At 40.7% G+C, this 144,179-nt stretch overlaps 5 protein-coding genes across 9 annotated transcripts; 1 reads left to right on the top strand and 4 right to left on the bottom strand.

Moving 5' to 3' along the window:
* Positions 1-24,402: 24,402 nt before the first annotated feature.
* Positions 24,403-30,818, top strand: nkx1.2lb (NK1 transcription factor related 2-like,b; the record flags this gene model as incomplete). The annotated part of the gene is made up of 3 exons (XM_084549570.1): positions 24,403-24,672; positions 25,845-26,067; positions 29,721-30,818. The coding sequence occupies 3 exons, from the start codon at positions 24,403-24,405 to the stop codon at positions 30,449-30,451; spliced, it is 1,224 nt and encodes a 407-aa protein (XP_084405696.1). The 3' UTR covers positions 30,452-30,818.
* A 5,249-nt stretch (positions 30,819-36,067) lies between these two features.
* On the bottom strand, positions 36,068-92,120 carry uvssa (UV-stimulated scaffold protein A). The gene is made up of 15 exons (XM_084549601.1): positions 91,646-92,120; positions 90,960-91,078; positions 89,800-89,953; positions 89,011-89,187; positions 85,460-85,580; positions 84,765-85,280; positions 83,901-84,010; positions 82,647-82,775; positions 63,894-64,005; positions 46,466-46,670; positions 45,606-45,737; positions 45,125-45,308; positions 44,924-45,035; positions 37,619-37,796; positions 36,068-36,880 (listed from the first exon to the last, which is right to left on the bottom strand). Exons 2-15 carry the CDS (start codon positions 91,073-91,075, stop codon positions 36,787-36,789), a joined length of 2,340 nt encoding a protein of 779 aa, XP_084405727.1. The 5' UTR covers positions 91,076-91,078; positions 91,646-92,120; the 3' UTR covers positions 36,068-36,786.
* An 89-nt stretch (positions 92,121-92,209) lies between these two features.
* sil1 (SIL1 nucleotide exchange factor) lies at positions 92,210-101,888 on the bottom strand. Of its 3 annotated transcripts, XM_084549606.1 has the most exons (12): positions 101,694-101,885; positions 101,238-101,350; positions 99,910-100,063; positions 99,100-99,205; positions 98,885-98,969; positions 98,652-98,738; positions 96,023-96,118; positions 95,797-95,918; positions 94,525-94,621; positions 94,269-94,433; positions 93,653-93,817; positions 92,210-93,496 (listed from the first exon to the last, which is right to left on the bottom strand). In XM_084549606.1, exons 2-12 carry the CDS (start codon positions 101,343-101,345, stop codon positions 93,299-93,301), a joined length of 1,383 nt encoding a protein of 460 aa, XP_084405732.1. In that variant the 5' UTR covers positions 101,346-101,350; positions 101,694-101,885; the 3' UTR covers positions 92,210-93,298. The 3 variants fall into 3 exon arrangements, with proteins under 3 accessions (XP_084405732.1, XP_084405731.1, XP_084405730.1); XM_084549605.1 differs by having other exon boundaries at positions 94,269-94,385; positions 101,238-101,888; XM_084549604.1 differs by having other exon boundaries at positions 101,238-101,885.
* A 106-nt stretch (positions 101,889-101,994) lies between these two features.
* Positions 101,995-111,044, bottom strand: spdl1 (spindle apparatus coiled-coil protein 1). Its single transcript, XM_084549602.1, has 14 exons — positions 111,013-111,044; positions 110,039-110,200; positions 108,491-108,667; positions 107,087-107,281; positions 106,710-106,859; positions 106,493-106,591; positions 105,819-105,929; positions 105,597-105,737; positions 104,754-104,857; positions 104,026-104,146; positions 103,803-103,869; positions 103,539-103,724; positions 103,285-103,360; positions 101,995-102,360 (listed from the first exon to the last, which is right to left on the bottom strand). The coding sequence occupies exons 2-14, from the start codon at positions 110,198-110,200 to the stop codon at positions 102,210-102,212; spliced, it is 1,740 nt and encodes a 579-aa protein (XP_084405728.1). The 5' UTR covers positions 111,013-111,044; the 3' UTR covers positions 101,995-102,209.
* Positions 111,045-114,909: 3,865 nt separating this feature from the next.
* On the bottom strand, positions 114,910-143,152 carry trappc11 (trafficking protein particle complex subunit 11). Of its 3 annotated transcripts, none has more exons than XM_084550542.1 (30): positions 142,804-143,152; positions 141,944-142,172; positions 141,600-141,769; positions 141,400-141,470; positions 141,143-141,257; positions 140,945-141,044; positions 140,671-140,744; positions 140,400-140,496; positions 139,521-139,654; positions 138,474-138,615; positions 138,095-138,188; positions 136,242-136,321; positions 134,276-134,354; positions 131,468-131,522; positions 131,112-131,257; positions 130,540-130,601; positions 130,240-130,372; positions 129,940-130,070; positions 121,418-121,543; positions 121,140-121,333; positions 120,871-121,019; positions 120,516-120,637; positions 120,290-120,409; positions 119,859-119,924; positions 119,520-119,679; positions 119,299-119,410; positions 119,133-119,224; positions 118,763-118,896; positions 117,916-118,083; positions 114,910-117,767 (listed from the first exon to the last, which is right to left on the bottom strand). In XM_084550542.1, exons 2-30 carry the CDS (start codon positions 142,145-142,147, stop codon positions 117,723-117,725), a joined length of 3,375 nt encoding a protein of 1,124 aa, XP_084406668.1. In that variant the 5' UTR covers positions 142,148-142,172; positions 142,804-143,152; the 3' UTR covers positions 114,910-117,722. The 3 variants fall into 3 exon arrangements, with proteins under 3 accessions (XP_084406668.1, XP_084406667.1, XP_084406669.1); XM_084550541.1 differs by having other exon boundaries at positions 142,831-143,152; XM_084550543.1 differs by having other exon boundaries at positions 119,520-119,676; positions 142,831-143,150.
* Positions 143,153-144,179: the final 1,027 nt, after the last annotated feature.

Genomic DNA, 144,179 nt, shown 5'->3' with positions numbered 1-144,179 from the left:
CATTTGCACATAAAACATTTCATAAGGGAAATGTAACAACATTGTAAGTGTCTTAATTCATTTGATGTTGATGATGTAAAAAAAAACTATTGGGGTGTTAAAACGTGAACAATATTTTAATGACATTCTAAAATATATAATATAATTCAGTATTCCACACGAATTTTCATATAAAATGTCCAATAACATATTACTATATTATTAAGCACAAGAAAATTGAAGATTTCAAAACAATTCCCATGAATAGTGGTATTTTTATAAAAATTTAGAACTTTCTGTAAAAAGGTAATTGAAACATGACATTCTTATCAACAATAGGACAGTGGTGAAAGGAAATTAATTCACAATTTCATTTTTTTACCAAACAGTCTTGTGCAATGTGTGCTTGTAGACTCCAGTTTACATCACAGTTTTTTTGTTTGTTTGTTTTATGGAAACTCTATGTGTATGATTATCTTGCTTCAATTTGCTATTTTGTGGCAACATTTCATTCACTTTTAGTTAAATCTGAGTACAGTGAAATTTAAAGGTCATATAGCATGTGTGTTGTATGGCTTCTGGCAGGAAACCTGTCCATCCATACTGCAGCTGTCTGACTCCACAGTCAGTGTTCTGATCATTTTATTCAGTAAGAAAAGCCTCTATAATGGGTTATGGGACTAGTCACATAGTCTAAATGTGGGTTTGTTAGGTAATCTGACAACTTCAACCCACACACACACACACACACACACACAGAGCCAGATACACAGTGGCCAGTCAATCACTTACAGTGCTTTGAGGTCCACAGTCAAGCCTGGTAGACCATGTGAAAGAGCGATTGTATGTAAAGCTGTGTGTGTATTTGTGTGTGTGTCCGAGTGATGACTGCAGCTGTAGCAAAGGAATGGCCATCAGTGGACCTACTCTGAGCCAACCGGCTGCAACTGTATAGTTCAATGTGCTTTATCCAGAGTGTGGAGGAGTGGGAAGATATGTTTCAGATTAATTTCTTCAAGAAAACTCATCATAACTGATGATGGCACAGTAAACAACACTGTCATCATTAATTTAATGTACAACAAAATAGGCAATTTGTCAAGGTGCCCGTATAGTATATATATCAGAGTAGGTCTTGGTCACTGTAACTATCCCTTCTCTTGGAAGTGAAATGGGGGACAAAAATCCCTTATGGCAACGGAATGTTGATTTATGTTGATTTCATAATGTTTCATTATCCCTTAAACTGGGCAGCAGAGATTAAGTGACAGAGTGGAAATACAAATGGTCTGGTTTTAAGTGAACTAAATATGAAAGAGCAGTCCTACATGTCACTATTAATTATATATTATTAAGAGAGGTCACTCATATTCATTTTCAAACTCTAATGTCACTTGCATCAGCTATATCTTGTACTTATGTCACTGTTAGATTCTACATGTATGCTTTCATATGCTTGAGATAATTAGGGGTCCATGCGAACGAAGTTGCAGGATCCCTATTGATTTTGTTGCGATTTTTATTCTTCTTCTTGTTATTATAATTAATCTTATTCTGCTTAGCTAAAGTGTCTGCCCAGGACAAACTGAAAAGGCAAAAGACATCAAACCTGGTAACTTGGTAGAAGTCCTAGCATGTCACTTTGCCAAGGTGTCAATACACATGCCTGCAGCTAGGTGGCACTATAATAAGCCAATTTGTGTTTTGGCTCATATCTCGAGAACCATGTGCCCTAGAAACTAAATTCTTTCTCCCTCTGATTCCTTAGATAGATTATAATGGAATAGGCCACGTCCATTTTCGCCTGCCATTTTTTCCCGCCATTTTTAAAAAAAATTGCACCTCAATGCGAAATCAACTCCTCCTAGCCAGTTCATCCAGTTCTCACCAAACTTGGCATGTATCATTTTTTGACAAAGATACTGAAAAGTTCAAAACAACTTTAGCAGGGTTATTGATTACAAAGTTAATGGCTAATTCATTTTTAATGGCGTGCAACAGTACAACTCATATTAGTATAGCTAATATTTTGTGAAGTATATACCCAAACTTAATCAAACTTCATATCATTGATAATAATACGATTCTGTACAAGCACCCCAACTTTTGTGACCCTTGGTCTCTAGGGGGCGCTACAAAAGCAACATTTCAATATCTCAAAAACTGCAATAGCTAACTTCATGAAATTTGGCATACACAATCTGTAAAATACTGTTTAGACGCCCATCAAGTTGCGTGACATTACGTCTACATAGGACGTAATGTCACGCACTATGACTTTTGAAGTATTTGCCCAAACCTTATGAAACTTAGCACCGTCATTATAATATGCTTGCGTACAATCATGCCAAGTTTTGTGAAATTCGGGCTGCAGGGGGCACTACAATGACTAGATGTTTATATATCACAAACCACCACAGTCAACTACTTGAAATTTTAACTATAATAATCTGTGGATGACTCCTTACAAGCCCACCAAGTTTCATGCAATACAGCCTATAGGGGGCACTACTGGTGACGTGTAAATATTTGAGTCCTATCTCCTACTCAGTTGGCAGACCCAGCTTTCACCTAGTCACACTTGACCTCCTGTCAGGTCTTTTCCCACCTGGTTTAGCCTAATGACTCCCTCTATTGGCAGACTGAGGCAATGTCATCTGTAGAAGACTGCATACAAGCCCACCAAATTTCGTTGCTTTCGACCCGCCTGACTCTCATTCACTTGTCAATCAAAGGATTCCACTGCAGACACTTTGCCTCCTTTCGGGCTGTGTCCGACCCACTTATGACTTATGCGTCCCGCTCGATGACGACTTCGCCACGGCATGGACCCCTTTATGATCGCTTGCGATCATCTAGTTTTTATTGTTATTGATGCTATATAAATAAAATAAAATTGTATTGAACTCATCCCTAGTCGGACTGGTCACACTGGTTTAAAAATATGCTGCACATATTTATAGTATATTGATCAAGACATATTCTCGATCAGTCTCGATCTTCAATATTCATCGGAAAAATCTCAAAATTAGCTCTTCTCCAGCTTTAGACTTTCTTCAAAGGGGCCTCAACTTTAAGCATACACTGCCTGGCCCCAAAAAAAGTCGGCGCCTGGATTTAACTAAGCAAATATGTACGAGCCTCCGATTTGATAATTACTACATGGATGATTATCTTTCAGCTGGCTACAAGTTATTTAACCCCAACTGATGCAATTTCTTAAACAACCATGTCAAAAGACACATCCCGTGGAAAAGATGTTAGTCAGTTTGAGAAGGGTCAAATCATTGGCATGCATCAACATCTAAGGAGATTGTAGAACCTGCTAAAATTGAAAAATGAATGCAACACTGGATGGAAATGAATCTTGTGACATTGCAGATGCTCACCGAGACAATGCCACAGCGAATGCGTGCTGTAATCAAAGCTAAAGGTGGTCCAACAAAATATTAGATTGTGTGACCTTTTTTTTTAGTGGCGACATTTGGCAGTGTATCCTGGCTATGATAGAATCACATATTTGAAATTTGTTATAGCGCATAACAAGCTAAACAAGCCATAGAGGATGCACTATTTCCTGCAATCATACTGAAAAGTCCCCTGACCTTAACAAACATAATCCATAAGTGGTAAATTTGTTGCTTTGCTTGAAAAATGCTTAAGATAAGAAGTTAAAAGTCCCAAATGAAAAATAAATAGCAGGTTAAAAAATTTCTGTGTTCAGATGGGGGAAAAATAAGTTTTAAACCACTGGCACCGAATGTTTAACATTTTTAAAACACAACATAATCTAGGGTTTAGCAGAATGGTCTAATATCAACATTCTTTTATGGCGATGGGATTAGTATGAACCTGAGTTAATAACTGTGACAATATGTTGCCCCTTACAGTTTATCCCAGGCCACTGAAAGCTTGGGCCTATTATTATTTGTCAGTGAGAGTGAATCAACAGGAAGCTATGAGTAGAGATGCTTTAGGAAAGGATGATAGCCGTATGCCAGGGCAGGTCATATGAGCTGTGAATTACAGCATGTGGAGGTGTGTGTGATGAGGTGTGTTTAGCGGATATTTTGTGGTGTGCAGGTGATTTCCAGTGATAGGGTTAAGGTTGGCTAGCTTTCCATTAGTCTGGACAGCATTCAGTCACCTTCACTTTCACCCTTCCTCAGGCCATGCATTAACATTCCCTCCATCTCTGCTCTGTGTGTATGTGTGTGTTTATTCGTTCACATCTTTTTGTTATTTTGCCTGTGTTTTGTGTGTGTGTGCACGTGGGTGTGGGGGTGTGTGTGCGCGTGTGTGTGTGTGTGAGAAAGTAAGTATTAATCTCCTCAGTATTGTCTCCATGAAATTGACATTTGACAGTAATTGTGTAGCAACGGCGAGCTGGTTCTTCCCGTGCTCTGATTGGACGAGGATATTACATATGACTGGTCACACTTCCTGCCGGATAACGGTACAAATATAGCAGCCAGACAAATCCCCACAGCTTTGTACTAGATGGAGAGGTGGAAAGAGGAGGAGATGTTTGGATTTGGATTTTTGAAATACCATGAAACTGAAAGTGAAACAACATTTTTAATAAGGACAAATCTTCACACAAACTATACCAGTTTTAGAAGTATACATTATTGTATTTTAGGTAGAAAATTATTATAATTTTTTATTTTATTTTTTGCTTGCTTATTTCATTTGTCTTGGTTTTAATTTAGTGTGCGCTATCTGAGTGTGAGATAGTAGAATTGAAAAAGGCAGCTTTGGAAAAAGATTTGGGTAATGCAATTGCAGTACTGCTGCACATTGCATGAAAAGATTGATTTCACTTAATGGTCAGATGTCTCTGGGGATAGGAGTAAATCCAAGTAAATATAGGCATTAAACATACAGTATATGGGAGATAAATGTAATTTTACATGAATTTTACTATGATGACTGATATTTGTATCTGGCCAACATATATCAGCAGATTGCTTCATGGAAAAAGCCGTGCAAATAAATAAATAAATAAATCTTTATAAAAATGAGTAGAACAAGACAGCTGAGGTCAAAAACTTGAGGAGTAAACCTAATAGCTGGGTCAGGTCAAGTTCTGATCAAATTTTCACTACAAACACATCACTCCAGAGTGCATTTGACTATGAAACAGTGGAACGGGGCATTAGTAAAGTAATAAGAGCTGTAAGAGCTATTTTGAGTAGACAAAGATCCTTCACTGTTTGTTTATATAAAATTATTTTTAATTGCACTGTTGTTTTAAGTGGTTTTGATTGGTTGATAAAAGACTATATCTAGTAAACCATCACACCATCTTCTCTCTCTCTCTCTGTCTATCTCTTTCTCTCAATGTTTCTTTCCACCTCTAAGCACCTTGGACAGGACCTACAGCCACTCCACCTCTGATTAAACCTAATAATTAGCTGTGTGTGTGTGGGTGGGTGGGTGGGTGTGTGTGTGTGTGTGTGTGATTTTTATCATAGTTTTGAGGACATCCTATTCTTCTCCAATCATCAGCCAACTCCCTGTGGGCAGACGCTAATTAAAATCAATAGTCTCCTCAGACTGACACTGAAGGTTCAGCTGCAATGAAGCGATTTGACCGTCAGACAATAATCTTCAAATTTCACTGCTTTCACAATGATGGTCCTTCTGAAAGAAGTCCAGGGAAGCACACGATGCACTAATACATAAAAGCAGCTATTTGCAGTCTAAAAAGTCAGTGGTAATTAAGTCCAGTGTTGACAGTGAAGTCTCCATTACCCTGGCAGGGTAAGGGCTTAAAGGGGAAGAATGATGGAAGGGGTGGAAGGTCACAGGGACCTTGTTGACCTGACAATGTGCTCCATGATAAACACGAAAGCCTTTTGTGTATACACAACAGGCAACAGTTATGTGGTATATAATTAAAGAGCTGCTCACAATGCACATTACACTCAGTAAAGACGGACTATACCTTTGAAGGCCATGTGTGAGCACTCAGCAGACAAAATCAGCTGAGACGAGATGATCTAAATTTGGTGTGGGACAAAAACAATTTCACTTAACTTCATACACCATTCACCTCCACTTAGTGCTCATCGGAACACAGCCAAAATAAGTCATATAAAATGGACTGGTTCATCCAGTATAAAAACTACAGGGCCCAGCTTTTTAAGAAAATTGTTTGTTTGTTTGTTTGTTCGTCAAAAGCTGTCAAAAACAATGTCACCAGCCTTATATCTTAGTAATGAGGCTGCAAATAGAAAATTAAGAATACATTTTTGATTGTTTATGAAGCACACCTACATATATGTCTATATATATATATATATATATATATATATATATATATATATATATATATATATATGTGTATATATATACACACACACACACTATATATATATACACTACCAATCAATTTATTGACCAAAATGTATTCTAAACTATTGACTCATCAAAGTAGCCACCTTTGGCAGATATAACAGCTGAACACACTCATGGCATTCTTTCTACAACAGAAATCAAATATTCTTCAGAAAGTTCTTCCCAAGTCTGTTGTGGAAGTTCCCATAAATGTGTGGCACTTGTAGGTTGCTTGGCTTTCACTCTTCTGTCCAGTTCATCCCAAACCAGCTCGATGGGGTTTAAGTGCTGGCCACTACAAGATTTCAACCATCTTGTTCTTTTTTCCTGAGGTGGTTCTGGCATAGCTTGGACTTGTGTTTTGGATCATTATCTTGCTGTAGGATGAACCTCTGACCAACTAGGCGCACACCAGAGGGTATTGCATGGCGCTGCAGAATGCTGTGGTAGCCGTTTTGGTTCAGGGTGCCTCTCACTCTGTACAAGTCACCGACCCTGGATCCAGCAAAACAGCCCCAGACCATCACACTTCCTCCTCAATGTTTGACAGTTGATGTCACACACTGTGGAACCATCTTCTCGCCTACTCGACGGCTACATGATCTACATGCTAACTGTCTTTCTCGAGGACACTTCAGCATGTGGCATGTTCCAGGGATGGAACTGCTAACTCTCTGGTTCATGGACCACCCATACCTACTGAGTCACAGCTACTCAGGTATGGGTTGTCTGTATCTCTATTTACAACATTAACAATTTTAGTTTAGTATGTTAGCATACTCTGTCTGGGTGCTTCCTCCCACTGTCCAAAACACATTAATTGTCGTTTATTGGTGATTGGAAACTGGCTGTAGGTGTGCATGTGAGTGTGAATCGTTGTCTGTCTCTCTGTGTTAGTCCTGCAATAGACTGGTGACCTGTCTGCGGTGTTACCAGCTGGGATAGGCTCCAGCCGTCTACCTCCAGTGAAGATTTTCTTTTGTTTACTAGATGGTAAAAAGGTGGTCTAAGTACAGTAGCTCCCACCTCAGGCTAAAGCTTTCACACAGAAACCCAACTGAATGACATTGACATATTATCCTGCACATGCACACACGCATACACACACACACACTGACCAGTCTCCTATCATCTCTTCTCCTCTCCAATGAGCAGCAGTCTTTAGAAAATTAACTTTGAAAAGTCTGAAAGAGACATACAATACATCACATACAACACTGTCAAGCACAACACTATTTGCGTGTGTGTGGGTGGGTGTGTGGGTGTGTGTGTGCGTGCGTGTGTGTGCGTGCGGGTGGGTGTGGGGGGGCGGTGCGTGCGTGTGTGCGTGTGTGTCTGTGGCTGCGTGCACTGTAAGTCTTTCTGATGTGATGTGTGTGTATCACACTGTGTAAACGTGTTGCAATCTTCAGAAGCTTTGATAAATGTGTCTGTTTGGTGGTGTGTTTCAGGCACACTGGCTGTGTGTGATGGATGGAAAGAAAGCAGCTGCTAATATGTGGGATGGGACTAAACAGTGCTGCACTGCTATGCTGCACTGCTATCACCTACACCCATCCCACTAATAACACATCAGTGTTGTACACACACAGTGCATTAGGCCACTTTACACTGTTGTTTATTCCTAATAGGCAATGCGATTGTTCCTGGCATAATAAATATTATTACCTGCAAACGTTGAGTGGTAATGATGGTACTCACATCTTAAATTTACTGTTGTTCACCTTCGTAAGGAACACATCATCATTTTCTAGAATTCGAGTCTAGCAGGAGTGACCAGATGTCCAGATATCAGGTGAAATAACAGAGACAAAGAAGGTTAAAACATAACAATCACTGTATAAAATCCACAAGCTGAAGCATCAAGACTGGACTGAGAAATTGAGAATACCTGAAGACAGATTTTTAAAAAACATTTCAACATGTGGTCCATGTACTGGGGATCGAACTACAAACCTTCTGGTTCATGGACAGTCATACCTACCAAGTCTGTCAGTTTCTGAAAGATATAAGATATGTTCCTGCAATGCCCATCACATGCATCCAAGTATTACCCTGCTTGATTAGCCAGCAAAGGCCTGAATGACCACTAAATAATTACCTGGCTTCCTTCTTCAGGTGATTAAAATACCATTTTTTCTGGCCATGCAAAATCAGTTGTGGGACCTTTACGAATACTTCAACTGTCAGTATCTAAACTTTGCCCAAAATTTTAACCATTTAATATTATGAACTTCCTCTTTTAAAGATCATGAACATTTAATACAACATTAAATTATGCTGTATGAATTTTTCTTATGCACTGTAACCTAAATGATTTATACAGGGTGTTATCTCCCACTGTATTTGTCTGTATTTGTCTATTTGTCTTTCTCAAACACACACACACACGCAAACACATACACACACAATTGTTCCAGAACAATTAGGTAACCAACTTGCTGTATGTGTCTGTCCATTTGTGTGACAAAGTGCTGCCATTATCCCCCATTGACAAAACCCTCTCTGAGGGCAATTTCTAGAAATTATTTCAACAATGAAACACACCAAATGTCAGCATTCACTAATTATGTTTATGCAAATTGTTAATTAGTGTCTTAGTGGCATGATGTTAATTAACAAAAGGTTTGTGGCTGCTGCTGGCAACGTGGCTGCCATAAAGGAGATGTAATTGTTGCACAGTGCTTGATGAACATGGATTTATTGGTCATTTTAACTATAGTGCTTGTCATTTAATTCTATGATGGATAGAAAAGGTGAATATAGCAGATAGAATGTTGAGTGAAGTAAGGAAGCCCAGTGGATGTGTAGTGGTGCCTGGTGCACATACACAGGTATACCCACCTCTGGGCAGGAGGATTTACCATGCATCCACCTTAAAATAGCCACAGTCATGTGTCAGTGCACAGGTGACATGGACCGTATGTCATGGTGTGTCTCCGGGTTTTCACTTGTGCAGTCTGTGTCAAAAGTCTTAGGCAGTTTTTGTGTTACCATCTTTGGTGTTTACAGCACACACAAATGTTTGTTTACTGTCTTTAAAAGTTGGTGCTCCCTCTCAGACAGCATACTAAGTACCCTGACAAAAGTGGTGAGAAGAGCTCGCCTGTCTAATAATGGTTAGATTCTAAAACGCAAATAAACATTCCCTACATCTCTGCACTGTGCCTTAGGGTGCTTTCACACCTGGAGCTTATGTGAACATTGCACTCTGTTCTGTTCTGGATCACATGAACTGAGCCAGGGAGAACACATTTTACTCAGTGACCAATACAACTACCTTATATAATCAAGCAATTTACCAGATATGTAACATCATCATCTCATTATATATATATACATGAGAACATGGTGTTGAGGGCATGTCAGAACTTTGTTTCGAGAACTTTGTGAACGTGAACCAAACTAAGGTTAAATGCCTGAATAGGAGCAAAATATAGGTGTTGAATCATCCTTAGCCCTGCACTTCATACTCCCTGAGTAGCAACAGAGACAGAGACATCAATGTAAAGTAATAACTAGTGCCCTTAAAGGCTGTTTTGCAACACACCCACTGACAATGTTTGCAGCCCAGAAACATCTTAAGCACAGAAAATATGAAGATAAGAAAGTATAGACACATACATTTCTATGAATCAAAACAAAACTCAAAAACTGCATATTTACCTTTTGTATCAAATGTTGTCAAATGTGTGTTTTAATTCAATTCAATTTTCAATTAAATTTTATTTATATAGCGTCAATAACAATACAAATCGTCTCAAGATGCTTGACAAAAACCCGGCCTGAAACCCCCAGAGCAAGCCTGAAGGCAACGGTGGTTATTCTGCTTGTTCAGTGTGAAACACAGTGAACAAATAACAAATTAAGTTTTGTTTATATTATTTTCATAATGTAAATGTGTTTCTATTCTGTGAGTGTAGTTAAGCATAGTTTGTTAATTCAGTGAATTTGGTTGTTTACAAGCTCCTTGAAGTGCGTATGACTAAAACATGTTCATCTTTGGTGACTCCTGGTGGTGAATTCTAAAGGCCTACTGCCACTTACAGCTTGGGACCATAAATTGTTGTGTTCCATTTCTCTTTCAGTTGTGTTTATATTTATGTTAGCATGTGTGTGTGCCTCTGCAGTGTATGTTGATAGACCTGTGTGTTTTACTGTGTGTGGCAGCAGTGGTGTCGGGGTCATAAACAGCAGAGTGGATGCATTGTGTTGTGGAGATAAAAGATTCCAGTGGACAGATCAATAGGCCATATCAGCCTGCTGTTAAATTACTGATAACACTATTTGCTTTATTTGCTTTTTTTGCTGTGGCACACATGCCACATTTCTCTGCCTGAAGCTCTGATGTTATACTAGACAGCTGTGCAACCGTGTGTGTGTGTGAGTTTGCCTGTGCATCTATGTACTCATAATGTCTTTAGGATGATAATAAAACAAGGAAAGTGAGGACTTTTCTGCTGCTAAAGTCAAATGTCAGAGCTTTTACTGCATATATGCATATATTACACTGCAGATTATGTAATTATTTCATCGCAAGTATTTCATTTCAAGTATTCTTTTCACCACATGTAGTTTCTTTGTATATATAACTGTGGAACATTCACAGATGCTGTCCTGGAGACATGCTTGAAAAGCAGAAGAAGTTTAACCACCTGAGAAGGTGTGGATAGAAAACATGGCTGCATAGGCTCACCATTTCTCACCCGTTGCCTTTTTCTGTTGTTTTATGAAATAAACCCTTTATTTTTGTAACTCTGTCATCATGTCTCCATATTATGTTGCATCCCTCTAGCTGTCAATCACTGTAGCAACCATTTAACAAAGACCTAACAAAAGACCACACCTTAATTAATGCAAATATGTTTATTGGCGGACAGGTCATGAAGGGTATGTGATGAACATGGATGAAAGTGGGTTGAGGGGATAGGATGAAAAGGGTAGAGGGGAAGGAATGAAAAGTGATGAGAAGGGGTGGATGGGATGGAATGAAAAGAGGGGACAAATGTGTAGACTGATGATGGTAGAGGAACCCAGGGAGTGAGACTCAGTGTGGGGGCACATCTCAGGAAGTTTCAGATCCTTGGTCCCCTGGTATTCCTGTAATAGAAGGTAAAAGAGGGAAAAAAGAGGGAGTAGATGGGGAGGGTGGGGCTGAGAAGTAAGATGAACGGAGAGAGAGAGGGTTAGGACACACTTTTGTCCTCACATGTTGTCAAGTTTACTTTTGAACAAAAAGTGGTTCATTTTGGGTAATGTCTATTGCAAATTTAGCTGTCACTGATCCAGAGTTTCTTGAAGTTATTTTTTTTCAATCTATGGTAAAAACAAATAGATCAGATAATCCATACACAACAGAATACACTTATACACAGATACTTTATTTACTTTATTTATCCTGAGGGAAATTTGCTGTCCTCCTTAACCTGTCCGTGGAGCAGGACAGAGACAGCAGCCTGTCACTGAACGAGCTTCTCTGCCTGACTATGGTGTCGTGTAGAGGGTGGTGGACATTGTTCATGATGGATCGGATTTTGTTCAAGGCCCTTGCCTCTGCCACTCTTGTCAAGGACTCCAGATTTGGCCTTACCACAGTGCCCGCCTAGAATATGTCCAGCAGCTCTCGGCAGGTAATTAATGACGTTAGCCTCCTGAGGAAATACAGACGACTCTGATCTTTTTTGTACACTGCGTCTATGTTAGCTGACCTGTGATCCAGATGTAGACCCAGATACTTAAAGGTCTGAACCACCTCGATACACTCCCTGTTCATGGTTACGGGCTGCAGGTGGGGCCTAGACCTCTGGAAATCCACTACCATTTCCTTGGTTTTAGCTGTACTGATCAGAGGTGGTTCACTTAGCACCATGAGACGATGTTGTTCACCAGATTCTTGTACTCCTGCTCTTGTCCATCCCTGATACACCCCGTTATTGCAGTGTCATCTGAGAACTTCTGCGTATGACATGAATGTGTGTTTAAATTGAAGTACGAGGTGTACAGGGTGAATAGGACAGGGGAGAGCACAGACCCCTGTGGTGCTCCAGTGCTGCTGACGATAGTCCCGGACGTGGTGTTCCCCAACCTGACATGAGGTCTCCCATTGAGATAGTCCGCTATCCAGGAAGTGAGCTGTGAGTCCACTCCCATCTTAGCATGTCTCGCAGCAGCAGGGGCTGCATCCTTGATGATCAGCACCATGGACAGCACTCATATAGGGTGCTGGTGCTGAAACCTCCTTGTGACCATCATTGGTCTACTAGAGTAGGATGCTCCAGTGCATTCAGTTAAGGTGCCATTTTGTTTTTGCATCATATGAAGTCTAGCTTGCAACAGTGAAACAGAACTGGTGTCACTGTGTTTCTGCTTTCCAGTAATTGCCACTGCATGTTCCTCTGGCAGACTCAGAGTCATGCGTGCCCGCACAAACAGACTTAAACACAGTTTCTTCCCTATGGCTGTGAAAAGACTGCTGCAGGAACCATGACCTCCTCCACCCTAACCAACCAACCAAACACACACACGACCTCCCACACCAAATAAACGGACCACTACGCTTTTATAACTGTTCTTTGCACCAGTGTAAATACAGACTATTTATATACAATATTTTCACTGCACCTTAATATTTATTACTTGTTTTTCTATGCCTGTGACATGTAGCTGCTTCAAGAGACGCTGCCAAAAAGAATTTCGTTGCATTGTTGTGCAATGACAATAAAGTTTCTTCTTTGATGTAATAATGCATTAATGAACGAATTAACTAATAAAACAGACCCTATTTCATAACAATTATTGAATATGTAATAACCTTATGAAGCATATCTCTTTACTCCAAAAAAAGTCCAATGTGATCCAAGGTGAGCTCTAAAATCATATTTTTTTTTTTACTATGTACTGCTTTTAAATCAGTCAGGGTACCACAGATAGGGATTGCTTACATCTGCATCATACACACTCTGATATAACTTTAGTTTGTGGTTGTTTCATCACAATAAAGTAATCACTGAATCAGCAGAGGGTATTTCTAACTGCATATAGAGCTAGGATGTCTTGGTGTTATAATTGTCAGACAATCTAACCTAATTATCCAAGCTGGTGCTCCTCAGATTGGAACATCTTGTCCTAATTATAAGAAGAGGAATTCTCTCTTCCACTGTGATTGGATGTGACAGGAACAAGATAGCCGATGACAATGGGGACATAAAATGGACAGACAAGAAATAGAAGTTAGTTCTGTTTTCTGTGAAGACTACATTTGGTCATATATTTCTTTATTACTATATTATTGAAAGAGCATGTAAGTAATCTGCTGCATTCTCCAGAAACATTTCTTATTCAGATAAGGCAGTTTTACAGATGAAAGGAATGTTACCTTGAATAAACAATTGTGTGTTTTTATCACATACAAATCAAGCAGTGACTTTTCAGACTGGGCATTTAAACTTGATCTAATAATCCTGACAAGGTTGCAAGCACAGAGGTCTCTACATGTTTCTCATACATACATACATATTTAAAAAATAATAGAAATATTAAAAAGTTTGATGAAATTACTGTAAAAATAGAAAAAAGGCCATTATGATGTGACTTTTGTATTATAACCACTGTGATACTTTTCTGTTCCTTTTGTGACATTAAAATTCTTCGATTTGAAATAATGAACAGAGCAGTCAATTGAGAAACAGTTCCACTGGTAAACTGGATTCCAATTTCCGAGATAGTGCCCTATCCATGCAAATGACAAATTAATATACCAAATTTTGCTGCATATTTCCAGCTTGTGGACATGCTTTTAAGGCCCATTTTCTGCTGGTTTCATGAAGGCTCTCACCACATGTGTATCTCAATTTCAAACAAGACAGATTCATTTCAGTGCTTGTGACACAAAACACTGTGTTGTTGGTTTTTTACAGCAACTTATTTTGTATTACAGTTTTTTCTGAATGCTTAAGCGCTAATCGTGATTCTTGTAGCACAATTTCTAAAACTATTAATACGTATAGCAAAACCACTCACTGAGTTTGCAAAACTAAAAGCACAAACACTGCTTTGCACTCAGTTTGCAATTTTGTAACACACACTTTGCAAAACTGTAGGCACAATTCACTGCACAACACTCTTTTTGCGGAACTTTAAACACAACTCACTGCTTACACTCAATTACCAAATTTCCAACACACTCCTAGCAAAATTATACACATGTATGGCTATCATTAACACTATTTTGCCAACTGTCTGGCACACTTTCACATGGGAAAACTGTTTTAGATAATTAGTTCACTTTGCAATCAGCCTAAGCACTATAAATAAGCCACAGGTAAGCTGTCTGTGTGGAGTACAATGGAAAGAGAAGGAAGAGTGAGAAGAGTGAGAATCAGAGGAGGCCGAGGAGGCCGAGGGAGAGGACATGGAGGTGAAGAAGCGAGAGGGTTAGAGGAAGTTAGAGGAAGAGGACAAGGAGGAGCAAGAAGAGGACGAGGAGGGGAAAGAGGAAGGGTAAGAAGAGTAAGAAATAGAATAACTGATGACATCAGAGCTACAATAGTGGACCATGTCATCAACCATGGGATGACCCTGAGGGAAACCGGACTAACGGGTTCAGCCTAATTTGAGCCGCTACACTGTGGCAAGCATCATTAGGACATTTCGAAATGAGAATCGGTAAGTACTTTGTAGCACTGCCATATTCTAATGAGAAACACAACAGTACCATACATGCAGAAATACTGAAATTGTTACTTTACAGAATTGCTAGACGTCCAGATGTTGGGGGCAGAGGAAGAATGTTCACTCCAGAGCAAGAGACCCATATAGTGAACATGGTGATTGCTAATAATGCAATAAAACTGCGCGAAATACAGCAGCGCATAACTGATAATGAAAACATCTTCCAAAATATACACAGTGTAAGCATTTCTGCACTAAGTCGTGTACTTGCGCGCCACAGAATAAGAATGAAGCAAATTTACAGAGTTCCTTTCGAGAGAAACACCGAACGTGCAAAGCAACTGCGATATGACTATGTGCAGGTAAGCTATAGTGTCATTGGTTCTGAATTTGGAAGTGCATACTGTAGTGCTGTGCATGGGCCTGATGTGTTGCATTTGTTTTGTCTTGTCCAGAGAGTGATGGAACTAGAAGCAGATGCTATTGGACATGAGCTACTTTTTGTAGACGAGGCCGGTTTTAACCTCAGTAAAACCAGGAGACGTGGCAGGAACATTATTGGACACCGTGCCATCATCAATGTCCCAGGACAACGTGGTGGTAACATAACCATGTGTGCAGCTATAAGCCAAAATGGTGTTGTTCACCATCATGCAACCATAGGCCCATACAACACTGCACACATTATTGCATTCCTGGACACCTTACATGACATGCTCACTGTTCAGAGACCAGAGCATACCCGATATGTCATCATATGGGACAATGTTAGTTTCCATAGGGCTGCTTTGGTCCGCAACTGGTTTACAGACCACCCATCCTTCATGGCACTCAACCTCCCTCCATACTCTCCATTCTTAAATCCCATCGAAGAGTTCTTCTCTGCCTGGCGCTGGAAAGTGTACGACCGTCATCCTCATCAACAGGTAGCCCTTTTACAGGCAATGGAGGAGGCATGTGGAGATATTGACCAGGCATCATGTCAGGCCTGGATACGGCATTCAAGGAGATATTTTCCCCGGTGCCTTGGACTGGAGGATATCGCATGCGATGTGGACGAAATTTTGTGGCCGGACCCAGAAAGACGACATGATGTAGGCTGATTGTCTTTTTTTCTTTTTTTTTTTTTGTGAAATCACTATTTTGTGTTTTGACTTTGTCTTGGTTTTGATGAGTGTGAATAAACACCAATACTTGAAGTTTGGATCCTTGTATGTTTACATGACACTATGACAAAAGTATGACCTCAAATTGACATCTATACACAGAGAAAGCAAAAGCCAGATGTGTTTTGTATTCATACCATCAGTGTGTAGTTGGCACATTGTGTGCTTAGTATATGATGGCTTGTGTTTACTGTTTGATACGAAAACACCATTTTTACGAAGGTGTGAAGAGTTAATCTAGCTGTGTTCGCTTTTGCAAGAGAACTACAATGTTGTGATAATTTGGTGAAAGGTTTTCTTATTTGTGTGTAGAGTTTTGCAAAAATAGCCAATAGTTACAAAAAATGTGCTTAAGCAATCAGAAAAAACTGTAAATATGTATGAGAAATAAGTCGTTTTGGATGAGGTATGTTCTGCAATTCTGTCTGTGGCCAAAAGTCCAGTGTTGTTCCTGGAGGCTTCTTCAGTTACTGTGCAGTCCTTTTGCATGAACAACAAGGTAATTGCAGTTACAACCTGCAACCACAGGTGCCAACAGATTAATTTACGTTTCAGTGAACATAATGTAAACACAGGATTATACATCATACATTAAACGATAAAAGATAGAACATATTATTAAGAAAAGTGCTGTATTTAAAAGTGAAAATAATAAACATACAGAAAGGTGGCATCCTGAAAAGATTACAGACTATCAGGGGGTGTATAATGTGTATGTGCTTACCATCCCAGTGTTCCTGTATATACTATGAGACTGCAGGACAGCAGCTCACAGTTTCATTAGCTGGAGGACTGTGAGTGGACTCTAGTGGAGAAAAGGTTTTCTTCTCTGTGCCCTTATAAATGTTGTCATGTGGGCAGCTATGACCTGATAGCTGGCCACAGTGTTTGTATGTGCATGTGTGTGTGTGTGCGTGTGTGTGCGTGTGCACGTGTGTGTGTATGGGTGAGACTATATGCGTGTGTCCTTCTTGCAGTAAAGTGTATTTTATTGGAGTTAACACTAAGGTCAAATGAAGCAGATTTATTTCTACGGATTACTAGCACTCTGCTAGCCAGTCCATAAAACAGAAACCAATCACTGACACACACACTCACCCACACACACCACAAGACTTTACAGCGGAGATACCATTGCTACTGCGTGAAAGACCCACTCTAACAATAAGGTGTTACGTTATATGTATTATGCCACTTTATCCCTGAAGGCCCACAAAGATCTTACACTGATTTCAGATTTTTTTAAAAGATAGACCCTCTCTCATCAGCAACCCTCTCGTCTCGGAGACGTCTCGTATTCATCTTTTGTGCATAAATCCATTTGCCTGTCATTTTTTTAATGGCCATTTTTATATCGCTTTTCATTGCAGTGCCACTCTGTGTACAGTGCTTACCACTTTAGGATGCATGGTGCAGATGCAAACATCTAATAAACACAGGTATTAATACTCTCAGTTTATAACTAAACATGGCATTTTTTCCAATTGTCTGAAGGAGGTGAGCATAAATGTGGTCAAATGAAAAGAAAATGCAATATTTATCAGGCACACTTTTATCATTTTAACGCATATTTATTTTTGCTTGTATGAAGTGGAAAGTAACCTAAATGTTCCTAGATGTTACATCTGTCCAATCAAAACCGACCAGAAGTTCATTCATTCATCTTCTGTAACTTGTCCTGTAAAAGGTCCGGGAGCCAATGAACCTAACAAGCATGTCTTTGGACAGTGGGAGGAAGCCGGAGTACCCAGACAGAATCCACGCAGATACAGGGAGAACATGCAAACTCCACACAGAAAGGCTCCAGTGGGCCTGGATTCGAACCCGGAACCTTCTTGCTGTGAGGCATCAATGGAGGCACCACTCCACTGTGCCGCCCTGGCTAGAAGTTGTAATCAAAAAATAACTGATAAAATGAATACATGTGGACACTCACTTACCAGTTTAACAGCCTGCTTAACAGAAGACCTGAAATAATATCATATATGGTAATATAGAAATGGAACTATAATGCTGCTCTCTTACTCTTACTCTATGAGATGATATATAACATTTGATATATATATATATATATATATATATATATATATATATATATATATATATATATATATATATATATATACATATATATATACATATATATATATTTATTTATTTATTTTTGTTGTTGTTGTTGTTCATACTGTTGGACCAAAACATCTTGTCCTTGCTGTTCTAAAGCTAATTTTCTTGTGAAGAGGACTACGTATTAAAAACACCTTTTAAGATGCAGCTAAACTGAATTACAAAAAAAATAACTTATATGTAGGGTTTATTGTAGTGTACTACACATTACTCAGTACAGACATTGCCATCCACCAGTTTTTACTTGTTGGAGGCCCCAGGGTAAACATGTACTTTTGACCTATATTGGCCCTGTGTGCGTGTGTGTGTGCATTAGGACAGTGCATGTTCAGTTTGAGTGTCATTGTTTGTCCTGGATCAGCTGGAACCAAGATGAGGCCTTGTACGCAAATATGTTTAACTTTAATATCACCAGCAATTTTAGGAAACTGGACCATGAGCTGAAGAACACATTGAGGTGTTTTGTCAGACAATTTCCCATTCTGCACATAAAGACTTGAGATAAGATGAAACTAAAAATTGAAATTGAATGAATGTTATATTTATTTTCCCTCCAGAAAGCCAGGTAGAGACAGAGAGAAGAGAACAGCAGGAGGAACAAGACAAATATACATCTGTCATAGATACATAAATCTGACTAAAGTGTACATGTAGAATCTGATGATGATACAAATACAACATATAACTGATGATGTTTCGTGACAGGAATCATAGGCAGGTTGGAGAACTGTTCATTCAGGTAGGAGTGGATAACTGTAGGAGGCCATGAAGACTGGGCAGGCTGATGAGACCATGACAACAGATGTAGTATGGAGCTCCACAGGAAACACACTCCAGGCCAGAGATACTCACAAGAAGAAGAAGGAGGAGGGGAGGGGGAGAGGAAGGGAGAGGGACACACAGCAGTTAACATGCTATACAGTAATAGCGCAGAATTGCATGACTAGTAGTAGATAAGAAGTTAGAGGACATGGTTCTTTAAATTCACCAAATGTTATTCTTTTAAGTCACCAACTATGATTTCAACATTTCTGAAGTAATGTATTATCATAGTTGGCTCAGGGCCAGCATTCTAACATTTAGTGTGTAATTCTACTTCTGCTGTGACCTATAAGGCATTTAATTGGATAACTCAGTCGGAAGAATTGAGGCTTCCACTGAGAGTAAAACAAACACCCACAGACCTGTTCTTAAGGCCTCAGACAGAAAATTTATAAATCACCAGAGCACTAACAGAGGGTCAGGGGCATTTATTATGTGGGAGAATTTTTAAAAAAAAAATCTGTACAAATAGATTTATAGATAATATTATAATGTCAGGAATAAGGTGATAATGCCTGCATTTTCCTAAACATTTATTTTTCTCCTCTCTTTCTTAAAGTCATGTACCATACCTTTAGTTCCAGTCTGAAATCAAAGTACCTTTGATAATGTACTCAAGGTTATTTTCTCAGGTGTAGTGGACTACTTTCAGAAGCACACTAAATGGAAAGTGTAAAATCAGTGTAGTAAGTACCCCTTGACAGGAAAAACACACACACACACACAAAAAAAAAAATCATTTCAGCCATGCAATCATATGTTAAAGAGAAACTATATACTGTATTTGTGATCAGCAGTTTAGATTTCATCTTTAGTAGGAACAATGGGCTTTGGGCTTGGAAAAGATTGGCCCATTTTTGGTTTAATGGAATTGGTTGACAATATGAAAAACATGCAATAATACCAGCTCCATCCCTTAAGAATGGACAACACTTTTGATATCTTTGCAAATATCAGAAAGAAAAAAGTGCATTTTTAGCAGTGGATTAATACACGTTTCAGTTTCTGTAACAAGCAACTCTGTGGCTCACTGATGTATTTTCACCATTGTCAGGAGAGCAATGGAGCTCTATAGCAAGGAGCAATAGTGCATCCTTATCCCTTCACTACAGTCTTCTTCCACTGATTGCAATATTGCCGTACTGCAGTGCACTACATGGTTTCAGTCTTGTCAATATAAAACTGTGCTGGAATTGAAAAGAATTAAATATAAACAGATAAAAGTGAGAAAATCAGGTGAGAGACTGAGAAAGAGACAGGTAGAGAGACATAGGGGGAGACAGAGAAAGGGTTTAATGATTCCAGATGAGCAGAGTGGGCTGCCTGACAACTGAAATGAACAGGAATCAATAGTGAGAGCGTCTGTCTGCAGCAGATAAGACACACACACACACAATGTTGACTATTAAAGACGACAGCTTGAGATATTACACTATTAGTTATGCTATTTTTAATCAGCTATCATATTTAATTAATTCTTCAGGTCAGATGCTATCAGAGTGTCTAACTGTGGGTATGTGTGTATGGTGGGGGCTGAGTGTGTGTCAAGTGTGTGACAGTGGAGGATGGGGGGTTATTACTCCTGTGACAAGGAAGAGGAGGAGGGCTAATCTAAAATACAAAACCTTAGAAAGACACAAAATAAAAAACGAGAAGGAATGGAATCAGGTGGATGAAAAAAAGCGAGTAAAAGGAACAGAAGTAACTGGAACTATGTTTTCAATATTAATAAACAGGGTGGTAGTGGTGTGGGCTTTGAAAGCCGGTGGACTTGGACAGATGCCAACTTTGATGCAGACATTGCATTCAATATTTAGACATTTCTGTATTTGGTATTTCCTGACAGTGTGCTGTCACAGTACTTGACAGGTGGCACACTAACTCTCCCTTCAAACAATATACTGTACTGTATGAATCTTGATCAGGTCTGACATTATAATCAAATAAAACTCATTATCTTTTATGTACAGTTTTGGCTTCTATTTCAAATTAGAATAATTCATTTGGGTGCCTTTCACCTTATTGTATAATTATTCAAAAGACGTTGTTTAGACATGTGAGTGGTGTTCTTTCTAGTGTACATTAGATGATATATATATATATATCATCTACAAGCTTATGTAAATGTATGCATATAATTATGCAAACAAAATATCACTACATAAGGTATATCTACTGAAATAAGAATGGTATAATAATATAAGGATACAGGAGAACATATACTTACTGCCTAAAGCAAATTCATACTAATAGCAGTAATAAGAAGATATATTTTCTTAATGCTAAATTGTAATTAAACAGTACGGATACATTTATATTGCAAAGTGCATCATATCAGAGGTGAACATTTAACAGTAAGACACCATTTTAATAAATGTGCAATCTAAACAGGATATTTTTCTCAAAGCGAGTACAGGCAGAGACAATGAAGACAGGGATGAAGAGATGATATGGGACTGTTAAAGGCCTCTGTGTCATCATGTCTCCCTAACCAACCACCAGTAAGTGAGATCAGTCAGCTCAACATGCTAATTATAATAATTAAGATTCATTACTGGCTGCGATTAATTTAATAAAGAGCAGGCTGAGCAGAGCTCGTTAACCTTCATTAGAATAATTATAGACACACGCATGCTGACTGTGAGAGGGAGGACTTTCAAGTGTTCAGCATGTGCCACTGGCACTGTGATAGGGAAAGTCTGTGTGTGTGTGTGTGTGTGTGTGTGTGTGCGTGGGTGGGTGTGCGGGTGTGTGTGTGTGTGTCTACTCTATGAGAAGCAAGTTTTCTCTTCACTTTCATAAAAACACATTTTGCATATTCTCACTAAACCAATTATTAATTACAAGTCAGTAATCCTACGCACTCTCACACGCAGTCGCAGACTTTAATATATACACCATGTTCCTTGACTGACCCTTTCAATAGTTCCCTTATTTTTATTATTACATTAATTTACTCTATTCATTTAATATTGTACTTTTACTTAGATCATCCTTATTGCTATATTGTTCTTGCTGTTGCTGTTGTGGCTTGTAAATTTTCAGAGAGAACAGTACAGCTCTACAAATTTTATTTAATTAAAGTCGAAGGTCAAGAGGCACGCCACATTATTTTACTCTGCTGTCACAGATGTGGTGTGAAATAGGAGGAGACTGATGTTTAAACTTTCAAGACTAAGCCTTTGATTTGAGAATGGGATATATTAACACTGTGAAATACCAAAAAAAGAAGCAGCCAGCTTACTTTGCCTTCATCTTTAGATTAAATAGCAATAACAGCCCTATAGTTAATACGCTTTCATATTCACTTGATGATTTTCCAGATTTTCCCTAGCAGTTCCCCTCTATTCATTCTTCCTGTAGCAGTATGCAACAGCAGTGCTTTATAGTTTTCTTCCACCATAGTTAAAATGCTAATATTTCCCAAGGTGAATAAGCTGCTGTGATGTTTAATATACTCAATATATTGACTGTTTTAAAATAAACCCATAAAGCCTCTGGGTGGAAGCAGGAAGTAGATCAAATGGGTTCAGCTCTCTGATTGGCTAATCATGTCTCATTGTTTCAGTCATTATTTTGCTCAACTTTTAATTTCTCTCCTTAAGGATCATTGAGCAAGGCAATTACATGGAGCTGACCTTGTGTATTAGGGCCGGGAGGAGGACAGGAAAGATGTCCCATCACCTTTCTTTCTATCTTTTTTTAATGCCTTCCACAACAGTACCTATAGGCTAAAAGGTGTGGCGTCAGAGCCTCCATCACTATTCCCCTCTCCTCCGTGGCTGAAAATGAGAGTCAACGGAATATTAAGTCTCTTGCATTAGAATAAACACGACGCGTGTTAAATCAAAATCCAATTCTGTGGTCTATTATTTTCTGGCATAGTAATGACTGCCAATGATTAGGAATCAATATTTCACTGCAGCGGGGACATTACAGGCTTTATTCAGGCCGTAATTGAGTTTTGAGGAGAGGCCCTGCCCTGGAATCTGCATTAAAGATAAGAGCTCCCTTTTATGTGAACGCGAGTGAAGCTGGAGCGACGCAACATAATAGTCCCCACATCAGCCTACACATCAATTACAGCGCACGCCAGTTAACCTTACAACACACTATTGTAACTTGTTCACGCTAATTCTAGCTATCAGCACTTATAACACACTGTACTAGCCTGACTGTTGCCGACGTACCTTAAGGCTACAAACCTGCACCTGCTACACAAAGGCTAATATTTATTCCCCTCCTTAGTATAATAAGTTCCTAATATATGATTTTTTTTTTTAATTTTTTTTTTTTGTGCTCACAGCCATGGCGCGCTTCCCGTTCTCTGTCTCTCCTCGCGCTCGGATAGCGAATTGGCCCGGGCCTCACCGCCCTTCGCGCGCAACCCCGAGATAGTAATAGGCTATTAGTGCAAGTGGGATTAATTTGTAGCCAATTACAGCCCGTAGAATTGAATAGGACTGCATAAATAAGGAAGAACATACACACACTCGCGCGCGCGAGCACCCACTCGCACAGGCACAAGGACAAATAGGAGCGGGTATGATAGAGGGTCCTCAAGGGGCCGTCTAAAAGCCAAAAAAGGCGTTGAGGGCTGAAGGAGAAGGAGGGGGTGAGAGAGGGAGAGAAATGATAGTGAGGAGAGAGGGCTTCACTTAACTAATAGAGAAACAGGTGAGAGAGAGCGAGAGAGAGAGAGAGAGCGAGAGAGAGAGAGAGAGCGAGTGAGAGAGAGAGAGAGAGAGAGAGAGAGAGAGAGAGAGAATTAACTATTATAGATCAGCGTCCGTCCCGCCTTCGACTCTTGTCAGGCTTCCAGAGCGCGCACCCACCGGTGACCAGACAGAGCGCGCAAGGCTGGAGGTCGGGATGCAGAGCCTGTTTATCTGTGCCAACACGGGATAACGGCGCCGTACAAGACAGACAGACACCAGCTCGCCGGAGACGTCGTGTTGTCGCGGTCCTTGCGAAGGATGTAGCGGGAAAAACGGAGAGAAGAGGCAGAGACAAGAAGAAGTTTAAACTTTGACAGGACTGAATCCATGCGAAGATCGGCATCTGTAAAGACTTTTTAGACTGTCTCTGGAAAACTTTAACGGGCTGAAAACATCATCTCTAACTGGATGTTGATGGGACTCATGAACCGGCCTGTGCTCTGAAGTTGTCAGTTGACATGAATATCATAAAGTCCCTTTAAAACGGTTTGGTCTGAATCTTTTTTTATTATAGGACTTTTTTTATCTTCCGTATTTTATTCCGGATTTTTAATATATGGAAAAGGGAAAGTAGAGTGATGAACCGGGACAGAGCGGTACCGGGACCCGGAGCCGATGCGGACGCGGTCCAACCCGTGATGAGTCGGGAAAGAGGGGTCCCGGCGTCCGGAGGCGGGGACGGGGTCCAGACCGTGGTGTGCCCTGACAGCGGAGACATGGTGGACCGAGGCGCTGCTGGGGAGAAGCGTCTGTTCTCCAACGCAGTGGCCGTAGGCAGAAATGCTCAGGCCGTGGAGAACCACTCGGAACCTCCGCCGACGAACCCTGTCTTAGCCCCGCCACAGCAGGTAGATACACGGCACTAAACTTCATGAAGTATCTCAGTGTAGATACAGCTGGGAACACGATACATTGAAGAAGTGATCGATTGAGTTAAAGACAAAATAAAAGAAGATTAGTGGACATGACAAGAGAAACCAATCAGTTAAAGACAGTCACAGCTCATTGTCTATATTTTAATAGACAATGCTGGCATACAAAGAAAAACTAATTAAATGCAATGATGACGAATGTGTTATGTAGGCTATATACAGTATATATTTATATGGACGGTAGTTTTGTTTCGTAAATTTCTTTAAATGCCCCATAAAGATTTAGAAAGCAATTGATTTCTATTTGTATTTCATTGCGTTTAAAAAAATTAAACCCAATAAAAACTTGCGAATTGTTTAATCCCGGAATTATGTCATAATCTGAATTGCCGCATATTTCTACGATCTTTCTCTTTCTTTTAAATTAAATATTTTTCTCGGAATGAAAAATTTGTAAAGTAGCCTTTACATTTAATTTAAAAGCTGGCCTATCAGATCAGAGCCTTACAAGCCAGTTTATTATGAATTCTACAATATTTTAAATTAAGGATTATTCCACTTAATCATGGCTCTCTGATCGTGCTATTGTGCGATCATTCTTATAATCAGATGTTAATGGGGCCCCAGGGCCCCTCCCCATATCCTCCGCGGGATTATTTAAAGAGAGAATTATAATATCATTAATTTGGGATTATTTATGCCGACATGCTCCAGACTGGCCTCATTAATAAACGAATGATTCTGATCAGGTCCACACTGAGGCACTGACACCTTTTATCTGGTTAATACACCTCTTTTTCTAGACATACACCAGGATATAAATTCAGTGTACATTTGTACATCACATGGCAAACACGCTAGACACTACCGAAGACCTGCATCGTAAAACGTATGTAAATTATATGAATAGTATTTTGCTTCAGCAGCCACCCCTTGCAAATAAGCTTCAACTGTTACTTTAGGGGCGTAGGCATACCATAGGCCTGTTGTAGGCTATTATTTGTACGTGTTTATTTTAAGTCTGGTGTTTATAAATAATTGTTAATCGACTAAATAAGTAACTGCTAAAAATTAAATGAAACTAATGAAAATAAATAAATGAAATAACAAAAACTGTGCGTTGATAATACCGATGCGTTCTTTACCAGGGCCCCACCGGGCACCGGACTACCTCTTTCTCCGTACTGGACATCTTGGACCCCAACAAGTTCACGAGCAAACAGCGTCACAACCAGCAGCAGCACGCGAGCCACCGCGGCGAGCGCGAGCTAAGCGCGTACGGAGCGGAGAACCGCAGAGGAGGAGCGGTGGAGCGCGAGCCCAGCTTGGAGTCCAGCAAGGGGTGCTACGGTACAGATGAATACCAGAGCAGTAAGTCTGACTTTACACGGAATGGACGTTTAAACCAGGACCACTTAATGCTCCGCTTCGTTCTATTGGTTTATTAATGTTCCCAAGAGCTATCTTAAAGCCAACTCAACTTACTCTAACTAAATATTATATATATTGTGTTTTAAAAAATTATTTTTTATATCGTTAGGTCCAAACCCATTTCTGTTGCATTCGTTTTTTAAATAATTTTTTGTTTGACAATTTTTTAAAAAAATACTGATTTTGTATTTGCTAGTCATTCAAGTAATTCTTAATATTAGTCTATAAATTCTTTGTGTAGCTATCCATATATTCAATATAGAGATATATTATGCTCCAAAAGTATGGTCAACAGTGCTATCCGCAAACTATACCCGCCATTTTCAAATAAATAGCGTGAAGAACTTCATCTCACTTTTCTTATGCCAAATGCTTAAGTTGCCAATAAAAGTCGAACAGCCTAAAATCGTCACGTTCTTTCTACTGTTAATATTTCCTACATTTGGGCACTATGAGACTACGGATTTTAACAATTAACCAATCGTTTTAGGACATTTCTGTCTTCTTTATATATCCAGCAAATTTTAGGGAGAATTGGAAATTGTCTAAACCCCCGTCCCTAAGAAACCTTTGTGTTCATGGTCAATAGATGAGAAACATCTTGTGATTGTTGAAAAGCCGATGTGAAGTCGAATTTTTAGTTTATTTGACAATCGCATGTTTGCCGAAAGAGAGGTTCAGCCTGAGTGTGTTAAGCTCTCCGACAGAAAAGGGGCATGAAGGGGGAAAAAAAATTACAGTCGGCTTTAATTCGTCAAAAGGGACCAAATGCAAGTGATGGTCTTCAGTTGGTGTGAGTGTTATCGATTGGCGCATATCTGTTTCAAGCAGCGGCCTACGTGTGTGAGCCCATGGAGCCCGTTTGAAGTCATCAGCTACAATCAGCTCAGTGTTCTGTTTTTGATATTACAGCCAAATGTCTAGTTGGGTTGTTCCACGGTTAATTTAGACAGAGGTTTAATAATCCTCCTTTTCTTTCGCTCTGTTTTAATGTTTTTTATGAATTTCGTTAAACCATATAAGAATGAATTTTAAAAGTTTCTTTGACAAGGCAGCGGCATAAATAATAGGCAAAGGTTGTGTTTCTGTATTTTACAAAATCTAAATAAAAGGAAATAAATATAGAGAATACAGGTATGGAATATTAGTATCTCTCTCTATATATATATATATATATAAACAAATCCTTGTTAAACATTTTTGTAACATTTCCAAAATAAAGGAGTGATACTTATTGTTGGATCGGAAATCATGTTGCTAATTGCGCTGCAGATGCTCGTACCTCAACACGCACATACGTTGATATTCTTATTCTTATTCTCCTTATTATTATTATTATTATTATTATTATTATTATTATTGGGCCTGGATTTCAATATATGTACATGCATATTAAGTAAAAAGTGGCCCAGTACACATCTTTTTGATTAGATTTATTTCGCAAATCAAACTTAATCGACTAAATCAGGCCTTCTACCTTCCTAGATAAAATTTGTGAAGCCATATGAATAGCTATTTATGAATGAATGTGGCTTGTTGAGAGTTGTGTTTTCTCACTGTCCTCCGAAGCCTGCTGCATGTTCTTTCATACGTTTTGCTCCATATTCCTTTGCTGAAGTAACACTGATCAAGTCTCTAAATGGATTTTCAAGAGGAAACACGCCAATAGATTAAGCACGGATTTAATAAGGATTGTTTTTAATTATTTTTACTTTACTGTGTTAATGTTGCACTTGTTCTGCAGCTATAGTATTTTTATTTGATTTTATCTGTACTTTCTGAAATATTTTCAAAAATGTAAACCTGTTTGGAAAAACACTATTTTATTATCCAAGGTCAGCTTAGAACACAGCTTAGTAAAACATTGCATAACAATACATCTATGCAAAAAAAAAAAAAAAATAGAATAATTATAGACTATAACTAAAAACAATAAACTTATATTTATCATGTAAACGCCATGGTTTTAACATTCCTACATTAGGAGCAGCGACTACTCTAGTGATTATTTGTTGCAGTTTGTAAATATGACTGTGATGAGTGCAGTGAATTTTAGGGTACTAAGGGTTATAGAGATATATATACACTCCATGTTGCAGGTGCAGGCCTTTATATTCTGTAATACAGCAAACTATCTGATACCCTGTTGTTAATATACTTAATATAGTCTCGCTCTTCCTTCTCAGAGCAATAGTATTCTAGCTGACGTGTATTGCACAAAAGGATACTTACACTATGGATAGAGGAACATGTTAGATAATGCAAATGCATATTACATTGAAATGTGAACAGTATAATACTGTTATTCTCACACCCAGATATCACTGTAAAGTTTTGTTAGTGAGATTAAATATAACAATGTTACAGCTAAAAGGAAAAAAAAACAAAAAACAGTAGCTAAACATTTTTTTTTTCATTGTGGAAAACAAAACTGAGTGTGTGAGTCCATACATGTTCAGATGGTGACTACTTATCCATCTCTATCTTGTGAACTAATGGTGAGTACCATTTTTATTTTGCTCGTTAGCAGAAGAATAATTGTTTTCTTTAAATGTATCCTTAAGAAATCTGAGTAATATTTAATAGAATTTGATTTAACAGATTAAATATAACAGATCAAATAGAGTCTGGATTCAGTATATTCAGCTAATGGGAACTAGCCTACTTTAAAATACAGACAATGTTGAAAAGTGGTTTGATATTGGAATAATGAAGTTTTTCTTTCCACACCTGCTTCAGTGGCAAGCTATGACACCAAAGAGTGGTGCTGGATTTTTGAGATTTTCTTTCCCTTATTATTTTAAATGCTAGATTTATACACTGTACTAAAACGTGGTGTCTTTATAGCAAGACTGCCTGGGAATTATTTATCAAAAGTTAAAAAAAGATGTAATTGTCTAAATCTAGAAATATCTACTACATGTATACTAAATGCTACTTGTATGTAGCAGTGTACAGGAAACTCTTGCAAATAGGTCTCAGATATATCTCTTGCGAAGATAATGCAAATTAATCAAAATACTCCATTTGCTTATTTTGCTGCAAATTAACACACCGCAAAACTGAAGTACTGCTCTACTTGTGTGACTAGAAAATTTCATCTTCTTGAGTGCAAGACAAAAATGATCTGATGAACAGAGAGCTGAAGACAAGGAAGATCAACAGCTCATTTTGTTATTTAGGGGCCTTCAGCAAGCTGCTGTGGCTCAGGAATTCTGTGTTTTCAGGATAGATGTCATTTAAATGACCTTGTTGGTTAGTTTTTGAAGCCAGCATATAATGGCCATGACTCTCACTGCAGCTCAAAACAAACTGACTTTATTATTTCGCTGCTGAGCAGAGATTGTGCTCCTATAAAATAGCTACCCTAATAGCTACCCCACAGGTTGTAGTGCAGCAGCTGATTACAACCTATAACTAACTCTTGTGGCTGTAGTAATTATGACCGGAAAGAAAGGAAGAAGTTAGGTTTTAGAAGGTATTGTTTTAGAGCCAAAAAGTCAGTATAGGGAGGATAGTTGAGAAGGGTGGTTGAAGAGACCACAGTTTGTTTCTTCAGTTAAACTCTTGCTTTGTTGTGTGTGTTTTTCCAGAGGAGAGCTTTGTATACAGAAGTCCAGATGAGGATGACTACCACAGATCTGGTACCCCAGACTCAGAGGCACCAGATGAGCCCTACAGCAGTGAGGAGAGCAGCTCAGCTCTTCCCAGTAATGGAGAGAGAGAGCTCAGCCAGCACACCCACCAGGACCCCAGCAGAGACACCAAGAGCCCCAATGGAGGCCCTGCAGGGGCCGGTGGCCAGACCAATGGGGGTCAGGGGGCCAAGCCCAAGAGGAAACGCTCTGGTTCAGACTCCAAGTCGGGGAAGCCCCGCAGAGCCCGGACTGCCTTCACCTACGAGCAGCTAGTGGCACTGGAAAACAAGTTCAAGTCAACGCGCTACCTGTCAGTGTGTGAGCGGCTCAACCTGGCCCTTTCCCTCTCCCTCACTGAGACCCAGGTCAAGATCTGGTTCCAGAACCGCCGGACCAAGTGGAAGAAACAGAACCCTGGAGCTGACACCTCTGCCCCCACCGGCGCAGGAGGAGGAGGAGCAGGAGGGGGCGGAGCAGGAGCAGGCCTGGGGAGCCTCAGTCCTCTCAGCCCTTCTCCACCTGTCAGTGGGCACCTGGCCATGCATGCTGGCTATGCCAGTCACCATCACCCCCCTGCCGGAAGCTTAGTTCAGCTGCCTTTCCTCACCGCTAGCCATGTCCTATCTCCATTTATGCTGGGGACACAAAGTTATGCTGCACCTGCCTTTTACAGCACACACCTGTAGATAAATGCAACCAGATCTTAGAGTTCTACACTCACAGAGGAACACCTAACAACCATATCTTGAAAAACGTGCTTCGGCAAAACAAACAGAAAAGTCTAAATGAGTGAATGAATTGCAGTGCAGCAGACAGACTGTCAGCATTCAGCCCCACTCCTCTTTTTACTACCAAAATTCAAAGGCTTTAATTTCAATGGATTATTTTGATAGAATGTGAAGATCTTCCTGACACTGTACATAAATCTGTGTTCTAGTTCCCTATCCTGAATGCCGTTTGAAACTATGTAAAAGACAAATCGTTGATTTCTTGTTGTTGTTGTCGTTGTTTTTTTGTTTTTGTTTTTTAAAAAGTCTGTGTAAATACTGAATGTTTATTTATGACTTAAAGGAATGGCTTGATCTATTGTCAGTGCTCTGTAACTCCAGCTGTGTTTTCATTTCTGTTATTTATGGAATTTGGTGACAGTTTCCATAAATTCTTGGATGTACTGATTCCTCAGCTCACCATGATATTGCCCTTTGGTATTAAAATAATGAGAAAAGTAGTAGTGAACTTTTTTTAATGACAGAACCCTAAATTTAGAGAGTGGCGTGACATCATTGTGACAAGAAGTACTTCATAAAATATGGCAGAAAACCTTGATTTCTTTAATTTCATGTGTGTACCTATATATATGTGTACATATATATATATATGTGTGTGTACATATATATTTGTCTCATGCCATGCCCACTAATATGGAGAGGGTGAGGTTAATTACGTATACTGCAACAAACTAAAGGTATTGTGACAGAAGGCGGGATCATCATGCCTGGTCTCCATCATGTCACCAACAGAAGACACTTACTTACTTTCTTTGCTTCTATACACTTTGTTTTGGATTCACTCTGGGGAGATTTCATGTTGTCCATGATTCTAGAGATGCAAGACAGTGTCACATTTTGAGTGCACCCCCTCCTCTAGTGACTGTAGTAATTGTGACCAGAACACAGGAGGAAGTGAGTTGATGTAGTTGCGGTGCCACAAAGTTGGCATATACAGTAGGTGAGGTCAGAGTAGGTAATGGGTCAACATAGCACGGATACTGCAACTTCAATTCATGTTTGAAACTGATCATTGTTCATTGGTACATCCACGAAACACATGGCTGATTAGATCTATCCATTTAAGATGGGATGTGTCAGTGGCATGAGTTTCTGTGCCAAACATCCTATTTCCGCTTGAGAGCTTTTCACAAACTGCAAAGATACTGCACAGTACAAAATAGAAGATGGTTGCAGTTGCATTGACTGAATATTTATTATGATTAATATTCTAACAGCTGAGATACTCTGTGGGTGTCGGCTAAGCTTGTACTGACCTGTCTGAGCCCCTACGCAAACTTCTGCTAACCGCCTTCCTACCTGAACCATGAGCCATGTAAAAACCCTTTAGGTATTAGCTGTCTTTGGCATTCTTAAGCATTACATTACAAAAAAGTTGATAGAAATGCAAATTTTGACACAATGTCTTAAATTGCACAATGTCTAAAACTCCACTTCAGGGGGATTCTGGCTTTTTCAAAAGATTTTATGTACTGGAAGATGAAAGCCACCTTTCCAGAAAAGTTTTTATTACGTGAACAATGTATTCACATCACTGATTGGCTGATTCCGCCACGTCCACTTTGGTACAAGGTACAAGCTCAGTTCATAAGAGATGCTGACCAATTTTAGTCATGCAAACCATCATATCCACATCATGTCCTGACCGGTATGACTTCCTGGTAAGCCTTGTCACCATCAGAACACTTATTGTATACCGATTAAAATGTTCTATTGTCTTTAAAAAGTTTTCAAAAATGACACATTTTCTGGACTTACTCTAACTTCAGTCTGGCTTAGGAGCTACTTTTAGGGATGAGAGCTTTAAAAAACGATCTCAGACTGAAATTTTCTTTACTTGGCTCAGCCTCTGAATGAGTAGGTAAGTAGGTAACACTGAAAACTGAGAATGTCCATTTTACGCAGGGTTATTTAAAGAGGAATAGAGTGCTAGTTAAGTTTGATTGTCTGGTGAAAAGGTCTGTTTCTCAAATGAGAAAACAGAAAAAGGTATTTGATTTTGTTCAACTTTTTGTTGAACAAAAGAGGATAATATGACGACAAACAGAATGATTTGGTCTTTGACAAGTTTCAGCAACACTCACTAGGTTATTGCTGTTGGATAGGCTTGACTCTGGCTTACAAAAAAATTAAAAATGAAATACACACATACTCTGTTGTTTGAAGTGGAACCTGAATTGCACAGAATCAACACAGAGATCTCACTACAGGCAACATGGTGGGAAGTAAGAGATATACTTCAGATAGATATAGCACTATTTAACTAATCTTGATCTGTACCACAATGTTTTCCTCTTGGTGGATGGAATTGAATAAAGCACCCACAGTTCCCCAAAAGTCTGTCAGGATGGTTCCCTCTCTTCCTCTGGTTTACTCCACCCTTATGACTTTCATCCTGACATAGTTCAGTGCTGAAATTTCGATGAAATCAGCTTCATAAGTTAACCATGAACCAACAGTGACAAGTAACTACATGCTTTACATTTACCTTCCAATTAGTAAGTTGTATAAAAACCCAGCCCCACCATTAACACCAAGTAACATGGACATAATAATAATGATTAGAAACCAATAAAATAATTACACCACCAATTAATACACCACTGACCACTTGTCTATTTTACTGCTGGTTTGACATACACTATAAACTCTGTAGAGACATGGACTCAAGAACATTATAAGGTACCCTGGGCATGTTATCCTGATGAAATAGGTCACTGCCATCAGGGAATAGCACTGCCATATGGTAGCGTAGCTGGTCTGGATCACTGCATTTTGGTAGCACATTCAATTCAATGAAATTTAATTTTATTTATAGAGTGTCAATAACAATACAAACTGTGTCAAGATGCTTTGTCGAACCCAAAGCCTGAAACCCCCAGAGCAAGCACTAAGGTGACAATAGCAAAGGAGAATGCCCTATATCAAAATGATCCCCACATGAATTTCAATTTCACCTCCAAATCATCTAACTGCCTCCATCAACTTGTCTTTTTTCCATCTCATCCCCACCCAGCCATCCATGAGATGTAAAAGAAAGTGGATCTCATCAGCCTAAGCCACCTTTTCCCACAGTACCGTGGTCCAGTTCTGATGCTCGCATGCATCCTATTAGCACTTTTGACAGCAGACAGAGGTTAAGCTCGCTCTCTGACTGGCAGTCAGACAGATTTGCGTGAAGTTTAACAGATGCAAGTACTACAGTAAAACAGTAGTAATTGCACATAACACACAAGGTAAACAATATAAATGTTATAAATAAAAGTATAAATGTAAACCGGGAAAAATAAGATAAAATATAGACTGTAATATAGAATAAAATATAGACGGTAAACTCAAATGTAAACTTAGAGGTTGGGTAGTTCGTATATATACACACATTTACAGTATTGAGCAGCCATGTGAGTAAAGTGCAGTGGTGCAGTGGTATTTAAGTCCGGTTAAGGCGCAGAGTTGAGCAGGCGGATGGCATGTGGATTGAAACTCTTCTTCAGCCTCTCATTCTTTGTCCTCAGGCATTGGAAACGCCGACCTGATGGCTGTAGAGAGAAGAGAGAGTGTCCGGGGTGACTGGTCTGTTTGAGGATCTTCTTGGCCCTTAACCTGCAACGTTTGGTGTAAATGTCCTGCAGGTTGGGGAGGGGGGTTCTGATGGTCCGCTCCGCTGAACGGACCACCCTCTTGAGGGCCAGGAAGTCCTGCCTGGTACAATTTCCCATCCAGGTGGTGATGCTCCCACACAAGATGCTCTCGATGGTGCAGGTGTAAAAGTTCCTGAGCACCTTGAGAGGGAGCTTAAAGTCTCTGAGGCGTCTGAGGAGGTAGAGACGCTGTCTGGCCTTCTTCACGATGGTGTTCAGATGGTGAGTCCATGACAGGTCCTGTGAGATGGTCACTCCCAGGTATCTGAAAGTGTCCACTCTTTCCACCTCAGAGCCACAGATAATTAGTGGATGGAAGTCCCTCTGCTGTATCCTGCTGAAGTCCACAGTCAGTTCCTTTGTTTTGCTGACGTTCAGCAGGAGGTGGTTCTCCCTGCACCAGTCCTCCAGGTGGGACACCTCCCTCCTGTAGGCTGTCTCGTCGTCGTGGGAGATTAGTCCCACAACAGCGGTGTCGTCAGCAAACTTGATGATGATGTTGGAGTCTGAAGTGGCCTCGCAGTCGTGTGTGTACAGCGAGTACAGCAGAGGGCTGAGCACACAGCCCTGGGGGGATCCAGGGAGAGTCAGGGGGGCTGAAGTGTGGTGACCCACTTGGACCACCTGTGGTCTGCCGGTCAGGAAACTGTAGATCCACCTGCACAAGGAGGAGTCCAGGCCCAGGTCATGCAGCTTAGCAGCCAGTCTGGAGGGGACTATGGTATTGAATGCTGAGCTGTAGTCAACAAACAGCACTCTCACATAGTTTCCCTTACCAGTGTCCACGTGGGAGAGGGTCTTGTGGAGGAGGAAGGTTATCATCTGTGGATCTCTCCGGCCAGTATGCGAACTGTAGTGGATCCAGGGTGGTGGGCAGTGTGGAGGTGATGAATGTCTTGATCAGTCTCTCAAAACATTTCATCACCACAGATGTGAGGGGATAATGGGAAATGGAAGATTGTTTTTAAAGGTTTTGTATTGTGAAATTTGTGACTTGAAGGAAAGAGAAGTTTTATTCTTTATGTGTAGCGCACAAGTTTTGGTCTATTGTCAGTGTAGTAACATATGGAAAGAGGTGTGGAGGGTTTACTTTTGCTCAGGTGGAAAAATGTTTAATGTTCTTGAGTTAGGATATTGTATTATTCTGTTTAATGAAAAATATGAACACAACTATTTGACAAAGTTTAAATGCTAACATACACCCATCAGCCACAGCATTATGACCACTGACAGGAGCAGTAAATAACATGGACCATCTTGTGACAATGCAATGTTCTGCTGGGAAAGTTTTGGACCTGGTATTCATGTGGATGTTACTTAGACATGTACTCACCCACCTAGACCAGACCAGGCACCCCCACCCCATAGCAATGACACTCCTTGATGGCAGCAGCCATCCCCAGCAGCATGCAGCCTGACACAGGCACATACACAAAAACGGTTTAGGAACAAAAAACATGAAAAACAACATCTCCAAAAACAGGCCTCCAAATTCACTAGATCCCAAACTGATCAAATATCTATGGGATACACTGGAACAAGCCTGATCCACAGAGGCCCCTCCCCTCAACCCATAGGACCCAAAGGCCCCCACTAACAACATTCTGTTGCCAGATACCACATGACACCCTCAGAAGACCCATATCCATTCTAGCCAGTCAGTTTTGGGGGCACAAGGAAGACCTACACAATATTAGGAAGGTGGTCATAATGTTCCGCCTGATCGGTGTATATTTATTTACTACTGCTCACATTCATTCTGAGTTATTTCCTAAGTAACTTTATGTCTAAACGTTCCTGCAGTCCATAGTATGCAGCAGACCTTAGTGCTGAATTAACCGTGAATTAAAGAGGAGGACATGACAAAGACACAACCACAGCAGGCAGGGCAAAAATATTTATTTATTTTCATTTTAGAATTATTTTTTCCCTGACACCACAAAACAAACAAAGCAACTTAATGATAAAAAACTGTACCTAAAAAGGCTGTCAGACACAAGTAACAGCATTCCAACTGCTATATCACAGTAGCCTGTACACCAGATTCACTTATGTGTGGATTAACATGTCAACAGCATTTAACATTGGGGAAACCTGTCTCTGGTCCTTTCTGACTGGTTGCCATAATGACATAAAGATCAACAGTTATTTGGCATTGCATTTGTCATATCTCCAGAAAGTTGGCCTCATACATGTAAACAAACCACAGTGCAAGAAAGAACATGCAGGTGATATGGTCAGCTAGTAAGGATGGAGATCCTAAATGCAGTTAACAAAATGCCTATTTCAGTTTATTTGATTTCTGTGTTGTTTTGTTTTTCAGTCAAACTGAAAACAAACTTTCGAAGCATAAATATCTATTTTTTTTAGAAAGATTGGGCAGTGAGTTGGGGAGCGTAGAGTTGCCCAGCTTTACAATACAGTTTGTGCAACTCCTTGTTTTCCTGAATCTCTCGACAAAGTTGGAGAGTACCCAGTTCGTCTGACCCATTGAGTCACAGCAGACTCACTGATGGTAAATGGACCAGACTGAAATAAACCGGCACTCTGTCAACTTGACTTTAGTTAAAGGCATGTCATGGTGGCTGGAGGTCAGTTGAGAGCGTAGTTGAACTGGTTGGAGAACTTGTCATGTTTTCTCTTGTCAGCTTTATTCAGTACCTGAGCCACTCTGCTCATGCTGCTTCTGGAGGGAAGGCCAGAGAAGAGAGCAGGAGGGGAAGACAAGAGGAGACAGGATGGAGAAGAGGGAGATTAAAGAAAAATTAGAGTTAATAACCCGTAGTAACAAACATTTAAACTGATCACTATCTTTATTAGGGAACTAACCATTCAATTAAATAGTTATTTCCAAAATTTGCTGAGTGCAAGCTAAATAAATCTGCCAGCCAGGTATGTAAAATTTACATAATACATTTTCTTGGAACTAGAACCAAATCTAGTTTTACAAAAAAACTATCTAACCATAAAATACAGTAGTAAAGAGCCTTGATCATTCATCTCTGAAGTCATCTCAGTTCAGGAGTTAAGATTGTTTAAATGGTATTTATTTGGCATTTTATGATCAGTGTGTCAGTGGAGGCAGTGGGGCTTGAAATGTAACTTAAGTTGGCTGGGAATAAAGACACACAGTAACGTACTGTAGCTTTGGTGAGAAATGTACAGGTATAATCACAGTATGTTGTTTTATACTTTAGAAGCCATGGTTATTCAGGCTGCATTTAACAATATGCAAAGCATTTTGGAATAGCTCTGAACCTTGTCATCTTTCATATATTTGCACATAAATCTGGATATATGGCGTGAATACTTTTAATGTTCCAGCCAACAGATGTTCTTTGCTCCTTCACTTAAAATAACCATCTAAAGAGTTTTCATAGAGAATAATACTATCACTGCTGCAACGTGAAGTTACCCTACATACTTGTTGAAGACTTTTTTCTGCAGCCTGGAGCGGGACGTGTTGGTGCTCTGCTTCAGATCACTGAGATTGGGGTACTTCTTCCTCTTCCCTCGCCTTTTTTTACAGCCAACCCGATCCGAACCCAGGTCCTCTCCTGTTGCTGCTTCGATGTCTCGCATCAGCTCTGCATCGCGCCACTCTGCAGCAGAAAGAGAACAATTATCCTGCTACCAGGCTACCATTTAAGACACTTGCTTTTGTGGACATGTGGACAAAAGGTACTTAGTACCACCTTAAGGGGGGACCTCAGGTCACCTTAATTTCGTTGTACTACAATGACAATAAAGACATTCTACTCTATTCTTAGATGTCCTCAGAAAGACAAACATCCCTAAATTGCTCTTGGTGGTGGGTAGAGTGCCCTGCTTGTTACCTCTGTGTTTAAGTGTACGTGTGTGTATATCAGTGTGTCAAAGAACTGCAAACCGTACTTTAATTAAAGGCCCTGTATAAAAGGAGTTGATAATTACTATTTTAGCTATTTTACTCATATTTATTCTACCTGAAAAACCATCCCCAGATTCAGTAGCAGTCAGTAAGACTTCCATAACTGTGAAGCCAGAAGGAACAACAAAGGGCTCTGTGGACAAAAGATGCTTGGGAGAATTTTAAAACACAATAAATTTCTTTGTCCCGATTACCCGACCAGATTGAAATATGAAAAAAACGTGCCTCATCAAAATTGTCCAGCCTAAACATTGACGTCCTATACCAGTAGCTATGCCTTGCCTACTGATATCATTTATTAGGAGTATACAGTCCTCAAAGGAAAAATAGGAAACTGTCTACTTAATAAATACACAGTATCACTGAAAGACATGAAACTGTAAAAAAATACAACATACTGGCCAGTATTGTTTTATGTTTATGATTGTTAAATGCGGTATGATAGTTGAGAATGTGGTCACATCAGATATGGTTGAATGAATATCTTTCATTGATGTTGCGTCAGCCTTAACTAAAGCTAATTATTTTCAAGAGAAAAAAATAATAACTAGGGCTCAGGTCACAGTCATCTTTGCCTTAGCAGGTAGTACTTTTGTAGAAATTCAGAAAACACAAAACCAACAGTGTTTGACTTGGTTGCAGTCACAAATTTGTATGTAATTAAGAAGTACTCTATCTGCTGCTGTTTCATCCTGAAACTTGAACAAAAAAGTAATTTTACTGAGAACAGTAATGGAGTAATTACAGCTGATAACATAAATGAAGCCCCCCCTTACAGACTATGAGTAGTAAACAGTGTGTCCTACAGGCTCATTTGGATCCAATCCAATCCAATGTCATAATTCTGGCTGATAAAGTAAAAGCGGCTTTAATGCAGAGTAATGACGGTCTAAACGAAGAGACACTTCTAGTTAATGACGTACTGCAGCAGAATTAGAGATAAACCTGCAGTAATGTGAAGTAATTACACTGTGGCTGTGATGGGATTGAAGCCGGGCTCTCTGCTCTGTCAAAATACTGACCCCAGCTCAGTGTGTGTGAGTATGTGAGGTTATTAATCAGCTGCTATGACTGTGGGTCTGACTGGACCTTCAACTATCCCTCATTACACACACACACACACACACACACACACACCCACACACAAACTCAGGCAGAGGAGCAGTAATTGAAAAGCAGCTGGTGCATTTAGGAGAATCATTAATACTGTAAGGAGGAGCAGCTGCATTTACATTTGGTTGTGTGGATGTGTCATAGGTGTGCGTCCTCTGTTACTTTGCTGTTGGGAGTTTGAAAAGGAGAGAAACTATAAAATAATACAAAATAAGAGAAATCAGGGAATGTAGAAATAAGAGACAAAGAGAAAACAAACATAGAAAAGAGCAGTGTAAAGAAAAGACAACAGTAGAGACAGGCAAGAGAGGAGGACAGAGTCTGAATTTAATCAGTGTTGCAGCAGGGCTCTTTTCTCTGTCAACACCTCTTAGCTCTTCCAGCTGGGGTCTGTGTGTGCGTGTGTGTTTGGGTGTGTATGTTTGTGTGTGAGGGCAGGGGCCAGGCCACACATACATTCACTGAGGCATCTAGGGTTTCGGTTGGTTCAGACGTCTCTCAGCTACGCACCACTAAGCACAGGGACCCTCTGTCTGCATGTGAGACGGAATGAATTCAGACTAGCCCAGTGCAGCGCAGCATCAATTCCTCTCATCCCTGTCTACCAGCTGCATGGACTCTTATGTTTCGGTATGGCGGACAGTGTGTGAAAGTTTGACCTAGAATTAAAATATGATTCAGCACACTGTAGACAATAGTTTAGAAAGAAAGAGAGGTAAATAACAACAGCAGCAAATTAATCTATTCCATGTTATTCCATTCTATTACATTCCAAGTATTCCATGGATGTAAAGTTCTGGGTATTTCGTACCTCACATATTCTTCAAATGCAGTCTGGAAGCAACTCATCTGACAATCAGCAAGGAGAGTAACAGGACAGTGGCCATAACTAGCTACTATATATATATCAAGATACAGTGTAGCTAAACACATCTGCAATATCTACCAACAAACTCCCTCTACAGAAAATTCACTTTGACTTTATTATTTACAGTTCATAGTCTATAGCAGTGACGGGCCGTCAGGGCCAGCAAAGCCTTCTCTGCAGGCCTAAACTTTATCAAAATCACTGTCTTACTTTTTAATATTTTCCCATCTTCTTATTAAATTATTCCCAATTCCCTATTATTTTCATGTTATGGCTTGCCTGTCTGGCAGTGTAACTTTGCATTAGAGTTTTTATCATATTTCAGCCATCACGTGTTGCCAGAGAAATCTGAAATCCGCCTGGGCATTCACAATTAAATCTGCAGATGGCTGAAGCTTGAAATACATTATAATTACGCTGTTCCTTAAACCAATCACATTTCAAATTCAAATTGTGGGCCTTTTCTATGGCCTACGGTAGCGTCACTATTTTCGCGTCCTCCGATTGGAGGGTCAGGCAACTGCTCCCTTTTGGTTGGAGATCTTCTTAGAAAGACATTTTCACAGCGGACTTTGAAGGAAAAACTAGATATTGTGAGGAAAGTCCACCCAATCCTGGAGCTAGCTAGCCTGACACAGCCGGGGAAACTTTCAGGACAGCGACTATGAGCACTACACTTGGTTGATAGGCTCTGAGGAGAACTCTAAATTGTTTCTTAAATTCTGGGAGTTCGAGTAAAATTAATTATATTTCATCATCTAAACATCATCTTTTATGTATATTTTTGAGATTGGGTCGACATTGATGCTTCTGCTGGATCTGAAGTATACTGCGCTGGTGCAGTGAGTGAGAGGAGATTTTGTGAATTTACTTGCTTTAGTAATGGCATTAATTTCGCTATGAGACAAAATGTTTTATTGCGTATCCGTATGTTGTTGATGGTTTCTATAGCAATGGCGTCATAACGATCTAGTAAGAGGTGATTTGAAGGCTGGAGCTCATTGAAGGCCTAGGGGGAAAATGCACGGCCCGCCACTAGTTTATAGCCACCAAGTCTATCAGTGTTTAGCTGTTCCACAACTATTAATTTAACAAAAATCAACATATTTATTTTCTGTTTCATACATTTCAGTATGTGACGCTAGTTTAAAGCTGAGTAAATAAATGTAGTCTAAGGCTTAAAATCACATGACATTCACTCGAGTCAAAACATGAAATGACAGCTGCTACCTACTTGTAGCAGGAGTTCAGCTGTTTTTTTTGGTCTTTTTAAGGGACCAAAGGTAATTGGACAATTGTCTCAAAAGCTGTTTCATGGACCGGTGTGGGCAATTATTTCTTCATTAGTTATGCAGGTAACAGGTCGGACATTGGCATATCATAAAGAAAAGACTTCCCACACAAGAGAGTTCACCACATTGTGCAAACCGTTCATTATTCATTACCCTGAACAACAGGACAATCGGATTAGTCGCCAAAAAAACACCTAAAAAAAATTCCTGAGCAGTTCTGGACAAAGCATACTTTGGACAGATCAACGAGAAGAAAAACAATACCACCTGTAAAATATACTGAAATTGGTGTGACGGCATGTGAATGCATGGCCTCCATTGCCACTGGGTCACCAGTGTTTGATAGAAGAAGACAGAAGCAACCAGATGTAATTATGAATTCTATTTCTCTTGATTATTTCTGTCTCTAAACCTTGATGATTTGAGTCTGCCTGTTGTAAATTCCACTGACACGATTTATAGCGTCAGATACCTCTCTAAATAAGCTTGCTCAGCTGATCATATCAGGGCAAACATCATGCAATGAGGTAGAAAGAACTGCCCACAGAGCTCATGTTGTGCTATGCTCATAAAAAAATCTGTTGCACTGAATATTCCAAAAGAGCACAGTGGCCTCCATTGTGCCTTAATGTAAGAAGTTTGGAAACTTAGAGCTGGTGGCTTTACATGAATAATGAATAATGTCCACCACCCTCTACACGACACCATAGTCAGGCAGAGAACAGGCTGCTGTCTCTGTCCTGCCCCCTGACAGGTTGAGGAGGTCGTTTGTCCCTGCAGTGAGCACAGAAACCACCGGAGTTGTTAGCGCTAGCAGTCCCGGTACGAGTACGGACAACACGTGTCGGCAGCCCACTTTTTTTTTTTTAACCATTTAAAGTCAGTACTGTTCTTAAAATGGCACTAACTTAACTTTAGGTCCGTTCAGTTTTGGGCAGGGATATTTTATTTCTTTTACTGCTGTTTTGAATTAAAATGTATTTTTCAAGACATCAAAAGAGCATGAGTTTACAATATTCAAATATATATATAATGCTGTGTAATGATCACAGTCCAGCTGGCTCCTCACAGGCACAAGGAGGCGTTGTAGAGTCGTATGGCCTGAGGGACATCCATTCGCTACCTGGATTTAATCATTGGCATGCATCAAGCAGTACTACTCAGTCAGTTATTTGTTTCAATTTCCACTTTTTCTTTTAATTTGCCATTGTCATTCTCGTCTGTTCTACAATCCTTGTTGCTGTTGGTTCCCAATTTTGGCTGGAGGAGGCCATGTGTTTTTCTTTCTCTGATGGATATCACCATCTGCTCCCTTTCATCTGTCAGTGAGGAGCTTCATCAGAGGGCTCAAGATATCCCTTGCTACACTAGTGTCTCCAGCTTCAAACCCACTAATTCCCCATACTGCCTTAATGAGAAACCTGGTCAAAGAGGAAGTATTAATTGAGTCTACAGATTTCACACTGACAAAAATTTGATCTAAACTAAGTCAAGAAGTTTGTTTGCAATTTTCACTTGTGGTGCTGTCATTGAGTAGATTCTAAAAATTCTACTGTAGACCTAAATCATGGAGTAGCTTTCTAAACTGTGCTTAAAACACCGATCAGCCATAATATTAAGTACACTGACACGTAATGTGAATAACACTGATTTGTCAGTGGGTGTGATATATTAGGTAGTAATCTGTCCTCAGAATGCATACTACAAACAGGAAAAATGAGCTAGTAGAAGGGTTTGAGTATCTATCTACCTTGTGATGGTTGGATGACTAGGTGTTGACTTGGGGGAGGGGGTGAGATAATTATTAGTGGTTTAGAGTGATGCAAAGTTATGGTTATAATGTCAACCATGGCCATGGCTATATATATATTCATTCATTCATTCATCTTCTGAACCCGCTTATTCCTGTTAAGGGTCGCGGGGGTCTGCTGGAGCCTATCCCAGCTGTCATCGGGTGAGAGGCGGGGTACACCCTGGACAGGTCGCCAGTCTATCGCAGGGCCAACACAGAGAGACAGACAACCATTCACACTCACATGCACACCTACGGCCAATTTAGAATCCAGTTAACCTAATGAGCATGTCTTTGGATGGTGGGAGGAAGCCGGAGTACCCGGAGAGAGAACCCATGCAGACACAAGGAGAACATGCAAACTCCACACAGAAAAGCCCAGTCGGCCCATGGATTCGAACCCGGGACCATATATATATATATATACACACACACAGTACCTGGCCAAAAAAACGTTGCCACCTGGATTTAACTAAGCAAATAGGTACGAGCCTCCTATTAGATAATTACTGCATGGGTGATTACCTTTCAGCTGGCAACAAGTTATTTAACCTCAACTGATGGAATGAGTAGCTTGTCATTTCTTAAACAACCATGTCTAAAGACACATCCCGTGGTCGTGGAAAAGATGTTGGTCTATTTGAGAAGGGTCAATCTTTGGCATGCATTAAGCAGAGAAAACGGGAGATTGCAGAAACTACTACAATTGGGTTAAGAACTGTCCAACGCTGGAAGGATAGTGGAGAACCATCGTCTATCAGGAAGAAATGTGGTAGGAAAAAATTCCTAATTGATCGTGATTGGTGATCACTTAAATGTTTGGTGAAATCAAATGGAAGAAAAACAACAGTAGAACTCAGGACTATGTTTAATAGTGAAAGTAAGAGCATTTCCACATGTACAATGTGAAGGGAACTCAAGGGATTGAGACTGAACAGCTGTGTAGCCTTAAAAAAAACATTAATCTTTAAGGCTAACTGGAAAAGAATGCTTCAATTTGCTAGGGAGCATAAAGATTGGACTCTGGAGCAATGGAAGAAGGTCATGTGGTCTGATAAGCCCAGATTTACCCTGTTCCAGAGTGATGGGGGCATCAGGGTAAGAAGAGAGGCAGATGAAGTGATGCACCCATTATGCCTAGAGCCTACTGTACAAGCCTGTGGGGGCAGTGCTATGATCTGGGGTTGCTGCATTTGGTCAGGTCTCGGTTCAGCAACATGATGTGCCCAAAGGATGAGGTGAGCTGACTACCTGAATATACTGAATGACCAGGTTATTCCATCAATGGATTTTTTCTTCCCTGATGGCACGGGCATATTCCAAGATGATAATGCCAGGATTCATGGGGCTCAGATTGTGAAAGACTGGTTCAGGGAGAATGAGACATAATTTTCACACATGGATTTTCCAGACCTTAACCCCACTGAGAATCTTTGGGATGTGTTGGAGAAGGCTTTGCGCAGTTGTCAAACTCTCCCATCATCAATACAAGATCTTGATGAAAAAAAAACGCAGCATCTATCATAAATCTTGTGACACTGCAGAAGCTTATCAAAACAAAGATATTAGAGTGAATGACCTTTTTTTTTTGGTGGCGACTTTGTTTTTGGCCAGTAAATGTGTGTGTGTGTGTGTGTGTGTGTTTGTACATATATACAAACACACACACACACACACAGTGTATATATCTCAGTCAGTTTACAATAATGGGATGTTTAATGTGCGTTTTTAAGCATATGTTTTTTACATCTTACCAGGCTCCTGCTCTCTCTTTCTCCTCTCTTCCTGCTCCTCACTCAGTCGGTCCTCCTGTCTGGAGGGTCGACCTTCATGGTCCCTGGGAATGATCCGGCCATGGAAAGGACACTGGAGGAAACGCAGAGTCACAACTCAGCACTCACATTGCAGACAACTAGTTACAGACAAACAGCAAGTTTGTCACTTTGTCCTCTTACCTTGATGCGGTCCTGTCTCGGACACAACTTTCCATTGCCTAGTTGAGCTCTGCAGACATGGGTGACGGGAGTGAAGCTCCCAGGGAAAGAGATATATCTGCTCTTGCTCTCTGCCAACAACTCCTTGTTCTCAACCTCCTCCTCCACCTCTGTGGGAACCCAGAATTGATGCTGAGAGGCTGACCTACAGGATAAAAAATACTTTTAAAGTTATATAGATCATTCAAAAACCAACAAATAATAAAGTTTGTTGTCTTTAATTAAATGTAATTGAAATGTAATTGATTACAAAAATATGACTACACATATTGAAAAAATATGTTTGTATTAACATTTCCCAAGCTACTATTGCTATAAAACCCCAATTAGCAATCTACTGCTAGCTACTGTCACATCTGACATAACACACACAACTGGTCTGTCGTGCATGTTTGTGTGTCTAGTAGGGATACATTTTAAGTGCGTGTGGCTCATGAGTTACTTGATGATCTTGCCAGCATTGGGCTGTTCCTGGCCCCAGTAGTACAGGTCCAAACCGAAAGGAACCACAGGGGCTTCAGCAGCCTTCTGGTCCAAACTGGACTGAGATGAACAGGGGCCCGGGGACCTGTTGCTAAAATGAACATGTATTAATTGAAATACATGTTTTTAAATGTAAATAAATAAATATATCTACAGTAATAAACCAACACCGTTTTGATTAAATATTTTACTTGTTGGGCCTAAACTGTTCATAAATGGGAAATACAAAAATTGTCACACTTCGCATAAAACTAAGACCAATATCATTATTTACTGTAATTAATGCATACAGTCTTCATAAAAGACTGAGAAAAAGGATAAAGTCATCTTCTCGTTGAAACGCAATTTCTGTTTTTACCTTTTCCAGTTTCAAAAGAAAAAGAAAAAAGAAAAAGCAAGCCCAAAGCAATAGTTTGGTCAGCCTGCATGGTCAGAACTTTTGTTTTTTTTCCACTACTCCTCCTTGCAAAAGTCTTATAGTTCTGTCAGATTCTAGGTATTCTAGCAAGCACTGCTAGTGTAGTTCATAATTACTTTTAAGAACCACTGGACAGTATGATTCCTATTTAAACCAATGTATGATGTAATAATAATTGACAAAACACGGCCAACAGTGACATAATTTTTGTTGTATAACAGCGTGTAATGAGACAAAATAGAAAAGTATGAGAAGTTAAGTGAAATGCTGGACCCGGAAGCTACTAGGGGTGCAGGTGTGTTCTAAAGAGGTAAGGAAGTGGAAAAAAAGAACAGGAAAAAGGTGGCAAAAACAGAGAAAGTAATGAGAGGAAAAATGAGAAGACTTGAAAAACTTGATACCTGGGTTCTACAGGCAGAGACATCTTTTGTTTGAGAAGGCGCAGAGTGGCGAAAGCAGAAGTTGGATCCTGTTCTTCATCTGCAAGTCGCTTCAGCTGCCTGGAAGAGGAACAGGAAGATGGTGTAGGGGGAGGGGCTGCAGGGCTTTCAGAAGTCTTTTTTTGTTCGACTAGTGCTGTTGAGGTGGACGGAGAGGGATCCAAACCTGGCAACAGTGAAAGACAGATAGGGAGGTTAAGGATGGGTTTCAATAGCTGATATCATTTTATTATTATTGGCATGTAGTTCAAAAGGATCTGTTGTTATATGTAACTTTCTTTGTAAGAACTTTCATAGCCCTTTCATAAAATACATCAGGAAGGATAGACCACAAACTGGGACCAAAATGCGCTGCACTATCTTTTTTTACTCTATTATTTCTTAAAATATTTTTTTTTTTGTAAGTTATCCATACTGAGATCTGACATCTGTTCAGTGAATCATCATGTATAAATACAAATTTTCTTTTCTATATAATGTGCTGGCTGTATGTGTTTCGTTTCCTTTTAAATGTCTGGTTTACTGTCTTCTGTGTTTGTAACATGTGCGCCTGTATGAATAAAATCTGTACAAATAAAATTTACAAAAAATAAAGGATCTGTTGTTATGAATCTAAAACTTTTTTTTTTTTTTAAATCCATTTTATTAGTCTTAACATTTGAACACAGACACAGACACACACACTGCCTGGCAAAAAAAAAAAAGTCGCCTTTAGCTCTGATTACAGCACGCATTTGTTGTGGCATTTTTTCTTGTATTGATGATGGGAGAGTCTGACCACTGCGCAAAGTCTTCTCCGGCACATCCCAAAGATTCTCAATAGGGTTAAGATCTGGTGGCTAATTCATGTGTAAAAATGTCTCATGCTCCCTGAACCACTGTTTCACAATTTGAGCCTGATGAATCATCTTGGAATATGCCCGTGCCATCAGGAAGAAAAAATCCAGTGACAGAATAACCTGATCATTCAGTATATTCAGGTAGTCAGCTGACCTCATCCTTTGGGCACATAATGTTGATGAACCTAGACCTGACCAACTGCAGCATACCCAGATCAAAGCACTGCCCCCACAGGCTAGTACAGTAGGCACTAGGCATGATAGGTGCATTACATCATCTGCCTCTCTTCTTACCCTGATACACCCATCACACTGGAACAGGGTAACTCTGGACTCATCAGACCACATAACCTTCTTCCATTGCTCTAAAGCCCAATCTTTATGCTCCCTAGCAAACTGAAGCCTTTTTTTCAGTTAGCCTCACTCATTAGTGGTTTTCTTAAGGCTACACAGCTATTCAGTTCCGATCCCTTGAGTTCCCCTCGCATTGTACATGTGGAAATGCTCTTACCTTCAATATAATCATAGCCCTGAGTTCTACTGTTGTTTTTCTTCGATTTTATTTCACAAAACATTTAAGTGATCGCTGATCACGATCAATCGGGATTTTTTTCCTACCACATTTCTTCCGCGAAGACGATGGCTCCCCATTATCCTTCCAATTTTTAATAATACACTGGACAGTTCTTAACCCAATTTTAGTAGTTTCTGCAATCTCCTTAGATCTTTTCTCTCCTTGATGCATGTCAATGATTTGACCCTTCTCAAACATCTTTTCAACGACCACAGGATGTGTCTTTCGACATAGTTGTTTCAGAAATGAGAAGCTACTCATTGCATCAGCTGGGGTTAAATAACTTTTTTTTATTATTTTATTCATTTATTTTTAAAACATTGCATCCCACGTTTTCTTTCTTTACACAGCACTTTATTGTAGAACCTGGGTTTTATGTGGAAGTCTGCGTGGGTCAGACACAACATCAATGGGGGTCTCTGGGGAGTGAGGAGGGCTGAAACACACACGCTGCAAGTGAGATCAGAGAGAAATGGTAAGCCCAGAGATTCCAACATGCTGACCCCACACATTACTAAGACTGACATGGATGCCATTGATGAGGTTCAGTCACTGCCATTGTGCACCAATACACATGATTCACACACTGGAAGTTGTTAAAAAATTAAAGTCTGGAATAAGAACCATCTTTTATATGTTATATTAGGTTTTCAATGTTATTTTTCAACGTTTGAGGAGCTCTTTTAATTTTGTCATCTCTTTACGCCCTCATTTTAGACAATTGTTTATTTGCACCAACAGCTGTTTATTTTGAAGAACCAGCAGCTACTCTTTTGGATGGAAATGGAAAAGCATTACTTAACACGATCTCTCTCATTTCAAATTCAGTTTGATTTGTGCTACATTTGGGTGGAAACCTAGGTACCAAGATTTTATTACATGGGGAACAAGGGACAGAGTTAGCCAGTACAGGAAACAGTGAGAGTGATTCAATGAGCTGTAAGGTAATAAAATGCTCCACAGAGCTGAGAGGAACAGCAGAGTGGAATAATCCTCTAAGGTTTCATCAAAACACGTAATGTCTTTCACATCACACATAGTGATTTCATCCATTAATAATTAGCAAATTTTACTTTAAGCACTTAAGTTCATTAAGCATGCATAATTGTATACCTAGCAGTGAGGGAAAGGAGAAATAAAAAAAAACACAACTTCACTTTGGTTTGTGGCTATATATTTTGTCATAGGCATAGGGATATCATAGGCCATGTACAGTAAGGGTGTGGAGTACTAGGGCTGTGTGCAGGGAAACCTTTGTGAAGCAAGGCATCAGCAGTAGAAAGGAGTAAGCAAGGCATCAGCAGTAGAAAGGAGTAAGATGGTAGTGGAAGAGGTACAGAAACAAGAGGAAGCAGTTAGATGCTCTAAGGCAGTGTCGCAGGCTAAGCAGGGTCAATGGGTGAACTGGGAGAGTGCGGAGAAAAGGAAGTTGAAGTGGAGAGAGCTTTGGAGCAGGATTAGATTTATGGAGCTACTTATGATGTGCTGCCAACTCCCCAGAACCTAAACCAGTGGGTATGCTGCCTGCCCACTGTGCACTTGTGTATGCACGCTTAGCCATATTCTGACAGGTTGTAAGGTTAGTCTTTCCCAAGGACGTTACACCTGGCGTCACAATCAGGTACTGAAATGTTTAGCAGCTGCAATTGAGGAAAAACGGGTGAATGTAAATTCCATGGCCGTTAACAGAGAGAATAGATGCATTAAGTTTGTACGGGAGGGAGAAAAGGCTAGACTAGCAGGCATCAGGCATAACACGGGACAGCTAAGAGTAGGAGGAGCCTGGGAGATGAGGGCGGATTTAAATGGACAACTAGTTATTTCAGCCAAGATAGCCAGCACCCGACTACGGCCAGATCTGCTGTTGTGGTCTGAGCCAGAGAAAGTAGTTTATTTCATAGAGCTGACTGTCCTGTAGGAAGATAGAGTTGAGGAGGCTAACGAGCGTAAGAGAGCTAAGTACACAAGTATGAACACCACAGTCAGCTGATACCTCAACACCCCATGTCCTGTTTGTATATGTCTGTGTGAATGTTTTTCTTGTGACTGGAGCCTTGTCAAAGACAATTTTCTGTAACCTTGTGTAACAGACAATAAAGTATTATCTTATCTTATCTTATCTTATCTTAGTATGCAGAGCTAGCAGCAGATGCAGAGCAGAATGGCTGGAAGGCTTATGTTCGCCCGGTAGAAGTCGGCTGCCGTGGATTTGTGGCAAAGCGATGTCGGCGATTGCTCTTCTGAGTGAGCTGGGCATACGTGGAAAGAGCCAAAGGACTGCGGTATGCAACATGTCCCGGGCAGCAGAGAGAGCAAGCGAGTGGCTTTGGGTACGTAGGAAGCATGCTAGCTGGGGAACTAGCTAAAGGTAAGGATGGCTGCGTGACTTAAGTATGTTTGCAAATCATGATAGATGTGGTCGGTTTGGTCACGTAACAAACAAACAAATCTACCGTGGTTCGCCCCGTTGATGCGGACTGAACCACGGTAGATTTGTTTGTTTGTTACGTGATTTGTTTGTTTGTTATGCAGTTCAGTCCGCATCAACGGGGCGAATCACAGATTTGTTTGTTTGTTACGTGGTTCAGTCCGCATCAACGGGGCGAATCACGGTAGATTTGTTTGTTTGTTATGTGGTTCAGTCCGCATCAATGGTGCGAATCACGGTAGATTTGTTTGTTTGTTACGTGGTTCAGTCCGCATCAACGGGGTGAACCACTGTAGATATGTTTGTTTGGCTCGTGGTTCATAAAAGGACTAGGCTAATGATTGAAATATTAGTTGCTAATAGACATTGAATGGTGAGGAAAACGGGGTTGTGCAGTGGCAGTGTGGAGGGGGGTGACTCCAGGACACTGGAAGTCACTGTTAAGCCTTCTCGAGGTGTCGTGGGCCTAACTTTACGAAACATCGGTGAAGGGAGGTGCCCACTTGAAAACCCCAACGACATGCTGCATACTGCTGTTGTTTAGGCCAGGTTCCTGATGTCTTCATGTTGCTTGATAGCTATGGTTTAGCTGCTGAGCGGACCATACAAGCCAGCAGTGTTTGGTTAGCTTATGTTTCACAATGTTTGAATTATCCTCTGCTGCTCTGTGGGCTTACAAGCCAGCAGCATTTACTTCGTTCATGTAGACTGTAGGTTTATCGTCATATCACATGACCGTAGGTTTGGTAGGGTTTCTTAGTTGAACAGGGCCTCTAAATGTGCTTTGCCTGGGATCTTGGCACAAGGGATTGTAACATCTTATCCTGTGTATTACTGAATGTAATAATGGCACTGGTTATAGCACCAATTATTAGGTCTCATGAGTTTTAAATGATTTGTATATTTTCTGATGAAAAAAGCTTATGTTGGTGAAGAGTTACTTCTGAGAATAAGGTGTTTTTAAACACAGACAAAAATTGTCATTAGTTGGGTGTCTGCCTATTATACCAGCCACACTCCTTACCCTCTCTTATCATCCCTTCTTCTCTGCTAGATGGTGAAATACAGACTCAATCTGCTCTTTTCAGACCACCAAATGGCAGAGGTTTGTCTGAATGTTGTGGATGTTAAGACGAGACGCACAGATCAATGGAAGGTAATGTGTATAGTGTCGAGTGTAGGTTTATGTGTGTGAAGAGGGTTGCTGGAGAAAAAGAGAGAAAACTGGGAGTTAACAGGGTACGAGACAGACAGAGAAAGAGAGGGAGGAAAGGTAGAAAGAGGTATTGATCTTCCTGGGTTAAGCAGGGCCTGTAATTAAAATGTTAATTTGAGAAAGAGAGAGATAGTGTCCTGACGGCAGAGAGGAGGATAAGAGGACTGATAATCAGAATGACAGAATGGGGGGAGGGGTGGGGGGGGCAGATGAACTCAGGAAGAAATCTGTGAATAAAAAAAGCGTTAAATACATATGAATATAGGAAGCTGATGTCAACGACAAAGTAACACCTGCAGCAAGTACTGCCATATTATTGCAAAGATGTGGAAATGGTTCTGTTTTTTTTTGTGGTTAACAGTGCAAATTTATACGTCAATTCATCTTAACCTAAACTTGATGCAAATGTTCTTTGATATCAAAGGTATATCTAAAAAGCTAATCTAAAACAAAGGCAACTGAACTTGACATTTTACCACTCAGTGGCTTCTTCACTTCTGATTGAGGTTGATTCAACTGAACTTAAATTAAATATTTCTGTTCTGCTGGTGTGGCTGGGTTCTAAAAGAAGGTATCCAGGGTGAGCAAAAATAGTTTCTCAGATGAAAGATTGGATTAAAAAGCCTGCCAATTTCTGACGTTAAAATTAAAACCACTAACACCTTCCACCGCAACTGGATCCTGGATCCTGACTCTGGATCAGGAACAGCATCTCCGACACCACTACAGTGAACACTGGAGCCCCTCAGGGCTGTGTGCTCAGTCCTCTGCTGTTCACCCTGCTGATTCACGACATGAGCTCGAATCACACCATCAAATTTGCCAGTGACCAACAACCTATCTCTGAACATTGAGTAATTGAAGGAGATGGCTGTTGACTTCAGGAGAGCACAGAGCAACCACTCTCCGCTGATCATCAAAGAATCTCCTATAGCAAGGGTGCCGGGCTATTTTTACAACAACCAATTCAAAGTGATGAGTAAATATATATATATATGGCTAATGGCTAATGGAGGTGAAAGAATACTGGAAGGGTATATGGGAAGAGGCATCACACAACCCAGATGTCCAATGGCTAGTGGACCTAAGAGCAGACCACAGCAACCTCCCAGAACAAGAACCAGTAACCTTCTCAATGACAAGCATCCAAGAAAGAGTGTCAGATGAAGAGCTGGACAGCACCAGGCCCTGATATGATCCATGCCTACTGGCTGAAGAAGCTAACGGCACTCCATGAACGCCCAGCAGCACAGAAGAACCAACTGCTAAGGGATGGGTCCCACCCAGAGTGTCTAACCCAGGGCAGGACGGTCCTGAAGGACCCTCAGAAGGGGCCCATCCCATCCAACTACCGGCCAATAACCTGTCTCTCCACAACATGGAAGGCCCTGTCAGGCATCATCGTGGCTAAGATGAGTAAGCACGTAGGTCAATACATGAGCGGGGCTCAGAAGGGAATTGGTAGCAACACCAGAGGAGCCAAGCACCAGCTACTGGTCGATAAAGCAGTTGCCCAAGACTGTAAGAGCAGACGGACCAACCTGTGCACCGCCTGGATCGACTACAAGAATGCTTACAACTCAATGCCGCACACATGGATACTGGAATGTCTGGAACTGTATAAGATCAGCAGGAACCTAAGGGCCTTCATCCAGAACTCGATGGGAATGTGGAAGACAGCCCTAGAGGCCAACTCAAAGCCAACTGCCCAAGTCAACATCATACACCAAAGAGATGCACTATCACCACTGCTGTTCTGCATAGGTCTGAACCCCCTCAGTCAGATCATCACAAAGAGTGGCAACAATTAGCCACCTGCTCTACATGGATGACATCAAGCTGTACGGCAGAGAAAAATATTTACAACATCCTCCCGCCCGATGAACAGTTGTTCATCACTATCATGTTCATCACATCACAATGCAATCACTTAAATTAATTAATCTCTAACGGATAAATTAGCTGAACAGGTCTTCTTAATAAACTGCCTGTGGATGTACGAACCATACAGGAGCGAACGAGTCCATCTCTCCCTGGAAACAGTTGAGTTATCCTGCCTATTTTCCAGGTCTGTCGGGGTGTGTTGTCCTCACCGACCAGGATGACATCTCCCACCTTCAGCTCGGTGGGTGTAGGTGTCTCACATTTGTGGGCTGATTTCAAGTCCATCAAGTAATCCTTTCGCCAGCTGTTCCAAAAGCTGGCTAGGAGTCTCTGCCGGTATCTCCATCTCTTGCCCATGTCCTCTCTACTCACTGTTGTTATCTCATATGCAACAAAGTCCTCATCTATACTTGCTGCTTCATCAGTTGGCAACAGTGAGGGAGGGCCTCTCCACCACAGCTCACTCTGGAAGAGGTTGTCGACATTCTGGCCCCTGGTGGGTAAATCAGCGGGGTTGTTTTTCCCGCTGCAGTGGGACCATTGCTCTGGGTTTGTCAGACTCTGTATCTCAGTCACTCGGTTTGACACAAATGGTTTCCATTTTTGTGCAGTACTGCGTATCCAGTGGAAGACAACCATTGAATCTGTCCACATGTGCAGGTAATTCTTCTCCATGTTTAGTGGCTTGAGTAGGCTATTTGCTAACTTTGCTCCAATCAGTACACCCATAAGCTCCAGACGTGGTAAAGTAATTTTCTTTAATGGTGCTACTTTTGACTTGGATGCCTCAAAACTTGTTACAATGTCTCCATCTTTGTTTGGTCCTTGCAGGTAGGCAACAGCACTGTATGCCTTCTCACTAGCATCACAGAAGATGTGCAATTTCAGTGTCTGTGACTTTGGCTGGATTTCAATGTGGTACCATATCGGAATGGTCACAAGATGTAGCCTTGGTAGCTCTGCACACCACTGATCCCATTTTTCAGCCACATCTGTGGGTAACAGTTCGTCCCAACTGATTCCTCTTTCCCACAGTTCTTGAAACAGGCATTTTACCCGTATGGTAAATGGAGTGAGGAATCCTATAGGGTCCAAAGTAGTTAGATAAGTAAGATACGAGCTGATATCTGTAACACACTTCTCTTTGTGTTTTCTTTGCCCTTTACAATGTCCAGTAGTCCCTTCAAGTCAAACACAAACTCATCTTTCTCTGATCTCCACACTAATCCCAGCACTTTCAGCACATTTCCACCAGCATCTGTCTCTGTTGTGTGCTCCACTACATGTTGAGTCCACTTGGCTCTCAAATGTGGTGAATTTGTCACCCATTTGCACAGGTTCATGCCAGCATGGGACAGGATCTCTTTTGCTGTGTTGGAAACTGAAAGGGCTTCATCAACATCACTTGAGCTGGAGATGAAATCATCAAGGTAGAGAGACTCCCTCAGTGCCTCCACCACCTTGGACTAATGACTTTCATACTGTGTTAAGTGTTTTCTTATGGTGGCGGCTAGCAGGAATGGGTTGGGTGACACTCGAAACACTACTCTACTCATCCTCATAATGCGCAGCTCATCTTCACAGTTCTTGTTTGGAGGTCCATAGAGCCACAGGAATCTAACAGCATCTTTATCCTTCTCTGCTAGAGCTATCTGCAAGAATGCCTTAGTGATGTCTGCAGTAAAGGGTATCTGGTGTAATCTGAATTTGATTAGCACATTTAGCAGATTTGGATTAAGGTTTGGCCCAGTCAATAAACAGTCATTTAGGGAGGGGCAACCTTCCTCATGTGATGATGCTTCAAACACTACTCTCAGTTTTGTTGTCGCTTTATCTTCTCGGAGAACGGGGATCAGAGTCCCAGGTTAGTGTGAGTGAGCGGGGAGTAGAATGGGGAGAGGGGGCAGAGCAGGTAAGGAATTGAGCTTCATGACAGCCTGGTGGATGAAGCTGTCTTTGAGTCTGCTGGTCCTGGCCTGAAGACTCCACAGTCTCCTCCCTGATGGCAGCAGACTGAGGAAGTTGTGTGACGGGTGGGTGGGATCACCTGCAATGCAGAGGGCTTTGCGGGTGAGACGGGTGTCGTAAATATCCTGGAGGGAAGGGAGAGAGACACCGATTATCTTCTCAGCTGCTCTCACTATGCGATGCCATACCACGCAGTGATGCAGCTGGTCAGGATGCTCTCGATGGTGCCTCTGTAGAAGGTGCGCATGATGGGGGCCGGTGCTCTGGCTTTCCTCAGTTTGCGCAGAAAAACTGAGGAAGGCTGTTGAGCCTTCTTCGCCAGTGATGCGGTGTTGGTTGCCCAGGAAAGGTCCTCTGTGACGTGCACACCCAGGAACTTGGTGCTGCTCACCATCTCCACAGCAGCACCATTGATGGTCGGAGGAGCATGCTGAGTGTGCGCTCTCCTGAAGTCCACAACAATCTCCTTTGTCTTTTCCACATTCAGGGTAAGATTGTTGTCTCCGCACCACATAGCCAGGCAGCTCACCTCGCTCCTGTAGTTGGTCTCGTCTCTGTTGCTGATGAGACCCACCACAGTCGTGTCATCTGCAAACTTTATGAATAGGTTGGAGCTATCCATCGGTGTGCAGTCGTGAGTCAGTAAAGTGAAGAGGAGGGGGCTCAGCACACATCCCTGGGGGGCCCCTATGTTCAGGGTGATGGTGCTGGATGTGTTGGTGCCGACACGCACTGCTTGAGGTCTTCCTGTCAGGAAGTCCAGCATCCAGTTGCACAGCGAGGTACTGAGCCCCAGTTCTTCCAGTTTTTGTATGAGCTGTTGGGGGATGATTGTATTGAATGCTGAACTGAAGTCAATGAACAGCATTCTGACGTAGGAGTCCTTAGTGTCCAGATGTGTGAGAGCTAAGTGGAGGGTAGTGGAGATGGCATCATCGGTCGAGCAGTTGGACCGATATGCGAACTGGAAAGGGTCCAGGGTGGGGGGGAGAACAGACTTGAAGTGATGCATGACCAGCCGTTCAAAGCACTTCATGAGAATGGGAGTGAGTGCAACTGGACGGTAGTCATTGATAAGATAAGACATGTTTATTAATCCCACGTATGGGAAATTTCTTTGTCGCAGTAGCACGGAATTTGGCAAATATATATACAGAAGACAACGACTTCGACATGGTTAAAAAAGAGTTACCAAAAAGACACAATACAAATTTGAAAAATATATACAAAATAACAATGCTCTGAAAAATATTTAGAGAAAAAAACTAGAAATATAAAGACGCTCTGTATATACAGTTTGCCAACAGTGGAATAAACTCTACAAATAAATAATTGCTTAAACTATGAGATGGTGAGGTAGTGGTTTTGTGCAAAAAGGCAGTGCAAAAGAGCAGATTTATTTGTGCAGAAAGACAGTTATTATTGACTCAGGCTGGTGTTGTACAGCCTGATGGCAGCTGGAATGAAGGGCCTGCGGTAGCGTTCCTTCCTGCAGCGTGGATGCAGCAGTCTGCTGCTGAAGGAGCTGCTTAGGTCTGAAACAGTCTGATGCAGTGGGTGAGAGGGGTTGTCCATGATTGATGTCAGCTTGGCTAACATCCTCCTCTCACCCACCTCCTCGATGGAGTCTGGAGAGCAGGCCAGGACAGAGCCGGCCCGTCTGACCAGCTTGTTCAGTCTCTTCCTGTCCCTCTCTGAGCTCCCACTGCTCCAGCAGACAACTGCATACAGGATGGCAGAAGCCACCACAGAGTCATAAAAAGTCCTGAGCAGTGACCTGCACACTCCAAAGGATCTGAGTCGTCTAAGCAGGTGGAGACAACTTTGGCCCTTCCTGTACATGGCGTTTGTGTTGTGTGTCCAGTCCAGTTTATTGTTGAGGTGAACACCCAGGTACTTGTAATCCTCCACGACCTCGATGTCCAAGCCCTGGATGTTCACTGACCAGTCAGATGTGGTTTCCTGCTGAAGTCAATCACCACCTCCTTTGTCTTGCTGGCGTTGATGTGCAGGTGGTTCAGAGCACACCAGTCCACAAAGTTGGCGATGACCTCCAGGTACTCCAGATCGTTTCCCTGAGATACACGCCCAACAATGGCTGTCTCATCAGAAAACTTCTGGAGGTGGTAGCTGTCCGTGTTGTGTCAAAAGTCCGATGTGTACAGGGTGAAGAGGAAAGGAGAGAGCACAGTACCCTGCGGCGCCCCCGTGCTGCAGACTACCACATCAGACACACAGTCATGAAGCCTCACATACTGCGGCCTGCTGGAGAGGTAGTCGGTGGGCCATGCAGCCAGGCTACTGTTAACTCCAGCTCCCTCCAGCTTCCCCCTGAGCAGTGATAGTTGGATGGTGTTGAAAGCACTGGAGAAGTCGAAGAACATGACTCTCACAGTGCTACCGGTGTCGTCTAGGTGGGAAAAGCATCTGTGCAGCAGGTAGATGACAGCGTCTTCCACACCTATGCCTGGACGATAGGCAAACGGCAGTGGGTCCATGTTGTTGTTCACCAGATGACGGAGGTGGCCCAGGATGATCCTCTCCATGGTCTTCATCAGATGAGAAGTCAGGACTACTGGCCTGAAGTGGTTCAGCTCACTGGGACGCTTAGTCTTTTGAAGCAGGAGGGAGACGACTTCTTCGGGACCGGGATGATGGTGGTGGCTTTGAAGCACGTAGGGACAACAGCCTGACTCAGTGAGATGTTGAAGATGTCTGTGAAGACATCCATGAGTCCCTCTGCACAGTCTCTCAGTACACGACCAGGTATGTTGTCTGGACCTGGAGCTTTGCGTGCATCAATCCTGCGAAGGGATCTCCTCACACTTGCTGAGGACAGTGTCATCAGCTGGTCATCAGATGGGGGTGGAGTCTTCTGTGCGTGGGTGTTGTTATGTGCCTCAAAGCGAGCAAAGAAGTCATTTAGCTCATTCAGCAGAGAGGTGGAGCTTTCGCAGATCTGTGGTGTGGGCTTGTAGTCCGTGATGGTCTGTATCCCTCGCCACAGACTCCGAGTGTCTCTGCTGTCGCTGAAGCGATGGGCTATCCTCCTGGAGTGCTGCCTCTTGGCCACTCTGATGCCTCGGGACAGGTTGGCCCTAGTTGTCCTCAAGCCCACCTCGTGTCCAGCTCTGAAGGCAGCGTTTCGAGCCTTCAGGAGCCTGTGGACCTCCCCTCTGGCCACACTCGTACCTGCTTCTTAACTGATTTGGTGACTTTAACCAGTGGTCTGTAAGCTTGCATTAGCATAATAGTGATATGATCAGAGGCACCAAGGTGGGGGAGGGGAGGGGCCTTGTAGGCTCCCCTCTGGGTGGTGTAAACATGGTCCAATGTGTTTTTTCCCCGTGTAGGAAAGTCAATATGTTGGTGTATTTTGGGAAACACAGTCTTTGGGTCAGCGTGGTTGAAGTCCCCGGCCAGGATGAGAAAAGCATCCGGGTGGGCTGTCTGCTGCTCACTGATGTGCTGGTACAGTTCATTCAGTGCCTCTCTCCTGTTGTTGTTGTTGTTGGAGCTGGGAGGGATGTAAACTCAATCTCAATTTTCTGTTCTGTATTCCACACATTTTGCAGTGATACTTTCACAATGTTGCGCTGTACTGTCACAGGAGCAGCAGATCCAAAGGTGTGCAGATGCAGTGTCTCTTTCTCTAGCACTGGTAATCCCAGAGCTTTCACCACACCTTCATGAATGAAGCTTATTTGGCTGCCTCCATCCAACAGACAGCATACGATTTTTCTCCCTGCTGGGCCCTCTGTCCATGCTTTCACTGTCTGGAGCAGCACTGTATTCTGTGTATTAGCCTTTGGTTTTGCTGTGCTGGACACAGAAGATATTGTTCACCCTTATTTTGGTCACACACTGACTGGTGATGTCTGTGTCCACATAAAGAGCAAACACTTTTAATTCTACAGAATTTCGCTATGTGTTTTGGACCCAGGCACACGAAGCATCTTCCCTGCTTCCTTAATTTTTCTTTGCGAGCTAGCACAGAACTGTCAGGGCAATGTTCTGCTTTGTGGTTGGGACTATCACAATATATGCAGGTCTGTGGCGTTATGCTCGCTGTATGCAGTGCAGTAGCTGAGGGCATACTCCAACTTTTAGGTTTTCTTTCATAAGAGGGTGCTGGCTTACAGACAAGTCTATTATTTGGCAGAATGTCCCTTTGTGTGTTACCTGGTCTGGTCAGCTGAAGTGCTCTTTCTCTACTTTGGACCTCATTCTGAAGGAAATGAATGAGCTGCCCACAAATTTTCTATGGGACTGAGATCGGGGCTTTGTGATGGCCACTCCAAAACATTGATTTTGTTGTCCTTAAGTCACTTTGTAACTACTTTGGCAGTATGGTTAGGGTCATTGTCCATTTGGAAAGACCCATTTGTGCCCAACCTTTAACTTCCTGGCTGATGTCTTGAGATGTTGCTTCAATATTTCCACATAATGTTCTTTCCTCATGATGCCGTCTATTTTATGAAGTGCACCAGTTCCTCCTGCGGCAAAACAGCCCCAGAACATGATGCTACCACACCCGTACTTCACAGTTGGGATGGTGTTCTCAGGCTTACAAGCTTCCCCCTTTCTCCTCCAAATGTAACGATGGTCATTATGGCCAAACAGTTTCATCAGATCACAGGACATGTCTCAGCACACAGTAAAGCCAAACAACAAAATCATTTCGTTCAAGCTGTAACAGCCGAGTATTACATGGAGCAGTACCAGTTTACGCCACACGGCGGCACCTCCTTTGTTTTCATCGCTTAGTTCAGCAGGTGTCACTCTTGTTGCATCGGTCTCTTTTTTTTGACTTCCCCCACCTCCGTAATGTGGACGCTGGTGAAGGCTACAAGCCACGAATGTTTTATTATCTGTTTTTACATTTTGTAATATGCCGTGAGACCTGGCTTTATATGGTTCTGTTTAATAAATGTATTGTGCTGAAATCCCTTCACTTCGTCTCCTGCCTCGCTACTTCATGTTGAAGCATACTACTAGCAAACGTGGCTAAGCTTCTCTCCAACTCCACGTTACAAAGCCAGCAATCATTAAACTTACATTTTGCCCATTTCCCAAGTTGACAACGCGGTTCATGTGACAGAAGAAGTCTCGAATCCAAAAGGATTGCGCCGTACGGCCGTACCATACCCGGTGCAGCAACACATTCCAAACTGGGCTGAACACTGGATTCCACTTCCAGGTCTCATTTGTAGTTTAATTTCGGCGGACTGCTAATAGTTATATTTAATAAAGAACTACACAGAACACACGGAACTAACTGTGAATGCCACCGACGCACTGAACGAAATGCGAATGAAGCGGTAAATGGACGTAAGGATTTAAGACTTGGCAAAATGTAATTTAAGACCTACAATGCAAAATATGCTCGTATTTAAGACTTTTTAAGACTCCGCGGAAACCCTGTAAGATGTCAGAATAAGACAAGGAGGCTTGCCTGGGCCATGAAACACCACCATTGGACGATTACGGACTGATGAATCAAAATTTAAAATATTCGGTTCATCACACAGGATCTTTGTACACCGTCGAGTAGGCGAGAGGATGGTTCCACAGTGTGTGACATCAACTGTCAAACATGGAGGAGGAAGTGTGATGGTCTGGGGCTGTTTTGCTGGATCCAAGGTCGGTGACTTGTACAGAGTGAGAGGCACCCTGAACCAAAACGGCTGCCACAGCATTCTGCAGCACCATGCAATACCCTCTGGTGTGCGCCTAGTTGGTCAGAGGTTCATCCTACAGCAAGATAACGACCCAAAACACAAGTCCAAGCCATGCCAGAACTACCTCAGGAAAAAAAGAACAAGATGGTAAGCTTGAAAACATGGAGTGGCCAGCACAGTCTCTAGACTTAAACCCCATCGAGCTGGTTTGGGATGAACTGGACAGAAGAGTGAAAGCCAAGCAACCTACAAGTGCCACACATTTATGGGAACTTCTGCAACAGACTTGGGAAGAACTTTCTGAAAAATATTTGATTACTATTGTAGAAAGAATGCCACGAGTGTGTTCAGCTGTTATATCTGCCAAAGGTGGCTACTTTGATGAGTCAAAAGTTTAGAATACATTTTGGTCTATAAATTGATTCCATGATTTCTTTTTCAACTCAAATAGCTTAAATAGTTTTAAGCTGCACTGTATATGTGTGTGTTCTGTGTGTGTGTGTGTATGCGTGAGGGTGGGTGGTAGAATCTGGGTACAGGGCTAATAGGGGCTCATTAAAGAGGTTGCATTGTTAATTTGGTATGGCCCCTCTAGGTCATTACCTAGACCACTAATCACCGTGACAACCACACACACACAGAGACGCATGCATAGCTGTTTTGGGCCTATCAGATACAATCTAATTACTCTAGCGTCTAATTCATTAGTCAGGGAGGGAGGCGAGAGTAGAGAGGCACAAGCTCACAGGTAAAGAAGAGCCTCAGCGTGACTCAGGAAGCTGGTAGGCAGCGATCGCCAGGGTCAAAAGCCACCCTGCAGCCACAGCAACATGGCTGACCCAGCAGTAAGTGCACTGTCAACAACATGCTCTGTTATGGTATCATTAACGCAGACACATGAATACAGTCATGCTCATAAAGATACAGAAGTTCACAAGTTCACAAAATAATCTATATGAGTGGTGGACAGCAGATGGGTGAATATGGCTGACAGGGCAGCACCAAGAAGGTTTTAGTGTTTACTGTTGCCTGAAGCTTGTGCCCGCTTGCTGATAATGATATTAACAGCATTCAAATACTGTCTAAATTTTCAAGGAAAGCATGTTGTTAAGTAGCTGACATAGCAATAAAAGGAGCAGGCGGTTGGTTATTGACCTGAACATTTGACCTCTCACCCAGCATGCTGCCTGGAGGCCAGACATGATCCATACATGTCCAATGCAGTCACAATATAAAAGAAAACAGTACTATAACAGCCATCCATATGTAGCTAGTGATGACTGTGTGTAAAGAGAAATGGGAGTGTTAACAGAACATATCCATCAAAGATACACAGGGAAAATCTGTCTCCATTACAAGGCTGTGCTGCATTCCAAATCAGACACATACACATACTTAACAGTCAGAAGCCAGCCTGTGAAAACAGGCTAGCTCACTGACTCACTCAGTCACTGCGGGCTGGTTACACTCAACAAGGATGACATATCCTAGGTTTTGTAGTTTCATTTTTAAGCTTACTCAACATGTTGTATCACTTATTCATGAAACAATTGTGTGGTGATTCTGCAGAGAAATATCAACAACTCTGCCATTGGGCGACTGTGGCTCAGTAGGTAGAGCGGGTTGTCCCCGAACCAGAAGGTTAGCGGTTCGATCCCCGGAATGTGCCACATGTCGAAGTGTCCTTGAGCAAGATGTGTGAATGTCTGAGTGCTTGTGTGAGCGAATGGGTAGATGTGTCTGTGACTGTAAAGCGCTTTGAGTACCAATAGATAGAAAAGCGCTATATAAAAGTAGGGCCATTTACCATTGTCTAAAACTCTACAGTACAACTGAACATTCAGCTGCTTGTTTTGGTTTAAAGCCCCCCACAAAATTATCACCTGATTCAGTTTTATAGCTCAGACCAGCAGCAGCATGCAACTGTTTTCAGAGAAAGAGATTCCATAAATTCACTGTGTATGTCACAGTATGCTGGTGAACATAGTGCAACATTTTGTGGTGAAACCTGAAAGAAACATTCTGCTGCATCGTGATACTTAAACATCGTGATCATTAAAGTGTGTTTAATGAACATCCTCATGCTGGAGAACCAAGAACAGTCCGTTAAGCTTAAAAACTGACACTTCCAAATTCACATAATGCAGGTGCTGATGAGGTTTTGGAAACAACATAATGCACAGGTCTAAGTCACAACACAGAACTGCTCATTCTAAATAAAATAATAAATAAATAAATGTTAACCTTTAATTGTCCTGCAATGGGGAAATTGCAGCTCCTGCTGTTTGACCCACGGTTGGAGCAGTGGGCAGCAGCCTCTAAGGCTAGCTCCCAAGCTGCACCTCTAACCACTGCTCCACAGCTCCCACATTCTCTATTTTTTTTATTAAACTGGCTATGTGAAGGAAGCACAAAATGGTACTCATATAAGTCCTGTTACAAGGCCTTTGAATTGCTGTCCATATTTCTGTTTATTAGGAACTAATAAGGTCAAAAAAATATTTTTTAAAGAAAATAAATAAATAAAAATTGTTTGATTAAGCCACTATACCAGCAGGTGAAAGCCACTTCTTTGAAGCATGACTGGGTGTGCGATTGTTTGTTTGAAGAGTGTGTGTGAATCTTAAGAGATTATGGCAGCAGCAGGTCTTCCTTTGTAGCTTAATTAATAATAAATAGTGAATCACTATTTATGCACATGCCTGTAGGTTTGAACTGTGTGTGTGTGTGTGGATGTAGGTGTGTGTGTGTGGGTGTGTGCGCGTGTGTGTGTGCATGCGTGTGCGTAGTTTAACTCACCATACTCAGCTCGTAGATACTCTGGAATGTACGGCTCATAACCTTCTTTTTCTGGAACCTCATCAAAATCATCATAGTCATCCTCCTCTTCTCCATCTGAAGAGGCTTTCATCTGAGGAAGAGGGTGCAAAGTTTAGCTTACAATAATTTCAGTTATTCCGTTCAGAAAATGCAAAAATCAATTCCCGTAAATTTTACGTTGTAACAGTCAGCTTCCAAAAAGCACACTGTGTGGTAGGTGGTACTGAGTCTGTCATTTTTGTTTTTTTAATTTGCATTTTACAAATGATTGTTAGTACAGGCTAAAATCCAGGTCCAATGTCTGTTGGGTCCATTTACTGGCAAGGAGTTTTTACTAAATATTAAATCCAATGTCTTTGACTGACTTCCCGTGTATCTGTCCAAACGCGCAATGTCTTAAAAGAGCCACACAGCTTCCTGTTTTAAAGTAAAGCTCTCTGCAAGATTAGTTGATCGTGTTGACTATGTGTGTTCTGCACATAAGAACATAGAATTGCGTTTGCCATCTTGTGGCAATACAATGTTCTGTTGGGAAACGTTTGGGCCTGGCATTCATATGGCTGTTACTTAGACATGTACCACCCACCGAGACCAGACAAGGCACCCCCAACCCATAGCAATGACACTCCTTGATGGCAGCAGCCATCCCCAGCAGGATGTAGCCTGACACAGACACACACACGAGTTTAGGTACAACTCAAAAAAACATGAAAAACAGCACAAGGTGTTGACCTGACCTCTAAATTCACTAGATCCCAAACTGACCAAGAATCTGTGGAATGCACTGGAACAAGTCTGATCCACAGAGGCCCCTTCCCTCAACCCAAAGGAACCAAAGGCCCCTGCTAACAAAATTCTGTTGCTAGACACCAAGGGACACCCTCAGAAGACCCATTGACATTCTATGATGAATCATTTTGAAGGCACAAGGGAGACCTACACAATATTAGACAGATGGTCACAATGTTATGCCTGATCGGTACATATGTCTGTAGATGAGACCAGTTTCTCTCTGCACAATTAAATATCAAATTATAATGACAAAGCCCAATGAAGAATGTAAAGTAAATGAAAAGTAGTAGTAGTAAATGAAGAATGTATAATTTGGTAAAAATGTGTGATTCTGATTTTACATAATATGTGAGGCGTTTTGCGCTTACAGTCTGAGTCTTGTTTTCAAAAATATGTATTACATATTTGTGTATGTGTGTGTGTGTGCGCGCGTGTGTGTGTGCGCGTGTGCGCGTGTGCGCGCGGGTGTGCGCGGGTGTGTGAATGTGCTTATGTGGGTGTGATGAGCTGCTATCAGTGCAAAGCAAAATGTATGGTTTTTAATATACTGATGAGGATGTTAGCCATTGGCTGGGCTACAATGCAGAACACAACACTCCCATACGCACAAGGGGCATTTCCATAACACAAATGTGCGTGGTAGCTGCACATTTAACAACAAGGACACACGCACTGACACACACACCAGCAGCATAATAATCACAGTGATTAGCGTTATGAGGAGCAGTAACTACCTAAAGCTAAAATAACCTCTTATTCCCAAGGGCCTCTTTTTCATTAGTGTGTAATACAGGCTTGTGTGTATGTGTGTGTGTCTGTGTTCTGTGTATGAGCAATAGAGGGGTGCTGTGTTCGTGCTGATAAAGTCCATTAAAATGTTAGAATTAGCTTACGAATGATACTGATACTAAGCAGTTTTATTGAAATCTAGTTATAAGAAATAACTGTATAACTAAATAACAAATAAATACATATATTTAATATTTAATTAATAAATAACTACTGTCTGTTTATGGTCCAGTAGAATAAGGCTTTCCCACATCTCAAGATGGGAGCACATCTGGACTATATCAAAAAGCGTAATGAAAGGAGATGGCGCAAGCCGTATACCCAGAAATAGAAAAGGTCTTAAAGATGGAACTGCCAGAAAGTGTAAAGCTTTGGACATGTCCAGAACATGTGTAAGAGAGTGGCTGGATGATAAGGTCTATGTCAGCTTTGATCTTAGAGAGTAATTTTAAGTGTTGTCTGGGATTGGTTCATTTAAATTTGTCTCCCATTTATTTTTGAGGAGTCTAAGGGCATCAAGTTATGAGAATACAGTATTTCGTATATCGTGCTAATAGTTTCTTCTAACTGGTTTCCAATCGAAAAGTGAGCCTAACAGACAAGTTGGAGCACGTAAGGGAACACATTTAAAGTTTGAGAATAGAAAATTCTGAAGCTAAAAATGTGATTTGGGAATATGATATTATATATACAGCGGCAAGAAAAAAGTATGTGAACCTTTTGGAATTTCACGGTTTTCTGAATAAATTTGTCATAAAATGTGATCTGATCTTCATCTAAGTCAAGGGTAATGGCAAACATAATGTGTCTCAAATAATTACACAACTTTTTTTTGATCTTTCATGTCTTTATTGAGAACAACCAAAAAAAAATCATCGTGTTTGTGGAAAAAGTATGTGAACCCTTGAGTTAATGACCTCAAAAAACTTAATTGGAGTCAGGTTTTAGCACACCTGGAGTCTCGTTAAGATAATAAGTTTGGAGGTGTGGACTACAGCTACTTTGACTGATAAAAACCCCTCAAACGTTTGGAGTTTGCTCTGCACAAGAAGAACACGCTTATGTGAGCCATGCCTCAACAAAAAGAGCTTTCAGAGGATCTACGATCAAGAATTGTTGATTTACATAAAGCTGGCAAGGGTTACAAAGTTATTTCAAAGACTTCACCAGTCTGCAGTTAGGCAAACAATCTACAAATGGAGACACTGTGGGACTGTTGCTATTCTACCAAGAAGTGGGCGCTCATTCAAAATGACACCAAGAGCACAACGAAGACTCGTCATTGTGGTAAAGAAACAACCCCGAATGACAGCCAAAGATTTGAAGGCATCATTGGAACTTGCTAACATCTCTGTTCATGAGTCTACAATAAGTAAAACACTGAACAAGCAGGGTATCCACGACAGGACACCACAAAGGAAGCCCCTGCTTACTAAAAAGTACATTGCTGCACGCCAGAAGTTTGCAAAAGAGCACACTGACACTCCACAGCGGTATTGGCAAAATGTTTTGTGGACTGATGAAACTAAGATTGAACTATTTGGAAAAAACACACAGCACTACATCTGGCGTAGAAAGGGCACGGCATATCATCATGAAAACATCATCCCAGCTGTAAAGTATGGTGGAGGAAACATCATAATTTGGGCCTGCTTTGCTGCATCAGGGCCTGGCCAGCTTGGAATCACTGAGGGGAAGATGAATTCCCAAATATATCAAACAATTCTTCAGGATAATGTGAGAATGTCTGTACGTCAGCTGAAACTGTGTAGAAGGTGGGTGATGCAACAGGACAACGACCCAAAACACTGGAGCAAGTCCACAACAGAATGGCTTCAGAAAAACAAAATCCGCCTTTTGGAGTGGCCAAGTCAGAGCCCAGACCTTGACCCAATAGAGATGCCATGGACTGACTTGAAGAGGGCCATACACATGAGATGTCCAAAGAATATCACAGGGCTAAAGCACTTCTGCAATGAAGAATGGGCTAAAATTCCTCAATGATGTGCAGGTCTGATCCACAGCTACAGGAAACGCCTAGTTGAGGTTATTGCTGCCAAGGTGGGGTCAACCAGTTATTAATTCTAAGGGTTCACTTACTTTTTCCACTGCCATTTTGAATGTTGAATGAGTGTGTTCAATAAAGACATGAAAGATCTGATTTTTTTGTGTTATTATTTTAGACACATTATATTTGTCAATACCCTAGATGAAGATCAGATCACATTTTATGACATTTATTCAAAAAACAATGAAATTCCAAAAGGTTCACATACTTTTTCTTGCCACTGTATATGATATATAACTGTTCAAAGGAGGCAAAATTGCTGTCAATATACAGATCAGTGAGACCATACCTCTCCCGGACCACGTACCACCACGTTTGTTTTTGTTCCAAATGAAACATGATACATGATTATGTAATTTGGTAAAAAATGATTTAGTTAAAAAGACTGGAAGGCACTGAAAAATATATAAAAACTTAGGCAGTATACTCATCTTTACTGCATTAATTCTTCCACCCAAAGAGAAAGGCAGGGGATTCCATTGTTCGATATCCTGATTTAAATTTGATAACAGGGGCTGATAGTTAGCAGCATAAAGATCTTTATGTTTATCTGTGATCCATATGCTGAGGTATTTGAATTTTTTTTAGGGATGATTTTAAAGGGAAGTGAATTTAAGGATGTCTCACCATTACTAGTGCCAACAGGCATCAGAATTTTCTGAATGTTGACCCTGTAGCTAGATAATTTGCCAAATTCTGTTAGTAAGCGACTGGGCCTTTCTGTGTGGAGTTTTAATGTTCTCCCTGTGTCTGCGTGGGTTCTCTCCGGGTACTCTGGCTTCCTCCCACCATCCAAAGACATGCTGGTTAGGTTCATTGGTGATTCTAAATTGGCCGTAGGTGTGCATGTGAGTGTGAATGGTTGTCTGTCTCTCTGTGTTAGCCCTGTGATAGGCTGAACCTGTCCAGGGTGTACCCCGCCTCTTGCCCAATGACAGCTAGGATAGGCTCCAGCCCCCCCCACCTTTTCAGCATCAAGTGACAGGACTACATCTGGCACGCCTGGTGGAGAGGGGCTATAAAGGATACTAAAAAGGCATCTGACACTGAAAAAATAGTAACGATTCTTGATAAAACCTGTTTGGTCAGCTGATTTAATGGAAGGAAGAACACCCTCCAGTTGGCGTGCCAGAACTTTGGCAAGGATTTTTGCGTCAGTGTTAAGGAGAAAAACTGGGCAAAATTAGTTGAGTTTTCTGACCGACTAGAATCAAAAAAATTTGGGAATTGGTTGGTCAGTCAGAATAAGATTACTGACCTAGCCCTGAACTCGGAAAAGTAATTTTACCAAAATAGTAATTAATATTTATAGACTAATAATTAAACAATGCATCTTGTTGCAAAAGGAAAGCTGTCCTGAAAGGCACAGTTCCATAGATGGATATTGAGTCCTTTAGAGTTATAGCTTTAATTCATCGAACCATTACTAATCACCAAATTATGCTTTTCATGTCCACCTAAACTTAAAGGTCAATTTAGGACAAATGAGATCATTTACCCAGTATTTGTGAGGGTCCACGCAGGCAACTTTGTGGACAGTGCAGTCCAAAACTTGAATTTTGTATGAAACAGAAGCATGCCTGTGCATTCTGTGTGCCACTGTGTGATTTCTGTAGTACGCCTAGTTCCTAATACATCTAAGTTAATGTCTTTGGACTGTTGGTGAAAACCAGATCAACCAGAGGAAATTCAAGCAAGGTAAGGGAGGTAAAAAAATTATTCTATTAAACATCTCGCACTCAAATGACACTGTATGGATGCATGTTGTAAAGTGGGCATTTTCTACACAGGTTAAAACACAAAGGTCTTGGCTTGAAACCTGGGACTGTGAAGTAACAGTGCTAACAACTAATGACTATAAATCTTTGTCTAAACCAGTGAATCGCAAAACTCCAGCAACTAATGAAAACTCTATCAATTAGTCCTTTAAACTACAATGACTGGTAGCAGTCAAAATAATAGTAATGTGACAACTCTGTCCAATTAGTGTTGTGTGCCACATCAGCATGTTAATTTTATCTAATGGGAATGTATGATACAACTGAAAGCTTTGGACCCAATATGAAAACCATTATGTATGTGTGCACTAATTTTCCAAAGATAAATACATCTAAGTCTCTGCAAAATGAACCAAGTTTCCAGTTTTAACTACAAATTTAGTGACTGTGAAAGGTAACACCGGAGACAGTTAAAAGGTAGAAAGGTATATGTCCCTTGGCCCAAATAAAACAGAACTGCTAACACTACACATGATCCTTTTAATCTAACAAAAGATGCCACACAGATTGAAAGTGAAGACAATATACTTTATTAGGTTGAGAGAATGCTGTTAAACACAAGTGTAACATTTTAAGCACCAAACCAAACTTTCTCCATTATTCCACTATGCTGCTACACTTATTCATCCTCAGAAGACGCATTCACACACAACACACGTACGCACAAATATACACACAGATATAGTCTCTATAGGTTTTGTGCTTGTCTACTTTAATCCTGGCTGGTTTATTCTGTTCTGATCAATGACCTACGACTAAGAAGTGATCACCCAGCTGGAGGAAAATCCTGCCCTAACATCATCCCTTGTCCCCCTTTTTCCTCCTCTTTGTCTCTAATTCACCTTAATTTAATCTTGATAGCATCGAGTGCTGTCGGCCAACCCGGCAGAGCTGTAAGTCTTACAGCAGAATTAGCTTTCTACCAAAAAGATTTTGCTGACAGGCAGCGCAGTTAAAATATGGCCTCTATTCCCCCACATTGCTGCATGAGGGGCTGCTTTGCATTTTAACAGAGCTTTGGTTTGTTGTCTAGGACACACACAGGTTGAAAATCACAGAGTAATACAGAGTTCCCCACAGGAGATAAAAACTACTTCTTTAACTGAAAATCAAGATTTAGCAGACAAATTAGAAGCAATGGTTTAAGTAAACCAAAGTCATGTGTCACTGTAATAGGAAAAGGACGAAACAAATATTGGTTACTTTTACATGAAAAACTGGTGCAGATTGAAATAAAAATAGTTGGTAAACAAAGCAGGATAAAGAAAAGATTTAAGTAAAGTAGGGCAATGTGTTACTGTAATAGCCATGTTTACTCAAAACCTCTAAGCAGATTCCTAAGGTGAAAATAGGCAAGAATGACAAAATCAGCAATTCTTTAACAAACATAAAACATAAAAAGAGGTCTGTTGTAAATGGCTGCTATAGTCAGGGGCATACATTACTTAGGCAATAACACAACATATATTACAGCTGCAACTCGTTCATGGTTTGGTTGGTGCATTAATCTGTCAGTTATTACACCATTTAATCAATTAGTCAAACAAAAAACTGTAAATATTTCCAAACCACATTTCAAACTAAGAAACTGTCTGTGGTGATGCACTGATTTTACCTGTAAAACTAAACAAATGCAGCCTCAGACGTATTTTGAGGTAAGTGCTAAATAGAAAATGTTATCATGTCAATATTTTATTAAACTTAGGGCTGGGCGATAAAACGATAATGATATCTATCACGAGACACGTAATCAATATCAATAGAAAATACGTTTGATAGAATGTTTGATAATTTCACTTGAACTCCGTTAGAGAAAAATAGGAAGAAAACCCAGAGCCAGAACTGCAAGCCATTCTGGGGGATGTAGGCAGAGGAAGGGCTTTAACCTCTCAACCCATCATGGCCCAGCTAAGCCAGGTTGGTGGCATCAACAACAACAACAACCACAACAAGAAACAACGGCGTGGAGTTAAAGGAGAATTTTTACGTTTTGTTTCTCTGCCGAGTGAGATGTAAGATGTTTGAATGGTGCCGTTTATTGACTATATATATATATATATATATATATATATATATATATATATATATATATATATAAAATGTGGTAGGACTCAACTGAGCCGAGCCTGAGAATGGACGTCTCGATTCGTGATTCTTGAGTTGTCTTTGACGGCCGGTTATATGAGCCGAATCTTTTTTTCCACTGCTACTGAATATTAATCAAAAATGAAGGAAAATTAACCGCTATTGAATATGTCATTGTTATCATTTAAAAAAAAAAAAAATGTGTGACAGGTAAAAATGGGTTATGACGGATTTTTATGACCCTGTCAGTCAAAATGACAGAGAACGAAAAAGTTTAGCGCAAACTCTGATCAAGAGGTACACGGCAGCAGTGCCATACGACAAAACATCAAAGCGATATAAAGAAACAACGGATGCAGTGGCGTATCATTCAGTGAAAGACATGCTCCCGCTCAGCACAGTTGAGAAGTCTGGGTAGAATAGGTTAAAAAAAACAAATCAATAGTTATCCATATCGACTGATATGAAACACTTATATCATGATAAATTTTTCAGCCATATCGCCCAGCCCTAATTAAAATAGTGAAGATTGCCTGTTAAATATTAGCATGTTAATATTGTTAGTGGAAACATGTTAGCAGCAGACAGATGTTGGACTCAGTTGTTGACATGAACACTGACACAAGACCCAAAAGACAGAAAAAAAAATCAGACATCCAGAGAAGTGTAAATATACACTGCCTGGCCAAAAAAAACGTCGCCACCTGGATCTAACTAAGTAAACAGGTTCGAGCCTCCTGTTGGATAAATACTCCATGGGTAATTATCTTTCTGCTGGCAACAAGTTATTTAACCCCAACTGATGCAATGAGTAGCTTCTCATTTCTTAAACAACCATGTCAAAAGACACATCTCGTGGTCGTGGAAAAGATGCTAGTCCATTTGAGAAGGGTCAACTCATTGGCATGCAGAGAAAACATCTAAGGAGACTGCAAAAACTACTAAAATTATGTTATGTGGTCATAAAAAAAATCCTGATTGATCGTGGTCAGCGATCACTTAAACATTTGAAGAAAAACAACAGTAGAACTCAGGGTTGTGTTTAATAGTAAAAGTAAAAGCATTTCCACACGTACAATGTGAAGGGAACTCAAGGGATTGAGACTGAACAGCTGTGTAGCCTTAAGAAAACCACTAATCTGTGAGGCTAACTGGAAAAAAAGGCTTCAATTTGCTAGGGAGCATAAAGATTGGACTCTGGAGCAGTGGAAGAAGGTCATGTGGTGTGATGAGTCTAGATTTACCCTGTTCCAGAGTGATGGGCGCATCAGGGTAAGAAGAGAGGCAGATGAAGTGACACACCCATCATGTCTAGTGTCTACTGTACAAGCCTGTGGGGGCAGTGCTATGATCTGGGGTTGCTGCAGTTGCTCAGGTCAAGGTTCATCAACATGATGTGTCCAAAGAATGAGGTCAGCTGACTACCTGAATATACTGAATGACGAGGTTATTCTATCAATGGATTTTTTCTTGTCTGATGGCACGGGCATATTCCAAGATGACAATGCCAGGATCCATCGAGCTCAATTTGTGAAAGAGTGGTTCAGGGAGCATGAGACATCATTTTCACACATGGATTGGCCACCACAGAGTCCAGACCTTAACCCCATTGAGAATCTTTGGGATATGCTGGAGAAAACTTTGTGCAGTGGTCAGACTCTCCCATCATCAACACAAGATCTTGGTGAAAACTGAATGCAACACTGGATGTAAATAAATCTTGTGACATTGCAAAAGCTAATCGAAGCAATGTCACAGCCACAGCGAATGCGTGCTGTAATCAAAGCTAAAGGCAGTCCAATGAAATATTAGAGCGTGTGACCTTTTTTTTGGTGGCGACTTTCTTTTTGGCCAAACAGTGTATGTAAGCATATATGTAAGAATAAGTAAGTCAGATTCTTGGTTACAAAAGCTGGGACAGGCCAATGTAGTTCAGTATCAAAAGTTCTAGAGACACGAGCACCTGAAGCTATCTGGCCAATCGACAAGCAGCTGTGCAGCATGTTGAGTAGTTCCATAGCTATCCACGTATTTTCCCCATAGAAAAATCTATTCTCAAACAAGCCTAGAAACTGAAGTATGTTTCTGCCTCCACAGGTGTCTAGCTTATTCATCTTCTATAGAATGTCACCTGATCTCTTCCCCCCTTCCCTCTCTTAAATAAGACACATATCCTTTATAAAAAGTGATGTGAGGGCGCTGCCTCGGACAACTGCTCCCCTGACTTCATTTGTCTCTTGGCAAGTTTGATGGCGCTGCGTTTAAAAACCCATTCAATCTTATAAACCAAAAATTAAATGTAGTCAACTGTGATGGGCACTCAGTGCATCTGCTATTTATATGCTAATGTACACTCAGCCTGCCAAGGTCTGGCAAATTATTACTGCACAGCCATAAGTCAGGTGTATGGCAAAGAGGGGAGGTTAACCATCACACAGGCACACACAGAGGAGGTGAAACAGAATGAGAAGAGGAAGTAAAAGCAGAGAGAGAAGGGGGAGAGGAGAGCACATAGAGGTGAAAAAGAGATGTCTCCATTGTCTACACTGACAAGTTAATATATCTCCACTTGGCTGCACACATGCACATGCACAAGAACACACACACACTGTGACTAGATCATTTCATTCTAAATTTCTAAATTTTGGGCTCCAATGTAAAATCTCTTTTGGAAATACTGAATACCTCTAATAACATCATTATCGTATGACATTTTCTTTCAGAGAGTGCAAGTGAGAAAGAATTAGCTCAATGAACCCATTATGCACAAACGCTTCCAGAAATGCACACTTTCCGAAGAATATTACACATTAATTACATGCACACATACACACGGATAGGACAAGTTGAGGTAGTGTTATATAACCATTTGCTAGTCTGCAATGTTCTGCTTGGGTCCAACTGACACATTTTTGATTTGGAAATTAGTTATGACCAGGTTTTCTGTCTGTGTTGCTACTACACAATATGAGCAACAACTGCACGTGTCCTCCAAGAGACTCAAAGAAGACTACAAAGTACAATAAAATCATCAAGTACAGGCCATGCCGTAGGTCTCCAAAGCTAGCCATGTGCATGTCCGCAAGAGGGTATAAGTAAGGTCCAACTGTACTGATGGGTACTATGGAGAATGTGTGGTTACACCATGCCTCTACCAAAGATCTGGACACCTGAGAGTTCTGCACAGGGTCTTAGCAGTTCCTCGGACTGATCCTGTTCCTGGAATGGGCCAGAGCCAGTCTTCCAGTTTGGGGGTTACAGCTTCTATTGCTCCTATTAATCTATGCTGGGGCTACTGCAGGACTGCAGGTTTTGGACCAACATCCTGTTGTAGCTCAGTACACTCAGTACAAGCTAAGGAATGAGCAGCCTCAAACACACCACCCTTTTAAAAAAACTTAATTTAAAAGATTTTATCAATAATTTTCACTTTCAAATCAATCTCTGGTCCAATTTCAATCAATACCACTGTTCCAATATATTACTTTCTAAATATTTGTTCTGCTAGAGAGACTGGAAATCTGCTGATTGATTTCAATGTATTTACAAACTAATTAGGCCCAAAGCTTCCAGCAGAGTCTGACCTATTCATTGTGGCTTGATTTGCCACAACATCCCACATCTCTATTACCACCTTGCACTTCTATTTATTACTACTAGAAAGGATCCCATGAGATCCCACTCTAATGAGAAAAAAGCTTTCCACTCCCTTCTCACCCTCTCCATAGCCTCTAATCTGCTGCTTTACCTCATTACACTTCTCCACCCCCACCCAAACACGCATGCATAGACGCAGCCTTTGTCTCTGGGGAGCAGTCAGCTTATATGATGAAAGGGGTGACATCTTTATTTCACTAACCTAGCCTGGCAGGTCTATTAGCCAGCCCAGAGCTTCCCAAACCTTCCCGTCAACGAGCTTATTCTCAACTGTCTAGTTCACTTCCCTCTCCCAGAAGTCTCAATCGGTAATCAAAACAGTTTTTATTATAGACTCTTGCCCACTTCCATAGTGAAATTACCCTGTGTTATTCTATTTTGTCAGAGAAGTCCTGAAAGCTCAGTGAGGACACCTGCAGTGTCCTGAAAAGGTCCAGAGTGGTCCAAAGACGTGGGGGTTTGTGAAGCCCAGGAGCTGAGTTTGCCCCCATGCACACACCATGACAATCGGATGTGCATCCATAAGTTGTAATTTGGACACCTTCTCCTCCCACAGAGACCCCCGATGGAACCAGATTGTGTCCACATTGATCACTATTATGATCCCATTTCCATCCAATTATACTTGCCACATGATGACACTACACTGTCTCTTTTAGAAAATATATTAAAGTTTGTCCACATTTGCACTGATCATCTTTCATTCAGTCATGCAAAACACATCATCTTAAAATGCTATTTTTATTTTGCAAAACTGACCTTATTATGGGTTGTCCAGGGTAATATCATGAAAATTTTGATCAAGTATAATGCTATACGTTATTTAATATGGTCAGTGTGATCACTGATGCCTTTCGAAAGATTGTAAGTTTATGGCCTAAACATCTCAAACATGCATTCAGTTTCCAATAAATGATTTTCCCGCTTACAATATATCTCATATATTTAACACACTCTAATGACTAAAGACATTAAACAGTGCCCTTTTTTGTTATTTTTTTTATCTTCATGTAAATCAGCTTAAATATTATATACACTATACAATACATGATTCTATCAATGATTTTATTTTGTGACTGGTAACAAAAAAAAAACAAAAAAAAACAACAATGTCAGTATACAACAGAAAGGAATAAAAACGTCCACACAGATAACTGTTAACAGTATATTTAAATAAAAACACTGCTCATCAATCTGATGCTAATTCTTAAAATCCTTAGAAGGATTTTTTTTTTAATATATATGTCATGTCCTGCATCCTCTACGCAAGATGTGACAGCTAGAGGTAAAATATTGTGAAACAGCATGAAACAAATGTCAACATTTGGTTTGTGTAAATCTCTTTCATAACTAAGAAAAATAGTTTTAAAGCTGAAATATCTCCAAATTAATATTGAATTGAACTGAAATGTAATCAGGACCTTGAGAATGTGAATCAAATAATTCAGGAAATCAGTAGCCATAACCGGCCCTACTTGCATTAGACACAAGACATCTTAAAGCTCTTGTTATTGCTTTGCGATTGTGAACTTGTTTCCTTCCTTCCTTTCATTACTGTTAAAAAAACGGATCAACCCATTTACAATGTGGTGCAGCTAAGGCAACAAAGAATCTCTATGAAACTAATGCACAATGATAGAGAAACAGAAAAATATGGCAAAGAGACGGAGAGGAAACACGTTATTGGTATACAACTGAGGGAAGGACGCTCATTCAGAGAATGAATGTACATATGAGAAGGAGGGAACATTAGTAGAGAGAAATAGAGGGATGGTCTTTCTTTGTTTATCTCCAGTGAGAAACAGGCGGCCACATCCATTGTGCTGTGATAAGATGGGTTATCAGCAGTAAACAAGGCCCTGGCCTGTATGAATGGTGCCAAGAGTGACTGAATACACTCTTAAAAACAGATAGGTTTAAATAAGTCTGCATGTCTTATCCTTTCCTCAACAAAAGCCCATGTTTGTGAGCAGCACTGAACGGGTGCACATAGGATTCTCAAGTTATAGTGCTTACTGAAAACTGCTTTTAAGCATTTCTCTAGAAAGTATTAAAGTTACTGTGAAAAGCTGTAACAAGAGCTGTCACTAAAAGGATATTTATTCACAGCACAGTCAGAAAAAGCAAGTTTCTTTTCCTTGTTTATCTGTGAAACTTAACAACCTGACTTTGCTTCATCACTTCTACGTTCAAATTCAATATCTACCGAAAAGGTCTAGTGAGTAGGACTATTGTAATAATTATAATTTTACCTACATATGTTACAGGTCTTTTTCCAGAGTCCACTATGTTGCACCACCATCTTTCTGGCATATAAAAGAAAAAAACAGACACTGAGTGCACCTTTCTCATTTCTAAGTGGAAGAGACATCCACTGTAGGTTCTCTAATGTTGTTAGAAGGGGAGGAGCGAGGAAGGAAGCATTCAGTCTACTGCAATCTGCAACCTCATCAGTAGGTGGCACTAAACTCTACAGACTAGTCCTTTAACTTGATCTACACAACTTTCAGAAAGTTTGTTGCATCTCCACTTAGAATGCTAAAGGATATATTAGAACAAGTTAATTATCTCTGTTGAACACAAGAAAATAGAGGAGAGCGCATTAACATGTGGAACTCCGGTCTAAAGGATCAGGGGAAGCAGTGGCTTTTGCAATAACCCTATAAATACAGCAGTTTTATTAAAAAACTGTGCCGTGAAGGCCAGCAAAGCCTTCTTTGCAGGGCTAAACTTTATCAAAATCACATTTACATTTTAATATTTTCCTATTAATCTTTTAAGTTATTCCCAATAGCTTATTCTTTTCATTTTATGGCTTGTCTGTCTCTCAGCTGTGGTGCTTCTGGCAGTGTAACTTTGCATTAGAGTTTTTATCCAATCATATTTCAGCCATCATGAGTCAACGAAATCTGCCTGGGCTTTCACAATTAAAACTGCATGGGGCTGAAGCTTGATGTACATTGTAATGACACTGTTCCTTTAACCAATCACAGTTCAAGTTTGAGTATTCTTAGGCCTTCTCTGTGGCCAACGTTAGTGTCAGCATTTTCACATCCTCTGACTGTAGGGTCAGAGAGTTGCTCCATTTAAGCCAAGCTAGTGGTTCATAATCATCTGTTCCGAGCTGCACAAACAAATCCCGTAACAACGGGAACAACGAACCTTGTAACAACGGCAGCAATATACTTGAATATCCATAAATTTCACTGTTTGCACTTATAAAGTTCTAAGTTCTAACCTTAAAACTTAATACAAAGAGCACAAATGTCCCCCCCAATGTTGGCAGAGCTACACTGCCATCAGTGCATGCCACCCCATGGCAAATGACTGTTTTCTGATATTTGACTTATACCAACTATTTGCAAATCCTTATTTTCATTGAATTCACACAGACGGTCCCACATTGAACCATCCCTCTGCCTTATTCTCTCATTCAGTAAACAAGCCTCTCTATCTACCTCCACAAAACTGCTCTTCCCCAGCTCCCTGTTATGGGAAAGTCCACTGAGAGGCCCGCTGAGAAAGAAACCAATCGTGTGGTGTGTCAGTGGCCCGATAGAGAAGGACCCAGTAATGGAAGGCCTTTTAAGGCTAAAAAGGAAAAGCTAATTATGATAAAGGGGCTGTAAGTTGTGTGGTTATCGCAGTGCTGGGCCTGCTGGTGCAGCAGACTGGTCCCTGACAGTGATAACCAGGCAGAGCGAGACGCCTGGCGCTCTATCACTGTCACTCTGCAGCTCTGATGAGCAAAAGAGGGATTCACACGCTACAACTTTCATGCCTTTTTATCAAACACATAAAGCAGTTAGCATTCATTGGTCTTTTACCTCCTGAAATGGCAGTGGTGCTGCCATACTGCTGTGAATTCCTGAATTTTTTTTTGTTTTTGTCTCTGGACTGAAAGTATGCACCAACTCTGAAACACTTTACGACATTCCAGCACCAATTAAAACAACAACAACTTTGACTACAAGCTTTGATGGTATGGTATTACTGGGCCAGTTAACCTGTGCCTCTATTTAGGCCCAGCTCAAACAACAGCTGAGGTGATGCTGAGATAGACACACAGGCAGCATATAGAGCTATCAACTGTCAAGCCATGGGGCACATTAGCGGTAGTGAAGTGGATAAATGGACGCATCCTCCCCCTTGCTCCCCAATTTCTTCTCTCTGTCTCTGATGCATTAGGCATTATGGCTGTGCTACTATCTCACGTCTCCCACATGTCTTTACTAATAATATTTTTATCCACCCTCTCTCAGTCTCTGTTATGACATTTCCTCTGGGAGTCCTCAGGATTATAGGAGAAAACAAACAAGAAAAAAAAAACTGCAAACACTTAGAAAACCGCAATGATTTGTCTGACCTGTATTGTGCATGATAGGGGCCGACTAAACTTGCAACAGGATTTGGTAACTTCCAAGCTTGATGAATGCCACTTAATTCAAGAAGAATTCAAACAAAGAAGACTTTTAAAATTCAATTTCCCCAATATGTCTTACAGCAGCTCAGTGACTCCTTTATTTTCACTCAGTCCTGCCAGGCACCAGTGCTCATAGCGACCCTTCTGCTAATGACCACTAGATGGGGCGCAGAGCCATTGCAGGGGGGGGTGCAGGGCGCGGATGGAGGGTGACAATTTTTCACGGGTCACGGCATTCCCGCGGGAGTCCCGCGGTATGGGAGTCAATTTCACTGTTGGTAACGTGATAGGGACGGGATAGAGCAAATAATTAACGGGCCATTCCACCCTCTAGATGGAATGAATGAATCAATAAAGGACACTGCTAGCGATGAGATGGACAAGTTTTTGATGGGCTCCCACGCAAACGCAAACCTGTTACACTGAACATAATTACACAGTAAAGTTTACTTTTATTTGTTCAAAAATGGTTGAGGTTTGTATTAATTACAATGTGTCAAATAAACTACAATGGAGTCTGAAAACTAAATATTTTTTTTTTGACATACACAAAGATTACTATGTCTTTAAACAATGAAGGAAAGCCCTGATGATGATGTCATGGCTTTGGAAGCTTCTCATAGGTTAACAGACAACATTTGAGTTAATTGGAGGCACACCTGTGGATGTATATTAAGGCTACACCTCATGGGAAAATCAAAAGAAAGCAGCCTTGGATACAATTTCCAGATGCTTGAAGGTGCCACGTTCATCTGTTCAAACAGTTATACGTATAAGTATAGACACCATGGGAATGTCCAGCCATCATACCGTTCAGGAAGGAGACGGGTTCTATGTCCCATAGAGCAGATAGAAAGAAGAGCAGAGTTTTGGTCCAAAACATGCAAATCAACCCCAAAACAAAAGCTAAAGACCTTGTCAAGATGATGGCTGAAGCTGGTAAGAGAGTGTCATTCTCCACAGTGAAACAAGTCCTGTACCGACATGGGCTGAAAGGCCACTCAGCGAGGAAGAAGCCATTACTCCAAAAGCAACATAAAAAAGTCAGATTACAGTTTGCAAATACACACAGGGACGAAGACCTTAATTTTTGGAGACATGTCCTGTGATCTGATGAAAATAAAGTGGAACTGTTTGACCATAATGACCATCGTTACATTTGGAGGAAAAAGGGGGAAGCTTGTAAGGCTGAGAACACCATCCCAACTGTGAAGTATGGGGGTGGTAGCATCATGTTGTGGGGCTGTTTTGCCGCAGGAGGAACTGGTGATCTTCATAAAATAGACGGCATCATGAGGAAAGAACATTATGTGGAAATATTGAAGCAACATCTCAAGACATTTGGTTTCAACTGTATACTGACTATTTTTAGATGTCTTTTAGGGATGGTTGTAGTAGTAATGGTCTTGCTTTTATATAGTGCTTTTCTACCTATTGGTACTCAAAGCGCTTTTACAGTCAGAGACACATCTACCCATTCGCTCACACAAGCACTCACACATTCACACAGCTGGGGGTTCAGTGTCTTGCTCAAGGACACTTCAGCATGTGGCACATTCTGGGGATCGAACTGCTAACCCTCTGGTTCGTGGACAACCCGCTCTACCTACTGAGCCACAGCCGCCCCCTCACATGCAGTTTTAGCCAGTTGTCTTTGATATATTTTTGGTGCATGTTTATTATGTACACCGTACTAGTTTGTGTTGTTCATTCATTCATTCATTCATCTTCTGTAACTGCTTGTCCTGTGAAGGGTCGCAGGGGGGCTGGAGCCTATCCCAGCTGTCATCGGGCGAGAGGCGGGGTACACCCTGGACAGGTCGCCAGTCTATCGCAGGGCTAACACAGAGAGACAGACAACCATTCACACTCACATGCAAACTTACGGCCAATTTAGAATCACCAATTAACCTAACGAGCACATCTTATATAGTGGGATAGAGGGAGGAAGCTGGAGTACCCGGAGAGAACCCACAAAGACACAGGGAGAACATGCAAACTCCACACAGTGAGTCAGGCATTATTCAGAATGTATAGTACTTTATATATAGCACATTTCCATCCTCGGAGAATGGAAATGTACAGTACTGCAGTACTGAAAAGTTTAGAAGAATATAGTCTGCTACAGTTGTGATCATATCATATCAAACTGCATCACTCCTCTAAATTAGAGGGTGACACAATTGTCGTTCCCATCCCATCCCGAGCCCACGAAAATACTCCCGTCATATCCCGATCACGTGACTGCGCCCCCCCAAAAAATCCTGTCCCGCAAAATCCCGAGAGAAAGACTCCCAAATCCCGTCCCGCTCACTATGTTGTTGTCTAAAGTTATCAGACTCTGTTGCCCAACTTGCCTCCCTGTAGCATGTTTGGTTAATCGCGGTCAAATCACTGAGGTTGCCTCGGAAATTTAGGCTACACTTAGGGCAGCTGCTTTGTCTTGCTCTGATAGGCTACCAATCAACAACAAACGTATCGTGGGTTGTAATTGGTTCTCTTTTCTAAAATGAAATGCCTCACAATCTTTGGGCGCACTCACCAGTGCATTGCAGCGTCATTTTTTAATTTAATCTCTTGCTCCGTCCCGCTCCTGCCCGCTCCCGTTGATTATTTGCTCTATCCCGTCCCTATCACGTCACCAACAGTGAAATTTACTCCCGTACCACGGGACTCCCACGGGAATACCGTGACCCGCGGGAGTCCCGAAAAATTGTCACCCTCTTCTCTAACTCTGTACTATCAGTGTTTAATACTGATGTCTTGATCTGATTTGTGGTATAACGCTGCCATCTGCTGGACGTGCTATAAAATAGTACGAATTACACCATGTAATTAAACACGGGTAAAAACATCTCTTTTATAAAGACCCTAAAGCATGACTGACCTCCCTCTATTGACTGCCTGCTTAAAGTATCTGATATAACAAAGAAGGCTTCACCCTAAATCTTTTAACTGACACAAACCTGCCTAAATGCTTCACAGGCAGACTATGGATGCAGGGAGTATTATTACATTGTTTTTCTTTGATTACAACAGCAATTTTTACCTTCACTCTAGTGCTGCGGTAGACATGATTTTTAAAAGAATATATGCACATATCGGCTTTACTAACAGTTGTAATACTATGTGGAACTCACCACTTTGCGAACCCTGGTCTTGTAGTCAATGTGAAGCTCCTGATGTTTCTGCAGAGCAGCTTCTAAAGACCTCTTCAGATCCAGCGCTCGTCTCAACAGCTGCTGCTCTGCACCTGACTTGGTAAAGACCTGCAAACATAAAGACAGGGGCAGCCAAACTGGTTAATGATATCTGTTGGGTTTAAGGGCTTCCTCAACAGACAAAACAAATTAAGAGCAGATAGAAAGAAGACCAGAGTTTCTACAGATAGATTTTAAGAACAGACCTCCCCTGGACTGAAAACACCACAGCACTCAAGAGGACTCAGCAACATCCCCCCAAACATTCTGACAGCCTTCTACAGAGCCACCATTTACAGTATCCTGTCGAACAGCCTCACTGCTTCCAGCATTCATTCATTCACTTAATCATTGTATAAGTAGCTCTTAAACTTACAATTATTAATAACAGTGCAATTTTTATAAACAGTGTACAGTTGTGTATATCAAAAGCAAGGTATGGTGTGTGTCTTGTCAGCCTAACAAACAATCAGGCATAACATTATGTCCACCTTCCTAATATTGTGTAGGCCTCCCTTGTGGGTCAAAAACGGTTGTGACTCATCAGAAAATGGACGTAGGCATTCTAAGGGTGTCCTGTGATGTCTGGCAACAGAATGTTGTCACAGGGCCTTTGGGTCCTATGAGTTAAGGGGAGGGACCTCTGTGGATCAGGCTTGTTTCGGTGCATCACACAGATACTTGATCAGTTTGGAATCTAGGGAATTTGGAGGCCAGGCCAACACCTTGTTCTGTTCTTCATGTTTTTTGAGTTGTCCTTAAATCGTTTGTGCCTGTGTCAGGCAGCATCATGCTGGGGATGGCTGCTGCTATCAAGGAGTGTCATTTCTATGTGGTGAGGTTCCAAATGCCAGGTCCAAAGGTTTCCCAGCAGAATATTACATTGTCATAAGATCAGTCTACTGTCAGTTTTTTTAATGTTGTTGCTGGTGGGTGTATGTAGCCAAGTGGGACTAGGAGAAACAGTATTTCACATCCCTGTTTGTTTTTATTAACATATTGTGGAAGTAAAAATAAACACTTGAATCTTTAAGCACCAGTAGTATTAATGTCTACAAGCAGCAGATGAAGGAGTGATGCAATTATGGATTATCAATCATGTTAGTAATCAACATATATACAAATGTCAAGGCACATTAAATGTAACAACTGATTACATGTCTACATATCTGAGCTCAGAGTGTAAGTACTAACCTGAATCCAACCCTGGACGGCTGGGAGGTGTTTGGTTGTTATCAATCTGTGGAGGTCTATCACAGTGGAAATCACTGGCTCATTATCTTCTGTCTCTTTAACGTAGAGACCTGAATGAAAAAGAAAAAAAAGAACACTACTGATATAATGAGCTCAGAATAGACACAATCATATCATAGTAGTAAATATTCCCAGAATACCTATTTCTACACGGAGACAAACTGATAAAAAAAAAGTCTCCTTATAACCAAGCTTCTTAAGACTTTAAAGTCTTAAGAAGCTTGGTTATAAGGAGACTTTTGAGCCTTCTCAAATATTCTGATTAAACAGTCTGGTCAAACATTGTTAAGAATGATTTTAAAACATGTGATTACATTTTTATTATAGTTTTGGATATACATTATTTTGTAGTAACTGGGCCTATCCATGATTTTTCCATGAACTGTGGGAGCAGCTCTTTACAGCTTTGTCAAATGCTAAACATTCTCTACTGAAAAAGACACATAAGGAGTCAGCTTGCCCAAAATGAATTTTTGCTTTGACAGTTTCCAACACGTGGTGCTATACTAAAGTCAGTAACTGAGTAAATGCAAGGATTGAAGCTCACAGTATGTATGAACAGCTAAGTAGAATATGTCCATTAGTATAATTAGTAGGTATAATGTATGAAATGAAGGGTAATATAGCAGAAATGTAAACTGTTCAATAGTCAATCTATAAAACTGTGTTATACAGTTGCTGAGTCACCTGCATAATAATTCTGAGGTACAAAGTTTTTAAGGCTGCTAGAACACTTTGCAGTGAAGTGAAAGCTGTCTGTTTTTCTATTCACTAGCATTACAGTGTTAATCTAGTTGTACCCACCATGACTGATGTTCAGGTCCAGACTGTAAGAGTAAGAGATGAGGCCAGAACTCCTGCAAAACAAGTCTTCATCAACAGTCCCCTCCTCTTCACTACTTCCCTCCTCTTCTTCCTCCTCATCTTGTCTGTGCTCTCCCTCCTCCTGTGTATTCTCCATCTCTCCTTTCTTCTCTTCCCTAACTTCAAACTCCCTCTCCTCGCTTTCAGATGTTTTCTCCTCATTATCCTTCCCTCTCTTTCCCTCTACTTTGGTCTCCTTGTTCTTTTGAGTCTCTGATATTCTTTTGTCTCCTTTCTTTTGATTCCAAGTGCTTTTCTTTTCTTCCCTGCCCTCCTCCATTGTTTGCAACTTTTCTCCTGTTCCATCTTCCTTCAGGTCTTTGCTGCAGCAGGGCTGGTCCTTATCCAGTGGACACTTATTGGCTGTCTGGATATCCGGGAGGTCAAACCCAGGGAAAAGCAGCCTCATACAGGATTCCATCTCGGTCAGTGTTGCCTCAATTTCTTCATATGACTCTGACAAGAAAATAACACTTTGTGAATAAAGTGCAAGACAGTCATTGGTAAAGTTCCAACAATATCTTAAACGACTGTCAGAATATAAAAGAAACAAACAGTAGGCCAATATTTGAAAATAAAAAAAAATAAAAAACAACTTTTATTATTATGTAGTGAATAATGTGACTGGTGTTCACCATCCATGTGTTTGACTGCTGCTTCCACTCTCTCCTTGTAGATCCTCTCCATTTTTCTCTGCCTCTCCTCATCCCTCCTCCTCTCTGTTACTGTCCTAGCCTCAGCATCCTGAAAGTCCACCTGAAAATATGGACAACTCACTTCATTGTCATGGAAAATATTGTCATCGTGCAACAGTGTGTGCTGCTGCAGAAATGATGTGGGATCATTTTTGCATTACCACCAAAAGGGATGAGTTGTAATACTGAAAATGTCAGTATTAAATTCAGACATGCAACAGTGAAAATGAGCTTTGTTCTATCTGTCTCTCTGTCTGGAACAGTCAATCTTGCACTGACTCAGACAGTGCTAGATTTCTCCTCTAGTCACGTCAAGTCAAAGTTTATTTCTATAGCAAATTTAAAAATAACCTCAGTTGACCAAAGTAATGTACAAGCAAATGCAAATATTTCCCCATTAATACAAAACCAATAAATATGAGTTAAAATAACAAATAAAACATCAAACTAGATGATCGCAAGAGATCATAAAGGGGTCCATGCCATGGCAAAGTCGTCCCCAAGCGGGATGCAGAGGCATAAGCGGGTCGGACACGGCCTGAAGCAAAGTGTCTGCAGAGGAATCCCTTGGCTGACAAATGAATTAGAGTCAGGCGGGTCAGAAGCTTTGGTGAAAATTTGGTGGGGTTGTATGCCGTCTCCCACAGATGCCATTGCCTCAGTCTGCCATTAGAGGGAGTCAAAGGCTAAAGCAGGTGGGAAAAGGCCTGACAGGAGGTCAAGTGTCACCTGTAGCTCTCTCTATAGACCGTATTGCACGAAACTTGGTGGGCTTGTAAGGAGTCATCCGCAGATTATTGTCAAATTTCAAGCAGTTTACCTGGTGCAGAGGTTGCGCTAGACTTTTTCGTTGTCTGTCATTTTGACTGACAGGGTCATACAAATCCCGTCATAATCTATTTTTACCCGTCACTTTAATTTTTTAAAATGATAATAATGACATATTTAATTTTCAGGAATTTTTCATTAACTGTAAGTACTTTTTCAGAACAGTATTGACTTTAAATGGTAAAAAAAAATAATTACAAAAAGTTTGTGCTGCCGACAGGTCTTATCCGTACTCGGACCGGGACTGCTAGCGCTAACAGCTCTTAGATGGCACCGTAGGGTTGAAGTGCTTCAGTGGTATGCAAACTTCTTTATTTATTTTTATTTGCACAATTTGCACAAAAGTCTGCTTTTATCAAGGCTTCCATCAGGTAATTTTTTAAAATAAAATTTGCCTTCCATCAGTCCTAGCAACGTGCTTTCATCCGATTCCTCCATTTTGGTAGCTGTTAGCCGTATAGACATATATACATATATACTGTATATAAGTCAATGGTTAGCCGAGCTCCGACGTGTGCATCAGTGTAATCGGTGTACCAGGAAATCATGCACTGACAAAAGTTCCGTGTTGTTTGGAATGCAAACTGCGATTGGAGACAAGAGCCAATTAATAACGTCACTCGACACCAAGTGGTCAGGGATGTGACTTGCAATCTCTCAAAATGACAGACTGCCTTCAGATTTTTCCATCACAGTTTTAAAAAAACGGTCAGTGACGGAAAATATGCGGTTAATGCGACCCCTGCTGTGGTCGATCCTAAAATGGACTGGAAGTCAGGGTAGGGAGGTCACGTGTGATGTGATCACGTTTTTTTCCTGTCAAAAGACGAGCAGCTGCATTCTGCACAGCCTGCAGCAGACGTATTGATGACTGGTCAAGTCCAATGTACAGAGAGTTGCAGTTGTCTATGCAAGAGATAATGAAGGCGTGAATTATCTTCTCAAAATCATGTGAGGGGAGGAAGGCCTTCACTTTACTAAGAAACCATAATTGGATAAAGCTCGTCTTGACCACTGAACTGATCTGTTTATCAAATTTAAAGGCAGATTCAAAAACAGACTGGCAAAAAGAGGCTAAAGGGCAGATGGCACTGTCAAAACCATCTAAAAGATTAGGTTATCTAAATAATATAATTTCTGCTTTGTTCTTATTAATATTAAGGACAAATGCCTATATTCATGACTGCGCATCTTTCAGAGAATTCAGCAGGGCCTGTATAGAGGCCGTTCTGTTAATACATCTACCTGCTGCATCCTACTAGATTCAAAATAATCACAGATATACTGTTTGTATTGCAGAATGTAAGTAAGAAAGGAATCAGTCGTATTAGGTGAAATCTGCACACAGACACAACCAGAAAACTCTAGTGTCATTATTAGGGGTGCACGATAATTGGAACGATATCTGGAAATTATGACGTCATTCCGATAAGTCCGATATCATAACGAATGGCCGCGATAATATATAATATATATTTTTGTCAGTACTGCGGTGTGAGTGGTTGTTTTAATCAATCACTCCAACTCCCACATGAGACCTGAACGGCCTGAAGTGAATGCTGCGTTCAAGTGGCATCGGTATAATCGGAAAAACAACATTATGGCTGAAAAAAATCATTAAAATACTCCTTCATGTCGGAAAACAACTCGTCAACTCGGTCATGATTTTGGTAGTAACTGCCATTACCCAGGATGTTACACAAACAAAAAACGTCGGAAAAACGACTCTCTAACCGGGAACAGGGAACTTCCATCACCACTTGAATGCAGCACAACGTGCATACGTTTGTAAACCAACAACATGGCGGCGGCGGTGGTGGTGTGGGACTTTTTCAAAGTTTCCGAGGATGACATTTCTCTGGCTGTTTGTAATAAATGTTTAAAGAAAGTGCCAGGTGGAAGGTGGAAAAATCAGCACCAGCTTTAATACCTAGAACAGGGGTGCCCATTACGTTGATCACAATCGACCGGTAGATCGCGAAGGCAATGCGGGTAGATCGCGTGCCATTGAAAAAAATGTTTTAGATGTTAGTCTGAAACGTTTATCTGTGACACCTCCAAAAAAAACGTCAAGACAAACGTTCATCTTTATTTATTTTTACTTTATATTTGCAACATGCCCTCAGTTCAGCGGCACACATGCACAGCCACGCACGACTTCAACAACTCAAGACCACCGTCTTTCTTAAAGTGACAGCGCTACTTTTCTAAAGGTGCAGTGCACCAATTTTTCTTGATAAAAATAAAAACAGATGGATAGAGCTTTTAACACTGTAGCAACAAATAGTATGATATATGGGTCGATCACTTTGACTTGGTCGTTGTAAAAGTAGCTCGCAAGCCAAGAAAGTGTGGGCACCCCGACCTAGAACATGAAAAGTCATTTGAAACATAGCCATCGATTCGATGGAGTTTTGAAGGCGTATGAGGACGCCAGCGTGGCTTTTGCTCATTAGTCTTCCTCATCTTCAGGTATGTTATCGGTATCGGCCTTTGGAAGCGGAAAGTTATCGGTTATTGGTTTTTAAAAAAAGTTATCATGCATCCCTAGTCATTATTTCAAAATTGCAATCATTTTAGTGTGTAACAAAAACAAAACCTTAGATTTCCAAAATCAGTTAGATATTAAACTTGTGCTTAAAGGCACTCTGTATCTTTCATACCTTTTTAACCTGTTTGAGGAAGTGAAAGCCCAGTGTCAACTTCTTATAAGCAGAGCCATAAGAGGCTTGCCATGACTGAACAGTCTGGATGGCCAGGGACCTCAGTTTCCTGGCTACTTCTTTTGGAGGAGGGAGGGGCTGCTCTGTATTTGTCTCTACTGTTAACTCCAAGAACTCCTGCAGGAAAAGAAGGGAAAGGAAAGACAGCAGGAGAGACATGGGATGAGGACAAGAGAAGTTGTTAATGCAAAAGATGGGGGACATAATCATTCCTGCACTGACCAAAATCACATTTAGGCTTTAAATTCACTTACAGTCAAAAACACATTGTAAAAGTTTGGAACAACTTACTTTGAATAAAAGTGATTAGCTGGCAAGTTATACTGTCTGGAAACAAAACAATGACTTCTCTTCTCTTTCTGTGATCAACACAGGCTCATTTATTTTGACTTCTGGTGATATGATGTAATACAAACATTAGTTGTGTCCAGTATGAACTGTGCAGATGGCAATTTTTCACCCACTCCCTTTTAATAACTACTAAAAAGAGCCTTTTTGCGTGTACTCAACAAATGTTCTGTTGTAATGTCAGCTACTTCACTTTATATTGCTATTCTTTTTGAGGTTCTATATGTTTAAATTGGCAAACTGCCACAAGTAAACCTAAGCTGAATTAGTCATGTAATTTCACTGCATTTTAAATTCCATCTGGAATACCACTGGAGTGTTGATTCAATCAGAAAAATGAGGTGCTGCAGTGTATAGTGTAGATTAGAGCTATAGATTCACCTGGAAGTTGTCCACCAGCAACATCCTAAAGTGGTGTGACCGGGTGAAGAGCTCAGTGGCTATCTGGAAGGCAGATAGTCGAATTTCGGCATGCTCTTGATTTAGCTGGGACATCACAGAGTGGTACACATGTTCAATGCAGTCATTAGAGACCCTGAGAGGAATGCAAGGCAAAAAGAGAAAAGTGAGTATACACACCGATCAGACACAACATTATGACCACCTTCCTAATATTGTGTAGGTCTCCCTTGTGCCTCAAAAACATTTGTGACTCATCAGAGAATGGACCTGGGCCTCCCGAGGGTGTCCTGTGGTGTCTGGCAACAGAATGTTGTTAGTGGGGGCCTTTGGGTCCTATGGGTTGGCCTCTGCGAATCCGACTTGTATCACACAGCATCACACAGATACTTGATCAGTCTGTGCTTTATAGGGACTGTGGAGGCCAGGTCAACACCTTGTGCTGTTTTTCATGTTTTTTGAGTTGTTGCTAAACTGTTTGTGTGTGTGTGTCTGTGTCAGGCTGCATGCTGCTAGGGGTTGGCTACTGCAATAAAGGAGTGCCACTGATATGGGGTGAGGGTGCCTTGTCTCGTCTAGGTGGGTGATACATGTCTAAGTAACATCCACATGGGTGCCAAGTCCAAAAGTTTCCCATCAGAACATTGTATTTTCACAAGATGGTCAATGTTATTCACTTCTCCTGTCAGTGGTTTTAATGTTGTGCCTAATCGGTGTGAGTTGTAATGAACCAAGCAAAATGAAGATTTTAACAAGGACAAGAATAATATAGTCATATTATGACTATATTATTCATCTCTATGCTGGCTGTCTGTATGACACTGTCTATTCAGTGCATTTTTGCCACTGGATTTCACAGAAATGTGTAGTAATGTTGGTATATTATTGTTATTTGTGTATAATCACATGAGTTCTAGCATCCAGTTTTGATCATATTTGGGCATGGAACTCTTAAGATCAACAGCTCTGTTTAAAAACATGAAGACCACCAGTGAACATACTGTATTATTTGGACTTCAAGTGCTTTAACACTTTATAACAAACATGACAACAGAAGACTACACTAGATGTATGCACTGTTGCCACCCAGAGTCTGAAATATACAGGTATACAGTCACATATAACTGACTACTCTGACATACTTGCAGATTCTCTTGACCTCCTTCATTTTGTCCTGGTTGAGCTGTGGCTGTCCTGATGTGGTCAGTTCCTCCACCAGCTCTGACAGCCGGTCCCTCTGAGACAGCTCCATAGCCATTAACTGACATACACAAAAATATATGCTGTAGTCTAAAAGGAGTTGAAACAATTTCAGAAATATAGAGAGAAAATGGTAAAACTGTACACTGTATCAAAATCTCTGGGACGGCTAAGAAATATTAAATATAAGTTGTTACGGGAGGGCCATGCCTTTGTGAATGAAAACAATCGATTAAGCGCGTGCTTAAATGAATGCCAGGTATATCGTAGTGTGCCCAATTTTCTACACACAGTAAGATTACAAAGGCATGTCATCAACACCCGCCGTCATAACTATATACAAGAAAATAATTAGGTATGCTAACAGTAAGGTTTGAAACTTGCGACATTAAAGGGTAATGGATATTTATTCTAGTTACATATTTGCTCACATTCTAATGAACTTAATTCGCCAACCAGAAAAAATATATATATATATATATTCAAACCCTATCCAATCTTAATTTAAAGTACCCGTTTCTTTTTTTGTGTGTGCTCTGGAGCGTACAGTTATTTGAAGGCTAGCACTCAACTAGCTTCAACAATGCTAACAATACGGTAACAGAACCTCTGTCCATTTTCCACTTACCAGCTGATAGCTCCTTTTAAAGTACTCAACCTCAGGAAATATTACAGCTGTCAGCTCCAGGTGACAGCTTTTTCAGTCATGTTAAAGTATAATAAAGGAACCACGGCTATGCTGTCCTGTTTACTAACACCTTCCTTCGGGGTTATGTAGGTATGTCAAATAATAACAGTTAAAAAAAAAAAAAGACTTGCATTACCGGTAAGCACTTGTACTTCCGGTTCAACTTTTCACAGTAAGATCCTTCGCTAAACAGACAGTGCGGGTGGACCTTTTATATGCAGTCTATGGGGTGGACCAGCCTTGAGCCAAACAATGAACACTTTCACTGTATGAACTGTCTTTAGATAAATTCAGTTCATACTGTCAATACAGTGTTCTTTTTAACTGTGTCTGACAGGTGGTAATAATGCTTTTATGGTCACTGTACAGACTGTATTTTTGAGTTTCGGCATACTACATCTAACTGAAAGGTCTTATTGTGAGACCATGCATCATTTGCTCCAAAATGCATCAACATAACACCATGAATTGCAAATATTTTTTTTTATTATTTTAAATTACCAACACTTAGTAAAATATTTTCCACAATCCTAAACAAAATTCATTCATTCATTCATCTTCTGTAACCGCTTATTCCTATGAAGGGTCGCAGGGGTCTTCTGGAGCCTATCTCAGCTGTCATCGGGCGAGAGGCGGGGTACACCCTGGACAGGTCGCCAGTCCATCGCAAGGCTAACACAGAGCGACAGACAACCATTCACACTCACATTCACACCTACGGCCAATTTAGAATCACCAATTAACCTAATGAGCATGTCTTTGGATGGTGGGAGGAAGCCAGAGTACCTGGAGAGAACCCACGCAGACACAGGGAGAACATGCCCTAAACAAAATTGATAAATCTATTCCAGTCACACACACAGTCCCCAAAAGTCACAAAGGGAAAGTTTTGCATTACCTTGCCATAACTTTCACAATAGGTCACAATACTGTTGCATTTCATCTCACCCATGCAGAAAAGCTCAGTGCTTTTATGACATGCTGACTTGTTAAAGGCCACTGCTGGTTGTGACCCCAGTGTGCCCTCATCTATGCCTGTATGGCACAAGTTTAAAAAAAAAAAAACGAAGATGCGTTGGTTGTTAGGTTGTTTTGTCAGTATGACATTCTTTTTTTAATAAAGCAAATACTGACTACATAGGAGTTGCATGTGTGCAGTGATCCATTCGAGAATTTAAGCTACTGTATTCATGAATTAATAAAGCACTGTGCGGTCAAACGGCTGTACAGCTGGACATGTCCATGGCAGCAAATAGTGAACCAGGAGCACTGGATGCATAAAGTGACATATAACCTCTCCATTCAGTATTAACTGCGGAGTTTTAAGATTGGGCTGGACCAAAACACTTGTGTACAATTCACATGAGTTAGAAGAAATGCAAAACCTTTGGAGGGAATTCAAAAATATTCTATCAAAAAGGCCACCAATAAAATATTAGTTGATTATTACTGTCATGTCCACTACTTTTCTGCCTACATGGGTGCATTCTATGTCCTTGATTTGCATGCAGTTTTCATGTTTGAAGACTCTTTCCACCTGTGGTCTTCTCCTCTAAGCATCACATTGTAATAAATATTAAAATACAATCCTGGTCATTTCATTTTGACTTGCAGGGCATCTATTAGGTCAACTATCTCTGCAAAGTAGCTGTTCTCCTCTCCTAGAATCATTTCTGACTGGACCATTTCCTCGTACTGGTCTTTAAGAGAAAGCAGAGAGCTCAGCAGAGAGTTGTCCAAACGGTACTGATCCAAACACACAGAAGCCATCGCCAACAAAGCCCGGAGAGCCTGCAAAAACATTGGTACAAACTTTCAGGATTTGTTATACCACATTTGTTTAGCCTGTCTGGAGTCTTCAGGATTATTTCACTTCTAAAGCTGATCATAACTTGCGTCAATAATCACCATGGTTTTAAAACCCCTCTATTGTTTCAATCAGCTCACTTTCTCTCTGTAGTCATGTTCAGTGGAGTCCAGCAGCTGTGGGACCAGACTGCACCAGCCTTTCTCTAACAGCTCCCCCTGCAGGGGCACCCTGGAGTACTGACGCACCCTCTCCTTGTGGGAGGCATCTGAAACTGGGTCCAGGTGTGCCTGGGAGATCAGCTCCTGGTGGAGCAGAAGAGAACAGCATGAATGTCATCTAAAGAACCAGATTAAGTATTCTTAACAAGAGCCACTTCAACTCTGAATCCCAATCCTAATTCCCCAGATACAGCTACCTAATAATTGCAGAATGCTTTAAGATGCAGACTCCAAACATAGTAGAAGAAAATTCCCAGAATGCCTTGCAAACTGATTCAGTGTTCATGATATTGCAGAGGTATGGATTTAAGATCCATCATGTAAATATATAACCTCTGTAACTCCCGTTTAAGCTTACTTACCCTGTCTGCACTTTATCCACTTTATTCATACAGCCATGTTTCCTCTATGGGCAGTTTTGAACATTTCAAACCTTTATAGCACAATTTCACTCATCAATCATTAGAACAAGCTTTAGAAAGAAAATCACAGTCACACTCTTCTTTAATACATGCTGAAAAAATATCAAAAGTACCTTCTCACTGATCATGTCATACAACATGGTAACAATACGCGTACGCAGAATTCCTCTTCCATCCAACCTGAACAGCTCCGATAGAACCTGCAGGCCACCATGTGACAGGAAGTGACGCTGTGCGTAGGGGAAGTTGCGTAAGAGAGAGGCCACTGCAAACAGTACCTAATACGAAGACAGTCACAGATACACAACATCACAGTTGAATTATATTCATTTGGACACCCTATTTTGACAGTAAAGCATTTGAATGTACCTTCTTTTTGACACTCAGTGGCTCTGCAGTGGCCAATGTGGTCAACAGTGTCTGCAGAGCACCGCTCTCCATAGCTTTCACTTGAACCACAGGGTTACTGCAGGACACAAACACATCTATGAGGAAGACAACAGTGCTACTACTTCACAGAGTCCAGATTTTGTAGTGTAACTCATGAAAATCACCTATGAGCAGATCCATCCAATTCTGATCTATTGCAATGCAACAGCACATCAGTTTTTAAACTTTCAAATAGAGCCAACTGTTAGTAAGACAAGTTACAGCAGCAACTGGCTAGATGTGCCACTGTGATCTACTGTATGTGCCTAAAAGCAAGCAGAGCAAATACTAAAACAAGGATCACCCTCATGGATATTGGCATAAGCATTTGTCTTCTGATCTCCTAATTACTTTTTGTCCAAATGAAAAAAGAGGGATTGGCTGTAGAGGTGGCAAATAAACAATGCAAAGCACTGCAATGCATTTTGCAAAGGGGACCCTGTCTTGTCGTTGGTATGAAATATAAATACGTGCTATACTAACATCTTTCATTAGTCAGAGATTAGTTAGAGCTGGTCATCTGGCCGTTTCTCCAGAAAGTAAATGATCCTCATTTGCATGGTAAAACACTTGTACAGTATATTTACAAGAGGGAATTAGGCAACTATAATCAAAAAGCGAATTCTATCAAACTTAACACTGTCCAAGGATAGTATTTTAATTCACCCTACTCCTTGTCAATTATTCAGTAAAAGATCCTTTTTTAACTTGGTTGGTAGCTGCTGTCTCACTAAACCCTAGAAAATCAACATTTTGCAACTATGGAGTCTACTCAGAACGGTCCCGAGAGTGGAGCCATGCGGAGCCAGGATATCGACGACCTGCCTACACTTCCGCCAGACTCACTCACGTTTTCCTTTAATACTGTGCTCTGCTCTACCTCCACCAGTTACAAGGACACACTGTACTGTATGGGACCACGTCTTGATTGGCAGTGTGTTCTGCATAATTTGATGTGTTATTTGGACAGTTTTGCTTGTAGACCAAGGTTGAAGCTTAGCTCGAGTAGAGTGGTGGTATTAAGGTATGTTCTGACATTCAGACATCTTCAAGGTATGATATATTGTAGTACATAACCTGTGACCTGTACTAAAAATATAATAAAAAAAAAAAAAAAACACACATCATTTTCTGTGATTTTCTGCCAAGTACAGAATGTGGTTATAATAGGGTTCTTACTATAAATGAAATTAATCAACATGTTGTTTGTACCTGGCCAAAGCAGATCCCAGGACAAAGGCAGAGCTCTCCTGTAATCTAAAGTCAGAACTGTTCAGACCTTCTAGAATGAACTGGAGTCCTCCCATTGAGCACAGAGTCTGCGCATTATCCACCTAACACACACATAAAAAGGAAGGCAGAGTTAGAGACTTACACCTCAAAGAATAACTTCCTGACAGCAGTTATGTTTGAACATAAAGTGCATGTGCTCTGATACCTGGTGCACTAGATACTCCAGCTCCAGCAGGATGCTCCGTCTCTGCTCAGTGGTTGTGTTGCTGCTTCTGAACTGGTCCAGCAGGCGTCTCATTATCTAGACAACAGCAAAACAGACTTCCTTCTACTGAACCATAAACTAAATACACTTGCAGGACTCATGGCAACATTACAGTCATGCAGGTCTCTGTGCACAGAAGATTTGTGATAATAGTCGTTGCCAACAAAACATCCTGTTGAATGGTAGCTTGTCAGAGTTCCCTTCACCAATAGGAAGCTATAGATCGAATTTACTGCATATAATTAATTAGGCTAATTTCTAAAAGAGAAGGATTTAAGTTATAACTTAACCAGTGCCAGAGTTACAAGCCAATTACTTAAAATGAAAAACAATAAGAATACATTGAGGGCAGCATAGTGGTGTGGTGGTTAGCACTGATGCCTCTGGGGCCTTTCTATGTGGAGTTTGCATGTTCTCCCAGTGTCTGCGTGGGTTCTCTCCGGGTACATGCTTGTTAGGTTAATTGTAAATCCTAAATTGGCCATTAGTGTGAGTATGGTTGTCTCTCTCTCTCTGTGTTAGCCCTGTGATGGACTGGTGACCTGTCCAGGATGTACCCCGCCTCTTGCCCAATGACAGCTGGGATAGGCTCCAGCAACCCTGGAACCCTCCAGAGGAGAAGTGGTTACAGAAAATAAATGAATATACTGACTGATTACATGTTTCCTAGTTTAAGGATTCCTTTTTTTTTTTTTTTTTGCATAATCATGTAGTTACATTTTCTCAATAAATCTGAATCTTATTTCTGGCATAAAATACGATCGTTTACTCACCCATATAACTTTAGTGTCATTTTTTGTCATTCGGACGATATTTACATCCGCGCATATCCATATAGTGGGCCTCTAAATAGCGCATTATCTGCCGCGAAACTCATTAATTTCACCAATATTTTGTTATGGTATGCTGTATGCTATTCCCCGTTGAGTCTGGAGTTAAACAATCGTATTTTATGCCAGAAATAAGGTCCAGGTTGTAAAATACAGTAGTTCCCCTTTAAGCTCTGAACTTGGCGCTCTGGCCACGTAAAAGACAGGTGTGAACACCCCCAGGATGCATTGAGATCGCATTTGAGAGATCCGATCTCTGACCACATTTGGAGATGGTCTGGCTCACATGTGTCTGCATTCCTTTGATAGTGTGAACGCAATGCATTCTGAGACACATTAAAGACTATAATCAGCCTATAATCAACAGGGGTCAGTGGAGTTTTGACTCATTCATTCAGAAAAAAAAATACACAACCACCATTATAACCAACCATTATAAATGATCACCTGAAAAGGAAAAAGAGCCGTAAATGATGTCTGTTTAATAGTAATGAGAGCCTTTTAAAATATTCTGTTCTTGTTAACTGACTAAAAACAGATAAGTCTAAGTAAGAATTTACAATTGAAAAATATTTAATGAGTACACGAGTATGATTCTGTGTTAATTATTGATGCAGTCATGGGTGTGGTTAAGTTACGTATTTCGTCAATCACAGATTGTGGTGTGTATGGAAACTTCCAGGGTTGGATTTATAATCTGAGTTTTGTGCAGGTCTAACTAACGTCTGGGCGGAGATCAATGAATAATAACTTAATATGTGTGTCCAAGTCATAACATGCACACATAAAACAGCACTGTTCTCGGTTCTGGAGCAGCAGCAGAGATCCATTAGAGACCGTAGCTGTTAAAATATTCTACTGCGCCCCAGATGATGTCAGGGTTTATTTGCATACAGAGCACGAAACTGAGATCGGATCTGGAAACACATTTGGAGACGTATGTTAATGCCAGGTCTGAACACATGTACCTAAAGCTGGTCACTTGCAATTGGATAGCCCTAATCAGATATTAATGCAAGGTCTTAACAGGCCCTTTAAAGCTAAACCCTGGCAGTAGCTGGCCAGCAATTACCAGTAGCAGAGGGGGTAGGATGCCACAGGACTATAGGCCATTTTAGGGCCTGTTCAGACCTTGCATTAAGATCCGATCTGGGCGTTCCGATCACATAAAAGACAGGTGTGAACATCCCCAGGATGCATTGAGATCACATTTGACAGAGCTGATCTCTGATCACATTTGGAGGTGATCTGCGTCACATGTGTCCACATTCCCTTGGTAGTGTGAGCTTAATGTGTCCTGAGTCGCACTAAAGACCGCCTATACTCAACAGGAGTTTTGCCCCATTCATTCAGAACAAAACACACCACTATTATTTATATTATTCTGCCCTTGTAGCTGTTAACTAACTAAAAATTCAATACATCTAAGTAATAATTTACAAATGAAAGAATTGAATAAGAGTACACAAGGGTTATTTTGTGTTATTTATTGATTCTTGTTGATGTATAAGGAGCCGTGTGTGGTTCAGTTACATATTTCCTCAATCACCAATGTCTTCATTTACCTTTATTACAGGATATTATGGTGGAACCTTCCAGGGTTGCAGTTACAGTCTGAGTTTTATGCAGGTCTGTGTTTAAAATATTCTACTGCACATCCGATGATGTCGGGTTTATTTGCATACAGAGCATAAAACACAGACTGGATCTGAAGATGCATTTAAAGAATCTGAACATACCTCAACGTCCGTCTCCACCAGCAGGTCCAGCTGAGCCATGTCTTTCTTTAACTCCTCTAGGGGACGGAAATTAGATGCCACAGAGTCCTACAAACACACAGCTAGCTGTTTTAACTGTTAATAAAAATATACTATACTATTTCAACTAAAAGCTCCCAACACATAATCAGTGTACTGAAAACCGTGTGACTGCAGAGCTCCCAAACTGCCTTGTCTCTGTGCTTTGCTTCTACCTGATGGTCTGTGTCCGCCTTTATCTTCTTCATGGCTTGTTTGAGCTCATCAGGACTGAAGGATGACTGGGTCTCTCCTTTCTCCCTGCAAACACAGACCTTTACTGCCCACATTCCTATTTATCTTGTTCCTACCACATGGGCAGTAGAGACACACACACTATATCCTGAAGTCGCTTTATCCTCAAGAGTGTGATATTAGGCAGGGCCCACACCTGTGCTCCTGCATCCAGTATTTCAACTGCTCTTCTCCAAGCCTGACCTCCCTCTCACCCGTCTGCAGATTCAGCCTCACATGGGAACCTGCTGGCACTGCCTGGCCTATGAACACACACAGGAGATATGTCTTTACAGTGTGCAGAGCTGTATTTCCTCATTCTTCATTCATATAGTGCAGAAAATGCCTGTAGATTTGAAAAGAGTATGCATTTATTGCTCATTTCAAAGGCTGAATATGACTCTATGACTGACATTAGCTGTGCTGGATGAATGTGTGACTATGGACATGGTTACTGTCCAAATTTCCTCTAGTTGCATTGTGGTTGAATCTGTGGTGCTATGGATAAAACTGATTATATCTGAGAACTTGCAATGCTTCTATGAACCAAAGAAGCAAAACAACCATAGCCAGGCGACTCATACAGCACAATCAAAGAGACAACTAAGATAAGGTACCATGACATCAGTCCTATTCAAAGTTATTGTTGGCTCGAGAGAGAACTGGTCACCTAGTACCTGCTCTAGTTATCATTCTAACTGCAGGTGTAAATAACTATGCCTGAGCATCATCCAAAACCAGCAATAGTCAACTACACATAACATTACTCTTCATGGATCAGAAGATACAAATGTTACTGTGAGTGAACACAAAATTAGTCTAAAGAATTCCCCAGTAAACCATCAGCTGCTTCCTGATCTGTATTGTCCATAAAGGTCTTTATGTCTTAGAATTTAATGTTGGTATTCATACAGAGCCTGAGCAAACCTGAATAAAGCTAACGGTTTTACATACTCCTGTACATTACCTGATTTAAGTGTCTGCCACTCCTCAGTAGGCTGGACCACCTCCAAATCTCCTTTTCCATCATCATCATCATGAACTGTCACATCCTCCTCCTCATCACCATCGACTCCCTCTCCTCTCTCTGTGTACTCCACCACAGTTAAGGCACCTTCAGACTGCACACAGGTCAATTGTGGGGAAATAAAATTATAACATTTTTCAATTTCAATTCAAATTTTTTTTAAACTCATTTATTATGACACATGTCATGAACACATCAGAAATGGCCTACAGTCAGCACATGAGACTTAAATTTGTCTGCATGTTCGAAATCATACATACCCTACTGAACTATCCAGTTGTTCCTGTAGGCTATACCTTACATAGAAGGTCTCTCATCATTGAAGACGATAACTCTCCAAATGAACTCCACTAATCCTTAATTCATGACTCAAACTGTTTTTCATACTAATCCACCTGCTGTATGATCAAATGTTAACCATGAAGGTATACATAAGTATGGTATTCACTCCTGTTATTGAGTCAGCAAATGGACACGTTTTGAACATTTGTGGTGAACAGCTGAGTGACATACCCAGTCTCAATTTTTGAGAGTCCTGTTGAAAACCTGAAGTGGACTCATTGATTATGTAAAATCTGTTAATTTACATATTATTGTACTGATCTGTCTCAAATAAAATGACTGGGATAAAAAAACACAACCTATTTTATTTTTCCAGGTTCTGTAAAGCGTCTTTTTACGAACTGCATTGTTATTGAGATCATGTATACACAAATAATACAAAGTGTCAGGTTTAACTACAACACAACACCTACCCACAACAAAAATGTTTGCTGTTGTAGGCTATATCCTTCACTAAAGTAGATCATTCTACAAGCACTGAGGCAGACAGAGAGGCCAGCCAGCTAAACAGGGAGAAAATCAGCGGTCAGAAACCAAGGATCAAATGGCCAGGTGATCACATGACCATAGGTTTATTAGAGTTTCTCAGCTGGACAGGGCCTCTAAATGTGTTTTGCCTGGGATTTTGGCACAAGGGATTGTAACATCTAATCCTGTGTATTAATGAATGTTCTCGGTTGACAATGACTGCTTGTCAAATCCAGTGTGGGCTGCTCCCCTAAAAGTTTCAATGTCTTACTATCTAGACTGTAACGAAAGCCTCTCTAAATAAATAAGAGGAATTATGGTGGTGCATATGACTTGTTTGTGGTATACAAACCCTACACTAACACTTTAATGGGATATATTTTGCCATTGCTGAAACTTGTATAAATATAAAAACTAAATTCTAACATAAAAATAAGATGTCAAAAAGTAAAGTTCACCTTTTGGCTAAGAATGCTGACTATGCGACAGCAACTCAGCACCAACAGAAAAGCCAGGATCAAGCAGGCAAATGAACATCCTCCCACATGCCTGGATATCAGCCTCATGGTGACTGAAAAAGCAGAACACAGTACACCAGTAATAATATGTGCACACATGACAACATCAGAAGAGCTGGACATTTCTACTGGAGATGGAGATAAACTAAAGAAAATAAACTATATTTGAATGCATGAACGCGATGTAAACATATGTTACTATATGTATGTCACCAACGCACCAGACGCACCGACTGACAAAACGACCAGCACAGTGAGACACAAGTCGTGCAATTACAATGAAAGAGTCAGTTGTTATGAATACCAGAAATAGCTATTTTACAGGACACTTCAACGTTACTTTACCGTTAGCTAGCCATGAAACAAAGACACACGTAAAGGTTAACATACACTCACCGGCTGGTTTATTTAAAACACGAGAGGGACGTAAATAGCACCTGTTATCAGTGGCTTTAAAGCACGTATACTTCCCATATACCTAAGGTTTTGTCTCTTTTCACTCTACTCTCATTGGTCCCGATTGATCCACGTCATGTCATTTTCATCTTGATGCGGGGCAATGTCTGTTAAACCACACCACAACTCAGTGCTGCCACCTAATGTTGTGGAATATCAACCAGGGAAATGAAAAATGACGTAAAATACTACAAGCATTTTTATATTATTTATGTACTAGAAAAAGGAAAAAAGAAATCAGAACGTTGGAAATATGTTTAATAAACTTGTAATGGAGCTCAAAACAAAAACACAGCAGAAAAAAGTACACGTAAAAATTGCAATATTTAAATGTTTACATTTTTTTTAGAAACGCAAACACACACACACACACACACACACGCACACACACGCACACACACGCACACACACGCACACATCTACATGTGGCAGTATGTATTGTGATCAGGATGAGAGCTACTGCTGACTGCACTGGTTCTCCATGCTGCTGTTAGAACCGACATGGATCATCTCTACAGGTTTTTGTTTCTTGCTCCTCTCCTCTCGTCTGTTCTGCTGCTGGTGGTTTTCCTCCATTTCTATCTCTTTGCAGCCAGTCACAGCAGGGCTGAAAAAATAAATCAGTTATTATCAATACGGCAGATTATTTGGTTTGTCTATGTTAGTTCGACACTAAATTCTGGAAAAGAAACAGTGACTCATCTTCAAGAACGCTGCTTTGAATTTTAGTTGTACCTCTAAGACAGTCATATTAGACAAATCATTCACATAAAGATGAATCAACATCAACATCTTTAATTCTGTCACACTATAGTAACATCCACATCAGCCAAAAGAGCAGTCTTTCAGCCGTTTGTGGCATTTAGTTTTTGGGTGCAATTGTATTTCAATTTTGTTGCCATTTTTGTAAAAAGCCTGAATATTCTTTCAAAGCACTGTTTCTGTCCTATGTAGGCACTTCTCACTCCTGTATATATGGGCGAGGGGCCTTTTACTTGTCTGTGAGGCCTTGTGTCTGATGGACTGATGGATTTATCAATGAGTAAATTCATGTTTTCCTAAAACTGACACATTATGAATCAAGGATCTGTATCCTGACAGAAAAATCTGTTACGGTCTACAGCGGGCAGGAAAAAAAAATCAAAGATTTTGGGTAGTTCAACTAAAGATTTTGACTACCTTCTCCAGGATTTTTGCGACAACTAAATTCAGTGTTTTTTAAGACCTTAACTACAAAAAATCTAAATGACTGTGCCTAGTCTCACTGTATACAACATGTATCGTACAGCTATATAAAAATACAATGGAATGAATAGTAAGCCCCATTGTAACATATAACATCCACTAAAGGAGTAGAAGAAGAGAAGTGAAGTGTCAACTACTTTCCAGACTAAATACATCAGAATGAACAGTACATGACTAAAGCCCGACACAGAGCTTAGATGCAGAAAAGTAAGAGATGGAAAAATGTGTGTTTTGTAGCTTCCAAAGTCACTAAATGATCTGAAATCTTCACCAGTGCTGACAGTACCTGGGGTTGGGAATCACAACAGGTTTATCTCCACTGATCTTCACACACTTAGCAGGTCGCAGTTCAGGGTCTGAACCTGTAAGGATAATTGAATGATCAATGCTTCCCTCACGTCACATGAAGCAAACTCTAAATAGCTTTTCGGAGTTGTTGTGTGCATTTTATAAGAATTGACATAAGTAACTGAACTAAATTTAGATTTTAAGTGATGATCCTGTGTCAGTCCACAATATGAGTGACTTATGTCCACTCACCTTGTGTGGAGCTCACTGTCTCTGGTGTAGGACAGGTGTTTGCCTCAGGGTCTGTAGTTTTATTATCCGTCACATCCATCACGACAGCAACAACTTCTTTGTCAAGTCTGATCTCTTCAGAGGGTGGTATGATGTCAACTGGAAATTTCTCTTTCTTTCTCTTCTGGGTGAGATTTTTTTTTACCTCTACACAAATTGTCAGAGGCTATGTTACAAGGCAGAAACACACATGCGACCAATGTGTGAATTTGATAGTCTAGTTACCTTTTGGTTCATATTTGTGTTGTAACTCCTCTATTCGCAGCTGCAGATTGATCTTATCACTCTGAGCCTGCAGCAGGAACAGAAATATAGCAAACATTCTCAAATGTAGTTTTCTCTTTGACAACAATGCATATATTTGTTGAAAGTAAGACCAATGAAACTATTGCTGAACGAGTGATTACACTAAGTAGAACAAAGACTATGCTAGACATCACAGCAGGACCTGTTTGAGCAGCCGTTCAGAGGTGAAGAGTTTCCTCTCCAACTCCAGAGCTCTCTGGCTCTCTGACAAAGACTTCATCCTCTGCAGGGAAAGCTCATCTCCTAGTCGCTCTGCATCCTTACTGAGAGCACACACACACAGTCAAATATTTACTTTGAGTACATTTACAGTATTTAGTGTAGACTTACCCCAAATATTACTTGGACTTACTTTAATTGAAACCTAACCTTATATTACCTCAAACTTTGACCCAGTCCAAGTGAAATTTATATATTACGGGGACTTGAAGTCACTTCTCCCTAATGTAACGTTATAAACATATGCGTGTCCCCTATAATACATAATAACAACACAAGCAGACACACAAACACAATTTCAGTAGATCAAAGACATCATACGTATAGATGTATGGCCTTATTGATCTGACCACTTGTGAATAAAGCATAACTTAATATGAACACATAACCACTTGACTGACAAAATGAGTGACTTAAATTTGTCTCCTGATGAATACCTGGAGTTTGTTTCAATGCAACCTTTCACATCACCTCTCTATAACTGTTTCTTTATCTGGATATTTGTTAACTTCATACTCATATTACCTCAACAAAGTTTATTACAAGTGGGTGATTGTTTGCACAGTAAGACCACTCCAAGAATAAACCCAGCAGTTTGATAAAGTAAGGCCTCAAAGGACTTAAGAGGAATGTTAAAGCAGCTAAACTCACACAGTGTTGTTGAGCTTCATTTTGAGCAGATCAGTGTAGTATGTCTCATCTTGGCCGTCTCCCTCTGCTGGAGTAGTATTAGCAGCCTGAGAATGCAACAACATCTACTCCCACATGCATGCACGCATGCGCACACACACACACACACACACAGAATATAAAAGTATCTGTAAAAATATGTGTAAAAGGAATGGGGAAGACATATGGCTTTAAACCTAAAGACAGAGAAACAGTCAGTAATTAATCCCTTTGAATTTATTCCAATAATCACTCAGGATGCCTTTTGACTTTATTCATTAAATACTTGAAACTACTGAACTCAAGTTATGCCTAGCTGCTGTCCTTACAGATTTTTTTAAATCCAAGACGCTTTCTTAGCCTGCAGAAGATCATACAATCTAATTTAGAATTTGTACTTAGAAGTTTTCAAATATTTATTATATGTTATTACATTGAAGAGACATATAACTACACCTCGTAACGATCCTGCAACTGACCTGGTCCATTTGACTATTTATAAAACCTGAAATAAAATGTATAACCTAATTCTGTTATACACTTTTAGCCAACTTCTTCTGAATTGGGGTTATCGTACACATTATTTTCAAATCCATGGGCAGAAGACCACATTTATATCAAATTCTGGGATATAGAAACATTTAAATTTGACCTGGAGGACAATAGGAAGGTTATACAAGTATGCCATTTTCTTTCTATAAATTGTGAACAATATAAATTTGGAATTTGTATGTCATTTGTTAGGTTGTGATATTTACTATTAAGTGGGATAGGTACATAACATACTGAATATTTTATGAATAGAGTTTTTAAAGTGATTCTCACCTCCACCTTTTCCAGTCTCTGCAGTTTAGTCATGAGATTCTGGATCTCTCCATTTTTCTCAGAGAGCATTGATTGCAGTCTCTCCAACTGAGCAGGGTCAGCCCTGGAACCCTGCAGCTGCATCAGAGTGGCTATCTGGACCTGCACAACACATTCACATCCACAATGTCATACAAGGAACAATCAAGGTATTGTCCAGGTGCTCTCAGTGACACACAGTACCTTCATGCGCTGCATTTGCTGTTTGCTGAAGGCATGTATTTTCTGCAGTGACTGATACTGGATTTTCATACTGATGAGCTGTCTCTCCATCGCTGCTCTCTTATCCTCCAACTGCAATACAAGTCATAAGAATTTTCATGCTGATGATTTTGTGTTTAGTTTAAACATACATACCTGTATGTTCTCACTTGTATAACTATGGAGTTATAAAGGATTGGCTGGCAAGATGGACATTTTGACACTGGCTAGAATGATTTACTAAAAGTTTAGTATTTGCATACAAATAACTGTATGGACTGGCACCAATCTCTCTTCCAACCACGCCTTCAATTAAGGTCATTCAGCTGATCACCTGCTCCTGGTTGTCCAAAGAACAAGGTTGAAGGACAAGGCAGATTGTGTTTTTGTAACACTGACACAATTTGACAGTTTTTAAATCCTTCCTTAAAACATTTTTTTTTCTTTTCTTTGTTTATTGTTTGTTTTAAATTAAAATTAATTTCTTGCCTTTCTTTGTGTTGACTGTGTGTATTTATTTTAATTACTTTGTACAGTACAGCACTTTGGTAAACTTTTGTTGTTTCTTCAAAGTGCTCCATAAATACAACTGAATTTACTTAATTAAATTTTCCGCTTCAGCAGAGCCATAGCTTTTCTTGCTGTATGCCTTTTACCTCAGCAAACAGAGAGTTCCCTTTGCTGTTTGGATCTTGAGCCTGCTGAAGAGACTGATCCAACTGGATCTGGAGGTCCCTGTTCACCTCACGAGATTTCTATAATTACAGAGAGATAAAAAAAAAAAGATATAGTATGAGCATATACACCTTGAGGCAGAGGTCAAAGTGCTGTCCATCCCTTTGTTAATGACACAAATGTAGTAAACATGCTTACCTCTAATGCATTGAACCAGGACACAGCTTCTTTCTCTCTTTCCTCTTTCTCCTCTGTGAGTCGCTCTATCTGGCGCTGCAGGCTACTGTTGGCCAGTTCCAACTGTTGCTCTCTATACTGAGATTCCTGCAGTGTCTGCTCCAACTCAATCTGGAACAAAAACATTTCACTCCACTTGCTAATAAAACATCTTAAGAAAAGGGTGATATTTAGAATTAGCTGGAACACAAGATGACCACCAAGACATAGGTTTAAGATCACACACCATTGATGATTAAGACTAGCTTCCCAGTATGTTAAAAGTATCTGCACAAATGTCAGATAACAGTTGAAGTCCATACAGTCTTAGTTTAAGGTGTTATGTATTTCCCCCTCACTTTAATGCTTTCCAGATCCATAATCTTCATCTGCCCCTCCATCATCTCAGACGCCATAGAACTCTGGGTGTCTTCATTCAGAGCTCGCAGCTCCTCCATCTTGTTATTGAGAGTCTCAGTCAGCACTTCCAGTTTGTGTTTCAGCTGTTTTTCATTCAGCTGGGATTCCTCCAGAGATGACTGCAACCTCAGCATCTGAGACAAGACAAGCAGACACACATTCATTTGGACTCACGTTTGTATCATTATGTTAAAGATAAGGTATGGATGAGAGTCCCACTATAGATAATGACACCTCTAATTTGTAGTTCAGTGTCAGGTGATATCCCTGCAACACTGGAGAAATTCATCATATTGTGATCAGACCACTAAGATTTTGTTATATTGGGAGATACATAAACTCACACTACAGAACAGGAATTATATCTTTTTCTGGGACAGTGAATTTACCATGATCACACTCCTTCATTCACAGAAAGAGAAAGGGCTTGGGGCACGTTTGCAGGGGAGATGAGAAATGTGTGACAAGGTGCAGATTATCGTGCCTTTCCGTTCTGCTTCATCTAAGTTGTATTCATCTAAAGAAGATACTGTTCACACTCTGGGGAGGTTTAAGTGTGTTGAAACAGATGGATGGAAGGAAAGATTATGCATGAGGTAAATATATGCTGCAAGGTCAAAAACAACTGAATTCCTTGGTACTAGCATTTGTCTAAACTGACAAGTATCAGTCCTTAAACTGCATCATGTCTCTGTGTTTAGATTCAGTGTCATATTGTTTGAGGCATTTATTTAGATTTAGATTTATTTTCTGTCAAGCAATCAGGGCAACTCATCCTTGGTCCGATTTCTTTCTGCAGCAAGGCAATGAGTCTAATAGAGGCAGTCAACAAGGATTTATGCACGAATACTCACCAAGCCCAAAACCATTTGAAAGTAACTCTCAAAGTAATTACAAGATGGCAGTGGAACAGTGTTACATTAAAGTGGCGGACCAGACCAGTTATGTGTAACCTGTATTGAAAATATATACCCTGAGTTGAAAGCACACAAGCACAGCAAGAAAGTTCTGGGTTCAAATCCACTGGCTGACTTGGGCCTTTCTGCGTATAAAATAAGGTGTAACACACACACAAAAAAAATCCGTTGTGATCTGTAATCCAAAGGCAATTAAGGCTTAATTAGATTACCAAATGTTACCAAACAAGTTATACATTATACTAAAACAAACTGTGAACCTGAGAGTCCTCTTTCCAGAAGAAACTTGTTGGACAAGCTGAGGTCTTCTCTGATCTTGTTATCTGAAGAAGTTTTATGTTTTTACTCAGAAGGTCATAATTTAGTTGTTTTTTTTTTGTTTTGTTTTTTCAGAGACAGACCAGTGTAGAGCACAGCTCGCTGTACCTTGTTGTGGAGCTCATTAAGTGCCATGTTGTGACTCCTCTCCAGATGTTCTTGCTGTTGCTGAAGCTGTTCTTTCTGCTGGTTCTTCACACAATCATAGTCTGACTGCAGTGACTGCAGCATCCGAATCTTCAGCTCCACTTCCTTCTGCAGGGAGTATTTGTCTTGCTCGAGAGTCTATTACACACATATCATACAAAGACAAGTGGAGATGTTTTAAACAATCAACAGGTTTCACTGGGACTTTGTACATAAAAAAATGTTCTAGGAAAACATTTTCCATGGCAGCTTGTTTGGGTTTTGCTTCAGAATGTTGAACGTGGCCATCTCATTCTGTAAAAGTGAAACGATCTGTATAGCTGGACACCACTAACAGACATTAGTGTGTGTCATCTGGAACTGAGCTCCTGTCCTCTAATTTCTTATCTAATTTCTACTGTATTACTAGTCATTCAGTTCTATGCTACTACTGTCTAGCATGTTAACTGCTGTGTGTCCCTCTTTTCTGTCTCTATCCAGCTTGAATTAGATGCATATTTCTGAGTGATATGAACACATGCAAAACAAATTATTATTCAACATTTATTTTTAATACAAAATAACAAAATTAACAGAAACCTGTCCTGCTTAACTTAAAACTGTATTAATATAAAACAATAGAAAGCAGAGCATTCCTCTTGTAATAGTGCAAGAAGAAAAGTCCAAACAGAAAGTGCGAGTAAAAGGTGTTTGCTTTGTTGTCTTCCGGTATCTTCTTCGCAAACAACAATACCTCGATCGACCAATGAGCTCATTGGTCACAGAGCAGGAAACGGCCTGGGAATAAGTTTACCGTAAATTTTCACATAAAGCGCCCTGTTGTTCATTCATTCCACTGACATTTTACTCACTATTTTTGAGACAAAGTGTGTCCCGTTTCAGCTCAATACGGGACGCGTACTTTTGTTTCTAAATACAGAACAATTCTGTTTTTCAAGGGACGGTTGGCAACCCTCTTGATATGGACAACTACTGAACTCATTTTTCTTTTAAGTAGAGAGAGATATTTTGTCTTTTTAGACAACCTTCGTGCTTGAAAGAAAGAAGTCAGAGCGGTCAGAGCCAGGCGTATATACAGTCAGCGCTCAGAGCGTTGCACTCGAGCGCGAACGGCGACTTTGATTGGTCATGTGCGCCCCCTCAAAATACAGGTCCGACTTAAACGTGTGCATACCACCTCCTACTGCACGAGAGACTGTACAATTAGCCATAGTCATGCGCTGTATTAGACTATACATATGTAATAACGACACGACACTGTAAGGGCCGGTACAAATTCCTCAGGGGACCGGGGGCCGCCAACTGACTAGCCCGGCCTTAAGGCTTGCTCTGCGGGTTTCAGGCCAGGTTTGAGACCAGATTTTGTAAAGCGTCTTAAAACAGTTTGTACTGTTATTGATGCTATACAAATAAAACGGAATTTAACTGACACTGAATCTGCAAATTGCAGATTAATCGTGTGTCTCTTGTGATTTGTGTAGGCTGCCCTTCAAAATAGCATCATCTTACCTCAAGTGCATTGGTCATCTCTACTCTCTGTTCATCCAGCTTGTTTTGCAGTTCCATCTGCTGGTTGAGAAGATCCAAGCCAGCTTGAGCAGCCTGGTGTACCTGTTCTTCCCTCTCTCTCAGCTGCCTCCTCAGCAGCTGGATCTCCTCTTCTGCTTCCATCTGGAGAGAGGAAGAAAGAGACGTGTTGAAATGACCTTCCAACCTAATGGCCCAACCTTGCTGTGCTGTCGTCAGTGCTAACCACCACGCCACACTCTTTCTATTATCATATAATCTGTATTATTATAAGGGGGATGGCACAATGGCGTGGTGGTTAGCCCAGGACAAGCGGTTACAGAAGATGAATGAATGAATGAATGAATGAATGAATTTTTATATGTCGGTGGTGGTCAGATTCTTGTACAAAGAATAAAGGAAAAACGACGAATTTACTTGTGGAAAATGGTCCAAATCTTTTAATCACTTCACATAAGTAATTAGTCCATCTTGTCCTGTGTATTATTATTGCTTAATGAGATTACTCTGAAGTATTTATTTGTGTACGCGTAACTGCTTATCCCAGTGTCATTTTAGCGTAGTCGTTTTTGAAAGTTTGTACCAAATGCTGATGCGTATTACGGCCCTGAAATGGATAATATTTCCCTATAAAAGCCCGGCCTGTGGACAGGCTTCCAGGTCCGCCTCTACATCTTATGCAAACGGTGCATTCCCGCTATCGTTGTTACAAAGCAAGTGTAACCAAGGCTAGTAAGCTCTGAACGTTCTGCAAGAAAGCTAATGATTAAAACTATCGTCGATGAATGCTTGATGATTGACGAAACAGGTAACGTTTATACTGAAGTAACCTAAAACTAATTTAAAAAGACTTTTCAACGAGGCGAGCGACTACTTAACTCCGAACTGCATAGCTGTAGTGATACCGACAACTGCAACTCAAAATATAAACAATATAACAAACAACGTTTAGTTACTTTGTCAGTGATCCGCCGTTTGTCAAACCGCCCCAGTTTGAATCTCCCTTGAATTATCGCGATATCTTGAGTCAACGAGAATCGTGTTCTTCTTTTCGTCTTAACCATAGACATATGTGTATGGCTCGCAATAACAACTTTATACGATGTATACCGCCACCTATCGTGCCGGAGTATGTTGAATGGGGATAAACTGTAGTTTTTCTCTCATTCCCTGTCTCCTGTTGTGTGGTTTGACCATGGTGTTTCTTTCTCTCATCTCTTACCGTATTAATCTCCTATTTGATGAACAATATTTTATGGGATATACGTATTATATATGTTCCAAGTGTGCTCACTAGTACTTACAAATCAGAGATCTCCTGCCAAATTCAATAAATAATTCCACTCCCATGTTCTTTTGATGAAGGGCATTTTAAAATACACCAACTCAACACAATGGCCTCAAACAATATGTTTTTAGGATGGAATTTAATCCAAGACTTTGCAGCAAAGTTGATGGGAAAATGCACAAATAAAACCATTTCACAAATAGAAATGAGAAGGTGTATCATGAGGAGAATTAGGTTACAAATTCAATAAGTAGTAATGATTATTAAAATTAATTGTGGACTCACAAGTCATAATTTTCACAGCTTTCACAGTCACACTTGAAACACGAGTAACGGACTAACGGACATCAGTAGGAAAGACCTCCTCTGGCATTCTGCGGTGGTCCAGCAGTGTGTTTGGACACACCCTCTAATTTAATGGTTTATCTTTGTTTTCATGATTATTTACATTGTAGATTCTCACTGAAGGTATCAAAACTATGAATGAACACATATGGAATTATGTAGTAAACAAAAATGTGTGAAATAACTAAATATGATTTATATTCAAAATTCTTCAAATTCTTCAAAATAGCTACCCTTTGCTTACTGCTTTGCACACTCTTGGCATTCTCTCAAAGAGGTTCATGAGGTAGTCACCTGAAATGGTTTTCCAACAGTCTTGAAGGAGTTCCGAGAGATGCTGAGCACTTATTGGCCCTTTTGCCTTCACTCTGCGGTTCATTGCATCCCATTACCATTGGGTTTAGGTCAGGTGACTGTGGAGGCCAGGTCATCTGGCGCAGCACTACATCACTCTCCTTCTTGGTCAAATAGCCCTTACACAGCCTGGAGGTGTGTTTGGGGTCACTGTCCTGTTGAAAAATAAATTATGGTTGAACTAAACGCAAACCGGATGGGATAGCATGTCGATGCAGGATGCTGTGGTATCCATGCTGGTTCAGTGTGCCTTCAATTTTGGATAAATCCCAAAGCACCCCCACACCATCACACTTCCTACTCCATGCTTCACAGTTGGAACCATGCATGTAAAGACCTTTTCTGTGCCACACAAAGACACGGTGGGCGGAACCAAACACCGCAAGATCTCAGATTTGGACTCATCAGAACAAAGCACAGTTTTCCACTGGTCTAATGTTCATTTCTTGAGTTTCTTGGCCTAAACAAATCTCTTCTGCTTGTTGCTTTTCCTTAGTGGTTTTCTAGCAGTTATTTGACCATAAAGGCCTGATTGATGCAGTCTCCTCTGAACAGTTGATGTAGAGATGTGTCACAAGGAGCAAAAGCAGAGGCCAACCTGGGAGCCGGGACTAAATTTTCCCTCTCCCAGTCCTGTGCCTGATTACGCAGAGTTTTACTGTAATGTGATGGGGTCTGTCCAAGAATCAGTAGAACGAGGTCGAGCTCTCTAACGTTCAAACATGTGAAGGAATGCACACTAAAACCATCTATCTCATTCCTCCATCAAAACCGCTACTACGGTATTGCCAGCCTGAAAACATTTCTGGGTACGCAGCACGTTTGCAATTATTGTCACATTGTCACTATGCTCAGTTGTGGAAGCACCACTGCTCGGGCTGAATGCTTTACATCAGATTGTACAGAAAAGGAGGGAAAACTGATCAAATGTCCCGATTGTAATATGACGTGCCGATCCAGTTATATAAATCATAAAGTGCCTTACCACCATCCAATTGCAGATAAAGCCTTCAGCAATTGCAGTGTATTACATGGCGATAAGGCACAATCTAACACAAATGCAGAGCTAAAACATGCCTGGTGTGCTCCGTAAAGGAACCGGGTGAAGACCATCTGTGTTACACGACTCCTTTGAAATTTGAGACTGACTATTCAAAACACGTAGTGTTTTAATACAGCGCACGACTATGGCTAATTGTACATTCTCTCTTGCAGTAGGAGGTGATATGCACACGTCTGTCGGACCTGTATTTTGAGGGACCGCACATGACCAATCAAAGTCGCTGTTAGCCGTTTTGCACTCTAGTGAATGCACGAATGCTGGCTAACAAGACAAAATGTATCTCTCTATTTTCAAAAAAAGAAAAGTTGACTTCTAGAAAAGGCAGTTTAACAATGAATGGACAGACAAATACGCATTTATTGATGTTGATGCAAATCCTGTGTGTCCTCGCCTCGCCGTGTGTAAAGAGTATAATTTGAGAAGCCATTTCAACACAACGCATGCTAACTAATGCAACTTTCCCTCCGGTCGGCAGCAGATATCAGGGCTTACATCATGAGCAAAGACGTTGCATCATTACGAGTGGCTGTACGAGTAGTTGACTAGACTGATTGTTAAGGTGTCTGATGTTCAAAACGGACAAAAGTGAGTAAAGTAGTTTTCCATATGTGGATTTATGTGCATATAAGGTTGCCAACCGCTGTCTATTGAAAAACGGAATCGTCCCGTATTTAGATTAGAAACAAAAGAAAAGCGTCCCCCATTGAGCTGAAATGGGATGTACTTTGTGCCGTATTACCATGAGAATCTAAAATAGTGTGTAAAGTCTCAATGGAATGAATGAATAACAGGGCGCTTTATATGGAAATTTATGGTAAACTTATTTCCAGGCCATCTCCTGCTCTGTGACCAATGAGATGACAGCGGGAATCCCCCTTATCTCATTAGCTGAGATACACTGTTACAAATTTCTGTTAATTTACAGCAGAATTCCAAAAGTATTAACCTGTTATTTTTGAATACATCACTCTACTGTTAATACAAACAAAAAACTGTGAAAGTTTGGTGATTTACTGTTCTTTTAACAGAACTATACTGTTTTCCTAAAATACAGCATTTTACTGCTAATCATTCATCCAAACCTTCTAAATCACGGTATCATGATGTATTTTTTTGCATTCTGGGAAATTTAACCCGAACTACACATGGGAAGCTGGATATATTCGGGCGTCAAGCAGAAAAGGTGAAACTAGGATTATTTTCTATAAATCTTGCAAAACAAAAGGAAAAACTTTGATATTATTTTCTGTAAATTCTGAAAAACAAAGGGAGAAACTCTGAGGGTATTTTCTGGAAATCCTACAAAACAAAAACAAAAAATAAATAAATAGTTAATCTCTGAGGTTAGTGTTTGTGGCGAAATCCGAGACACATCTGAACATCTAAGAGCCGCAAACAAAGTGATGTTAAAGCTGAAATGTGACTCTCTGAGAGGTAGCTGCAACTGTGACCAAAGATTCCAATTACTTAACAAAGGCTTTACATAAGTTCTACCACGTGACATGAACAAGTTTGTGATTCATATATAATTATTTGTTAGGTTATTATTAATTATCCGTAAAGTCTATTTCATGTATATGAAGCCATGTTAGACACCGTCAACATGGCTTCAACCTTTGTTCAGGTCGTAGCTTTTTCTCAACAGCTTTTTTAGTGAAGCATTTTCTTTCTGTGCAACCCTCAGGCTGTTACTGAGAGATGAAGTCTTCTCCATTACATTTCAAATAAATAGCTGTTGTTAAAATAGTTACAGTAATAAATAAATATAAATATTAGGCAGCAGATCAACATCAAACTGTTTTTTGTTGTGGTTTTTCTTTTACTAAAATCAGAGACAGTACAGAGGTGGGAAGACGGTGCTTTACTCAAGCAACATCAACATAAATCTTACATTTTAAAGGTCCCCGCAGCTAACTGTTCATTCAGGAAATAAGGAAATTGTTAATCATTGTCACTATGCTTCTATTTTTCCTTTCCCCAAGTAATTTATTAACAATTTAATCTGTACAATAACAAAAATCCTCAAGTAAGGTAGGCTACTTAGGTGATGAAACTGAACTGCGAACACATTAAATTATTAATGGTATTTTTTTCTTTTCATTTGATTTAAGTTTGGCATTAAAGAGCTTCATAATTTCCTTGGTATTAACATTTTCTTTCCTTTGTCTTCTTTTACAGCCTTTTGTGATTAAAGCTGAGCCATTAATATTCTTACACATCGTGTACATTATCAAAGCGTCACTTTTATTTATCATTACATTTGAATCATCATCACATTCAAATGACACTACAGGGAGAGTCACTACTACTGTGTACAAATGGATGGATATCTCAACTGGATTGTAACATTACAACTCTCCAACTAAAATCATCATTATGTAGACATGTATATTTCCAGCGGATCATTTCCTCTGAGAAACATACAGTTGTCACTTATCATTATTTCTTTTATAGACCAGTAAAGAGGACTGACAGAGACATCCATCACATTATACTTAAATTGTCATCTAAAATTCCGTTTCAGCAAACGATATGCTTGTAGTGGACTACGAGAGCAACAGGAGGCTCCTTGTACCGGTTGTCATCCAAGGATAGGAAATGAGGAGAGCACTCAACAGTACAAGAAATTTCTGTGAAAATTTGTCCGAATTAGTTAATGGATTCTTGAGTTATAGCCAAAACGTGTTTTATGAAGTCACAATGACTTCAGACCTGATAAGTTCGTCCTTAAATCCAAGTGGATGTTTGTGCCAGATATAATGGAATCTACTCCAGGGGTTCCTGAGGTATGTTATTCACAAGAATGACACTTATGTACATGTTAAAGTAAGCAGTTATTAAGTGTGGTTGTTGTGAGATATTAACCTGAAACTCTTCTTAAATTCGGTCATCTTTTAGCGAGCATTTGTCCATTATTAAAGTGTCTGCTGATAACATGCAAACCGGCAGAGGTGGGAAGTAACGAAGTACAAATACTTTGTTACTGTACTTAAGTAGATGTTTCAAGTATCTGTACTTTACTTGAGTATTTCTTTTTCTGACTTTTTACTTTTACTGCCTACATTTGTACACAAATATCTGTACTTTCTACTTTTTTAACCTCCACGGATGACAAGCGTAAAAGACGTGACGTGATCGAACCGGACATGACGAGAGCATCTTACTACTTGAAGCGGAGTGTATATACAGTCAATGGGAGCGGACTCTCTTCACTCTGCTCATTAACTTCTACAGAGCAACCATCGAAAGCATCCGGTGCCTCAGTGTGACAGTGTGGTATGGCAGCTGCACAGCACAGAACAGGAAGGACCCAGGTGGTGAGGACAGCACAGGGGATTGTGGGCTGTCGCCTACCAGATCTGGACTCTGTGTATGCTGCCCGAGTCCAGAAGAGGGCCAGACGAATCCCAACAGACCCCACCCACCCAGGCCATGGACTGTTTGTACCTCTTCCTTCACGGAAAAGGTACAGAAACATCAAAACTACAACCAACAGACTGAGAGACAGCTTCTTCCCCAGAGCTGTGAAGTCAATCACTCAAAATTTCGTTATGTCCTCACATAATGACAATAAAGGATTCTTGATTCTTGAAAGTCGCGATACGCTTCCTGTGTTCTTCTTCTACTGTTTTGAACAGGCAGCCTGTTGGTTAGTTTGAGCTCTGCTGCCACCTAGTGACTGGAGGCTTGTTTATCGTTCAAGCATCAATAAAGACAGTAATACTGAAAGTCCACCTGACCCCACTATTTGAGAACTACTGGTCTAATGTGAAAAAAAAAACAAATTCATGTATGGTGTGGTTTCTGTTGCTATCATTACCTTTTTTTTTTTTTGAGGATTTTTTGGAAGCTAGTTTACAACATTAGCAATGCTATGGGAACACACCGTTTTGATAGTTTATAGCTAACACTAGCTAGCTGTTTAAAAACAAAAACCCAGTAACCCTCAATTTATTATTAAAAATGATTCAGATGCTCATGCAGGACATCCGGTCAGTTAAGTCTAGATTATTCTGCTACAACTTTTTAAGTTTGCAAAATTATCAACGGATGAATTGTTTCATTAATGGCAAAATAATTTTTACTTTTTACTTAAGTACATTTCAGAGCCTGTACTTTCTTACTTTTACTTGAGTAAAGGAGTTGAATCACTACTTTTACTTTTACCAGATTATTTTTTTACACAAGTATCCATACTTTTACTTAAGTACAGAATGTGAATACTTTTGCCACCTCTGCAAACCGGACACCGCAAGTTTCCATCATTTCAGTTTAATCAAATCTTCATCACATTCAATTTATGTATTATTCATGTATTACAATTTCCATATAGCTCACAGCAGATTTACACATGATTTCCATTGTTAAATGAATGTAACCGATTAAATGCATCAGTTCATTTATCAGCTGCTTACTCACGTCACATCATCACATTCACTCTGAACACTGGAAACAAAATGTCTCCTGATGTTTGGTCAACACATGATTTTTATGGTGTGTTTTTACAGAACAATGAGAAACAAATAGTGTTAATAATGATATCTCTGTGGAATCATACATCTAGAACCACCGTTGTTGCTTTGTTCTCATATTTACAGTAAACTTCTATTTTCTCCTCAAGCTGCAGCAATGGATCCATCATCCAGCTGTCGACCCTGAGGCTGTGGAAGAAGAACATTATGCTTTAGAACAGTGGTGAGCATTTTCAGAATCAGATATCTCTCCATCTACCCATTTATCTCTCTACCTATCCATTTAACCAAACCATCCACCTATAACAATGACTGCTAGTTCAATTGGGTGTGTTACCTTTACGAAGATGCGTTGGGGAAGGAAGCGTCTCAGTGCATGTGTGTTGGTGGTGGAGCAACGTGGCAGGCTGATGTTGAGCTGTGGTAGTGTTTGGTAACCAGCCATCAGCGGGTAAAAGTTATACAGTATCTGCTGCTCTGAACCAGGGAGGATACGGAGACGTACCTACACACAGAAACACACAAATGTACAGTATTTTTCGCATAGGTACATATTTTTTTATTTTTTTAATTTCCTGCAGAGTGAATTAAGGTTTGAGCTAGTTAAACAGGGATAGTATGAAAACTGTCTCTCCTCTCTCATTAACATTTGCCTTGATCAGCATGATTAACATCGGATAAAACTTTAGTGTAAGTGACATGAACTGTCTGGCTTTCATAAAAGAATGACAGGTCCAGAAAAATTTCTCAAAAATAACCAGACTCTTTTCTAAACATCATGTGTCACATAACAGATGAAGCATACTTGTATATATTGCCAGGATTCAATGGCAATATAGAAGATATTTTTTGTCCAAGCCCCTTCTTTTGAGCTGGTGTGAAAGTTGTTAATTACAGTACTGCCTGAAAAGGGTCAACAGCTTATCAACTTTTGTATCCATGAGCTGATCATCACTCTCCTCAGTAAGCTTTTTAAGTGACGAACAGTATATAATCCACTACAGTATAGACCATCTTGTCACCTTGGTAACAGAAATGTGAGTGTCAGGACTGACACAGATTTGTGTGAAAAACTGTCTCATGCTGTTAGAACTGATGACAGCCAAAACTATGCAGTCATGATTCACTGGTTCGTTACTGCGTTACATGTGACATACTGATTACTACAGAGAATGTACTCGTACCTGTTTAAGTCCAGAGAACATGAAGGCGTCCGATGGTTCAACTGCCATCTCCACTTCCTGCACCAGAGCTGTTCTGTTCTCTATGTGGTAACGAACTGGAAGAGACTCTCTAACTCGTCCAAACGACGGTAAATCTACACCAGAATCCAAGCATACAGAAATAAATCACATACAATATCACAGACTGTCCAAGAGGTGAATTTATTAAGAGACTTCTACTGATTAAACGTGGGCATAGTGTATGCAAAATAACCTCTTTTGTGGACATTAACACAAAGTATTACGTAAGCTGTCATTTCAAAAAAGTTTATACATACTATACATGTGCATGTGGATGTGAGGTGTGTTCAATTGAATATTGTATACTGACCAGCGTGGATGTAGAGCGAGACTGACTCCAGGATGACATGAGGTAGAGTGACCGTAGTCTGGATGAGAGGACTGTCTGGACTGGAGGACTTTCTGTAGAACACAGCTAAATTTTTAAAAGACTGTTCATACACACACACATATCAGCCTCCTCTCAAAGTACATACCTCCTCCATGATATCAGGTACTGCCCTGTAGCCACAGTGTTATTGCTGTTGTTTAATGGTGGACATCGGAGACAGAAGCACTCACTGGCACACTCCCCTGTCTGCAGGACCACTGTACACACACATATACCACACAGTATGTCACAGTCATAGGAGTTACAATTTTGTTTTTAATTAGAACTATGAATCTTTGTAAAGGAATAGTTACACTGAGCAGGTACCTTCCTGTAACTGTGACTGAAGCTGTGGCGTGTTGCTGGTCATAGTAAGCAGCTGCAAAGAAGAGGAGGTCAGCAGAAGAGGCCATGGAGACGAAGACAGGATGTCCATCATTAACAGGAAGGGAATGTCCAGCTCTACCTGGTCCAGTGGCTCAAACTGCTGACACAGAGGAGCAGAAATAATAACATTCTGTAAGGTGAAACCTACACACTGTTTTTAACACTATTAAAAACAACAAAGGCCTGATTACAACTGTTACATACAGACATGGTAACACACAATCACCGGTAGAAGAGTCTATTCCAACAATTAATTAATTAATAACATCAGGTACACACCTTGGTGGATGCAAACTTGACTGACACCTCAAACGGGACCACCGTCTCTATAGTTACCGTCTCATCCTGGAAGATAACAGGAGAGTAAAAAAACAAAAAAACAAGTGAGGATTATCCATCCATTTAAACACACGACACAACGTGGAAAACACAAACACACTGGTCATGTTTCCATTCTCAAGAAAATTTGTAGTGAACTTTTAAAAAAAAGCGTATTAAGTGTGTTAATGTGTGTACTAATAATCTAGCTGTGTAGTGTCATCTGAAGGTGGCAGTATAGGCAGGTGCCATAGACATGGTAGAGACTTCTCTTCTCGTGTTAGTTATCTTGCTAAGCACATGACCACCTCAGAATGTTGTAGAAAAACGGCTACTGGCAATAGAGACCACCAGTTCTTAGCTGTGCATGCAGGTGAGATAAAGTTCCCTACCTTATGACATTTGCAGACAATCTGTTGTCCTTCTACTGTGGTATCGATGCTGTAGGCCACATGGAACAGGAAGACCCTTGGTCCATTTGATACACACCTCACATAGACACATCTTTCCAACTATGGGTGAACATGCACAGCAAATAATTACTATGTTTCAGACATGTGCAATGTTTGTAATGTTATATAAAAACTGAAAAATATTTCTCTGTGTATGTGTGTGCACCTTTTCGCCTGGTTTCAGATCTCCCAGAGACACATCAGGCAGCAGAGCAGGTGCACTGTCATCACAAACCTGAGAGCCATCAAGTATAACGTGGGTAGTCTGGCCTAAATTGGCATCCTGGCCTGAACAGAACAATCAAGATAAACACAAAATCATATCTTTCAGAGACTTAGATGACGAGATGAGTGCATGCCTCATGGTTAGTCTACGTTAGCGTCAAGAAAGGAAACAGGAAGAAACAGCTGGGTTGTCTCTGTCCAAGCATAAAAAACTACTTGTTGAATTTGTAAATAAAGCTAAAAACAAACATTAGTGGAATGATGCTTTAATAATTTCTTTAACACTTTCAGTGTACCTGGTTTGAGGCCGGCGGTCAGTTTAACATCCTTTGCCACAGAGTCCTCATGTGATTGGACAGTGAGGCTTATGCAGTACATTTCGTTGATGAGTACAGGGGGCTGGTGGCTCAAGTGAACAGAAATCTTTGGGACTCTGGAGATGATCCTAACACAAAAAAGCAAGCAGAGTAAACATATCTGTGAATGGGACTGCGGTGTCGATAACAACCGACATGCTAATAATGACTTTTCAGTGATACTGCGTTGTGTCTAAAGCAGGACTAACATGGTGCTGTGCTGCACAGTCAGACTGTCCCAGTCCAGCTCCTGACATGCCCCAAGGCCACGCCCCCATCGCCGCGATGACCTGCTGGCCTGCAAGGCTTCATGGGCAGAGGCAGCATCTCCACCTGCCCCCCTCCAGCTCAGAAACACACAGCGACCACTGTCACTGCCCAGCATCATCTCAATACCTGTCATCTACATGAACACACACACATTAACACACAGTTCATCACAACATCAATTTCTTTTACTCTCTCAAACACACAAAAATGTCCTTACCTCTATTTTCTTGCCAACGTCTTCAGTTTTTGCCACAAAGCTAAAGTTGTAGCATTTGGTTTTCCCTGGGAGCAGGGTCATACTCTCCAAACCTGAAGAGTCCACCACACACCACTGGTTGTATTCCTAAACACAAATTTTATTTTATTAATTTGAATGTTTTCAGTTTTTCTTCCTCCAAACAACTGGGACTTAGGTAGTCACGGGTTCTAAATCCCACAGCTGGATGGGATATTTGTTTCCCTGCTGTTGGATGTCTTTGAGCATGAGACTTAAAACTAGATTTTAGCATTTAGCCACATCTGTTAGGAAATAATATCTACATCTGTTCTTTACATCGCACTGAAACTGAGAGAGAGAGAGAGAGACAAGCTGCATGAAAAATGTGCTCCTGAATTCATCTCAAGTATGGACCTGAACAGTTGGACATTTTGCAAAACAAGACCATCAAATTTTCTTCAAAAAGGACTCTAAAGAAAAGGTAAACACTTTAGCAGCACTTTAGCAGCAAAACAGAAGAAAGAAAATACCATTTTTGGATATATTTTTTAAATGAAAACAACCAGCTGACTGTCAAAAGCTAGCTGGCAACTGTGTATCAACTGCTGTGGGCTACCACCTGCCACAGTGGAGAACATTTCTAAGGAGGAACCAGACTAAATAAGATAACAGAAGAGGTGTTCTATGAAGATAAGGAGGAGAAGAAAAGAACAAACCAAAAACCATAACATTAATAACTGTTTTTAAAGGCTAAAAAAGCTAGCAACAGTAAAGAGTTAGCCCACTAGTAAACAAACAAAGTGGTCGCCATGGAAACAGCCAAGCAGAGAACAGAGAGCAGGGAGGTTATATACCCTGCTCTGTGTAAGAGTGCAGCAGCCAGGGAGAAGTTTAAGGAAAAGACACTTCAGGAGAACAAAGAAGTCTTGTTCACGGACTGTGCTCTACACAAAGAAGGGAGAAAGAAGAACAACCTCATATTCTTCACAGACTCCATATACACCTGGAAGGAAAGTCTATGCAAGAAATATCCTTACATCTCCAGTGAGGGCATCGGCTCAGGAGGCCGACTGAAGATTTGTAAGGATAAACACATGAACAAGGATGACCCCCTGCTCACCATCACCTACTACACAAAGGGAAAGGTGATGGTCCAGGGGGACGAAGCAAACTTGAAATCCTTTGAAGAAGTATTCTCCCTGATCAAAGCTGAGGTGGAGACCAAGAGGTGCAATGTTCTCTGTGACAGTGAAGATGATGAGAGCCCAACAGAGAACCCCACCACCATGTCCATCTCTGCCCCTCCCACACCTGCCAGCTCCACCAACCAGCTGAAGGAGAGTATGGCCCTGCTGGAGCTGGACTTTGCTGAATTCAAAGAGCTGACCCAGGCCAGGCTGTCTGCCCCCCTAGACAACATTGTGCAGCAGCTTCAAGAGGAGCTCCAGCAGCTTAAGAGTGAAAACCAGGCCTCGACATCTGAGCTAAGAGGAAGTGTAGAGGCACTAAAACAGGAGAACAGTGTGCTCCGGGCTCAGTTAGCCAAAGTGAAAGAGGATGCTGAGAACAGAGAAAGGAACTTCATCAGGCAAGTCCGACACCTGACAGACCAACTCTCATCAGTCCCCAAAAAGACAACTACAGAGACAGAGACACAGACTCTCCCTGCTAGTCTTCCAAACCCCTCCCTTGTCTCTGTCCCACCATCTCTGCTCTGCACCCTACCAACACCCACACAGCCAGCTCCCAGCAGCCAACCCTGTCCATCCCAGCTGCCCTCCATTCAGCCTGAAGAACAAGCCCCACAAGTGGTCCTGCTGGCTGACTCAAACGGGAAATTCCTGGACACTAACAAGCTTTTTCCTTCTAAGAAAGTGCTGTCTAAACGTTGCAGCACCACAGGCCAAGCAATGAAGCTGTTGAGAAAGGAGACCCTCGGGAGCCCTCAATGCCTGGTGATCCACACAGGAACAAACGACCTGCACAACCTCCGAAGGAACACTGCTGAGGCAGTAAGGAAGATGGCGGAACAGGCCACCAAGGAATTCCCTGACACCCGCATCGTGATCTCCACCCTGCTGCCTAGGACAGACACTCCTCCTCACGTCATCCATGACATCAATATGGAGATCAGAAGAGGTTGTGCCACCTTACCCAACGTCCACCTGGCCCTCCATCCAACCATTGGCACCTGGGACCTCTACGATGGACTCCATCTACACAGAGAGAAGGTGAATATCTTTGCAAAGACCCTCAAAGACACGGCTCTAGGACGCAGCCCTTCCACCCTCTCTTCTACCAGAAGCTTCAGAGACCATCAAAGACCTCCTCCCCCCTATCTCCAGCCCCGGATCATCCCCACTGCGGTGAGGAGACACACCAGTTCTGCCCAGACCCCACACTACCCACACGCCCACCGCCTCACCACTGGGAAACAGAACCAGCTGAGGCCACTTTCCCCCTCCTCAGTCCCTGCCCAACAACCCCTTATACAGCATCGGCAGCAGAGCCATGGAGCAGCACGTCCCCCTCCCCACCCACAGCAGCAGAGCTATGGTGCAGTTGTAGCCCGGCCTGCTGTCACAGCCCCTCCCCCTGCTACCTGTGAGCTGAGAGACATCAGGGAGATGCTGCACACCCTGTGCAGCCGGCTTCTGTCCAGCTAAGATATATTCCCATACGAGTCACAAAACAACATGGACATATATTTGTTAGTTAGTAATAGTAATAGCAATAGTAGTAGTCAGAACAATGGTAATATTATTGAAAATAGTACATCTCCATGGAATTAATATCAAATTATTATTATACATATATAGATAGGTTTTTTTGTTTTGTTTTGTTTTGTTTTTGTCTCACTGTGCAGGTTCATTTTGATTGTTTTCTTTTTTGATGCGTTCATTCCATATAAGCTGTTGGAATATTCAGGGTCTCCACTCCTCGACCTTTGAGCTGAAGAGTGGAGAACCTGAGTTCCTGAAATCTATCAAAGACGTTGATATCATCGTATTGACGGAAACATGGTGTCAAGATGATTTGCTCACTCACTGTCCCCCAGGATATAATGAAGTCATGGTGCCCTCCATAAAACTAAAAAACATACGCAAGGGCAGAACATCGGGGGGGATTTTGGTGTGGTATAAAGGAGATCTTTGCAATCAGATCTCACCAGTAAAACAGGGTAAATCGCACATTTGGTTGAGGTTAGATCAAACCCTAGGCATAACCGATAGGGATCTATACCTCTGTGCAATTTACATACCCCCAGTGGATTCTCCTTATTTTGAAGAGGACATTTTTGACACCCTAAATTCAGAAATCTCCTATTTCCAGGCCCAGGGAAATGTACTTCTCACTGGAGATCTGAATGGACGTACAGGAATTGAACCTGATATCATTGACACACAGGGCAACAACCATGTATTTGGTCAGGCCCCCCTGTTTACCACACCAAACATCACCCGTCGGAATAACCTTGACTCAATATTGAATCAAAGTGGCAGGGAGATAGTGCATCTCTGTCGGGCCTTAGGCCTGTACATAGTTAACGGTAGGTTCAGAGGGGACTCTTTGGGGAGGTTCACATACTCCTCAGCTCTTGGGTCTAGTGTTGTAGACTACGCAATCACTGACATGGACCCCTCAACTATCAGTGCATTCACTGTCAGACAGCAATCCCCCCTTTCAGACCACAACCAAATTAATGTGTTCTTTAAATTGTCAGGTCAAATTAGTGACACAAAAAGGAAGCCCAGTAAGCTGTATAAATTAAATCCTTCTTACAGATGGGCCCCAGACAGTGGAGACAAATTCACCAAGGCTCTAAACTCCCCTGATCTGATGAACTACATATCAACATATACTCAAAATCAATATGTCCCTACCAGAGATGGGGTAAACAAGGCCACTGATGATATCAATATGATATTTCATAAGGCAGCTATTAGGGCTGACCTCATAAAGCAAAGACGGAGACCTGTTAAAAGGCAAAATACCGACAAATGGTTTGATCAGGAATGCAAAGAAATCAGAAAAGAGCTGAGAAAAATAGCAAATGAGAAACATCGCCAACCGAACAACCCAGCCCTGCGCATTCGATACAATGACATTTTAAACACATATAAACACACAATTAGGATCAAAAAACAAAATTATACCCAATTGAAACTTGAAGATATTGAGAATGCCATTAACCAAAATCAATTCTGGGATATGTGGAACAAGTTCAACACAAAGCAACAGCAGACATTACCCATCCAAAACGGTGACATCTGGAGATCGCATTTTGAAAATTTATACAAAGACATACCAATCAATCAAATCAATTCAGATCAGTGTATTATGAAAGAAAAACTCCAAAAATTAGAAGAAACAATTAAAGACAACCAAAACCCCCTTGATTTCGAAATGACTTGGGAAGAAATAACCAGACAGACAAAATGTCTGAAGCCAAGGAAAGCTTGTGGTCCAGACAGCATTAGAAACGAAATGCTCAAAAGCAGCACCCCAGAAATGCAGGGTGCAGTGTTACATTTGTTCAACCTTATACTACAGGCAGGATGTTTCCCCAACATCTGGTGCAAAGGGCTCATTTCCCCCATTCATAAGAGTGGGGACAAATCAGACCCTAATAACTACCGTGGCATCTGTGTCAGCAGCTGTCTGAGTAAACTGTTCTGTAGTATTCTTAATACAAGAATACTAGATTTCCTTGAGGAACAGTCAGTCTTAAGTAAAAGTCAGATTGGCTTCCTCCCAAAACACCGCACCACCGACCATGTATATACCCTTCACACTTTAATCAACAAACATGTACAACAAACTAAGAATGGAAAAATATTCGCCTGCTTTATTGATTTCAAGAAAGCTTTCGACTCTATTTGGCATGAAGGGCTCTATTACAGACTTTTAAAATGTGGCATAGGTGGCAAAATGTATGATCTGGTTAAATCAATGTATTCGGAAAACATGTGTGCTGTTAAAATTGGAGACAAATTAACTGATTTCTTCCCCCAGAGAAGAGGTGTTCGGCAGGGTTGCAACCTAAGTCCGACGTTATTTAATCTGTATATAAATGAACTGGCTGTTGAGTTGGATAAATGTGCTGCTCCGGGCCTCTCCCTCCTAGATAGAGAGGTGAAGTCTCTGTTCTATGCTGATGACCTTGTTCTACTGTCTCCTACTGAACAAGGACTACAGCTACAGCTGGACGTAGTAGAAAAGTACTGTCAGAACTGGGCCCTGGCAGTAAACATGAAGAAAACAAATGTCATGATTTTTCAAAAACGCCCCAGGTGTCATGAGAACAAACACCAATTTACCATCAATAATCATGTCATTGAACACAGCATGAGTTATACCTACCTTGGTATAACCATAACAGCATCAGGGAGTTTCAACATGGCAGTGAATGCACTAAAAGAAAAAGCTCGAAGAGCTCTATATGCAATTAAGAGAAAATTTTATAATGTCCATATTCCAATAAAAATCTGGCTTAAAATATTTGATAGTGTCATCCAGCCCATTGCGCTGTACGGTAGTGAAGTATGGGGTCCACTCAGTCATCAGAGCTTTATCCGTTGGGACAAACATCCAACAGAATCTCTACATGCAGAATTCTGCAGATACATTTTACACGTACACAGAAACACACCAACAAATGCATGTAGAGCAGAATTAGGCAGATACCCACTGATAATCAACATTCAGAAGAGAACGCTCAACTTCTTTAACCACCTGAAATCCAGCCCCAGAGACACCCTCCACTCCAAAGCCCTCCAAACCCAAGAGCTGAGCCCAGAGAAGAGTCCCCTATGTCAGTTGGTACTGAGGCTAACTGCCCCCTCTCAGACACAGTCTGACCAGCCTCACAACAACACTGCTCTACAAAAAGTAATCAGGGTAAAGCAAATTATAGCACAATGTAAAGAAAGCTATCTGGACCATTGGGAAGAAACAACTAAAAGCCAAAGTAGATTGGAATGTTATCTTGCCCTTAAAAGAGATTATGAATTAGCAGAATATCTCTCTACTGTCAGAGATAGAAAGCAGAGACAGATCCTAACCAAGTACAGGCTCAGTGACCACAAACTGGCAATCCAAACAGGAAGACACAAAAAATCATGGCAACCAAAAGAAAACAGAAAATGTGGTCACTGTTCGACAGGTGAGGTTGAGACGGAGATGCACTTTCTCCTACAATGTACAAAATTAAATGACACTAGAAAAATTTATTGGAACAAGTTCAGCTCTTTGGTTCCAGGTTTCAAAGAGCTGGACGACCTCTCCAAATTAAAAATACTCCTCGGAGAAGGAGAGCGGGCACACCTTGCTGCCCAGTATGTGTTAACATGCCACACCCTGAGGGACAGTGAGTGATCGAGGCACACACACACACACACACACACACACACACACACACTGTATATAACTAATAGAATGTTCATAATGTATATATCTTTGATTTATTGTATTGTACTTTAATGCTCTGCTTTGGCAATATTGTTTTTTTAAGAAACTTTCATGCCAATAAAGCCCATTTTGAATTTGAATTTGAATTGAATTTGAGAGAGAGAGAGAGAGAGAGAGAGAGAGAGAGAGAGAGAGAGAGAGAGAGAGAGAGAGAGAGAGAGAGAGAGAGAGAGAGAGAGAGAGAGAGAGAGAGAGAGAGAGAGAGAGAGACTAATACACAGGAGAGTCACATGTATAACAAGCAAACTGCGCCTTTTCCACTCACTTCCCAACAACATGTAACCATGGCAACTGTACACAACAACAGTGTGACTGGCGTAGACAAAATGTCTTCAGTTTTTGTTGACCAAATCTACCAAAATACAGTGCATCCAGAAATAATTCCAGAAAAAAAAAAAACACTTCAGTTTTTCCACATTTTGTTATGTTACAGCCGTATTCCATAATGGATTAAATTCATTTTTCTTCCCACAACATTCCATAATGGCAACGTGATTTTTTTTTTTTTTTATTATTTTTGGTTTTTGCAAATTTATTAAAAATAAACTAAGAAATCAAACAAGTATTCACAGCCTTTGCCATGAAGCTGAAATTGAGCTCAGTTGCATCCTTTTTCCACTGATCATCCTTGAGACGTTTCTACAGCTTAACTGGAGTCCACATGTGGTAAATTCAGTTGACTGGACATGATTTGGAAAGGCACACACCTGTCTATATAAGGTCCCACACTTGACAGTACATGTTAGAGCACAAACCAAGGTCAGATTGAGCACAGTGGCCGCCATCATTCGTACATGGAAGAAGTTCGGAACCACCAGGACTCTTCCTAAAGCTGGCCGGCCGTCTAAACTAAGCGATCGGGGGGGGGGGGGGGGCCCTAGTCCGGGAGCAAGAGCCCAATGGTCACTCTGTCAGAGCACCAGCATTCCTCTGTTGAGAGAGGAGAACATTCCAGAAGGACAACCATCTCTGAAGCAATCTACCAATCAGGCGTGTATGGTAGAGTGGCAAGACGGAAGCCACTCCTTAGTAAAAGGCACATGTCAGTTCGCCTGGAGTTTGCCAAAAGGCACCTGAAGGACTCTCAGACCATGAGAAACAATATTCTCTGGTCTGACGAGACAAAGATTGAACTCTTCAGCGTGAATACAAGGCATCATTTTTGGAGGAAACCAGGCACCGCTCATCACCAGGCCAATACCATCCCTACAGTGAAGCATGGTGGTGGCAGCATCATGCTGTGGGAATGATTTTCAGCAGCAGGAACTGGAAGACTAGTCAGGATAGAGGGAAAGATGAATGCAGCAATGTACAGAGACATCCTGGATGAAAACCTGCTCCAGAGCGCTCTTGACCTCAAGACTGGGCCAATGGTTCATCTTTCAGCAGGACAATGACCCTAAGCACACAGCCAAGATATCAAAGGAGTCGCTTCAGGACAACTCTGTGAATGTCCTTGAGTGGCCCAGCCAGAGCCCAGACTTGAATCCGATTGAACATCTCTGGAGAGATCTGAAACAGCCGTGCACCAACGCTTCCCATCCAACCTGAAGCTCCTCCAGTCCTTTTTGCAGCACCTCTCAAGCTCCTTGAGAGGTGCTGCAAAAAGGACTGGGCCAAACTGCCCAAAGATAGGTGTGCCAAGCTTGTGACATCATATTCAAAAAGACTTGAGGCTGTAATTGCTGCCAAAGGTGCATCAACAAAGTATTGAGCAAAGGCTGTGAATACTTGTGATTTCTTAGATTTTTATTTTTTAATAAATTTGCAAAAACATTTTTCAAAATGTGGAAAAAGTGAAGCGCTCTGAATACTTTCTGGATGCACTGTAAATAAAATAAAAAATACTGCCACAACTACTGAATAAAAGTCAGGTGCCAAAATAAACAAAATTACAACCTTCAGAACCTTTACTAACTAGAGGAATTGTGAACATCCTTTAGTATTTGTATTATGCTGCCAATTAATGTCCTTGGAGCTGTAGAAAAAAAAAACAAAAAAAAAAAACAAAACACTTTCGCTTCCTTTTTTCCCCTGTGTGTAGTGTGTACCTGGTTACTGAAGCTGACAGCCAGCTTATTGAATGACAGGGGATGAGGGCAATCAGCTCGGAGGAAGACCTGGAGCTGGATGGACTGGTCTACATGGAAACTGGGAGACTGGAATCTGGACTTACACTGGACTTCAGTTGGAAAGGAGAACATGACACACACATTAAAATAGCATGCCACACTGCACGTTGCAAAGAGGTTAGTTATCAACCTCATGTTTGAGGAATTGAACACTTAAAACAGATTTGATTTAAATTGTCAAAACAGTGGTAAAGTGGCATTGAGTGTGTGTTTTCTAACGGAATGGGATGTAGTCCTGCATTTCCACAGTCAGCTCATTCGATCCAGCTAAAGCCATGCGGTCGTTCCACAGAGACCTGGCTGCACTGACACAGGACGGATCACACTCCGGCTCAGCGTCTGGAACCTCGTTCTGAAAATACAGTGACAAATACAATGTGCTTGGATGAAATAAAAAAGGGGGGAAAAAAAGTGTGATCTGTACATTTTAATTGGAGGCATTGTGGTGCGAAATTCGCTGGAGGATTAATTAATTTGCTGAAAATATTCTGTTGGACTGGGTGGAGTCTTTCTACTCACCATCAGGACTTTGATGAGATTCTTCTCAATCCTCAACTTTTGCTCCTCCTTCAAAGTTGAAGCTACAAGACAAGACATATTAAAAGTTTCAGTCTAATTGTCTTTGTTTCATAATAAAATTGTACATAACTGTATTATGATTTACACATCTTGGGATAAGTGCTTTTTTTTCTCAAATCTACTGCAAACTGTGCACAAACTGTGTCCTTTTCCTGTTAGGAAGAAGTATAAACTTACGGCCAACAGCCCCACACACAGATCAGGCACCATGATTAACAAAATTAATAATTTCTGTAACAGGACCAAGAATTACTTGTTGTGTTTTGTTTTATATTTGTTCTATCTAATTATTTGACGTGATGTGATTCTGTGTGTTAGAGCTAATAAAAATCTCTGACATGACTGCCAAAAACAAACAAGCTTAGGTCAACAATATTAATTATAATTATCATCATCATCTGTGTCCACAGTGATGATATCTTTGAAGTTAACAAAAATTTGTTAGAACAGAAAAATGGAAACATGTTATGTATCTGCATTACTTCCACTGATTTGCTAACATTGCTGCTTACCTCTGCCCAGCAGCTCCATGCAGTATATAATGTAGTCCTTTATACTGGCCATCAGATAAGCACAGCGCAGAGCTGTGGTCAATATGGCAGTCAGGAGACCCCACCATCGTTCTGTGCGATAGTCGCACATCACATAGTCCAACAGCCTGATAACATAACACACAATTACTCAGATAATGTGACATCATATCTTCAGATGTAAATAGTTCCACCCAGTTTCTACATAAGGTGTATACTGTATTTAATGTATCTAATCTATGACCAACAATATGTTGGGTGAAGCATCACTTTTTATGTGAAGCTACATGAAAGCAACAGAGTGGAATTGTCCTTTACAAGCGCAGTGTCTGACTTACTTTAGTGCTTTGTTGTAGTCGTTTGCATGATAGTATTCCTCTCCCATCTGCACCACTACAAAGAAGACAAAGAATGAGAATAAATACTTACAGGAGTTTGACAAGGTTAAACCATAGCACATGTCCTTGCTGATTATAAAACTAAAATCTGTCTAAAAATGGACTGCTTAAATGAGCTCATCTCATTATGTGATGATATCAATATGTAAACATGCATAAATTCAATATGAAATTTGGTTTTGGAGTCACACTTTGGGTTTCAGGATTTTTATTTTTTTTTTGGGTACAACTATTAAATGCTCATTAACTTTAATTAACCATTTGAGCCAGCAGTCCACTAGTTGACTTTGTGCCATGACGCTTTTAGCAGGAAGTGGACTAGTCGTCGTTCACGTGACAATAACAACACTGAAGCCTCTGAGAAGACAGATGAGGAGCCCAGTGGATCATTGCAGCAAAACTAGCAATGCTTCATCAAGTGTGTGGAAAAACTTCACTAATGAAGCCCATTCTACCGTGACATGCAGAATATGAAATTCAGTCCTGAAATACAACAAATGTAGTACTGCAATGTACATTCATCTCAAAAGGCATCTGCTAATGCTAACAGAGGAACGGTCCAAATTCTCTCAATGGCAGTCAATTAACAACTTCACAAAACGCATCAACAATTTGTTGGTTAATTTTATTGTCTAAAGTTATTAGACAAACCGCATTTTTTTTTCTCGGCTACATTATCCTATCTTACAACACGCTGTGAAGTACTATTAAATGCTATTGACGTCGTCTGTTTATATAGGCTAAACATATAGGCTCTGCAGCACAGTATTGCTAAGCGCATGTAGTTCTGTTGTGTTCTATTATTAGGAGTCCATGCAATGACGTTGCATGACCCCTATTGATTTTGTTGTGATTATTATTAGGGGAGGCGACTTCGCCATGTTATGAACCCCTTTATGATTGCTTGCGATCATCTAGTTTGACATTGTTGTTGTAGTTGTACAGCGTGTTTTTTGTCCTTGTTGTCAGTTTATGCAGCACGCGAGAGACGGGAGTTCTGGTAGCGCTGAGAGTCTGCAGAGCGAGAGCTACATATTAGAAGAGTCAGACTGACTTATGGTGTTGACATGGACTACGGCTGACAGTAGCCCGTGTTGAAGCTTTACCTTGCAGAAAAGAATCCGTTAGGGCTGGGCGATAAAACAGTAACAATAACTATCGCGATAGACACGTGATCAATATCAATAGAAAATACGTTCGATGTTCAATAATTTCACTTGAACTCCGTTAGAGAAAAAAAGGAAGATAACCCCGAGCCACAACTGCAAGTCATTCTAGGGGATGTAGGCAGAGGACTTTAGTCTCTCGACCTATCACGGCCCAGCTAAGCCAGGTTGGTGGCATCAACAACAACAACAAAAAAAAAAAGAACGGCATGGAATGAAAGGAGAATATGAGTGCGACAGCGCGAGAGGAAATAGTAGATAAAAAAGGAAAGGTCACGTCACCAGTTAGGCAATATTTTGGTTATTTTAAGTCAGACAAGAATCAGACCGATGTTGTCTGCAAACTTGGTGGCGAGTGAGCATATTAATTGGCTCTCGTCTCTCTTGATTAGTAGTGTAAGAGTCGGTTAAGATTTGTTTATCTGCCGGCCGAGTGAGTGGCTGCTGACTCGGTTAAGCAGGGATCTACGAGCAGCGGTTATGAGTCGGTTAAGTTTTGTTTCTCTGCGTATTGTGTGTTAGTGAGTGAGTGACTGGCTGAGTGCCTTAGTTTGCTAGTGGTCAAGTCGGGTAGTACGTTTTGTTTCTCTGCAGAGTGAGATGTAAGATGTTTGAATGGTGCAGTTTATTGATTATATATCAATCAAACGTGGTAGGACTCAACTAAGCCAGTTAAATCTAGATTCATGATTCTTGAGTCGTCTTTGATCAGAATCAGAATCAGAGTCAGCTTTAATGACCAAGTATGTGCACATACAGGAAATTTGACTCCAGTAGCTTTACTCTCTTGTACATAAACACACGAACTGCCGGTTATATGAGCCGAATCTTTTTCTACTGAATATTAATTAAAAATGAATGAAAATGAAATGCTATCGAACATGTCATTGTTATCATTTAAAAAAATAAAAATAAAGTGACGGGTAAAAATGGGTTACGACGGGATTTTTATGACCCTGCCAGTCAAACTGACAGACAACGAAAAAATCTGGCACAAAACATCAAAGCTATATAAAGAAATAACGGATGCAGTGGCGTATCATTTAGCGAAGGACGTGCTCCCGCTCAGCACAGTTGATTAGACTGGGTAGAATATGTTAAAAAAACGAAACAATGATTATCAATATGAAACACTTATATCGTGATACATTTTTCAGCCATATCGCCCAGCCCTAGAATCCGTAGCTTCCTTTGTGTGAGAGGCTACGATACATATTCAGGTCAAGAATATAGATTTCATTGTTGCAAAGCATTAGTTTCTGCTGTGATTTTATGTGTGAGGTCATCAGCTAGTCAACATCGACTCGATTTTCACCACATTTTAGGTAACTTTAAAAAAAATGCTGTCATTCAACCCCTAGCAATAAGAATACGCATCCTTCATACAAGAAATACATGTGACATTAGACACCTCATCATTTTTAATATCTTCCATGGAACATGTACCCCTGTGTGATAAGCACAGGGGTACATGGGTACTTGTGTACCCCTGGACTAATCTGTGCTACCTGTGTAAGAACGGCAGAGAAAATAAGAATGTACAAATAACTAAAAATCTGAAATATAAAGCAATGATACGCACTCAGGTGACTCTTCATTCGTGGACACTTGTACTTCTTAAACTGGGCCACAGCGTTACTAAGTAGAGCTATTATCAGTTCCTGTAGAGGGAAAGACAGAGTTTCAATACAGCAACACAACACAACCTGACAGTGACTGAAGTAAGCAGCCTACACATATTGGGTTATACAGTTGAAACCAGATGTTTACATACACTGTTAAAACACATAAACCTTTTTTCCTCACTGTCTGAAGTTAAATCAGACTAAACCTCTCCTGTTTTAGGTCAGTTAGTATTACCAAAATTATTTCTATTTGCTAAATGCCACAATAATGAGAGAGAGAATTTTTTATTACTTTCTTCAAAGTCAGAAGTTTACATACATTTCCTTAGTATTTGGTAGCATTGCCTTTAAACTCTATGACTTGGGTCAAACGTTTTGGGTATCCTTCCACAAGCTTCTCACAATAGTCTGTTGGAATTCTGGTCCATTCCTCCTGTCAGGTTTGTGTCCAAGTTCTAACTTCCTGGCTGATGTATTGAGATGTTGCTTCAATATTTCCACATAATGTTCTTTCCTCATGATGCCATCTATTTTATGAAGTGCACCAGTTCCTCCTGCGGCAAAACAGCCCCACAACATGATGCTACCACCCCCATACTTCACAGTTGGGATGGTGTTCTCAGGCTTACAAGCTTCCCCCTTTTTCCTCCAAATGTAACGATGGTCATTATGGCCAAACAGTTCCACTTTAGTTTCATCAGACCACAGGACATGTCTCCAAATATTAAGGTCTTCGTCCCTGTGTGTATTTGCAAACTGTAATTCTTCCTCGCTGAGTGGCCTTTCAGCCCATGTCGGTACAGGACTTGTTTCACTGTGGAGAATGACACTCTCTTACCAGCTTCAGACAGCATCTTGACAAGGTCTTTAGCTTTTGTTTTGGGGTTGATTCGCACGTTTCGGACCAAAACACGTTCATCTCTGGGACACAGAACTCGTCTCCTTCCTGAGCGGTATGATGGCTGGACATTCCCATGGTGTCTATACTTGCATATAATTGTTTGAACAGATGAACGTGGCACTTTCAAGCATCTGGAAATTGTACCCAAAGTGCCGGATGAATCAGTCTTGTGGAGCTTCACAATTCTCTTCCTGATATCTTGGCTGATTTCTTTTGATTTTCCCATGATGTCAAACAAGGAAGCAGTGTGTTTGAGGTGTAGCCTTAAAATACATCCATAGGTGTGCCTCCAATTAACTCAAATGTTGTCTGTTAACCTATCAGAAGCTTCCAAAGCCATGACATCATCATCAGGGCTTTCCTTCATTGTTTAAAGACATAGTAATCTTTGTGTATGTAAACTTCTGACTTTGAAGAAAGTAATAAAAAATTCTCTAAGAAATTCTCTCTCTCATTATTGTGGCATTTAGCAAATAGAAATAATTTTGGTAATCCCAACTGACCTAAAACAGGAGAGGTTTAGTCTGATTTAACTTCAGACAGTAAGGAAAAAATGTTTATGTGTCTTTAACACAGTGTATGTAAAGATCTGGTTTCAACTGTATTTGTGAATGAGGGGCAGTGATCACAAAATATTTGAGAGCCAGAGATGCATCTTTGTGAAAGGCGTGACACATTTAAACCTCTATGTACTTAGAACTTTGTGTATCTTAACAGTGAAAACACTGCTACCATGATGTGGTACATTTTGAGACAGGTCCTCACAATATGACCACGTAAACACGATTCAGCCCATTTCCAACCTTATTCCAAGGTACGTGCCCCCTGCAGTGCTCGTATCAGGGGCATAAAATAATGCTAACCATTACACAACAATTGCAAATTTAATATGAAAGATGCTACAATCACATGTCATTTAAGCTCTTACTGGTTTCAAGTAAAATAAATAGTGGCTTTAAAAATGGGACACTAATAAAAACACCTCTAATAAAGCAGTGTATTCAGCAAGTGTGTGTACTTACAGAATGTGGTACATTTCTCTCTTTAATATGCAGGGCCAGAACTCCCAACTTCTCTTTCTCTGCATCTGGAGGATCAATACCTGGAAATACAAGAATGCAGAAGTTGAGTTTTACCTTTTATTCCCAACACTATGACAGAAGCTAGATTCTCGACCAATTTCAAACCGTTTTTATTGTTTATATGTATGTGTTGTAAATGAAGGTCCAAGCACTACTGTTATGTGATTATTAAGGAGTTGGGTCTTGGAGCCAAAAAGCTGGTTTTATTATCTGCATTCCACTTACTGAAAATGTGCGCAAAAATAAGTGGATGGAAATGTAACATATAAGCACTTAGTGATTTATAAGTGTCATGATGCCAAGTGTGTCAACCAATATTTTTCTCACAACACTTTTTATTTATAGAATTTTTATTTGCCATGTCAAAAACCAAAAGGCCTGTTTGTTCAGAATTTGTTTTAGTGTTCAGGTTAGAATCAGGTTCAGGTAATAGTTGGAGGCCGGTGGTTGGCGGTAAGCAAGGCCAGGATGAGGGGCAAAGTATTGCATTATGGCAAAGAGGGTGCCCACAAGCATAGAAAGACACTATATTGCCAAAAGTATTCACTCACCTGTTTTTACATGCTAATGAATTTAAGTGACATCCCATTCTTAATCCATAGGGTTTAATATGACGTCGACCCACCCTTTACAGCTATAACAGCTTCAACTCTTCTGAGAAGGCTTTCCACAAGGTTTAGGAGTGTGTTTATGGGAATTTCGACCATTCTTTCAGAAGCTCATTTGTGAGGTCAGACACTGATTTTAGGCAAGAAGGCCTGGCTCGCAGTCTTCGCTCTAATTCATCCCAAAGGTGTTCTATCAGGTTGCAGGCCATTCAAGTTCTTCCACACCAAACTTGTTCATCCATGTCTTTATAGACCTTGCTTTGTGCACTGGTGCACAGTCATGTTGGAACAGGACGGGGCTATCCCCAAAATGTTCCACAAAGTTGGGAGCATGAAAATGTCCAAAATCTCTTGGTATGCTGAAGCATTCAGAGTTCCTTTCACTGGAACTATGGGGTCAAGCCCAGTTCCTGAAAAAAAAAAAACCTACACGATAATCCTCCCTCCACCACACTTGGTACAACGCAATCAAAGAAGTACTGTTCTCCTGGCAACCGTCAAACCCAGATTCGTCCATCAGATTGCCAGATGGAGAAGTGTGATTCGCCACTCCAGAGAACACGTCTCCACTGCTCTAGAGTCCAGTGGCAGCGTGCTTTACACAGCTGAATCTGACACTTTGCATTGCATTGCACTTGGTGATGTATGGCTTGGATGCAGCTGCTTAGCCATGGAAACCCATTCCATGAAGCTCTCTACGCACTGTTCTTGAGCTAATCTGAAGGCCACATGAAGTTTGTAAGTCTGTGGCGACTGACTCTGCAGAAAGTTGGCAACCTCTGCGCACTATGCGCCTCAGCATCTGCTGACCACACTCTGTCATTTTACATGGCCTGTCACTTCATGGCTGAGTTGCCGTTGTTCCCAGTCGCTTCCACTTTGTTATAATACCACTGACAGTTGACTGTGGAATATTTAGTAGAGAGGAAATTTCATGACTGGACTTGTTGCACAGGTTGCATCCTATCACAGTACCATTCTGGAATTCACTGAGCTCCTGAGAGCGACCCATTCTTTCACAAATGTTTGTAGAAGCAGTCTGCATGCCTAGGTGCTTGATTTTATACACCTGTGGCCATGGACGTGATTGAAACACCTGAATTCAATTATTTGGATAAATGAGTGAATACTTTTGGTAATATAGTGTATGTAAGTGTGGACGTGTGTGTGTGCATGAGAATATACTCTGGTGTCCTTGTCTCCAGGGTCTCTGGCCATAGAAGTCCAGACTTCCACTCTGGGTGTCCAGAGGGTTGGGGGATGGATAATTTGTTCCAGCCTGAAACCAACAAATGAAACCATTAACTTAGCTTTTATGTAAGATGCGTACATGCATTTTTGAATAATTTTAAGGTGGTACTTATGATTTGGTTATTTTTTTTTTGTTTTAATTTGCAAGGATTTTCACTAGCACAGTGCAACATAAAGTTGCACATTTGTACTAGCCTGCAAGATATTATTGGTAACAGTTGTGCTAGTAGAGCAGCTGTATTAACAGCAGTACTTGTGGTGGCAGCAGTGGTACTGGTGGTATAGTTCTAGGTAGCAACGGTAGCTGTATCACCTGACAGAGCTGCTGTGCCAGCTGCTTCCTGTCCTGGCTGTAACAGGAAGCCTGTTGATAGTAGAAACCAGGGTTCTGTGTCTGGATGGCGGTCAGACCCAACTTTATTGCCTCATCAAACAACTCACCAAATGACTGGAACCTAAAGAAACAGTCAGAATCAGAGGCTGTGATATATGGACACTATACTGGTAATTCTCTGTCGAAGTCATTATAGTTTTTCTAATTTTTGCCAAATACCGCACTACTGTGACATGGTAATTTCCCATACGTGGGATAAATAATGTCTTAATAATAGTATCAGTCTGCATTCAGGAGGGATAAAGATTAATCACCTGTACAAAATTACTCTGACAATGCAACAGATTCAATAGTTTTAGTGGCAAAACTTGTGAAATTGGCACACGGTAGAATAAATGAACACAGGCCTTAAGGAGCTTGTAACTCAGTTAAAGTCTAAGTTGTATTAAAACTATACAAACACAACTGAAGAGTAACTACAATGCCAACAGTAAATAGCCTGCCATGCTTACAACCAAATATATAGCTCTTTCTTTACTGTTTTAGGAAAGTAGTAGAAAATAAGTTTTGTTTCCATCAAAGTAAATAAAGACTGTTTTAATTATACCATTTGTAATAATAAATCTAAAAGTATTTTTATGGTGTATTTACTTCCATGTGTGGCATCCATGGCAGGAGAAGTATTTATCCATGTCTACACTGCATACACTGATTAGGCATAACATTATGACCACCTTCCTATTATTGTGCACGTCTCCCTTGTGCCTCCAAAACAGTTCTGACTCATCAGAGATATGGACATGGGCCTTCTGAGGGTATCCTGTAGTGTGTCTAGCAACAGAATGTTGTTAGTGGGGGCTGTTGGGTCCTATAGGTTGCACACAAATCCACACAAATGCCAGGACCAATGTTTCCCAGCAGAACATTATATTATCACAAGATGGTCAATATTATTTACTTCTCCTGTCAGTGGTTTTAATGTTGTGGCTGTTACGTGTATGTGTGATTTGTCTGTGTGAATCTCACTGTTTAGACATCCAAGCAGAGTGCTCAAAGGCAAGCTCAGCACTGCCAATCTTCTTCTTGCACAGGTCAATGTGCTTCCTGAACTGGGCTATGGCATCCAGAGGAGTGTTATGCTGGAAACAAAGGCGACAGATCTGAAAAGATGGAACAGAATAAAAAGAGGCAGGAGGGGGGAAAGAAGAAAAAACTGTTAGTAATTGCAGGTTTAGCCAGCAAACCTATTTGGGTGAGAAGTCAATGACCTGAATCACGGCACTTTCTTTCCAGCTGCAGCCTTGTACATAAAGTAGATTAATGCCGTCTATAATATGAAAGTCCCTCCCCAAAATTATCTGGCAACAAAAGTAAGTATGTATGAGGGTAACTGAGAGGGAAGTAAGGCTTGTAAATAATGTGTATGAAGAACTACAATCTTATTTCGGGATCTGAAGAACTTCCCTTGTACACATGATGTGTATCATTACCCCATGTTTCCTATCTGTGTCTACACTGCAACAATCCCTAAAGGCATTAAAAAACTGAAAAATACGCAAACTCCTTAACTTTGGGGATGGGAACACCAGTGTGTAATATTTGGTAGGATCTACCAGACTGCAAACAGCTGAATACCCATCGTAGAAATGCAAAAGGTCCTCTCTAGAGCCAGTATTTGTTTTGACTGTTCTGAGCTACTGTAGAAACATGGCCATGGAACATTGTGGTGTAGATATGAATTCTAAGCCAATAAGAACTTCGATTTAGGTACAGACCTAATTCTCTCATTGTGGAGTGCCCAGTTGTTTTCTTCTCCTAAACGGATCCCCATTCATTGTGACTCACCAATGTGTTTCTCAGAAGAGTATTGTCACCATACAACCACAAGCAGACAAGCAAATGTACCTTGTAGTTGATAAATCCAGCCATAGTTTTGATCTCCAACATGTTGGTCTCATGCGCTCTCAGCTCATGCACGAGACTGTATGCAATTCTGTAGTACCTGCAGAGACACACAAAGAAATTGTTTACAACAAACTACGGGTCATACTATATTACTACCTAGAGTGCAAGATAAACACTTACTAATTATTTGTTTAAAGTATTCATATGTTCAAATCACAGCCAAAAGTCATTATATTTAGATTTCATGATGAATCTCTGGGCTCAGACTTACTTGAGGGCATTCTGAGTGTCCTGTTTCAGTTCACTGAAGAAACCGATCTTAAACTGGTGTCTGACAAACAGCAGCTGGGAGCAGCAAGAGATAGAGAAAAGAGAGCAAAGTGGAAGAAAGAGGAAATTAATCCTCATCGTTTTGTAATTTCGCTATACTTGTTATAGTGACAATAAAGTTCATTCATTCATTCCTTTTATCCCGAGTAGTTCTGTAAACTGCATTTATATGGCATTCGTTTGCAGGAATGTTTCGACCGTCATCATTTTAATACCTGATGTGTTGTCTTGTTGAGGAATTCTTTGTGTGATTTCACACGACGAATCTCTGTGTAATAGTATGTCTGAGCATGTTCATAAAAGGCGTTCTCCAACCTTCAGAAAGACATTAATAGGACAAGATGTTCAGGTCACCTGCCCAAAATTTGACTTTAAATCAGACTACATCTTTTTTTAAGTGAATTAGGATGTACCTTATAATGTAGCCCACCAAGTGATCAGTGTGCGGCAGAACAAAGAGGCTCTTGCCAGACAGATCACAAGCATTACAAAGAGCTGATGCTCTCTCTGATGCGACCAGGTCCTCTCCTTTGTAAACAAGATGACAAACGGATCATTTTGAGAATACTCAAACAGATGGCTCATTCAAAATATAAGACTGAATTTTTATTAATCCCGTCTTCAATAATATAATCAGTGAAACATAAAGGGTTCCATAAAGGGCCTTTACCTGGAGGAAGAGGGGTTTTCTTCTGGATTAACACTACAGCCACTTTGGTGTTCCTGCCCTGTAGACTGGTCCTAAAAGTATACAGACACGATATTATTGTATTCTGGATGTACAAGATTAAGCATCAAACAGTGTCAAACAGTAATACAATTAGATAGTTTTGGGATTAAATAAATGGTCATTTTGCAGCTATAACCTACCTGACAATCTCCACTTTAGTTGCGCATTCAGACTGCTTTTCTTTCCACTGTGGGTCATCCCAGTCCAATTCATAGAACAGAACAACCAGAGCAGGTACCAGGTTCAGATGTTTATTCATCCAGCCTGTTTTCAGGATGCCTTTAGGTATGTACCACTCATATGATGTTCGCTAGACAAACAGACAGAGAAGATAAACGTATTCAATACATCCTGCATGTAGTGTGTTTTAGCATGTGAATGCAAACATAAATTATTTCCCAATTACTATGTAGAACGATGTGGTCTTTTGCATTGTCTTTGTCTGTTGATCAACTTGACACATATTTTTCAATGTAACGCTCACCTTAGTGCGACATTTGGGGTACTCATGGTCTCCTGGGAGAACTTTAAAAGATATGGGGACTCTGTCAGCCCGACGATTGGCACAGAAGGCGTCCCAAATGGCCCGGTGAACAGCATTGTATACCACATCCAGACCAGTTAAGGCTACAAAAGCCATGGGACGACAACATAGCTCCGGAGGAAGCTCCCACTGGGAACCTGCCATCGTGACGTTTCAACAATAGATACACCTACACAAGAAAGAGAAACATTACTAAAATAGCATATAACAAAAATTGTCTCTTGACTTGTTTTACTGTGTCTAAATGCACTAGTACGTGAAGACTAATTTATTTTAAGGATTAAAATGATTGATGCGTTTCTATCACTAATGTATGTACAGTTCGAAGGTTAAAGCAGAAAAAAGAGTTTTCGAAATTAGTTGAACTAAAATTCATCTTCTGATACAAAATTAATTTCGAGGGATAACAACTAAATGCCGACAGAAGTAGTGAGCATGAACTTAATAAATAACAACTTGCTAGTCACGAGACTTGGAGGTTAGCATTAGCCGAGCTGAGCTGAGCTAAGTGGTTGCTAATACTGACAGTTCACTTGTTTACATCGTGCAGACTGAAGCTCACTTATGGTACTCTTGTTGTGTTTTTCCACAACAAGAGTACCATTTTCTAGGCAGAGTGTATTATCTTCACAGAAAAATCTACTACACAATCAAAAATTGTCTGACACTATATATGACTATATATTTGTTTGGCAGATGAGACGAAAGCGGAACTGGGTTCACTTAAATCGGCTAACGCTAAAGCCAGTGTTGGTGTCCTGTTAGCATTCTCGAAGAAATAAAAACAATTAAGTATGAACCTGCGAGTTCTTTAAACGGCAGCATACCTCAGTCGCATCACTTCAAGTGAACTGGTAACGGTGCTAAACGCAGCAAGCTTGTTTGACTTAGCCAGCTGCTCTTCATGGACTGTTAGCTGATCACTGGGCTTCTCTAATAAGGTTAGCAGTAATCGTTTGCTAGCTAGTGGGCGAGGTTGCAAATTTCACTAGCAAGTAGGCTACGCATCAATGCACTTGTAGTTTTAGGCTGTTTTACGTCGATTTAACCTAATCCCACTTGTGGTCACTATTGAATAATCGACGTGTCAACAGCGACGAGCCAGAAAATGAAGACTAATTTAGCAGCTGTTGCTGAAGCAACAAAAACTGTAGCTCGTCAGCTGACAGTGGCAGGACTTGAGAAAACACTTCCGGTTCAGACTTTTTTTCAAAATTAAAGTGCCATCGTCATGATTCTGAAGTTTTGACAAGAAAAGCAGAAGATCAGAATGAATCTAGATAATATTAAAATACCGTACTGTCTACATGGGCACAAAGTCGAAACAAATATGTTATATGTTTGAATGATAATGTATTGCAGTAGTTCCCCGGACTTGGAATCACTTTTCATAAACTGCAAACCCTTTTACTCCCCCCGCGAGTTTTCTTCATTAGGCGTGTTCGACTTCATGCAGATCTGTGCAGATCTGACTTGACGTGATGCATGCTGGGTTGTTCATGCTCATAGACCTCGAATATGATTGGTTAAAATGAACTTGTTCAACCCAGCATGCATCACGTCAAGTCAGATCTGCACAGATCTGCATGAAGTCGAACGCGCCTATTCATTCTGGTCGGTGTTTACATTCCGCCGGCAGCCAACGTCCATGACGCACAGCGCGCGCTGGCCGACCAGATTCTACACGTGGAGAAAACTAACTAACCCGGACTCCTTAGTTATTGTCCTCGGTGACTTTAACAAGGGAAATCTCTCCCACGATCTCCCTAAATATAAACAGTTTATCAGCTGTCCCACCAGGGAAGACAGAACTTTGGACCACTGCTACACCACAGTCAAAGATGCCTTTCACGCTGTCCCGTGTGCCACTGGGAGAATCGGACCATGTCATGATCCACCTGATTCCAGCATATAGACAGAAACTTAAACTCTGTAAACCTGCTGTGAGGACATCTAAGATGTGGACCAGTGAAGCTGTGGACCGCTTAAGGGCATGTTTGGACTGTACTGACTGGGACACTTTCAAGGCGGCAACAAACAGTTTGGATGAGTACACAGAAGCAGTGACATCATACATCAGCTTCTGTGAGGACTGCTGTATTCCAACACGCACCAGGGTGAGTTATAATAATGACAAACCCTGGTTCACAGCCAAACTCAGGCACCTCAGGTTGGA

This window comes from Chelon labrosus (genome assembly GCF_963514085.1).
Source record: "Chelon labrosus genome assembly, chromosome: 8".
In the NCBI taxonomy this organism is placed as follows: domain Eukaryota; kingdom Metazoa; phylum Chordata; class Actinopteri; order Mugiliformes; family Mugilidae; genus Chelon; species Chelon labrosus.
This window is presented reverse-complemented; position numbering and strand designations above follow the sequence as displayed.

What these genes read in the sequence shown, in the direction of transcription:
- sil1 (XM_084549604.1), bottom strand. Translation starts at nt 101,420, where the DNA reads ATGTCCAGCTCTTCTGATGTTGTCATGTGTGCACATATTATTACTGGT. An exon ending in GTGGCAGACACTTAAATCAG is followed by an intron (nt 99,206 to 99,909) that starts GTAATGTACAGG and finishes GTGTGTTCATAG; the next exon opens with GCCAGGCAGTGCCAGCAGGT. An exon ending in TGGTGGAGACGGACGTTGAG is followed by an intron (nt 96,119 to 98,651) that starts GTATGTTCAGAT and finishes GCTGTTGTCTAG; the next exon opens with ATAATGAGACGCCTGCTGGA.
- spdl1 (XM_084549602.1), bottom strand. Translation starts at nt 110,200, where the DNA reads ATGGAAGCAGAAGAGGAGATCCAGCTGCTGAGGAGGCAGCTGAGAGAG. An exon ending in AGATGACCAATGCACTTGAG is followed by an intron (nt 108,668 to 110,038) that starts GTAAGATGATGC and finishes TGTGTGTAATAG; the next exon opens with ACTCTCGAGCAAGACAAATA. An exon ending in TTAATGAGCTCCACAACAAG is followed by an intron (nt 107,282 to 108,490) that starts GTACAGCGAGCT and finishes GTCTTGTCTCAG; the next exon opens with ATGCTGAGGTTGCAGTCATC.
- uvssa (XM_084549601.1), bottom strand. Translation starts at nt 91,075, where the DNA reads ATGGCTATGGAGCTGTCTCAGAGGGACCGGCTGTCAGAGCTGGTGGAG. An exon ending in TGCTGGTGGACAACTTCCAG is followed by an intron (nt 89,188 to 89,799) that starts GTGAATCTATAG and finishes CTTTTCCTGCAG; the next exon opens with GAGTTCTTGGAGTTAACAGT. An exon ending in CCGTCCAGGGTTGGATTCAG is followed by an intron (nt 82,776 to 83,900) that starts GTTAGTACTTAC and finishes TTATGTTTGCAG; the next exon opens with GTCTTTACCAAGTCAGGTGC.
- trappc11 (XM_084550542.1), bottom strand. Translation starts at nt 142,147, where the DNA reads ATGGCAGGTTCCCAGTGGGAGCTTCCTCCGGAGCTATGTTGTCGTCCC. An exon ending in ACGTTGGCAAGAAAATAGAG is followed by an intron (nt 121,334 to 121,417) that starts GTAAGGACATTT and finishes GTGTTCATGTAG; the next exon opens with ATGACAGGTATTGAGATGAT. An exon ending in ATCTGAAACCAGGCGAAAAG is followed by an intron (nt 120,410 to 120,515) that starts GTGCACACACAT and finishes GTTCACCCATAG; the next exon opens with TTGGAAAGATGTGTCTATGT.